This window comes from Cupressus sempervirens, chromosome 3 (assembly GCF_028749045.1).
Source record: "Cupressus sempervirens isolate cs-2001-9-10 chromosome 3, ASM2874904v1, whole genome shotgun sequence".
Classification (NCBI taxonomy): Eukaryota; Viridiplantae; Streptophyta; class Pinopsida; order Cupressales; family Cupressaceae; genus Cupressus; species Cupressus sempervirens.
Genome location: NC_143120.1, coordinates 904,795,122 through 904,939,300, shown reverse-complemented (window position 1 = coordinate 904,939,300; position 144,179 = coordinate 904,795,122). Strand labels below are relative to the sequence as shown.

The 144,179-nt window shown below is 33.0% G+C and overlaps 1 protein-coding gene across 1 annotated transcript; it reads left to right on the top strand.

Moving 5' to 3' along the window:
• Positions 1-53,239: 53,239 nt before the first annotated feature.
• Positions 53,240-116,810, top strand: LOC149569718 (endoribonuclease Dicer homolog 3-like). The gene is made up of 11 exons (XM_089816984.1): positions 53,240-53,315; positions 100,374-100,651; positions 100,769-101,244; positions 101,389-101,683; positions 101,848-102,057; positions 107,107-107,358; positions 107,645-107,785; positions 107,873-107,929; positions 108,396-108,560; positions 108,683-108,752; positions 116,731-116,810. Exons 1-11 carry the CDS (start codon positions 53,240-53,242, stop codon positions 116,808-116,810), a joined length of 2,100 nt encoding a protein of 699 aa, XP_089673110.1.
• Positions 116,811-144,179: the final 27,369 nt, after the last annotated feature.

Here is a 144,179-nt window from a genome sequence, read left to right as displayed (position 1 = left end):
AAGCCCTTAGGGCATGGACCTTGAAGTTTATTTTATCTGTACTATTTGTACTAGCTTATTTTCTCAGTTAATACAATTTCCCTTTTCTGTTGTGACCATTCTGTTCTTGGGTTGTGTCCCCATCAAGTGGTATCAGAGCTGGTTTTCCTGAGTGTGTAGACAGAACGCCGACTGTGAGGCAATTTGCACCAGGACTGTGTGGTTGTGGGTTTGAGTTAAGAAGATGCCTCCATGAAGAGAGCGTGGTGGAAGGGCTAGAGCTATTAATCCTGAGGAGGTTAGAGCCCTCCAAAGGCAGGTGCAGGCATTGCAAGAGGAGCTTCGTAGAGGAGCAAATGTTGCTGCAGGTGACAACAGTGAGGATGACAATGAAGAAGAAGTAATGGAACCTGAAGGGGAATTTGACAGGGAAGTTCTGAATCATGCAGAGGAAAGGCTTTTTAGGGCCATTACTAAGTTTGGGAAAAGACCTACAATTGAAGTGGGTGTATTTTCAGGAAATCTGAAACCAGATGAGTTGATCAATTGGATCAATGAACTGGAAGAATACTTTGAGTATGAGGATATCAGGGACCCAGATAGGGTTAAGTTTGCAAAGGACAAACTAAAAGGCCATGCCAAAATCTGGTGGCAAGAGGTTCAATTGGAAAGAAATAGAAGAGGAAAGGAGAAGATCACAAGATGGGATCGCATGGTGGACAAATTGAAGAAGCAGTTCATTCCTGTGGATTACGAGCTTGATTTGTTTAAGAAGATGCATGGGTTAAAGCAAGCAGGAAGATCAGTCCAAGAATATATAGAGGAATTTTACCGACTCTTGATTAGAGTAGGGCATGCAGAAGCAAATAAGGAGAAGGTTGCTCATTATATCAGTGGGTTGCGACCTAGCATCCAGGAGGAATTAAGTCTAGTAAGAATGACCAACATTGAAGAGGCATACTAGTTTTCCCTACGAGTTGAAGAGAAGCTAAATAAAAGGTTTGAAGGAAGATAAAGAGGGCACGATCAAGGAGGAAGGGGAAGCGGTAGGTCATCTGGAGGCCGCAATGAAACCCAAAAGAAAAATGAAGATGAGGGTACTAGCAGGAACCAAAGGAATGAGGGTTTCAACTGCTCCTGTGACCAAGACTTTGGAAATCAAAGAGGAAGAGGTAGAGGACATGGACAAGGAGGAGGAGGCTTTTGTGGTATTTGTTTCCATTGCAATGAAGAAGGTCATCATGCCTTTGAATGCCCTTAACGACAAGGAAGGACAGATAGGAGAGCTGAGGGCCAAGCTAGGGTTGCTCATGTGGATGAGGATGCACAATCATCACATTCAGAGGATGCAGAAAGAGGAGAGACCTTGGTAAATGAAAGAGTCCTAATAAGTGGTGAGATTGAACCAGGACAACGGAGGAGTTTGTTCCGTACCAGATGCAAGTGTGAGGATAAATGTTGTGATGTGATCATTGATGTTGGTAGCACTGATAACTTGGTATTAGAAGAGATGGTCTCTAAGCTGAAGCTCAAGAGGGAGAAACATCCCTAGCCCTATCAGATTGCTTGGGTAAAAGATGATCATAAGGACATGGTAAGTGAACAATGTTTAGTAAAATTCCAAATAGGGAATTACCATGATGAAGTTCTCTGTGATGTTATTTCGATGGATGTTTGCCATCTATTTTTGGGTAGACCATGGTAGTTTGATAGACATGCAGTGCATGATGGACATGCAAACACATACTCTCTCACAAAGGATGGAGTTCACCACAAATTGAAGCCCATGAAAAAGGAAGGTAAAAAGGTATGTAGCAGTGCTAGGATTTGTCTTGTTGATGGAAGGAAGTTTTTAGATGGCATTAAACATCAGCATATATGCTATGCTTTGATTCCTAGGAAATATAAAGAAGGTAGTAGTGAAATACCACTTGAAGTTTCAAATTTACTAGGGGAGTTTGGAGATATTATCTCTAATAATGTTCTAGATGGATTGCCACCAATAAGGCAAATCAGTCATCAGATAGATCTGATTCTAGGAGCTAGTTTGCCTAACAAGGCTACTCACAGGATGACTCCTACTGAAATAGAGGAGCTAAATAGACAGGTTCAGGAGCTGTCGAGGAAGGGCTTGATTCGAGAGAGCCTGAGTCCATGTGTAGTACCTACAGTACTCGCACCAAAGAAGGATGGAGAGTGGAGGATGTGTACAGATTCTCGAGCTATAAATAGGATAACCATCAAGTACCGGTTTCCTTTGCCAAGGATGGATGATCTTATGGACTGCTTGAGTGGAGCTCAGTACTTCACAAAGATAGATCTCAAGAGTGGCTATCATCAGATACAGATTCAGGAAGGAGATGAGTGGAAAACAACCTTCAAGACCAAGGAGGGTCTTTATGAGTGGTTAGTCATGCCCTTTGGATTGACGAACGCCCCAAGCACCTTCATGCGACTCATGAATGAGGTACTTAAGAAGTTCTTGGGAAAATTTGTTATTGTCTATTTGGATGATATTTTAATTTTCAGCAAGATTTTGGAAGAACATTTACTGCATATTCATAGTTTCCTTGAAAGGCTAAGGGAAGAGAAATTGTTAATTAATCTGAAGAAGTGTATCTTTGCAAAAAGGGAGTTAGTCTATTTGGGGTTTGTTATATCACCTGAAGGTCTCAAAATGGATCCAGAGAAGGTAAAAGCCATCTTGGAATGGCCTACTCCAAGGTCTGCTACTGAGGTAAGATCATCTCATGGTCTGGTTAGTTTTTATAGGAAGTTTATTAAGAATTTCAGTGGCATATGTGCACCCCTAACTGATACAATAAGAGGGGATAGAAAAGAGTTCAAATGGACTGCAGCAGCTGCAAGAAGTTTTGAATTGCTGAAGAAGAAGGTGACAGAACAGCCTGTGTTGGCACTTCCAGATTTTAGAAAGGTTTTCCAGGTGGATTGTGATGCTAGTGGCAGTGCTATTGGGGCTGTATTAAGCCAAGAAGGTAAGCCTATTGCATATTTTAGTGAAAAATTAAATGATGCAAAGAAGAAGTATTCTGTTTATGGTCAAGAGTTCTATGCAATAGTTCAGGCCTTAAAGAAATGGAGGCATTATTTATTGCCAAAGGAATTTGTTTTGTATACTGATCATCAGGCATTACAGTACCTAAATAGCCAAGGTAAATTGAATTAGAGGCATATGAAGTGGGTAGAGTTCTTGCAGAGTTATACATTTGTGTTGAAGCATAGAAGTGGAAAATCTAATAGGGTTGCAGATGCACTAAGTAGGAGACAGTTGTTGCTTACAGTAATGCAAGTTTAAGTAGTTGGGTTTGATGAACTCAAGAATTTGTACCCTGAGGATCCTGATTTTGCTGAAGCATGGAAAGCTTGTAAAGAACCTGTTGTTGTAGATAGAACCAAGTGGTTGGACTATTTGATTCAGGATGGCATGTTGTTCAAGGGTAGTCAATTATGCATTCCAAGAAGTTCCATGAGGGAAAATCTAATTAAGGAGAAACATAGTGGAGGGATGGAAGGACATTTTGGTCGAGATAAGACCATTGCCATTCTTAGAGAACATTATTTTTGGCCTCAAATTTCACAGGATGTGAAGAATTTTGTACAAAGTTTCTAGGTTTGTCAAGTTGCCAAGGGGTTTAGTCACAATACTGGCCTATATCAGCCATTGCCTATTCCATCAAGGCCATGGGAGGACATAAGTATGGATTTTGTTCTTGGATTGCCAAGGACACAAAGGGGTAATGACTCAGTATTCGTGGTGGTTGATAGGTTCTCCAAAATGGCACATTTCATTCCATGCCACAAAACTCATGATGCTATCCATATTGCAGACTTGTTTTTCAAAGAGGTGGTAAGACTACATGGTCTTCCAAGGAGCATAGTTTCTGACAGAGATACTAAATTTGTGGGGTATTTCTGGAGGACATTGTGGAAAAAGTTAAGAACCGACTTGAAATTCAGTTCTACGCATCACCCACAAACTGATGGCCAAATAGAAGTGGTAAATAGAAGTCTGGGCAATTTGCTAAGATGTTTAGTTGGGGATAAGCTCAAGGGATGGGATTTGATTCTACCATAGGCAGAGTTTGCTTATAAAAACTCTGTAAATAGGAGTACTGGAAAATCACCATTCCAAATTGTATATGGGAGTAGCCCAAGGACTACACTAGAGCTAAGGAAGATAGAACATGGGGAGAGGACAAGTGCTGAAGCTGAGGAATTTTTTGAACATATCAGGCGTCTACATGAGCAGGTTCAAGCACACATTACCAAGATGAATCAAGAGTATAAAGCTAGGGCTGATCAAAGGAGAAGACATAAGGAATTCCAAGTAGGGGATCTAGTCATGGTGCACTTACGAAAAGAAAGATTTCCAGCCGGTACTTACAACAAGCTAAAAATGAAGAAATTTGGCCCCTGCAAAATTTTGAAGAAACATGACTCAGGAAATGCATATGAGGTGGAGCTGCCAGATGGTATTCACATTTCTCCCATTTTCAACATTGCAGATTTAATAGAGTATCATGATGATGGTGCAGATGAGGAGCTAGTGTTAGAGCCATGTCCAATTCCTGCTTCTAAGAAGGAGGAGATAGAAGACATTCTAGATCATCATGTGGGTAGGAGTACCAGAAACAGGCAGTATAAAGAGTATTTGATCAAATGGAAAGGATGATCGATCGAGGACTCAACTTGGATTTCAGTAGCTGAGGTTTCCCATTTGGGATTTCCTCTACCATTCATAAAGTGACAGGGTCACTTTTCAATCTACCCTAGGTGTCTGATGCAAGAGCATCCAGAGGTATAAGGGCAATCTTATGTCACCCAAAAAAATGTACTTAGACTTAGTTTCTGTTTCATGTGTTTTCATTTTTGGATACCCTTTTGGGCCAAATAAAGGTTCCAACTCTCACAATTCCATTATCAGTGTGTTAGAAAATCCCAAAAAAATAGGAGCATGCAATATGGCCATCATTTTGGTGACCTAAAAGGTGTGAATTGGCCAGATGAATGTAATTGTGATTTAGAGCATTCTAGAAAAAGAATCAAGTCAAAAGGCCCCACAGTTTGAAAGTTATTACAGTTTTTAGAGTTTTGGAGACCTCCTAAGAATGCTTTAAAGTTAGGTTAGGGGCATTAAATGACCTTGAAAATGGACAAAAAATGGTAGATGAGTGAAGCTTGTCCATAGAGCTATAGAGCGCTTCGAGAGCTTTCTGAAAATGTAAATGATTCGTCAATCGGAGCTACGGTTCAAAAGTTATGCCTCCCAGAAGTTTGGTTACCATTTCTGGATTCTTCTAGATTTGCACCGACTTCCAATGCAACTTCTAGAACCTTCTATTTGGTCGGTGGATGCCTACTAGCACTTTATAGAATGTACTCCTAGTCCTTAACCCTCCAGGGTCTATTTAAGGAGATTTCTGGCATTGTAAAAGGCAGTTCGGAGTGGAGTTTGAGAGGAGGTATTGAAAGGAGAAATTATCTCCAGATTTATGCTATTGTAATCCCTTAGGGCATGTCTTGAAGTTTATTTTCTCTGTACTGTTTGTACTAGCTTATTTTCTCAGTTAATACAATTTCCCTTTTCTGTTGTGACCATTCTGTTCTTGGGTTGTGTCCCCATCAATCACACTTACAAAAGAGTAGATGGAGAATATATTCTAATAAGACAAGCTAATATGGTAAGTAAGATTTAGACACTTTTTTTGAAGCAAAAGTTGGTTAGAGTCATTACTATCAAAAGAAACATTTGGAATTTGGTTGATATCATGAAAGGTTAATGTTAATAAGTGACATATCTTTGGTTATTCAAGAACTTTCCTGATATAATAAGTTCCATTTTTCATTAAATGTAGCATAGCTCTTTTCATTCTAACAACTTCATCATAACCAAGTTTAATTATTTGGTTATACTCACAAGTAATTATCAAGAGCAAGGTTATAAATTTAGAAATAAAAAATAGGAACTAAAATAGGTTAAATTACTCTGACATATTTATGTAAGGACTACACCAAGTATACCTATATGTCTTTGATCTTTGGTCCCCGATTGAGATGGTTTTTTAATATAAACACAATCTTGTGCCTCATGACCTTTTACTCATAAAAATGAAAAATGAAAATAAATCTAAACATGTTAAATTATGTTTTGGAAGAAATTAGATGTCAACAAGGTGTTATGTTATTAAGTGAAATTCTTCATATCCATATATCTATATATGATTCAAGTGGAATTAATTTGTAAAAATTGTGATTTGGTTTATAGGATGATGAGAAATAAATTAAATGATGTATTGTTGAATACATTAAAACTATAAAATTTTAACCAAAAAATATTATGAGGATGATCTAATCATAATTTTTTTTATGTGGAAGGAAAGTAAGCATGACAAGAAAATTCCATATCCCAAGCAGAATATACCATTGGAGAGTAAAACCTTAACATTTTGATTTAAAGAAAATAGGGTCAAAAGTTAGTAAAACCCACATGAAAACTTTTGATGGGTTTTAAGAGGGTTAAGGTGACTCCTATGATTGCGTTAGGATCAATTTTGAAGGCCATCATGGTAGAACTAGGGTTTAGGGACTTTTTTTAACCATATAAACCCTCATTATAGACTTAGGGAACCACCCAAAAGTTGGTTTTCCCAAGATTTTTGAGTTTGAAGGGTATTCTTGTAGAATGTGAAGGCTAGGTATACAAAATCATTTTCTTGCAGTGTAAGTGGGAAGAAAAACCAAGGACATTTATCTTGGATTGTATAGGTGGGAGAGAAAATCAATGTCACCCACATCCTTCCCAAGAGAAATTGAGAGATGTGGAGAGAAGGGAAGAACTTTGGGAAGAAGGTGGGAAAATAATTCTTCTTTTTAACCCAGTCTTCATCTTGAACACAATTTTGTGGAGTTAGGAAAATTGTGGGGGAGGATGGAAAGGAGGGAAGGAAGATCTGGTATTTGTGTATGGAGATCAATAGAGAGCTTTAGAGAGATAAATGTTTTAATCTTATTTTACATTTCTAGCATTTCTTTGAATTAGAGTGGTGTAATTTTCTTTGAATGACAAATAAATATTTTAGAGAGAATGATAAGGGAAAATGGTTATTTAGAAAGAGCTCATAAGATATATCACCAAGGATCTATTGGTGCAATTTTTTTTTCTTTCTTGGGGGTATGGCTAGGATCATCGAGCTCTCATGAAGCTATTCATTTTGGATAGCAAAGAGAAAGGCTATTAGAGTTCTAGCTAGTTACTTTTCTATTGGTGTTTCATTGACTTGGATGTTTTCCAAATAAGAGATGAAAAATGTAATGGAGTTTATACTTTTTTTTTAATAAAGAATTAAGTTATTCCTTATGTAAAAGAAAGCTTGCAACATATTATTCATTTTCAAATAGAAGACATTTGGGATTCATTTTCTAGTGTCTTTAGAATTTTCCCCATATTTAATAAAAGAGAAAGAGTTTATATTCCTCTATTATTGCATTTTTATGAAGATGGCTAGTTACCATATAATATGAAATATTGAGAAATGTTCTAAAAAAAATAATTTACATTTGCATCCTTCATTCATAGAAAGAAATAATTGTTTTATACATTTTGATTTATCTTTAGAGAACTTGAAAATTTGATCAAAATACTTCATATAATCTAGATCTAAGAAAGAGCATTGCATTTATAAATATGAAATTTTCTTATAAAATGGAAAAAAATATGTGAGTACTTGGCTCAAAATTTTGGACATGTCAACTTTAATCATAAAAAAATCATATGTAAAATTATAACATTAAAATATATCCAACCATGATATTGTAAGCATAGTGTAACTAACATAATACTGAATATAAATCTAAACAATATCTAAATTATGATCTTATAACATAGATGTTTACAATACATTTAATATAGTAAGAGTATCATTAAAGAATAAAATGAGCATTATATAAAGAATGACACAAAAGAAGGTCCAAATGTCACATGTTGATTCACAGTAATATATCTTATTTGAATGGAATTATGTGTAGAGATATGTCTAAGGTACAAACATGTTATAAAAATATATTTAGCTTATATTAATTTAAAGGAATATTTGAAGGAGCATCTGATGGAAATCTTAGCAAGGACTTCTGGGTATTTTAACTCACTTTGGGACTCTTATTAATATGCATAGTTCATGTTGTATAGGATAGGCCTCCAAAATAAATATTTCACAGGCTTAACTTTAGTAATTATCATACCTTGGTCACTCAAGGATTTGATTATAATTCTTTTGCAATGATCCATCATCAAATGTGATCCCCTTAAGTTTTGTATGATCACTAAGGATTCAAATAACAACTTACTCTTAAGACACAACTAAGTCATACCTTTGCCTACTTTAACTCTTTAGAACATTGAAATCTTTTATTTTAATTATGGAACACTAGGAAATGTCTTGTTAATTGATCATGGTCCTAATGAATTTATCCAACTATTTTTTTTACATGATGATTTTCCTAAATATGTAAATGTGGTAGTAATTTTTTTCTCACAACACAAGAATAAATTTTTAGGATTGGGAACCATCATTCAAACCTTGTTACTTCTAAACATTTTTAAAAGTCTTGTTTGATCAATTTTATATATCAATATAGTAAATCTCATCCCTTTAGGAGTCATGTACATAGGTAGAGTAGGTTTTCCTTATACCACTAGCTCATGTGGGTTAGAATAGGTTTCTTCTATTTTTACTAGTTTCTTGGTTGAGCTTGGATTAATTTTCCATGAGTTAGTTGACTTCCAATTTCTTTGGTGGCTAATTTAGTTTCTTTTCCTTAACTTTCTTTAAAAACTTGGTTTATAGGATTTTATTGAGTCATTTGACTAAACTTATTTTGTAGTAGGTGCTTAATTTTCTTTAGTTTTAGTGTCCACTTTGCCTAGTTTAGTTTGTGTCATACAACAAATATTGGCATTCCCCCGGTAGATTTTTTAAGTTTATTTCTTGAAGACCTCTTGCAAAGATACCTTCAAATATAAAATATTCCTACTAGATGATCCTCTAACAAGTTTATTTTTTAAAAATAGATTAAATCCATTCATTGTGTTATTAGAGATCACCAAGAGAAGGTGTGAATGGATGCAACAATAGCCTTTAGTTTCTTACAAAAAAAGAATAGGTCAAATACATAAATAAACAAAAATACACTAAGAAAGATAAATAACATAAACACCATCATTTATTATCATCTAAAACCTTGTTAAGGGAAAAACCCTAGTAGGGACTATACTCACAAAACTCTCAGTACTATACTAATATGTACAATGTTAAAATTATATCTAAGAAATGATAATGCACTTGCATTAAGGATAATATCCTGAAGAACACTTATCAATTACATATAAACCAAAATACATCAATTAGGTATATAGCCACTTTACAAAACAAGAGCTCTGTAGAGCTAGAGTCCAACCTAGTAAAAAAAATGATAAGTGTAATAAATCAATTTATTAATGATTTTAAATATAAATAGTTACAAATACTGAAATATAATATTAAATTTATTTATTTTAGATATTAACATAGAGCACGAACTTTCAGAGCTTGTATAAATAACTAATAAATCTTATGAATTGTTTGTTATTTGAAAGATTTTTTTTACTATTTTGAATAGAATTTTTTTAAATATGTTAAATGTAAATATATACAAGACATTGCCAAGTAGTTATTATGAACACAAAACTATTCTATAAAGTTGCATGTAAAATTGTGAACTATAAAAAATACTCATACCTACTACGCCTTATAACAAGTTTGGGTGCCTTACTAGCAATTCTTTTGATTCTACTTATGAATAACAAAGGTGTTAATTTAGATGTAGGGAATATGGAATATTGATTTGTATGCAAGATTTTTTAAAATAAAGTGATCACTTATACTTTGATCACTATGTATACTATATTATTGAAAGAATTTGAAATAGAATAAGTGGTGGAAATTAAGTGAACTTTGAGAAATTGTGGTAATGGTTGGCTAGTGAAAAAAATGATCTGGTTTCACTACATTTAAACTTTTTAATTCCATTTAAATTTTCTAACTTTGTAGCCATCATAAAAAGGAATTCATGTCATTTATTTCAGATTTTAAATTTACTAACATAAATAAATAAATTTATTATAATTTTTTTTTTTGAATGGTGAGACTTATAAGACAATTTATTTGGTATCTTTAAGGGATTGGCAAGAGATGCATAGCCTTATAGTTCTTGTCAATAGTATAAAAAATAATTGATAACATAATTAGCATATTTCAATTGGAAAGAAAATTGAAATTAAACTTCCATTTAAAGTTTTAAAACTAGAATACCCTAAGCATGATTTGCATCTATGATTAAGTCCTTACACAAGTATGGTAAGGGTTTCAAAGAGAATAGATGTAACATTGGTTATAACATGGTAGTGGTGTTTCAATGTTTCTTTTAAAATAATAAACAAGCAAATAATTTAGAATATGGTTGTCAATTTTGTGTGTGAATTCACATGTTCAATATGTGGGTTTAGCATGGACATCAAAGTGCTTAAGGAAAATCCCCTAAGCTAATTGAATGGACATGATAATTGGGCCAACATGTTCCCCATGTCACTTGGCTTTTGCATAAACATAGTCCTAGGAAAATTCACCCTATAGTAGATACCTTTCTCCTTCATCCAAACTAATCATTCACTCCTGATACCACATGTTTACATTCTTGTACATCTTGTTTCCTTACCAAATATTTACCTACAAATTGCATAGCTTGTAGGTTGCGTAGTGGGTGGGATTCTTCTCACTTCTATTACAAAGCTCAATTTAGATGTGTTTAGTTTTTGTGCAGCCTTTTTTGGATGTCTTGCTACTTCTACAAAAATTATTATTCTAGAGACTTGGTTTCATGGATATAAACTTGATAGGTGTGTCAAACTATATTCTTGCATCTTACTATAGTACTTTAATGTAAATTGGATATATATATTTTAAGGCACTCCATCATTTTCTACTAATGGAAGATGATTTTGATTGTATTAATTACTATATGGAGGTAGAAGAATTTGAAACAAACCATTTGAATTTTAGATTTTGTGGGAGATGGCCATAATCGGTGTCACCTAAATCCTTGAACAATTATATACTCTTTCGAATGCATTAGATAGATACTAAATATAATACTTAGGACATATTATATTTTCAATGATTGATTGAATTTTTTGGAATACACTTTTATATTTAATATCATTCACATGTTTACATTTCTTACAAGGGAAACTATATACATTGCTTTTCTATTTTCAATTGGAGATCTTCTTCTCATAATCTCTTCTATTGTAGGCTTCTTAGCATGTTGTTTTTCATTCTAACAATCTCGGTGCCTTTGCACCTTATTATTATTTTTAAACACCGATCTTTTAAAATATACTATTGAATTTAATCCCACCTACCTCAACTACTCTCTATGGACTCCTTTCCCCATTCTTGTTGTTTTCTGTCCCATCATCTTATCTAGACAAGTTTTGTATCTAAAATATTATTATTATATTTTCTAGAGAATTCTTTAGTGAACTTCAAAAATTTATACTATGTGCTTAATATATTTCACTCTGTAATGCTCTGTTTGTAGTATATACTTAATGTGCAAAATGTGCAGAATTGATCTAAAAAATACGATTTTTTTTTTCTTGCAGTAGTAGCAGGGAGATTAGTCTAGAAACATATAGATGAAACAATATTTTTAAAGTAGGGGTTTCCTGTGGCAGATAGAATAGTCTGAAAAGTAATGGAAAAGAGATTTTGTAATGCTTTGGACTAGTGTTTTAATGTAATGTATATATTGCATACATAATCCATATTATTTTGTCTCTATATATATATTCTCCTCTATCTCTTTCCATCAATGGTATCAGAGAAGAAGGTTTAAAGAATATTGGGTGAAGTTTTTTGTTTGGGAGGCTCTCAAGATAAGAAAGGTCCTTTTTTCTTAGTCAACAATGGTAGCAAGCACAAGCTTGACAAATCCACAAATCCCACAGTTCAATGGGAAAAATTATGAGTGTTGGGCAATGACAATAAGAGCATTATTTTCTTCACAAGATTTATGGGATCTTGTTGAAAATGGATACCAAGAACTAGCAAATGTAGTAGCATACAATGCACTTTCTCAAGGAAATAAGGATTTATTAAAGGATAATAGGAAGAAAGATTCAAAAGCTTTATTTTTTATCCTTTAAGGGGTGCATGAAAGCATATTTCCAAGGATTTCAGCACCAAAAATGTCCAAGCAAGCATGGGATATTCTTCAAACAACCTACCAAGGAATGACAAAAGTGAAGAAAACCAAACTCCAAACACTAAGAAGGGATTTTGAGTCTTTTGAAATGAAGGAATCAAATCCAATTGATTCATTCTTCACTTGGCTTATTGGATTGGTAAATCAAATTAGATCTCATAATGAGAAACTTGAGGAAGAGAGAGTAGTAGAAAAAAAATATTAATATGTTTGCCTCCAAGATTTGACAATATTGTGGTAGCCATAGAAGAGTTAAAAGATCTCTCACAAATATCAGTTGATGAGATACATGTCTCACTCATTTCTCATGAACATAGACTAAATAGAAGAACATGTACATGTTTTGAGCATGCCTTCAAGACACAAGTTTCAATTAGCCATGGTAGATGCAGGGTAAGAAAAAATTTTAGAGGAAGAGGAAGAAACTCAAATAGAAGTGGAAGAAGCAACCCATCAAGCTCAAGTGGAAGAGGTATCAGCCATGACTCAACCCAAAATGCATTTCAAAATTAGACTCAAGGGAAAATTTATGAAAAATCCTCAATCCAATGTAATTATTGCAAGAAATTTGGGCACTATTCAAATGAATGTAGGAAGAAGCAATATGATTCTAGACAACAAAGTGAAAACTTTACAAAAGAAAATTAAACTCAAGATTGCATGTTCTTAGCTTGTAATGTGGACAAGAAGGCCAATCCAATGTATGGTTTTTAGATTTGAGGTGCATCAATGACATGATAGGAAATTTAGAAATGTTTTCTAGTTTGGATGAAAGTGTAAAATCTGATGTAACCTTGGGCAATGACAACAAAGTAGAAGTCAAAGGAAAAGGGAATACATCAACATTCTAACCAAGATGGGGGAGAAGAAACATATATTTGATGTCTATTTTTTTTTTCCTAGTTTAAAACATAATTCAATGAGCATTGGCCAGCTCATTGAAAAGGGTTATAGAGTATCTTTTACAAATGAAGTGTGCACAATCTTAGACAAATTTCCAAGTAATCAACTCATTGCCAAAGTCCAAATGATAAACAATAGAATGTTTCCCTTAAACATTAAGCCTGATTTGAATGTCAAAAATGATCAAGTAGAACCTACAATGATCACATAAGATGCATATAAAAATGTTGCAGCAGTCACACAAACATTATTTCAAGCTGAAATAAAAGATGAAAATTAGCTTTGGCATCTAATATTTGGGCATTTAGACTTTTCAGTACTAAACTTGCTTCACAAAAAAATCATGGTCAAAGGATTGCCCCTCATAGAGAAACGAAAAAGGGTGTGTGAAGGTTAAAGAATTATTTCTAGAAGGTATGTCAATGAGAGCAAGAAACCTTTAGAGATCATGCATTCAGATATGCGTGGACCAATGCAAACACCCTCCATTGGTGGAAGTAACTACTTCTTGACATTTATTGATGATTATTCAAGGAAAACATGGGTCTACTTTCTAAAACATAAGGATGAAATGTTTGTTTACTTTTTCCAATTTAAGGCTCTTGTTGAAAAGCAAAGTGGTCATTACATCAAAGCATTGAGAATGGATAGAGGTGGTGAATACATCTCAAATGAATTTCTAAATTTTTGCAAGGAACATGGAATTCACAAGAAATTCACTACTAGATATACCCCTCAACAAATTGGAATAGCTGAAAGGAGAAATAGAACAATAATGGAAATGGCTAGAAGCATGATGAAAGAAAAACATGTGTCAAATGAGTATTGGGCTAAAGTTGTAATGCCCCACCAAGGGATCCAAAAGAATTAACCTAAAGTTTTACTAAGTTTGCAAAACTTTGTTTTTTAAGAACAAGAAAGAATAACATACACATCAATCATAAAGTAGCAAAAGCAATAACATACAATTGTACATAAGCAAACATAACAGATTACATTTCTTAAGGATCCCAAGAAGTTGAATCACATTTACATTTAAATTTAATTAATACCAAGTCTAAAAAATACCACATCCACATGAAAGAATAATTAAAATTCCAAGTCCATTTAAATAATATACATTTGTTTTGAATGTCACTTGGCAATAAAATTCAAAATGCTCAATCATCCACTATACATGTCATAGGGTATGAAAGGCTAAAAGAATATACATTTATACAAATAGATTACATCATCCTTTTTTGATCCATGATACAAAGTACAATACAATAATTGAAACCATACATCATAAAGATATATCTATCCATCATAGAGATACAACCATCCATCATAATACACAGAAATAGAAAGAAAGGGAATGCGAATAAAGAAACTCTAGCCATGGTATCAATAGATAGATCTCAATGGTAAGAGTAAAAAACACTACCACCCAAATGCATGGTAACCCAAAAAGGCCCACTCCCACCATGTTAAGGATATAGTCTCAAGTCTCAAATAGGATATCAATCCAAATATCAAAAGTAATCTCCAAGTCTAAGAAACCCTAAAAGTAATCTAACTCAAAGGTTCCAAGATAAATTAACAACTATACCCAGAGGCACACAAAGACATGTAAGAAATCTACTATGTAAGTGAGCAAGTGTCATCACATGAATCAATTCTAGTGTTACTCTAGTAGTCTCTCAGGACCCTAGCACCCTAGTGATCCATATGCGGCACTAGTATCCTCTTGTACTGACAAGGTATACTAACGATGCATGGTTGCAACCAAGCATTCTCTCTACTTCCATCCTAGTCTGTACTAGCACTTGAGGCATGGGCTAGAATATAGAAATACTCTTATTAGGTTCATTTTACTCTCATTTAGTGTAGTGTTTTCACTTATTAAACAACTTATAGTGGGTTACCCTAGTAGCCACTTATGGCCCCGACCTCCATTGCAAGCCACTTCTCGAAATTACATATAGATAACCTACCCAAGGCTCATAAAAGTATAAATCAAAGAATCATATAAAATTCACCTCAGTCCTATACAAGTGACTGGAAAGCATCAAAATATAATTCATAATAACACATTAGTTCTCTACAAGCAACTGTAAAGCATCCCAAAAATACTTATCATAGACTCAAAATAGTTAAGTCAAATATTTCATAGCATGACATCATCAAGAACAAATCATACAAACACCTCAGTTCTATAAAAGTGACTGGAATGCAATCCAAATACAACTGATTGAAGGCTCAAAAAGTTTAAGTCAAGTATGTCATACATTCACCTTAGCTTCACACAAGAACACTAGAAAGCAATAACGAACAATAAATACAAACTCATCATAGAGCACACCAACACATTACCATGGTTGAGTTTAAAATATCAAGATCAATTCCTCATAACATCACAATCACAAAACTTTCAAGCCTCTGGTAAACATCCTAAAATTAGTCAACACTCTAGTCAACCCAAACCTAAAACATAGACAACATACAGATAACAAAGTGTAGCTTTCATAGTTTGATTTAGTTTTGAAAACACATTGTTGAGTTAAATGTAAGGTTTCAGTTTCCAGTTTAATGTATGTTTCAAGTAAATAAGTTACATAGTTCACTCTTATAATTAACCCATTTAAGTAATTTGTGCAATTAACCCTATTCGATTTTAATTAAATTTCCCAAAATATGTTAACAAAGGGTAATTTTTTAAAATTAAATTATTAAAATAATACTTGTTGATTTTCAAATAAAAATAATCTACGATTTTATTAAAATTAGTATTATAATAATTAAATAAATTTATAACTTAATTTAAAAACTTTAATTATTAATTAATCTTAATTAAATTAAATTTAACTAAATTAATTAATAATTATATATATAAATAATCATATTAATATTATTTAATTATTTATTAAGTTAAGAAATATAAATAAAACTTATTAATAAAATTAATAATAAATAGTAATTTAAAAATTAATATTATAAATTTTAATAAAATAAGTTTTAATAATTTAAATTAAAAATAAATAAATTTAAATAAAGACCCATCTGCCTTGGCCTGCGGCAGCAGGTCTTACTACTATCGCAGGCAGTAGTATTAAATATTGCTGCGATAGGCAATAAGGCCAGCTGTCATGGCCTCACAATACTGTAGGTGGTTACGAGGGGGGGTGTGGGAATTCCCCACCTTGTCCCAATTTATTATGTATATTTTTTAAATGATTTTTATTTTGATTTTATTTTATATTAAAATAAAACTATGCCTCCTCTATACAAATTTCATTTTAATAAAATGTAATAATATAATTGCATAGTGATTATAAATTACTATGTAATTATATTATTATTTATAATTTTTAATAAATATTCTAGTATATGTCTGGTATAGAAACCCAGATCAACAGGTTAAATTCTAAACAATAAAACTTGTTTTCTTATCAAAACCCAAAACTCGATTTAATTTCCAAATTTTAATTTTACGGAAGGAGGATTGTAATGATATTTTAATCTTCCCATTTATAGATAAAAACAACATGCATACCATAGATTCCAAATTACAAGATTGAAAGATTCATTGTAGTAAAACACAAAGAATCAATTCATAGTCATGAAGAAGATAAGAAAAAAAATAGCGTAATTAACTATGTGAATTAATCACAAGAATCTACCTGAATTTTGATGCTAACAATGCTATGCCCAAAAGATTTTTGAGAGAAACTTCTTCTCTCAAAACCTTCTCTCTTCCAAAAACTCTCCTTCCAAATTTTGCTGTTCCTAGAAAATGAAACCTCAAATTGTGATATGGAGTTCTCTCCTAAAATTGGGGCACTAATTGTGCAATTACCCAAGATGACTCCTTGCTCACCCGACTTTAACTCTTTATTATCTTTTCTTTATCTTTGTCATGCACGTTTATAAAATATAAAATAACTTTATTTAATTTTATTTGACTTCTCTTTTTAATTAATTAATTAAATTTTAATCTCATGCACACTTTATGCAATCTTAAAGCTTTTAATAAATTAAAATCTTTTTCACTTTTTTATTTTTTTCAAAATGTTAATTGATAAATATTTATTAACTTAAATAATAATAGTATTTAGCATTTATTTAAAAATGAAATCTAAATATATTATTATTAAATTAAATAAATATTATCATGTTCTAAAATTAAACTTATAACTTTTATCTTTAAATTTAATTCTTTTTTATTTGATTAATTCTCTAAATTAATTAAATATAATTAAATATTAAAAATATCATAACAATTTTCCACTAAATTAAATCATTAATTAAATTATTTAATTTGACTTAATTAATAGAAAAATCACCAAAGACTTAAAGGATGAAATAAAAAAACTTGTCATAGAAAACCACATACAAGATCAAACTAAAGGTTTTTAATCATGAATTAACATCATATGATGCATTCACAAGGTAATCAACTCAAATATTTGTTCTAATTTTCTAAGACAAATGGGTTCAAAGTTTAGGATTTGGACTTAAAAATTTATCTCTCCTTTCTTACCATTGAGATAATGTGATAGGGTACACTCATCCTAGAAATTCATGGAAGTCGATACTCGGTACATGCAATCTACATAAAATCCATGCATGTACAAACACATGTATACTAAGCTAAACAGACAATGGAAGGAAGTGATGCATCATGTAGATCCTGAGTAGCAACTAACTATGGCTCTCTTCTGTAACCACATCAAAAATGTCATACATAAAGAAAATATACATGCACACCATACACCTATAGTATGGGGTAAGTATCCATAAGAAAACACATGTGATAATCCATCTAACTAATCATCATCAATAGCTAAAGTCATTGTAATAATCATCATGCATACATGAAGTATAGAGTACCAAGTAATCTCATCATATAATCAACTAAATGTGACACAATATTTGATAATCTCAAAATAATGTTACTAATAATCAAGCATAAAATTGGCCTAAAAGAGTTCGGCAATAATAATAGAATGCAAACTAGGGGTAGGCACTATAGAAGCAATATCATGTGCATCATATATAATGAATAAATGTCCAACCAAGAGTGTGAAAAATATGATTCTTGAAGAAGCATGTAGTGGATGAAAACATAGTGTTTCTCATATGAGAGTATTTGGATGTGTGGCATATGCACATGTGCCGGATCAGTTGAGAAGAAAATTGGATAGAAAAGGAGAAAAGTGTATATTTATTGGTTATAGTGATGAATCAAAGGCATATAAGGTATAAAATCCTATTAGAAAAAAGGTCATAATCAGTAGAGATGTGCAATTTGTAGAAGATGAAACATGGGATGGAACCTTGGATAAGACAATTAATATAGCAACCAACATACTGCAAGAGGAAGATGAAGATTTTGCATCAGTATGTACTTCAAATGTGACTCCACCTACACCCATTTAAAGTCAACAATTGGGTCAAAGTACCATCATCAATTATTAGGACAACCTCACACTCACAAGCAAATACACCATGAAATGTGCAACAAACACCATCTTCAATTGGGACTCTAATTGCTGATCCATCAAGTTCACAATCTTCAAGTGACATTTCAAATCCCACAGTAACAAGCTTAAGGAGACAAAAAATTAGAATTTTGAGAGACATTTATGAGAAAGATAATGCCAAAAGTAGTCCAGATTAGACTTCTCTTTTTGCTTTATATTCACATGTTGATGATCCAATTCACTATGAAGAAGCAACTAAAGAAGAAAAATGGATTCAAGTAATGGATGAACAAATTGATGCCATAGAAAAGAACCAAACATGGGAACTAGTGACTCTTCCACAAGGAAAAGATGTGATTGGAGTAAAGTGGGTTTACAAGACAAAGTTGAATGCAAATGGTAATGTTGAAAAACACAAAGCAAGGCTTGTAGGAAAAGGTTATTCACAACAGCTTGGTGTAGACTACAATGAGATGTTTGTGCCAATAACTCATTTAGACACTATAAGGACAATATTAGCCATAGTAGCTCAAAACAAGTGGATAGTTTATCAAATGGATGTAAAATCAACATTTCTCAATGGCTTCTTGGAAGAAGAGGTTTATGTGGAGCTGTCACCTGGGTATGAGATTATGGGTCATCAAAAAAAGTTTTATAGACTCAAGAAGGCACTCTACAAACTCAAACAAGCCCCAAGAGTGTGGTATAGCAGAAAATTGATTCTTATCTTTTACAGAATGGCTTCAATAGGTGCAATAGTTAGCCTACCTTATATACTAAGTTGAATGAACAAGGTGAGATCTTAATTATTATTTTATATGTTGATGACTTGATTATCATAGGTGATTTATCAATTGATATGTTTAAATCAGCTATGAAAAAAGAATTTGAGATGATTGATTTGGGTTTAATGAAGTACATTCTTGGCATTGAAGTGAATCAAAATCAAAATGGTATATTCATTTCTCAAGAAAAGTATGCTAATGAAATTTTGAAGAGGTTTATTATCTTGAAATGTAGATTAACACCAACACCAATTGTCATGGGTATGAAGCTAAGCCAATATGAAAAAGGGATCTAATGTAAATCCAACTTTGTATAAGAAACTTTTTAGAAGTCTCATGTATTTAACATCCACAAGGCCAGATATAATGTATGGAGTTAGTCTCATTTCAAGATTCATAAATCCTCCAAAATTTTCTCATTGGCAAGTAGATAAAAGAATTTTGAAATATATTAGTGGAACAAGAAATTATGGAATATTTTACTTAAGATCAAATGATTTCAAGCTTATAGAATATACTGATAGTGATTGTGTAGGATGCATTGATGATAGGAAAAGTACTTTAGGTTATGCTTTTCATTTTGAATCAAGTGTAGTATCATGGGCTTCAAAGAAAAAACCAATTGCCACTCTTTCATCAACTAAAGAAAAGTATGTAGTAGCCACAAGTGTAGCATGTCAAGTGATTTGGATGATAAGAGTGTTGAGAGAGCTGAAACAAGAACAAGAGAATGCAACAAAGACATATTGTGATAACAATTCAGCCATAGCATTATCAAAGAAGCCATTTTTTCACAAAAGAAGTAAACACATCGACATGAGGTATCATTTCATCAGAGAGCTCATCACAAATGGTGAAATTCTTTTGGAGCATTGCAGATCAGAGGACCAATATGCTGACATCTTTACTAAACCATTGGGAAAGGAAAGTTTTGTGCATCAAAGAGATTGATTGGGAATCATAGATGATAGTTGTGATTAAGGGGGAGTGTTGAATTTAATCCCACCTACCCCAACTACCCTCAATGGACTCCTTTCCTCATTCTCTCCATTTGTTGTCCCACCATCTTATCTAGACAAGTTTTTTATCTAAAATATTATTATTATATTTTCTAGAGAATTCTACAATGGACTTCAAAAATTTATACTATGTGCTCAATATATTTCACTCTATAATGCTCTATTTGTAGTATATAATCAATGTATAGAATGTGCAAAATTGATCTTAAAAAAAGGGGGTTTATTCTTGCAGTAGTAATAGGGAGATTAGTCTAGAAACATCTAGATAAAATAATATTTGTAAAACAAGGGTTTTTTGTAATGGACAAAATAGTTTGAAAATTAATAGAAAAGAGATTTTGTAATACTTTGGACTAGTGTTTTAATGTAATGTATATATTGCATACATAATCCATATTATTTTGTCTCTATATATATTCTCCTCTATCACTTTCCATGATATACTACAATATATCAAATTGGAGATGCTCCAAGAGTGCATTCTCAACTCTTAACCTTGCATCTAGTTGCCAATATCTAATTTTAACTTGTTACTAAGATCAGTGTTCAGTTTCATAGATATGTACCCACATTGTGTACATTAGCATAGTTGTTGAGCATTGTCAACTGCATTTTTTTTTTAATGCTTTTTGCAAAGTAAATTGATTTTCAAGCATGAATGAAAGTAATGTAGAAAAAGAACATTATTTTCTTTCTAGGGATTTTATAATTTTAATGAAAGAAAAGTAATTAATATAAAATATTTAGTAGAAGGTTTATAATTATAACTAACATCCCCTAGCATAATAAGGTAGAGGGAAGAGCATACTAGCAGAAATCTAAGTGCTTTGAAACAAATCTACTTTTCTTTTGGTCCATGCATGAAATTCAAAATTTGTCTTGCTAGACTTTTACTCTATCCCAAAATCTAAATCTCTATCAAATTGGACTCAAACTTGACTAATATGAGCAATGTAGATATATAGCCTTGGAGAACCTCATATCTTACCCTCCCACTCTTATACAAATACCCAAAAAAATAGTATATGATTGATAATTTGAAATTAAAAAAGCAATATAGAATCCATAACCAAACATGACAAAAGTAAACTAATTTCAACAGGGTTTACAAAGAAAAATAAAATAGTATGAAATAGCTCAAAATGAATTTTTATTTTATTTTAAAATAGCTATATTAAAAACTATACTCTTGATGGCATAGAAAAAAAAGGAAAAAACTAACTTAATTAATCCTTTAGGGAAAAAATTGCATTCATCTATAAATGCATTCAAACCTAGAAAAAGGCTACCTAAACTCAAATAAATTAGAAAAAGATACACATTTTTTCTCTGAAGAGTAGAACTTTGACTAATTTCAATCTTTCCTTTTTGCTCGTGTGTTTGTTGAGGGAAAAGCTAAAGTTTTTTTTTCTCTCTATAATTTGATTAGGGTTTATTAGAAGTTGTTGATTAACTTTAGTGAGAGATCTGGAAGACTGAGAATATATGCACTTATTTTCAGAATATTTATTAAAAAACATCATCCATTTCAATCAAAACTAATGAATGAGCACAAAAAGTAAAATGACAAAAAAAAAACTATATTTTTTTTTCCTTCTCCCAAACACAATACAAACCTTAGGGGTTGAAAAAATTTGTGGGACATTAAGGTACAACACTGTAGTACACAAAATAGAAGTCACATAAACAACATTAAATTTCAAAATTCTAAACTAGGTAACTACACGATAGAAGATGTTAGTCAATGCCAATGAGGAATACCTTGAGGGAGATCTTTTTTTAGAAAATAAAAAGCAAAATCCAACCTTAAGTTTCATTTAAAAATTTTGATGCGGAGCTGAGCTCCCAAGTGATAGACATATATATCCATTATTTAGAGTTTATACATGTATTAAATTGCATTATACTTGTCTTAGTTATGAAGGGTTGTATAAATGGATAGCAAAATAAATCTATTAATCTAGATTATAGGAAGAAAAATCTCATAAAAAATTGTATGCTTTTCTTAACTAGGTTGTTCCCTCAATTTTAGAATTCTGAGTTGAAAAGAAAAAAGAAAAATCCAAATCAAAGATATCCACATCTAGCTTCAAAAATAAATCTAAAAAACTATCTAAAAAAATAAAATAAGAATTACATGAGATCATAGAAACCAAATAGTAAATGCTTAACTACAATAATAATTCTGTAGCAACACCATTGTTAGTATAAATTTTCACGAATGTTTTCAAAACTTATACTAAAATTCCTTAGACTAATACCCAAAATCCAAGTAACCTAGAATTGTAGATGAAATATTTCAACTTCTTCATAAATTAAAATATTTCAATAAAAGAGGACGAAATGTCACAAAAATGTGTACCAAACTAAAGTTTAGGATTTAATAGCCAAATTAGTAGAAATAATGAACACCATTTAGAAGGGGTGAAATTATGTTCAAAACCTCAAGTTTAGGGTTTAGCAACTAGATTAATAAAAACAAAAAAAAATGAAGAAGAACTCATTGCTAAAGACAATCCATAACAAAGACAATCCCCAGCCTCATTGGTAGCAGACACTTTGTTGTTGCTAAAGTAAATTATGAATTAGAACTAAGTACTTCTAATATTATTTCTCTGTCGATCCGTGCTCCTAATGTGTCCTTTCTACTTCATCTACATTGAAACTTGTCTCACATGCAGACATATATCTAAAGTCTAAATACATCTATCAAGATTAACATATTTTTTTTGAAGTGACAAATAATAAAACTATTGGAAAAATTCCATACAACCAATCATAAAAATGAAATAAATATGAGAAATTTCAGTTTAATAGAATAATTTCTAAGAACTATCGAATAAAATAGTTGTGTACAGATTTCAAGGAGTAAACTAATTAGAAACAATAGGTTGAAAACTACAGTCTCAACCTATGTTAGGCTAGACTAACAATAAAAGACTAACAGTCCAATACTAAAATGACAAGTTAAATAGAATATGCCATTATAGTTCCAATGAATCTCTTAATCGAAACTCTATTTTTAAAGTAGCATAACATCCTTTCATCCACATTACAAATCATATCTCCTTATCATTTAAAGTTTGATCTTATACATGACATGATAACCTCAAAGTTATAAGTTTTTCAGCCGAAAACATGATAAATAATGGAACCTATAGTCTTTAGATATATCTTGATTAATCCCTAAATTACAACTTGTATATGCCATATTAATTTTATCCATAGTCATCTCTATTGAATGAAATCATTAAAGTGACACTATAAAGTCATTGTCTAGCTATACTAAATTGATCATACGAAACTAGGATTTTTCTATAAAATTTACTTTAGATGTTTATATATTTATTAATTAATATTTCATACACACCAAAATTCCAAAATCTGCAAAGATCAAATTATATATATATTAGGATGTCTACTTTCATTCTTTACTATTCATCTAAACGAAGATGTTATTTCTAACTGCATCATTCTATGCATCCAATCCTTCACCAATCATTAAAAAAAAAAATATGGTCATCCATCTTGGATTCCATTCATTCTTTGATTATGCAACAAGACAATTTGATTCTTATGGCCAATTTTACTCTTTCTAAGATTCACGGTGTAGTATTTTCTATACTAGGCACCAGGCCCTAATGGGTTCACTACATTATTTTTTCAAAAATATTGGGATGTAATTTATTTTGAATTGGTTGAGGCTCTTGAAGAATCTAGGAAAATTGTTTCTATTTTGAAGAAATTTGACACCACCAATATTGCTCTCATCCCTAAGGTTAATGATCCCTATTCTTTTTATGATTTCCATCCTATTTCTTTATGTAACACTATCTATAAGATTATCACAAAGGCTATTTATTTGTGACATAAGCCCATTATTCCAAAAATTATATCAACAGAAAAAGGGGGTTTTATTCCTAGTCAAGAAACAACTAAGGGAGCTATAATAGCCCATGAGACACTTCATTCCATCAAAGATAATAATATTTAAGCCTTTTTTGTCAAAGTAGATATGATGAATGCTTACGATAAATTGAATTGGTCTTTTCTTCTTCTAGTCCTTCATCACTTTAGTTTTTCTTCTAGGCAGTGTAAATGGATTAGAGCTTGCATTTCAGGTGCACATTTTTCTATTCTCATTAATGATGCACCAACAGGTTTCTTTGCCTCTTCCCAAGGAGTTCATCAAGGTGACCCTCTTTCTCTATTTTTTTTATCATTATGGTAGAGGCCCTCAGCAAACTTATTAACTCTTTTAATCAAAAAGGGTTGTGGAAAGGTATCAATATTATAGGTACAACTTTTTCCATTATCCATTCTTTTTTTTGTTGATGATACATTACTTTTTGAATCATCTACATATCAGGAAGCATAGAGTATGAAGAAAGCCATTGACCTATAAACAAATTTTTTTGGTCAATGTATCAATGCAACTAAATCTAAAAATTATGTTTTTAATACATCCCAATTGGTTTCTCAAAGAATAATCCATCTTCTTGATGTTCTCCATGATCATTTGCCTTCTAATAATCTTGGTGTTCCCTTTTTTATGGGATTAAACAAAACCTCTTATTGGAAATCTATGATTGATCGTATCAATAGTAGAATAAGTGCTTGGAAGGTTCATTGGTTATCCCTCATGGTAAGAATTTTTCTTATCAAAACTATTCTTTTTTCCATTTCAAACTATTACGTCTCCATTCTACATGCGCCCAAAGGTATTATCTCTCAAATTGAAACTTTAATCCTCACCTTTCTTTGGTCAAATAATATGAATGGTCAAAAGAAAATACCACTAATTTATATTCATGCCATGTCAACCTCTTATAAAATAGGAGGTGTTAGACTTCGCAAAATTACCAATAAGAATAGGGCTTTTGGTGCTAAGTTTTTTTGGAAAATGTATGAAAAATCCTTTGCCAAATGGTGTTGCCTTTTGCAAGAGAAATATTTAGATAACTTGGAACTTTCCAAAGTTCTTACTATACTAGTCCTGCCAAATGCTAGAATTCATTAGAATAACTGAGATGGGGGGGGTGGATCAGTTACTCAAGGTCTAGATGTCCTTATAAAAATTTTCACTTAGCTTAGTGAATCCATTGAACCATTCATGCATCCAAGCTAATTACTCAAATATGCAGGTCACTGATAAATCAACATGCACCAATAAAATATGAAAGATCAGCACACATAACATAGTGATTTAACATGGAAACCTAATTTGGGAGAAACCACCAGTAACATGCTACTCCTTTTTCACTCTTCTAAAGTGATGCCCTATGAAAGGCTAACCCTATTAAAGGTTACAACACACACTATTAAATGTGACCCTATTAGGGGATTTCAGTCACCCTATTAGAAGTGAGCTTGGTTAAAGGAATTCAAGAACATTCACTTAGAATGCCACCATGTTAAAGGACTTATCTATGGTTGCTAAACTAACATTAATCAAAAGGATTTCCCCTAACTAATACAATTTCTAAAGAGTAACAATAAGGGCTTTTGATCTAATACAACTTACAACATATCTTGTAGATTTTAGATCTCAGTTCTATTCTCAATTCTACTTGGCTTTCAATCTTTTTAGCTCTGACAACTTGTTCACTCTTCAAGCTTGTCTCCTTAAGTCTTCTTGCTTGTGCCAATGTAGTCACTTATGTGGTCACTTGACGAAGCAGAGTGTCTATACTCTATTCTCCCTTTGGTCCTCTTCACCTTCTTAACTTTTTGCTCTTTTACAGACTCCAGCACATGACCTCTCTTGCTTCTTGAACTGACACTCCTTTTATAGGAATTTAGAAGCTTTTCCATTTTCTATCGTCTAAACTAGGGTTTTAGATGGATTTGGTAATATACAATGTATCTACCCCATATCTTAACTTTTCTAGAAACTTCTTCTAGAATCCTCTTTTAATTTTCCTAGAAATGGTTTACCTCAAATTATTTACCACCAACTCATCATTCTTATCTTCCATCTGGCTCACAAAATTCAAGATAACAAACTTATCATCTTAGATTCAATGAATCTTTGAATGTTCAAATAATGTAGGAGCTCAGCACTATTGAACTTCTGATACTTGACACATACTTCATAGCTTGGCACCTATTACATTTTCACTTGGCATCAACTAAGTTTTATTGATGCTCAAAACCTATTTTATTTTTCTTGGCACCAACTATGTTACTCAACACAAAATAGAATTTTCTTTTACTTGGCATGAACTAATTTTCTACTGGGCTTGTATTAACTTTTCTTGGCACCCACTATTAACTTCAGTCAAACTTTGCAAATATTTTTGTTACAACTTATTCTTCTAGAGTTTCTAAGTGTAGCCAACCTTTGTAAATTTTAATTAGATCATCAATACATCATTTCATCAATGTTTTAACAAATCCTTGTACTTCATTACATAATCATAACTCAACCTTTCCTCTAGGTGTTGTTGTTACATCTTATTGATTAAATCCTCTTCATCAATCAACTAAGTGATAGTACTTGGATCTTATAAGCAATTGTCATTTCAAAAAATAGTAGGTTTGATATCAGTGACAAAATAATGATTGAAACATTCTTCTTTAACAATCTCCCTCTTCCTCATTTATGATCTTTTCAATCAAATTTCAACAATCTCTCTCTTTGGCATTGATGGAAAACCAAATTGATCAACCAAGTTACCTATAAATTAAATAGCTTAAGAAAATAAGTCAAATTCTAGAAATAAATTTTATTCTTTTCTATTAGTAGCCTTTCTATCAGCTTCTTATTACTCCCTCTTACAAGATAGATCTATCATCCTGAACTTGTTTTTGCTAACTCCCTCTAAACTTTTGATCTTCTCCCTCTTGGCTGCTATTTCTCTTCAACATCTAAATCTTCTTGATCAATTTCTTGTTATTTCTCCCTCTTTGACAACAATTCCAAAGACATTTGTAGTAGCCCCATTTTCTCCCTTTATCACCTTGCTTGTGACTGATTTGGGATTTCAACATTTCTATTACTTTGGGCAATTCCTAAAGTAAGATCCTTTGCATCAATTTTTGAAATTTAGTAATCAACCTATTTGATGTAGGGTAGTCCCCATGTTACATAAGTAGCCTTTGATAGGCATATCACCCCTAACTTACCTCTAAGATATTCATATTCATCTTGAGGTAATAGCTTTGTAAAAATGTTTGTAATTTGTTCCTTTGAGCTGACATATTCCATCTTTACCTCTTTGTCTTCAACTAGCTCTCTTACATAATGATACTTGATTACTATGTGCTTGGTCTTAGCATGCATTACTAGATTCTTTGATATGTTTATATCACTAGTGTTGTCACAATAAAGTATCATAGGTTATGTTATTTCTTCTCTCATTCCTTTAAGTAGATTCTTGATCCATACAATTTTTGTGCAAGTTATAGAATGAACAACATATTCTACTTCAGCTATGGATTGTGAGGTGCAACTTTGTTTCTTACCAGTCCATGTAACTAGGAGTGCTCCTCCACTAGTGCTCTTTCTGTCACCTATATTTCCTCCCCAATTAGCATCAGTGAAGGCTCTTAGATCAAACATTGCATTTTTTGTATAGTATAGACCAAACTCCTTTGTTCCTTTCAAGTATCTCATTATCCTTTTTACTGCCATAAGATGATTTTCCTTGGGATTTGTGGAGAATCTGACAACTATTCCAATAGATAATGCTATTTTAGGTCTATTGTGTACAACATATTGTAATTTACCAATCATAGGCCTATATAGTGTTTGGTTCACTTTAGTAGATTCACCATTCTTTGAGAGGTTTTTCCTGTATCATAGGTGTACTTACTAATTTTGAGTCTTCCATCCCAAATGTTTTTATTGTTTCTTTAATGTATTTTGACTAGGTGGCATACTTTAATTGATAGACTTGTAGTCCCACAAAGAAGTTGATTTCACCAAACATTGACATCTCAAACTCATGCTTCATCTAATTAGCAAAATCATTGCATAGAAAATCATTTCCTCCAAATATTATATCATCAACAAAGATCTTAGATAACAATATGTCTTTACCTTTTTTTATCTTGATGTATAAATTGTTGTTATCATCAATTTTTTCAAATTCAATTTTCACAAGATACTTGTGAAGTCTCTCATGCCATGCTCTTGGTGCTTACTTCAAAGCATAAAGAGCTTTGTGAAAATTACATAACATATCCTTATTGTTTTTATCTACAAATCCTTATGGTTGTTCTATGTAGACTTCCTCTTCCAATATACCATTCAAAAATGTAGATTTGACATCCATCTGGTAAACTTTGAATCCTTTGTAGGTAGCATATGCAAGTAGAGTTCTAACTCCTTCCATCCTTGCAACAAGGGCAAATGTTTCCCCATAGTCTATTCCTTCTTCTTGTGCATATCCTTTGCAAACTAGTCTTTCTTTATTCCTTGTGATTTCACCATTTTCATCTAGTTTATTCCTGAACACCTGTCTGGTACCAATCACATTTTTGTCATTTGGTCTTAGAACTAAACTCAAGGTTTTATTTTTCTCTATCTGCTCAATTTCTTCTTCCATGGCCTTATACCAATCATCATCTTCCAAAGCATTTTTCACTATTTTGGGTTCTATCTTGCTTAGTAGGCATGATTTATTTCTCTATCTATTCCTTGTCATTGGTCTAGCATCTTTATTTCCAATGATTTGATTAGTAGGATGATATCTTCTAGCATATTTGGATAGTCTTGTATTAGCTCTTGTTTCCACATTTTGTCTATTAGCTTTAGTGTCACTTTGTGTGTTTCTTTTAGGTAACTCAACATGTCTCTCATGTGTATTAACCTTAAAATTTGAATGTGCATTCTCTTTATTCGGTAAGTTGGCATCTGAATGCAACTCGACATTCAATGGGTATGACTTGACAGTTACTAAAACTTGTTGTTGGTTTCCAACTTTATTGGTAGTTCCCTCTTCAACATGCATTCCTTCGTAGAAGTATACAAATGTTTTGTAATCCTTGAGTTTTTTGATGGGCTTAGCATCATGAAATTCTATGTATTCATTAAAATTTACATTTTCAATTTCCACAATTTTGTTACTGTTAGCATTTAAACACTTATATGCTTTACTTCTTGCGGAGTAGCCAAGGAATATATCACTTTTTGCATCAAACTTACCATTCCTAGTATCCTTAATACTATAGCATTTGCTTCCAAATACTTTGAAATTTTTCACATTAGGTGAGTGACCATACCATAATTCAGAAGGTATTGAGTTTGTACCTTTCTTGGTTTGTACTCTATTGAGGGTATAGACAATTTTACTTACAACTTCTCTCTAGTAATTTAGCACAACATTTTTCTCCATCATAAGTGTTCTGGCACAATCCATTATTGATCTATTCCTCCTTTCTACTATTCCATTCTATGGAGGGCTCCTAGGTGTAGATGTCTATCTTTTTATTCCTCTATCATTTCAAAGTGATTCAAACTCATTTGATGTAAAATCTCCTCCTCTATCTGATCTCAAACATTTTAGAATTTTACCTATTTCCTTTTCAACTCTTGCCAAAAACCACTTAGAAATTTGAAAGGGATCAGATTTTTGCTTAAGAAACATGACTGTCATCATTCTAGAGTAGTCATCTACAAATAGCATTATGTACTTGTCTCCTTTGTAACTTTAAATTACTATAGGTCCACATAAGTCAGTATGAAAATGTTCTAATATCCCATTAGAGGTGTAGGTCTTGATTTTGAAACTTGACTTGGTCATTTTACCTAGTTGACATTGTTTGCATATTACATTGTTTGGCTTTTTTAGCTTGGTTAAATCTCTAATTTTCTTTTGATTACTGATATTGATCAAATTATCAAATTTGACATGACACAACCTTTTATGCCATAGCCATTAATCATCAAATTTTACTAAAAGACAAGTAGCATTATCTATATCAAGGTAGAATAGATTACTTCTATTTTGGTCTCCTTTACCTATTAGTTTTCCATTTGTGTCAAATATCTTGGTAGTTTTGTTTCCAAATTCAACCTTACATCCTACATTGCTTAGTTGTGACACACTCAAAAGATTATAATTCAGTCCTTCAACATAATAAGCATCATCACAATAGATCTTTTCTATGAGTTTAATGGAGCCTTTTCCCTTTATCATACATGGTGTATCATTACCAAATCTAACACTATTTCCATCATATTGATTCAATGTAATGAACTTAACTTTATCTCCTGTCATGTGATGTGATCATCCACTATCAATGATCCATCTATCATTTTTTTTTACACTTGTCACAAGTGTAGTTGTTTCATCTTCATCAGATTCATCCTTCATTTCAACATAGACTACTTCATCATCATGTTCATTAGAATCATCTTCTTCAACATTTAGTATTCATTGCCTTTGTCTTTATAGTCTCTACTATCATCTTATCTTATCTTTTTGTACTTGTTACCTTCTCTATAATTCTTCTTTTTTGTACATCTTGTAGCAATATGACCTACTTTATTGCAATTGAAACAAATGATAGGTAGCTTAACTCTAAACTTACCTTTACCTCTATGGAATCTTTTGGCCAGTAGTGCTTCCAATTGTTCAACATCTTCTTCATCTGTATTGCTATCAATGGATGCATACTTTATCTTTGTTTTCTTCTTCTTAGGTTTTGCTTCTTTAGAGTCCTTAAGTAACAATTTGGCTTTGAAATCAAATTCAAGGCTTTCATGTCTGTAATTGTCAAAATTGGATAACTCAAAAGCAATAAGTCTTCCTACCAAACCTTCAAGAGTTAATTTGTTTCCTAGAATAAATCTCAATTCTTGTATTGTTGAGACTCTAATAGCATAGATAGGAAGAAATGTTCTTAGGATTTTGCTTAAAATAGTTTCATCATCTAAATGACCAGTGGCACCTCTTATTGCACTAAATTTTTTTTTAATTCTAGCAACATATTGAGCAACATTCTCACCTTCTTCCATTCTTATGTCATCAAATTTACCTCTGAGGCTCTCTACCTTAGCTCTTTAAACATTTTTATCTCCTCCATAGGTGTTTGATAAGGCTTCCCACATCTTGAATGCAGTGTCACATCCTTTGATGCCATCAAATTTTGCATAGCTAACTGTTGAGGCAATTTCCAACATTTCTTAATTGTGTTCTTTCTTCTTTTTCATGTCTTCAGTAGTAGGGGCTCTTGCTAGATCTACATGTTCTATTGTAATCAAGGATTTTGCATGATATCCTATTCCTCCAACATGCAACTTCATTAGACTTTTCCATGCAAAGAAGTTATCTCTGTTAAGCTTGGGTAATTCTCTCTTTAAAATCTTGATCTTTGTGCATTTAGTGCCTTCAAACTAGTTCTATTAGCAAATGCCTCTAATACCAATTGTTAGAATTCTTTAGAATAACTTAGAGTGGGGGTGAATCAGTTATTCAAGATCTATATATCCTTATAAAACTTTTCACTTAGCTTAGTGAATCCATTTAACCATTCATGCATCCAAGCTAATTACTCAAATATGCAGGTTGCTGATAAATCAACATGTAGCAATAAAATATGAAAGATCAACACACATAACACAGTGGTTTAACATGGAAAACCAATTTGGGAAAAACCACTAGCAACATGCTTCTCATTTTTCACTCTTTTGAAGTGATGCCCTGTGAAAGGCCAACCATGTTAAAGGTTACAACACACACTATTAAATGTGACCCTGTTAGAGGATTTCAGTCACCCTGTAAGAAGTGAGCCTGGTTAAAGGAATTCAAGAACAATCACTTAGAATTCCACTTTGTTAAAGGACTTATCTATGGCTGTTAAACTAACCTTAATCAAAAGGATTTTCCCTAACTAATACAATTTCTAAAGAGTAACAATAAGGGCTTTTGATCTGATACAACTTACAACATATCTTGCAGATTTCAGATCTCAGTTCTATTCTCAATTCTACTTGTCTTTTAGTCTTTGTAGCTCTGACAACTTGTTCACTCTTCAAGCTTCTATCTCCTTAAGTCTTATTGCTTGTTGTGCCAATGTAGTCACTTGATGAAGCAGAGTCTCTGTTCGCTATTTCCCCTTTAGTCCTCTTGACCTTCTAATTTTTTTTTTCTCTTCTAGAGACTCCAACACATGACCTCTCTTGCTCCTTGACTTGATATTCCTTTTATAGGAATTTAGAAGCTTTTCCATTTTTCATCGTCTAAATTAGGGTTTTATATGGATTTGGTAATATACAATGTATCTACCCCATATCTTATCTTTTCTAGAAACTTCTTCTAGAATCCTCTTTAAATTTTCCTAGAAATGATTTACCTCAAATTCTATACCACCAACTCATTTTTTTTATCTTCCACCCGGTTCACAAAATTCAAGATAACAAACTTATCATCTTAGATTCAACAAATCTTTATCTTTTCAAATAGTGAAACAACTCATCACTATTGAACTTCTGATGCTCAACACATACTATGTAGCTCAACACCTATTACATTTTCACTTGGCATCAACTAAGTTTTATTGATGCTCGACACCTATTGTATTTTACTTGGCACCAACTATGTATCTTGGCACACACTAGAATTTTCTTTTGCTCAACACCAACTAATTGTCTACTCAGCTTGCGTGAAATTTTCTTGGCATCTACTCTTAACTTCAATCAAGCTTCACAAATAGGGTTGCTACAACTTGTTCTTCTAGAGTTTCTAAGTGTGGCAAACTTCTGTAACTTTTAAGTAGATCATCAGTACATCATTTCATCAATGTCTTAACTAATTCTTGTACTTCATTACATAATCATAATCAACCTTTCCTCTAGGTGTTGTTGTTACATCTTATTGATTAAATCCTCTTCATCAATAACCTAAGTGATAGTACTTGGATCTTATAAGCAATTTTCATTCCAGCAAATAGTAGGTTTGACATCAGTGACAAAATAATGATTGAAACATTCTTCTTCAACAATCTTCCTCTTCCTCATTTATGATGTTTTCAATCAAATTTCAACACCAAAGGGGTATGTCATTTGGGGTTTTATGATGGCTTCTCTAGGAGTTATTACTTCATTCATATCATGGCAAGTGAACAATGGGGATAGTATCAATTTTTGGTTTGATTCATGGAATGGGTTCCCCACTTTTCCACTATTGATTCTCTAAAGGATTTTTCAAACATAGTGATTCAAGAATGGGGGGCATCCTTTTCTACTTATGTCTTAGCTATTCATAGGTTCACAAGGCTAGTCATTTGGCAAGACCCCTCATCTCTTCCTATATCCACAATCGGGTTGCTTCTTTCAAACAAGTACTAGCTCAAAGTCATGTCTTTATGTCTAATCGTCTAGATTGCCTCTTTTGGGTTCCAATTAAAGATGGTAAATACTCTATTAAAATAGGATACTTGGCTCTCCAACACAACTAGTATAATTCGGCCACATATTGTGCTTTTGAATTCTACTAGAATAGCTCAGTTTTTCCAAAAGTAGGATGCTTTGCATAGCTTGCACTAAAGAACCAAACTTTAACTAGTGATTATCTTCACAGATTAAACATTTCTAATCCCTTTAACTATGTGCTCTATTTGAAAGTTTTAGAAACAACAGATCACCTCCTCTTAAACTACCCTTTTGCCCAAGATTCTTGGCATTTTGTCCTTAACAATCTTAATTTCCATATGCAATTACCTAATTCTCTATGGGATTTATGCCAAGCATGGCCAATCTTATACTCTAGACTAATATTTTTATGCCTTTGGAAGTGCATCACTGCATCTATAGTATGGCCAATTTAGTGGGAGAGAAACAAGAGAATTTTTAGATAGATGTCATCTCCAATACCTTAGTTTTTGGAAGGATTAGAGAGATCAATTATTTAGCTTGTTAATACTTTAGTAAGTAAATATAAGGGTAAACATGTTTTTTCTCCTTCAGATGGCTATCTTATTCAATGGTGGAAGGGTTTACTTTTTCCTCATCTTCCTACTCCATTATGTCCATCCAAGATTCCTCTTATTCGAGCACAATCCAAGTGGATTCCTCCAAGTGAGGCTTTATTCAAACTCAATTTTGATGGAGCCTCTAGAGTAAATCTAGACAACTCTGGCTATGGAATAGTCATTAGAGATTTTAAAGGTCATGTGATTGTAGCAAAATCATCATCTCTCCCTTAGTGTACTAATAACAAAGTTGGTGCCTTGGTCTTTCTTTGTGGTTTGGAACTTGTAAAATCACTTTCTATATCTAAGTTACATGTTGAAGGGGATTCATCCATTATTATTAATGTGTGTATTAAATGTCATGTATATAATTGGTCCATCCAGTATATATTACATCAAGTATGGTATCTTCTTGATTCAATCTTTGAATGTTACATCATGCATACTTATAGAGAAGGCAATCTTTTCGCTGATTGTCTGGCTAATTTGGGTACTAATGGGGTTTATATTAACTCTTTATTTTCCCACCTAACCTCCTTGATCTCCTCAACTTGGTAAATATTATGAAAAAATAATATGTTTCGAATAACGTCGAGTCCTCCTCATATGTTATTTGATACTAAATTATGACTTCTTTATGATTTTGCATGTTTTTTCTTTTATGGATCTCACTTGTTCTTTTGAGATATTATATGTAGGTCGAGGTCTTGGATTACACTTTCATCAGATGGCTTTCTAATATCACGGTCTTAATTGAAGTTTTGGATGTAGCTTAGTGATGGTAATCTCCTTGATAGTTTTTGGCTAGGCTCTTGGTCTTGTCGTTGATACCAATCAATGAATTATATTCATATGAGTTTTGGTCTCTTTGTAATTACTATTTTCTCAATTTTGGAATCTCTAGGACAAGATTCATTAGCGTTGATAGATACTCTCTCTTAATGCAGTATTTCTTCTTCTGCGTCCCTTTTTTGTATCAGGCAATGACTATAGTTTTTCTTTTTTGGTTCTTTCCTCTAGGAGCTTTTTTGAACAAGTTATTATTAATATAAATATAATGTTTCACCAAAAAAAAATTATGTCAATGGAAAATATTATGTATCACGAGTTAATTCTTGCCAACAATGTCCCTCTTTGAAATTAATGGAAACACTTAGTGAAAATGGATAGGTATTTAAGTGTATATCCCAAATGTAAGTCTCAAAAAAAATTCCAAAAAAAATTCTCCTATAAGATGAGCATCTCTGTTGTATATTAGTTTTCACTCAACTCTCCCCCTTTTCCATCATTGGAAAAAGTAGGACCAAAATCCTAAACAATATACATTTCTATATATAAGTAATAGAAACATACTTGTACAAAAACATCATTAGATCAAAACAATTAGGCTTTAATCCTTCCAAATCTGGAATCCATGTCTTCTTTAAACTTTGCAAAATTTGAAATTATCTATAAATTAGATTATCCTATTTCTCTTAATGAATGATATCTAGTGTGGATGGTGTCTTAGGGTTCCTCTATGTATCACCTAGAATAATTTATCTACATAAATCAATAATCTACTATAGATTTTATATTTAGATTTATTATTATTAACTAATGTTAGAATTATAGGAAAAATCCTACAATGCAATGGTAACTTGTGAGCCTCTCATGCAGAAGTCTTGGTTCGAATCTACCTTCACTTAACATATAATTAATTTCAAAAAATAATAATAACTAATTTAGGCTTAGGTTGGATAAACTCAAATATTTAGAATAAAAATGTATCCACAATTGAAGGAATCGTGAATTCATTTCATTGTACTAATTTGTAAGCTTAGCATGATATATTACCTTATATAAAGAGAGGATTGAGTAATTAATATTTTATCCTAAAATATTGGGTTTTTTATTCAAAACATTGTAGTGGAAAAAAATTAAATCACCAAATTAGCACTAGAAGGAAGGGTGAATTAAAATTCATTGTTGAAATAACTTAGAAAATTAGAGGAGATACCCTCTATAATGCCCCACTAGGGAACCCAAAAGAATTTAACCTAAAGTTTTACTAAGTATTTCAAATAATTTTTTTTAAGATAACATACACAATAGTAATAGAATGCTGGAAGAAATTGCATACACTCATACATCAACAACACATAAACAGGTTATAACTATAAGGGTGCCATGACGATAAATCACATTTAATTCTAATTAACACTAAATCCAATATATAATAAATCTACATCAAAGAATAATGTACAAGTATGATTCCATTTAAATAATATAGAGTCATCTCGAATGTCACTTGGCAATAATCAAAATGCACCTTCATCCATCATATAGGTCACAAGGTATGAATGGTTGAAAGAATATACACCATAAAATAGATTAAAACAACATCTCATAAGATCCATGAAATCAAGTACAATACAATAGGAATAACATCCATCATAGTACACGAGAAAAAAATGAAAGAGATATAGAATAAGGAACTCTAGCCATGACATTGAAATTTTGGATCTCAATGGTAAAAGTAAATAGCACTACCACCTTACCTTGTGGTAACCCAAAAATGTCCACTCCCACCATGCTGAGGAGATAGTCTCAAGTCCCAAATAGAATAACAAACTCAACAATCAAATCCAACATCTAAGTCAAGGAAAACCTAAAACAAATCTAACTCAAAGGTACCAAGATATAAATGAAATCTAAACTTACAGGAAAAAATGACATTTAGGGAATCTAATATGCATGTGGGAAAGTATCATTACACGAGAAAACTCTAAGGTTACTCATCTAGTCTTTTAATCCTCTACCCTACTAGTAACTCTATGCAACACTAGTATCCTTTTGTACTAACAAGGCATACTAACAAGTCATCTCTAAGGTTACCTAGCTAGTCTTTTAATCTTCTACCCCCCAAGTGACTTTCTATGGTACCAATATATTGTTAATTTATTTTAAACTCATTTAATGAAATTTTATCACTTATTAAATAACCTACAATGGGTTACCCATTAGCCTCTTTAGGGCCTTAGTCTCCATTACAAGCCACTTCCTAACATGACATATAGATAACTTACCCTAAGCTCAGTAAAATCAAAAATATCTCAAAAGACCACATACCATACATTAGTTTTTAAAAAAGAAATTGACAAAGTACAAAAATCACTGGTCAAAATACAAGCATCACTAAAATGATCATCCTAATAGTACTGATCCAAGAAAGTACACATAAACCAATTAACATCATAACATGACATTACCAAGAACAAATCATGCAAACACCTCAAACCTATACAAGTGATTGGAAAACAATCCAAATACAACTGATCGAAGACTCAAAGGTTATATCAAGAAATACACATCATCCACCTTAGTTTCACACAAGAACACTAGAAAGCATAATGATCAATAGATCAAAACACATCATAGAGCAAACAAAACACATTACCATGGTTGAGTATAAAAGATCATGATAAAAAAATCATCATGACATCGCAAAATAGAACTCATGAGCCTTTGGTAAACATCCTAATTTGGTCAAAGTACTAAGTCAAACCCTAGAAACCCCAATACTAGTAAATCACACATCACATAAAGTACATACAATATAACTTCCATAATTCTTTCTATTTTGAAAATACATAAGTTCAATGTTGACTATGGGTTTTCAAGTTTTCATCTCATTTTCAAATGCAAGATTTTGATATAAAAAATAGGTTTTTAATTTGCATTTCTCTAGTTACCAGATTCAAAAGAAAAGCATCACTAAAATGGTCATCCTAATAGTACTGATCCAAGAAAGTACATAGAAACCAATCCATGTCATAACATGACATAACCAAGAACAAATCATATAAACACCTCAGTCCTATACAAGTGACTAGAAAGCAATCCAAATACAACTGATCAAAGACTCAAAGGTTATATCAGGAGAGACACATCATCCACCTTAGTTTTAGACAAGAACACTCAAAAGCAATGATGATCAATAGATAAAAACACCTCATAGAGAATACAAGACACATTACCATGGTTGAGTATAAAAGATCGTGATCAAAACATCATCATGACATGACAAAACAGAACTCTCGAGCCTCTGGTAAACATCCTAATTTGGTCAAAGTACTAAGTCAAACTCCAAAAACCCCAACACAAGTAAATAAAATGTCACATAAAGTACATACAATATAACTTCCATAATTATTTCTATTTTTAAAATACATAAGTTTAATGTTTTCTATAGGTTTTCAAGTTTTCACTTTGTTTTCAAACACAAGATGTTGATATACAAGAATAGGGTTTTAATTTTCATTTCTCTAGTTCCCAAATTCACTAAGGTTTCCCTAGTTCACTAGAATCCTAGATGATTCAAAAATTCATAAAATATTTTTTAAACAATGATTTCATAATTAAATTCATTATCAAACAAATACAAGATTAAATAATCAAACAAGACACAATTTTTGTCTTTACAAAGTATCAAGTTTGCTACAGTTTTTGACTAATCAAAAGATGTGATAAAAATCCCCTTATTTAAAATCATTTTCATAGAAAATAAAATCATCAAGCACAACCCATGTTTACTAAAGATAACCATTTTTTCCAATTTACAATTCACAATAAACTTAAGGACATACATTTTAATAATAAATTAATTAAAACCTTTAAAAATTAAATCGATAATCATAACATTTTTATTTATTTTTATCAATAAATGGCTAAAGCCTTATATTATATTAATTAAATAATAAATAATTACAAGATTCTCTGTCTTGATGGGCACTGGTAGGAAAGAATGGAGAAAAAAAACCTCTAGTCTAGCCCGAGAACGAAGTCTTTTATTATTAAAAATAAAAGGGGCACACCCTAGTAAGAAATTCTTCAAATAATTTTCATAAATTTCTACATAAATTTATACTTTAGTAATTTTAGTGTTGATATTCCACCAATACTCTGAGGAATGCAGCCTTGTGTTTGGAGTAGGGGCCCTAATTTCATAAGAAACACCACAAGCTAGCCACCAAATGATGTTAATTGTTAATCCAAAACTAGAATATAATCAAAGGCCATAATAGTATAATCCAAGGAGGGAATAAACTACCAAGGAGCTAGAGTGATCTGATATTAATTTTTAATTGTAAATAAGAGTGATTGAATCTATGCAAATAACCACTCTCCTAAGTTTGATATTAATTGGATAAATTAAAGTTTGTGTTTAGATCAATTAGTAGATTAAATTACACAGAAATAAGGGTGTGAGTACTCTTCTACAGATTTTGAGGAGTGTTCTAACTAATAATAGTTGTACCATTGTTAGCTTTTATTATGATGTTACTCATATTCCATTTTAATTCTGAGATCTTAGTGTATATAATTAAAATCTTGTTTGTCTGTGCCAAGTTATAACCTTCTCATTTGGATTAAGGGTAAAAGTTTGATGATTATCCAAATATTAAAATAGATGATAGAATGCAAACTCACAGAAGACATTTTGGTCATGATACAAACTAGACCTAATCAAATTTTAATCAAGATAAACTAAATACAGATTTCATATTAATATTATCAGAATTATATAGAACAAACTATCCAACCCTAATCACCCAAAAAAAACTATCCTAGCTACCTTTGTAGAGCACAACTTGGTAATATCTACTAAACATTATACACTATATACACTACCAAGAGAAAATGTAGCCAAGTCATATCTAAAGCTTTATACATTATATACATTATCAAGGGAAAATACATCCAAACCATACCTCAAAAACTATAGACAAACTATAGTAATTCAACTTTGAAGCTATAGTGGTGAAAGAGGAAGAAAACTAGAGTGAAGATGTAGGTTTTGCCTACAGTCATGATTAAGCTTCTTGGTTCCATTTGAAGACTATGATAATTTTAGGGGCTTCTTGGAGGTTTTTCACCCTTGAAACTAGAGGAAATTAATAAGTGTTTCTGGTCCTACTTGACCTATCATAGTTGGGTAGGCAGAATTCAATTACAGCTAAGTCTAAAAAATTCATCTATGGGTGAATGTAGCCATCAAAAGGCTGTAGGTAGTTTGTGAGCCAATCCCTTGCTGGTTCCTATATGATAGCTCGCTAGTACAATAAAAATTGCACACTTGCCTCCATTCTTGGCCACTCTCTATAAATGAGGATGTTGTCTTGAATAACTAAACTAGGGCATTTAGGGCTTCTTGCTAGTTTAGGGTTACCTAACTGGTACTCCACATATGCCTCTACCAAAGGGACTTTTAGTTTATCATCTATGTTGAATACTACTTCCTCCAAATGTATCAGCCAACTCGAGTCAAAAAGATTGAGGCTCAGTCTAATAATGTCCCATTTTGTGACTCTGGCCCTTGCTAGGAATCCTATCCATAACCCAAGTATATCACTATTGGTTCACCACGAGTATTCGTAGTTGAAAATCCCTTTCCCTAGGACCCTGCCAATAGCCACTCTACTCATATCATCGATGGGTCAAAATAGCTAGTTTCATCTTTTTGGCTTAATAGGGCCATAAAATGCCATTGTTCTGCTTTCAAAGGCATGGTATAGGTAGATGTTAGTTTCCATAATGTGGAAGCTATACAATGCCTAATGCTAGAAAGGAGGGGTAAAAATGAGGAAACTAAATTCTAGAAAGGTCTAATATAATATCTAGAGGGAAGGATCTAGAACTATTCAAGGTGACATCATTCCTATGTTCTTCAAATGATGATTTCCCTCTCGAATTCATAATTGAAGTGTCACTTTGATTCATTTTATTTCTATAAGGCCGATTTTATGCGATCATAGATAATAAGCCAATATATGTGCCAATTTGGGAAATCATAAAGCAAAGTGTTGAGGGCAATGCCTTTAGGAGAGTCTTTGAATAATACTTTAACTAGCTATGATCAAATGTTAATATTTGTTCTCCATTTGTGCCTATGTTAGCTACATAATCTGCTTCAATGTTTCCTTCTTTAAATATACGAGAGAATCTAACTTCTTTGAATCCTTCCAATAATTTTAAAGGCGCTTCCAATCAAGAGTTTTTAATCCAATTTGAGTTTTTTCCTTTCTAAGTGTGTTTAGGACTATCTGTGAGTCTCCCTCATTTATGATTTTCTTAATTCTACTGCTTCTAATTTTTCCATGTTATTTGATGTATCTCCCAGAGGTTTCACTCTTTTAGCTCACTAGTTCCCTATTTCTTTCCTAACTATACATCATATTCCTGCCTTGCCAAGATTGCCTCTGGAGGCCCCATCGAAATTCAATTTCTTCCAACCTTTCAAGGGTTGTTTCCATTTACATTCTATTCTAGCCATTTTATTTTTATTTATGTATGTTAGGGTGGATTGATTAGAAGTTTCCATTTATTTTTTATTTCAGCATTCCATTCTATGAATGAGCCTTCTTCTATCATCTTTTTTCTTAAGTCATTGTTTATTACTTCCACTATGTTAGCTTCAATTTTATTGAAGAGTGATAGTGTATTTAGCTCTTTGTCTTGGAAGATCTATCTATTTCTGTCTTTCCATATCTCCCAAAGTAAAATTGCTAGGGTGATGTTCCAGAGTTTTCCATATACTTTCTTGTTTATTTGTTTTGGCCATCCAATTTTATGATCTTGCCATTTTTTTGGTAAGGGGGTTGACCAATTTAGTTTTGATTTGAGCCAGATCCAGCACTCCTTCGCAAATTTATATTGGTATAGGACATGCTCTGTAATTTTTGATTCTTCTTTGCATAAAATACATCTTGATGGGCCTTTTAATCCCATTTTTCTAATTCTGTCCACTATGAGGATTCCTTTTTGGATGGCTGCCCAAAGAAATATACCAACTTTGGGAAGCCTTGCTAGATCCCAACATAGATTCATTGGGATGTTTAATGTTTCCCATCTTTATTAGTTAGCTATTTTTTTATATCCTTCTTTGACTTTATAGTTTCCATCTTTAGATGCTACCCAGATAAGCCTATTTCCCCTATTTTTAACATTGATTAGCCTATATTTAAAATTCTTTTCTAGGGTCTCCTAATCTATTTGATTCAAGCCACAATCAGCTAAAGATTTTCATTCCCAGGAGGTTTCTACATGGGTTTGGGTTACTCTGATGTAATCTTTAACTTTAAAGCCCCATCTAATTTTTAAATTACTAATGACATTGTAGTTCAGACTTGATTTTTGACGGGGAGGGGGGGTGGGGCGTTAGGGTGTATCCATTCCAGGAGTCTTCCCAAAATAATGCTTTATCTCCTTTCCCAATATTCCAATTCATATATTTGGTTATGAGGGGATGACACTTCATTAAGAAATTCATCATTGTCAAACCTCTAGGGGGATTCCTTGTTCTAAATAATGAGTTGCTTTCATATGCATTGAGGTATTTATTATATACAATTCTAGCCCATTTACTACCTCTTTCTTGATACATTCTCCAAACTTGTTTTGCTTCTAAAGCTTAATTATGCTATTCTAGGTTATTAATTCCTAGACCTCCTGCTTCTTTACGTTTGCATATTTTATCCCATTTGACTAATGTTGCTTTCTTTTTGTCTTCTAATCCATTCCAAAAAAAGTCTCTAAACTTCTTTTCAGTTTTTTTGATTTATGTTCTTAGGTAGTTATAAACATGAGACTTGATAGATAGGTAAGGCTGATAATACAACTTTAATTTTTGTAGCTTTTCTTGTCTTAGTTAGCCATTTTCCTTTCCAAACTTTTGTCTATTTGTCAATTCTTTCCAATGTTTGTTCCAAGCCTTAGTTTTTTCTATTTCCTTTTTCTAGATATATTCCTAGATACTTGAAGGGGAATGTACCCTTTCTAAAACCTAGTTTATTGCAAATATAATATTCTCTTTCTGATGTAGTATTTAAGAAAAAGAGTTTCATTTTTTTGTGTTGATTTTTGGACCAAAGGCTTTAGAGTAATTGATGAGGATATTTTTAAAATAGTCTATTTATTTCTTCGTACTTACTCTGGCAAGAATTGTGTTATTAGAAAATTACTAGTGGGTGGTATTTTCCATATTTTTGGTAACCTTTACTCCTAAGGTTTTATTTTGAAGTTGCATTGTTTTGATTGTTCTTCCAAAGAATTTTTCCATAATGATAAACATGAAAGGGGAAATAAGGTCACCTTGTCTGATCCCCCTAGATATACTAAAGAATCCTTCTGGGGTACCATTGATGAGGATTGATATTTTAGGGTTAGAGATACATTGAAACATGATATTTATCCACTGTTCTGAAAAACCAAAAGCTTTGAGAGATTTACATAGGAATCTGCAATCAACTTTATCTTAAGCTTTTTGTAAATCTAATTTCAGTAACATACATGCTTCATTATTTTTTATTGCTGAATGGATTGTTTATTGGATAATTGAGATACCATCTAGGATAGATCTCCAAGGTATGAATCTTATTTTTTCTTATGATATTAATTTAGGGAGAAATTTTTTGAGGTGATTAGCTAAGGTTTTGGAGAATACTTTGTATATAGTGTTGCAAAGAGCTATTGGTCTCTAGTCTCCTAGTTCTTCACTCTTATTTTTCTTCAGTATAAGAGTCAAAAATGTGTGATTGATTTCTACTAGAAGTTTTCCTCAATTCCTGGATGCTTCTAATGCTTTCCATAAATCTTCTCCTATTATCTACCAACATTGTTGAAAGAAAGCTTGAAATCCATCAGGTCCAAGTGATTTGTCTAGATTGATATTAAAGAGAGGCGTTTTGATTTCCTGTAGCGTAAATGGTTTATTGAGAATTTTTTCATCATCGGGTGAAATAACTTAAGGTATTGTTTTCAACATTTCTTCTTGTTTTAATCTATTAGATGTTTCACAAATATTGAGAATATCTTTAAAATGTTCCACAAAATTTTTTGCTATGCTTTCTAGATTTTCAGTAAGTACTCCTTGCTTGTTTTGATTTTTGATATCTTATTACAATCCTTGTGGTGTAAGGTTCTATTATGAAAGAATTTCATGCTACACTCTCCTTCTGCAGCCATTTTTCTCTATATTTTTGTTTCTAGTACACTTCTTCTTTGGCTAGTATTTTTTTAAATTTATTAAGTGTTCTTTTTCTAGTTGGTACATTTCATTATTCATTCCTTTTATAATAATTTCTTTGTTTAATTTTTCTAGTTTCTCTTCTATATCTAACTTTTCTTTAAATATGTTTTTGAATTGTATGTTATTCCATTTTAGTATCTTTTCTTTTATACTCTTAAGTTTGGATACAAAGTAGAACATTTTAGAACCCTAAAATTGTTTCTCTTGGCACTATTTTTTTATATTATTCATGAAGTTTTTATCCATGAACCACATCTTTTCACATTTGAATGGGTTTCTACTAGGTTTGGTTTGTTCTTTGATTTTGATTTTGACCAGAAAATTATCTGATCTTGCCATAGGTAGATTTTTTGTCTTGATCTCTTTGTTCAGGTTGCTTAATTCTCCTTTAAAGAAAAATCTATCCAATCTTTCTACTATGTAGCTAAAGTCTTTTCTTCTATTATTCCAATTATAGACTCCATTAGATGTTGGAATGTCAATGAGAGAGTTCCTATCTGTCCATTCTCAAAAATCTTCTATAGCTCTAGACATTGTTCTGGCCCCACCATATTTTTCATCTCTATTTAAGATTACATTAAAGTCACCCCCAATAATGATGTTCTCTTCCTGTATTGTGCCGAGATAGGTGTTGATCTCACTCTAGACTATTAATTTTTTTACTATATGTATAGGTCCATAGACATTAATTACTATCATTTATAAGTTTTTCTTAGTGCTGGAAACTCTACTTCCCATCCAGTTTGAGTGTCAAGTGATGTCTTCTATAGTAACTTTTTGGTTGTTCTAGATAATGCCTAGTCCTCCTGAGGCTCCCTGACATGGTTTAAATTTTGATTTCCAGATTCCTAGTTTTTGTTCTAACCTTGGACCTTATTCTTTTATTAGTTTTGTTTCTTGAATTAATAGAATCTTTGTATTAAATATTGTTAGATTATTCTTCAATAAGTGTTTCTTGCTAGGGGCATTTAGCCCCCTAGTATTCCACGTGGTGATTTTCATTGTTCCTTAGGAAGGTTCTTCCCCTTCCCTCCTTGTAGGATATCTATTATTTTAGTTTTTCCCTTTACCTATCCTATCGCTTCCCTTAACTCTTTCAATGATTTTCGTCCTCTTTTCTATTTTTGTCTTCCATAGATGGGTGTCTTTATGCCTTCCCGATTCATTACTATACCTAGGTTTTCCAAATTTATTTCATTGATTAATCTTTCTACAGTTTTAGATTCTTCTATTGTTTATTTATCCTCTACTAAGATTTCTTTGATAAGTAGGTTACTTATTTGGTCCTCTTTTTCTTCTAGATCTTTTCCTTCTTCCTCCAATCTTTTTCCTATTGTTTCGTTCTTCCTAGTGGTGCTTTCCACCAAAGGTCCATAATCCTCCCATATTTCCTTTACTTGATTTTCCTAATTTTCTTTTTGCATGCTTGTTTTCTTATTTGTCTATTCTATTCCTGATGTTGCTTTTCCTATATCTATCTCCTTCCTAGATTCCTCTTTGTCCTAATTGAACATACCCTTTTCGTTACTTGGTGTCTGCTAGAATTTATAGCTCTTCTATTTTTCTTTTTTCTAGATAGTTATATTAATCCATTGTGTTGAATCTACTGGTGGGATACTTGGACTCTATTCTTTCTTCTTCATTGTTTGATCTTGTTCTTGATGTATTTCTTTCTCTAGTTCAATTTCTCCGTGAATCCCTTTTTCTGATTGATTATTACAAATCTTTTCCACTACTAGTTTAAATTGTATATTGTTGTTGTTTGGTATTTCCTCCTTTGCATTTGTCTTCAAAATTTCCTTACCTTTGTGTATTGCATGATTAACTTCTATTATGATGCATTTGTCTTCTAGATCATTATGTAATAGAAAGATCTCATGAGAGAGAATCTTTATATTTTTGACATTGATCTTTATCTCATCTATTGAATCCATCTTTGTTTTGCAATCCTAACATTTTCTTTATTTTAATATATTTAAAGCATTTAATAATCAAAACACTTATCAAATTTAACATTTAATTAATAAAAAAAATATTATAAAATAATTCAAAAAAAAACAAAAAAAAACTTACCTCACAATAATTATTTTAAAGCCCATAGGCTAACAAAAAGGGCCTGTAAGTCACTGTCATGTGCACCCTTGCTGCCACTACAATAGGTCTATCATCAATCCCTGATGTGTCAGTAGCAAGCCTACCGTCAGTAGCCATAATGCCATCAACAATGGAGGGGGTAGACGAAAAAGGTGGGTGGGGAGTGGTGGCCCCCGCCCACCACAATCTATTAATTTTTAAAAATATATTTAATTTTATTTAATATATCACAAACAAAAAGCCTCCCCACCCTCATATATATATATATATATATATATATATATATATATATATATATATATATATATATATATATATATATATATATATATATATATATATATATATATATATATATATATATATATAATTGTGAACAATATTTTGATAGGGAAACCCAAAAAAAGCCCTTGAATTTACATTCTAGTAATTCAATTTTTAAACCAAAACCCATCTAATTAAAATTTACAAGAATGAGGGTTCCAAATCTCTATTCCTCACATACAGATAATTGAATGAAGAACAATTAAAATATGCAACAAGGGTTTCAATTTAACTCTATCAAGAGCGATAATTCCAATATGAGGGTTTCTATTTCTCAAAGCATAAACAAATATTTCTCTAACAAAGAATAATAAACTCGCATACAAGGGTTTCAACCCAAATAACAATCTGAAAGTAGAATATGCAACAAACATGAAGAAGATAGAAGTTTAAAGAATAAAGAACATTATACAAATAAACCATGAGATCCTACCTAGATTTGATGCTAAGACTACAAGCATGCAAAATAATCCCCTTTTTCTGAAAACCTTCTTCTTTAAGAATTACTCCTCCAAAACCTAGTTCCTGCAACAATGAGCTCTAGATCTTTAATAAAGAGTTCTCCCCTAAATTTGGGGCTCTTAATGTGTAATTATGTGAGGGAACTCGATGATCATAATCTTTTATTATTTTATTATCTTTTACATTTCCATGCACAAACTTTTAGATATTTAATTATAAAATATCTTTATTTAAATATTTATCTTTCTCTCTTTAATTACTTTTTAAATTGTTTTTAATATAATATTTACTAATTTGGCAATTGATGAATGTAGTAGAGCAATATTTAGAAGTTTGATGAATGTGAAAGCAAGTGTTTGGTGAATGAAAATGTAGTAGAATAATATTCTGAATTAAATAGTAGATTTCACAATACACAAAAAACCTAACGATAAAAGAAATCATCACACTGAGAAATATAATAGAAGAGTCTTAATATATTTCTAATGGAAAGATAGATAGAGGCAGCAACAACTATAAATAATAAATCTAAAAACATCTAGTCAACAATTAAGAATTCAGTGGAAGTGAGAATGGAAAATATAACAAAAGCCATAAAAGAGAAGGAAGAGAAAAGTGTTGTACCTTAATTTTTTCTTGCATTTGTTGGTATTCAGCCTACTTCACCAAATTGACAAAGTATTGAAACTTTGTCTTGGGATATTTGATGTGAAAACTAGGCCATCACTCCATTTGTAGAGCTGCATATCCACTAAAAAATTGGAGTGAGTTTGGATTGATATGCCAGCAAAAAAAAGCAATTTCTTAGTGTAAAGGCTATGAATTCTTAGGGTTTTACCAAAAATTTATTGGCAAAGTTTGGGTTATAATTTGGCGTAGCATTGGGATTCATGAGTGGCGATCAAGATAGGATTTATTTTCATACGTTTGATATGCTTTAAAGTTTAATTATACTATGAAAAGGTTTTATTTCTGCAGCACTTCAGATTTAGGCTGAAGTGATGAAGCAACAAGAGGTCTCGAATAGCTATCTGATGAGAAAGTCTCCAAGTAGCTCTGATACCATGTAAGAATTTGTCTAAGGGAAAAAGTCACCCAAGAACTAAGAACTCAAACACAAGCACAAATGAAGACCAAAAATGGAGAGAGTACATGATCATAATAACAATGTATTCAATAACTTAATGCATTAAGAGTACACTAGGAGTGCCTAAATATAAAGGCCTCAGGAGAGCTTCTAGAATGCACAGAAGTTAGCACCATGAAGTGTCACACAACCAAGCACATGTCCACCAAATATGGATTATCCTCCATTAAGCACGAAAGTAAGTGTGGTGATGTGAGGATAAGCCTACAAGGGTGGACACACAAAACAGTGTTGTAGACACCATGTGCTTAAATAAAATTGCATACTCCTGTGTTGTCTACATGACAAATCACAAGGTGTGCAAACTCCTAAGTGTCCCAAAAATAATAAAATAATGCAAAATAATTAAATAATGCATTAACCTAAGTAAACTTAAGTAAGTGTAAATAGTAAAGTACTTATTTACACCAACACCCCCCCTTAAGTGCAACTAAGGGGAATCCCCTTAAGCTTACGAACTAGGATGAAGATGCATGATGGGTCTCGGCTACTAGGCCATGTAAGGTACCCATGTACATAATGAAATGCAAATCTCCCATAAAGTAGGGAAAGAGGGAAAACCTCATGGGAAAAACCCTCCCCCAAAAAGAGAGATAAGTAAGGATGCATTGATGGATGGAGTAATCAAGACCCCCCCCATTACGACATACATCCAGTATATACATAAGAGAATGAGTGAAGGAAGAGAGACAGAAGAGGTTGCCCCCCCAAAAGAAGAATGCCAACAAGTGAAAACTCCTCCGATGAAGAAGTTGGTCCAAGAATGCAGAATGGTGTTCCTCTCCTTAGGAAGAAACAATTCCCAAGGTACTATCTTGAAGATGTATGCTGGCCCTGAAACCTGCTCAAGTATCCCTGTACTGATGCTGAAGTTCACCCCTTCCAACTGTGCTGAAAAGAATGAGTGCAGATCTGTCAAAGATGTCTATTGAACCTATTCCATTAAACCATATGTCTCCTCTATTGACAAAGAGACATCCACTAATTGTTGTTCATAAGGATCTATAATCATGCCAACTTGTGCGGATTGATCATGTAGAGTATGGACATGAGGGTCAGAGTGAGCCCTCGCAACAACTGTAGAAGTATCATCATCAATGAGAAGATGGGTGTCCTCAAGTCTATCTCCCAAGTCAAATGATGTTGGAGCTAGAAGATAAGATGTACCATGTTGAAATGGACCTTTCACAATGGCAATATAAGCATGTGGACTGGATTGATGTGACCTCTCATTGCAATTGTCGATAGAACCCCACATGTCAGAACCTGTTGAAGCACTATCGCTGGTGTCACTATTAGTTTCCACTGTGTATGAAGTGCGGAGAGGAGTAGAGGACAAGCTGGGAGAACTTTCCTCAAAGTGAACATCGTTCTCCATAAAAATCTCATGTGTCTTTGGATCCATAAGTCTGTAAGCCTTCACACTGTCTTCATAACCAATGAATGTACGAGGCCGAGATATCTGTGCCTTGCAACCTTTGGAAGATAGGTTTTCCCATGCTGGACAATCAAAGACTCTAAGGTGACTCAATAGGTTTTCTGTTGCACCATGCCTCAAAAGGAGTTTTTTCATCTAAGGCTGGATGAGGAGAACGATTAAGAATGTGAGTGGCACTGGAGATTGCTTCGACTTCTAATGATGGATCTAGAGACTTGGCATGAATCATGCAACTTACCATAGACTTAAGAGTTCTGATCCTCAATGCTACAACATCTATCTTATGTGAACTGAATGCTGAAGGAGTCTAAAGATCAATTCTCTCATGTCTATAAAAGTCCTTAAGTCTTCTATTCACATCCATGTTTCCATTGTCCATTCGAATTACTTTGATGGCCTTTCTGGATTGTCATTCTACATGAGCCTTGAAGTCTAGAAATGCATCTGAAACTTCACCCTTACTATGCAAAAAGTAGACTTAAGTGAACCTTGAAAAGTCATCAACAAAGGTAAGTATGTAGCAACCCTGGCTAAATGCAAAAGGACTTGCTAATACCATGTGAACCATTTGAAGAACACTTGTTGCTCTAGAAGACTTCCCTCTTTGTAATTTTCCCTCTGGATGTATATCCACTGAATCTAATGAACATTTACACTTAGAAAAGTTGATTTGAGGTAGACCTTTGACCATTTGGTATGTGTAAAGTTGTTGAAGATAGCGGTAGTCAAGGTGACCAAACCGCTCATGCCATAAGTTGATGTTTGAATTAGAGTGAGTTAACAAGGCTTGAGAAGAACTCTTAGGCACAAAATGGGAAAAGGAGTATAACCTCTTGTCATCATTGACTTTCCCCACTGTTACCAATGAATCATCTTTGAGACTTCACACCATCGCTAAATCTAGAAGGAACTCAACCTTATAAACATCTCCAAGGTGAGTGATTTGGTAAATTGATAGGAGATTGGAGCTTAGATCAGGAACATAGAGAACATCTTTGAATTCCCCATCTTCCATTTCTACATGTCCTTTCCCTTCAACTTCCATTTTGGCATCATCTCCCATGAAGATGTGTGGTACATGTGACTGCTTTAATGAAGAAAAATCTTGCTTTGAAGAACCCATGTGGTAGGAGGCACCTGAGTCAAGTATCCATTTCGAAGAAGAACTTGTGTTTTCCATAAGTGCTTGACCTTTACCCTTTGAAGAGGTAGGAGTAGAATCCTTGGAAGTACCTGGCACTTGAATCTTGTTCTTCTTGAGTAGGTTTTCTAGCTCATCGATTATTTTTATCTTGAAATGATGCTTGTCATGATTTGGCTTTTTGCAGTATGCACAAAAGAGTTTGTCCTTCTTTTCATTTCTTCCCTTCTTGTTTGAAGAAGAACCGCCTTGTTGAGAGGAGTCATGTTGTGTCTCAGATTGTGTTTTCTGCTTCCACTGCTTCTTGTTGTTGTTGTTTTTTCCCCCTTGACTAGATTTATGATCATCACTAGCCACTAAGGCTTTGGTCTTAGATGACTTGAGAAGGCCAAAATCCACCAAGTGAGATTGTTCAACAATCAACATGTCTGCAAATCCATCAAAGGAAGGCTTCTGGTAAGTAGATTTCATGGTCAACCTATGAGTATTAAAACTTGAAAAAAAGTTGGCATACTCAGAAGGTAGCTTCTTTAGGATGTGATGTATCAGCTTATTATCCTTCATGGGATTTCCACAATCTTTTAGAAGTCCTCTATACTCATTGACTTTAATGATATAATCCTGAATTGTGTCATAATTTTTAGGATCTAAGAGAAGTAGATCATCTTCAATCTGAAATCTCTTTTCTTCATCCACTTTACCATACAACTGTTCAAGTTTATCCCAAGCTTCCTTAGATTCTGAACAATTTTTAATGGGGAAGAGAAGATTGATATGTACACAACTCTTGATAACACCTAAAGCTTGTTGGTTTTGACTTGTCTAATCAATGAGTTCTTTAACATCAGTAGGTTGGATAATTGTACCATCAACATATAAACTATATCCTTTTTCCATTAATCTACTCCATGTAATATCTTTCCAAGTAGAATAGTTGAGTGAAGTTAAAGGAGGACATTTAAAACCCATGATGCAGAAATGAAAGAGCACAAAATAGAGACACAAGAACACAGTACGCATCCCCCCTTTTCACTCAATGAAAAGACCCCCCCAAAAAAGATGTTGTTGGCACTTTATACGTAGTGTGTTTACAATGGGCCACTTGTCAAAATGAACAAAGTGGACTTTCTAATTTTTCTTTTACAACTACCTTATTAGGCTGAAATCTATCACTTAAGCACTGTAGCTTAGTTTTAAAACAATTCTAAAAAAGAATCAAAGAAAGCATTACAATGCTAAAGAAGCCCTAATTCTGAAAGTGAGAAATTTGTCCACACAACCTTAGAATCTAACTTTAGATCTAGAAATTAGATGAAAAACATGCACTTTAAAAAAAAAAGGAACCTAAAAAAGTGACCGAATGTGCGTGTACGAAGCTTCTAAAGTTTAAAAAAAGGCAAGATTATGTAGGTACAGTCACCAAAAAATGCAAATTCTGCAAAATTTGTGCACCAAAACTAGAAAAAACACCACCACTAGAAAATTCAAGAAATTCTACCTGATTTCAAAAAAAAATTCACCTGAATCAGTGTTCGGATGTACTAGTTACGAGCTCGCAAAGTTAGGCTGCAAAATTGAAAAGAAAATTGGAGAGGGGTCTGGAGGAGAAACTATGTGTTTAAATTTGATGGTCAAATGGCCATCAAAGCAGTTAAAAATGATTGGAAATGACGTTTAGATGAGCGTCAAATTTAACCCAATAAAATGATGATGTCAGCCAAAAAATCTGCTACTGGGGATGACGTGGCAGTACAGAATATACGAAAAATGACTGTGCCTCTAGCTCAGTGTACGGATGTTGACTGTGCACAGATGTGGATGTCATGTCATTGCTGAGTTGGCTATTGACATGCAGGCACGTCGAATCTAACTAGGCAAAGGCTAGGCGAATTAATTTTTGTCGCATGGCGCTCGCGGATTGGACCATGTGGGGCAACAACACTATACAAACGCTGAATAATGTGATGCCTCGTGGCAAGTGTCTATTTGCTAGAGGATGTTGAAAAAATAGTGATGGTCAGATTTGGTCAGCACCTCACTAGAATGTCGCCGCAGATGTTTTAAGGGATGCTAGAGACTGTGGGTTTAATCCCAAATGGATGCAGTCGAAGAAGTTTGCATTGTTTATATATAGACTGCCATAGAACTTGAAATCAGAATGTGGCACCAGTAATGGTAGCCTACCAGTTTGATATGGAAAGGCCACCGATTTTGTATGGTATGGGCCTGCGGTTGGGCTCAGTTGCTGGTACTGCTAGCGATTAAAATAAACCCTGTGAAAATATAATAAACTATTCACTGTGCAGGCCGGGAGCTCATAGCCCGGTACCGCACAAAAAATTTGTTTGCTACCAGCCTGAAGGGCTTAAAAAAAATTTGAAAAAATATATTCAAAATAATGACAAAAAAAATATTTCAAAAATTAGCAGAGAAATTTAGATTTGAAAATAAATTCATAAATCTGCGAAAATGACCATACCCATACCATAAATTGGGGCATTCGGGTTTTGATTTGCTAAAAAAATTTGCCTCACGGTCAACTTTGAGCCAAGGTAGGTGTGCTTATAGTTGAGTTTCACCAGTTCAGTGTTCCAGACGCAATGGAGAGGTCAGATCTGATGTTGGACGCTCCCAATTTTTGCAGCACTCTAGATTCAAGCCGAGGTGATGAAGCAACCAGAGGTCTCGAATAGCTATGTGATGAGAAAGTCTCCAAGTTGCTCTGATACCATGTAAGAATTTGCCTAAGGGAAAAATTCACCCAAGAACTAAGAACTCAAACACAAGCACAAATGAAGACCAAAAATGGAGAGAGTATGATCAGAATAACAATGTATTCAATAACTTAATGCATTAAGAGTACACTAGGAGTGCCTGAATATAAAGGCCTCAGGAGAGCTTCTAGAATGCATAGAAGTTAGCACCATGAAGTGTCACACAACCAATCACATGTCCACCAAACATGGATTATCCTCCATTAATCATAGAAGTAAGTGTGGTGATGTGAGGATAAGCCTACAAGGGTGGGACACACAAAACAGTGTTGTAGACACCATGTGCTTAAATAAAGTTGCATACTCCTATGTTGTCTACATGAAAAATCACAAGGTGTGCAAACTCCTAAGTGTCTCACAAATAAAAATAATAAAATAATGCAAAATAATTAAATAATGCATTAACCTAAGTAAACTTAAGTAAGTGTAAATAGTAAAGTACTTATTTACACCAACAAATTTAACTAAATTAACTGTTAATCTCCTATCTCAAAAATGCCCTATTAATATTAATAAATGATTCATTTATAAATTAATATTAATACAAATATTTATTAATTATTTAACAACAATCATTAAATAATATTCTTATATTGAAAACCTTAATAATAATGTTATTGTTCATATTTAGAATAATATTAAAACTTTTATTAAATGTAATAATTTAATATCAAATATTGTCACGGGTACACTACATACGCAGGTACCCTATGACCCACGATGGCAGACTGACGTCAAAGTCAGTGGGGGAAACAATAAGCTTCATATAGTATATGACCCCAATTCATTATAAATTTGATAAGTCGCATGCTTTTTATAAAACTGTTGACTGGTGCGAATACATTGGCTGCGTGGCATAATGGGTGTGCGGCTTTTTTTTAAGGGAACCACCCAATTTGTAGGTACCCTACGATGTGCAGGTACCTGCGGTACCATGCACATATAACATTGCCGAAATATGGGGTCATGGGGGGGGGGGGGTACGATTCATCCCACCTCCAGTACGTATTGAAATTTATTTTTTGTAAATTTTCTTTTATAAAGAAAATGATTCTTTGTATATATAACTTTTCCAATTTTCATTTTCAATCAAATGTGTGTGTGTGTGTGTGTGTGTGTGTGTGTGTGTGTGTGTGTGTGTGTGTGTGTATGTATATATATATATGTATATATATGTGTGTGTGTGTGTATATATATGTATATTTATATATATATATATATATGTATAATTATATATGTATATATATATATGTATATTTACACACACACACACACACACACACACACACACACACACACATATATATATATAGTAAGTGGAATTTCATTCAACAATTAATAATTAACTCTTTAATCATATGTATAAATATACATTGAGATCAAAACCAATTCTAAGGTATGTATGCAATGTATCCTTATTTAATTCTTCTAATAGGTTTGCCCACAAACATTTTAACCCTAGTTTCATAAATTCCTTAGATCTATGCCTATGGGGTTTCTCATACATAAATTTAAGTATCCATGACAAGGATGCATACAACCAAGATATTCAACACATGAAAATCTTTAGAAAGCATTCAGAAGACACGGAGAAGATAGGAAGTGAAAGAAGTAAAAATGACATATGCAAAAATCATGAGTGTCTACCTGGACACTGATGCTAAATTACTTCTCCTCAGAATCTGCAAAACAAGCTCCTTCCTTCTCCAATGTTCTCGAGTCCTCCAAACATGCTCCCTGAGCTTCTAGGAGTGCCTGAATATAAAGAACTCTAAGGAAGCACCTAGAATGTCTCCAGAAACAACCAGAAGATGAGATAAGTGTTGACAACTAAGCACAAGCTTTTTCCAATATTCTAGATGAGTCACAAGGTTGTAGACATCATGTGCTTAATTTGTGCGCTAACTCCTGTGTTGTACACATACGTGCATAACAAAGGTGCACTTACTCCTAGGTAGACTTATAAAATTTATTTTAATTCTTTTATCATTTCTATTATTATTATTATTTATTATTTATTATTATTTTTTTAATTATTATTAATTTTAATTTCTTTTATTTAATTCTTTTTCTCAATTAATTCCCATTTAGTTAATTAAAATCAAAATATCTAAAGATCATGATATTATATTAATTTTCCCCAAAATAATTAAATTATTAATTAAATATTTTAATTTTAGACTTAATTAATAGAAAATTCATTATAGACCTCCAAGATAAAATATGAAAACCCATCATAGAACAATCCATACAAAATTATTCTAAAGGGTTAAAATCATGAATCATTTCATCTGGCACATTTGGAAGGTAAAATATCTCGGATACTTGTCCTACCTTTCTAGGACAAATGGTTTAAGGGCTTAGGATTTGGACTTGAGAATTTATCTCCCCTCTCTTACCATTGAGATAGTGCGATAGGGTATGCTCATCTTGGCAAATTCAGGGAATTCGATACCTAGTACCTGCAACCTGCATAAAATCCATGCATGTACATACAATATGTATGTATATATATATATATATGGTAAGCTAAACAGGCAATGGCAGGAAGTGTGCATCGTGTAGATCCCAACTAGTAGGTGACTATGACTGCCTTCCTTAACCACATCAAAAACGCCAAACATAAAGAGAACAAACACATGCAAGTATGGGGTAAGTATCCATAAGAAAATACATGTGATAATAAACCATCTAACTAATCATCATCAATAACTGAAAATAATGTAATAATCATTATGCATATATGAAATGTAGAGTCTAAGTAATCTCATCACATATCAAACAGCACAAAATCTGATAGTCTCAAAACAATGCTACTAACCATCAACATAGAACTAGTGTAATAGAGTTTGACCATGAAAGCAACAATATATCTAGAAAAATGTGAATGAGGGTAGGCACTACATCCACCCCCCCTAGGATTAGGCTTACTCCTAGAAGCCTACAAACAAGTAGGGATATAGCTCCCATAATCTTACTGCATCCTCCCATGTAGTTGAAGAGTCATTAGTAGGGTCCCATTGGATCCTTACCTGCTCTATGGTTTGACCCCTGAGGGTCAAATCCCACTACTCCAAAATATGAAGCAGCTCCAAAGCCAACTGCCCATCCTCTACCTGCAACACATTCCAATCAAGAACATGTACTACATTAGGGATTTACTGCCTAAGTACTGAAACATGGAAAACATCATGAATGTGAGCTAGGCAGGGTGGTAAAGCAAGGCAATAAGAAATTGGGCCAATCCTCTCAAGAATCTCGAATGGTCCCACAAAGCGAGGTGCTAGCTTCAAACCCTTTTTTTATTAGATCAGACTCTTTCATGGATGCACTCTCAAGAATACCTTATCTCCCACAACAAACTACTTATCTTTCCTATGTGCATCAACATACTTTTTCTATTTATCCAGTGTTGTAGTCAAGTGCTCATGAATACACACTACCTATTGCTCCATATCACAAAGCATCTTAGGACCCAACAAGATGCAAACCTCAAGACTATCCCAACTCAAGGGTGTACAACAAGGATGTCCATATAAAGCCTGAAATGGTGCCATGCCAATAGAACTATGATACCCATTTTTGTAAGCAAACTCCACTAGGTAGAGATAGTCCTCCCAATGAGTCCGCCTATCCATCACATATATCCTTAACATATCTCCAAAACTTGATTCACCCTCTCTGTTTGACCATCTATCTCTAGGTGATATGTCAAACTGAAATTCAATTGTGCTTCAAGCTCATACTGCAACGATGTTTAGAATGCGAATGTGAATATAGGATCCCTATCCGAAATGATCTTTCGAGGAATACCATGTAGTCTCACAATATCACGCATGAAGACATTAGCTATAGAAGTTGCCATGTAGGAAGACCGGATTGGTGAGAAATGCACCACCTTAGTCAACCAATCAATAGTGACCATGATAGCATCATGACGACAATTAGTCATAGGTAATCCTACTATGAAGTCCATAAAGATGATGTCCCACTTCTATGAAGGAATGAGATTTGGTTGCAAGAGTCCTGCCAGATGCTGGTGTTCTACCTTGACTCTCTGATACTCAAGACACCTAGCCACATAATCAGCAATGTCTTGCTTCATCCTAGACCAATAGAATAAATGTTGCAAATCAGCATGCATCTTCTTGACACCTAGATGTGTCGAGTAAGGTGCACGATGGGCCTATGCTAGAATCAAGGTGCGAAGCTCATCCTGAAATGGCACATAAATCCTCCCTAAATGTCTCAAAAGACCATCTGACTCTCGGACATAGCCTGCAAACTTACCCTCCAAAGTTCTTCCTGAATCTATTTCTCTACACACCTCCTGGTACCAAGAATCTGTAGGAAGTTCCTGAAGAATTTGACTCCTCAGATCAACACTAAAAGTCATAGATGATATCACATTTCTCTTGTGACTCAAAGCATCTACCAATGCATTCTCCTTTCCTTGAATGTACTTTACCTCAAAGTCATACTCACATTGAAATTCCATCTATTGCCTCTGGCGAGCATTCAAATTAGCTGTGTGAAAATGTACTGAAGACTATGCTGATCACTATGTAGCTCGAATCTATGCCCCAATATGAAATGTCTCCACCTTGTCAAAGCATCAACTACTACTGCTAACTCAAGATCATAAGTAAGATAATTTAGCTCATGATCCTTGAGCTTGTGTGATTCATATGCAATCACCTGTCCATTCTGCATCAAAACTGCTCCAATCCCCTCAAGGGAAGCATCTATACACACCACAAAATCACCTTCTAGATCAGGTACTGCTAAGATTGGTGCACTAGCCAAAAGCTCCTTGAGCTTTCGAAATGCTTCCTTGCATTTCTCCATCCATATAAACTTCTTTCCTTTCCTCTGAAGGGAAGTGATAGGATGCACTATTCTGGAGAAGTTTTAGACAAATCTACAATAATAACCAACTAGACCCATGAAACTATGAATCTCTGACGCATTAGTCAGTGTAGGCCAATCTACTATTGCCTAGATCTTTGTAGGGTCTACAAAAATATCATCACCTGATATAATGTTCCATAAATACTGAATCTTTGATTTGAAGAATTCACACTTAGCCGCATTGGCATAAAGTTGATTGTCTCTCAAGCATTGTAAAACCAATTGCAGGGGTTCCTCATGCTCCTTCTAAGACTTAGAATATATCAATATATCATCAAGGAACACAAGTACAAACTTGTCAAGATAAGATCGAAACACCCCATTCATCAAACTCATGAAAATTGATGGAGCATTTGTCAGCCCAAAAGGTACCGCTATGAACTCATAATGCCCATAGCAAGTATGGAAGGTAGTCTTGTGAATGTTAGCTTCCTTAATGTAAAGCTGGTGGTATCCTAATTTAAGGTCAATCTTGGAGAATATTGTAGCTCCCTTGATCTGATCAAATAAGTCATCGATCCTAGGTAGAGGATACCTGTTCTTTATCATCACCTTATTCAACTATCTATAATCAATCCAAAGGACGAAAGAACCATCTTTCTTTTTCACAAAGAGAACTGGAGCTCCCCATGGTGACACACTAGGTTGAATGCTCCCTTTGGCCAAAAGTTCCTCTAGCTAAAGATGCAACTCACCCAATTCCTGAGTAGTCATATGATAAGGAGCTTTAAGATGGGCTCCGCTCCTAGAATGAGGTCAATGCTCAAATCAATGTCCCTTTTTGAAGGCATGCCCGAAATCTCACTCAAAAAAACATCTACATACTCCTATAAAATTGGGTGATCTAAAGTCTTCCTCACTGGATCTTCCTAATCTAGCTCATTTACTGTAACCACAAATATTTGACATTCCTTACAGAAACTCCATTTTAATTGCATAGCAAAAATCATTCATAGAGATATATGCCTAGATATCCCAACAATCTTTAGATCATTCCCTTGGTCATCCTGACACATAATAATCTTCTTCTTGCAGTCTATATTGGCTCTATGAGAACCAAGCCAATCCATTCCTAAAACCACATCGTAGGAACCAAGAGGTATAACCCAAAGGTCAACTACAGTATCAAATCCTCCTATGCTAAGCCCACACTTATGAACTATAGAATCTGTGGAGACCTTAATGCCTGAGGCTAGTTTCACTTGCCACCATAATGCACACTATTGCATAGCATAAAAGGCACATGTTTTGCAAATAGACTAAGTTCAATTTCATTTTTTCCTATGTTTAGGTTTAAGTAGAATTTTCAGTTTTGATAGCTAAGTGTTGAGTGTGAACATATGCAAGTAATAGTTTTTAGATTTTGTTTTAATTCACCTAGTTTCAAGTTTGAAAGAGATACACATGATAGTCAAAAGTCCTAGTTTTTTTCCCAAAATACCCAGAGCTCCCAATGTAGAAACTTGGGCTCTGATACCAAATGTAATGCCCCGCCAAGGGATCGAAAGAATTAACCTAAAGTTTCACTAAGTTTGGTAGCATTTTTTTTTTAAACATGAAAGTTAAACCATACACATAGTAACGGAAGCAATAACAAAATTTAACTGAAAGTGTGCATAAACATACATAATAGGTTACATTCTTTAAGGATCCCTTAATGTTGTTTCACATCAAAATTAACTAATATTGATTCTATATAATTCCATCTAACATCACATCCTCATGAAGTAATAATGATAAATCCAACATTCTCAAAATAATATGCTCTGTTGCAAATGTTCCTTTAGTAAATTACATTTCAGGATGCTCAATCATCCATTGTACATGCCATAGGGTATGAGGGCTTACAAGAATATACATGTGCTAAATAAAGTACATCATCCTATTTTAATCCATGATGCAAGTGTAATAAAGTAAATGAAACCAAATACCATACATGAACATCATTATAGAAAATATAAACATCCATCGTAAAGTATAACCACACATCACAAACACAACTAACTAAGTGCATGGTTCCTCCCAACCATAAATAGCATCATTAGACCATCATGGGTCCTATTCATCCCTCTGTGCATAACATCCCAAGTTATTGAAGAGATCATCGATATTATCATAGTAGGAATGTCACTCCTAAAACATACTACATCATATGTAGAAAGAAATCTAACATACTGCAACATATGCATAAGAAATCTAATCATGCAAAATAAAGCATAAGATAACATCATCTAACATATGCTAATCATCAATATAAGGATACGTGTCCACCATCATAATCCATGAGTAGAATAAAGATAGATGCCAACAGAGAATGCTTCATCCATAGTGTCTCAGATGGATCTCAAATGGTAAGAGTGAAAAAGCGCTACCACCTGACTGCGTAGAACCTAAATGGTTCACTCCCACCATGTTGAGGAGATAATCTCAAGTCCCAATAGGGTATCAAATCACATAGCACAAATAATTTCTATGTCCAAGAATCCTAAAAGTTTACTAACTCGAATGTTCCAATCACAAAATGACATCTAATCCTAGAGGCACACAAAGACATGTAGGAAACCTTCTATGCAAGCAGGAAAGTGTCATCGCACAGATCATGCTAGAGTTACCCCAGTAGTCTCTCAATAGACCCCGGACCCCTAGTGATCCCTATGTGGCCACTAGTATCCTCTTATACTGATGAGGCATACTACAGAATACAAGGTCACAACCAAATATTCTCTCTACTCCCATCCTAGTTTGTACTAGCATTCAAGGCATGGGCAACAACAAACAATTATCTTATTAGGTTCATTTAAGTCAGTATTAGGTGTAATATTTTCACTTATTAAAATAACTTACAATGAGTTACCCTGGCAGCCACTTAGGGCCCTGGCCCCCATTGCAAACCACTTCCCGACACTACAAGTAGATAACCTACCCTAAGCTCATGGAATCATAAATCATAAAATCACCACAGTCCTATACAAGCGACTGGAAAAATACCGAAAGATAATCCACAATAAAAGCATCAAATCTCCATGAGCAATTGAAAGCATCCATAGATAATCATGACCACAATAGTTCTCTATTGGAAACTGAAGGTATCAATGATAATCAAAATATCCATTGGTTCTCAACAAGCAACTAAAAGTATCTCAAAGTCATACTAATCAAAAACTCCAAAATGGTCGAGTCAAAAAATGTCACAACATGACATCATCAAGATCACATAAACAATTCAATTCTATCAAGTGACTGGAAAGTAATCCAAATACAACTGATCGATAACTCATAAAAGGTTACATATGTCACAGCTTACACAAGAAGACTGAAAATAATATTAATCAACATGCTATCACATAGCCATGGTTGGGTTTATAAAGATTGAGATCAAAATACATCATCATGACATCACAATCATAACCCTCGAGCCTCTAGCAGACATCCTATAATTGGTCAACAACTAGTCAACCCAAAAACAAATAGCATAGAGAAACACAAAATACAAGCACATGTTTGGTTTGCTAAAATTTCATAGTTGAATTAAGTACAGAGGTTTCAATTTGTTTCAAGTATATTACAAGTATATAAAATTCTTCATTTAATCTCCAAGTCAACCCATTTATCTCTTCAAATTATTCATAGAATTATCCCTCCATTATTTTTTAAAAAAATTATAAAATAATCAAAAGATAATTATTTACTTATTGAAAATACTCACACTAGTTTACAAAAACCAATGTTACTAACAATTAAATAAAAACCTTGTTGATTCCAAGAAATGTCTCCCATGATTTAACTAAATTAATTATAATTTAATTAATCACTATGAAAATATATTAAAAAATACACAAGTTACCCCATTTTGATTTAAGTCAATTTTTCTCAAAATATTTAGAGGAAAATAACACTTACTGGTTTTCAATTGATATAATCAAGGGCTTTATTGAGAAATAATAAATAAATTATTCCTTAATCCAACGTCTTCCATTATTAATCAATCTTAATAAAATTTAACTAAATTAACTTTAATCTCCTATCTCAAAAATGCCCTATTAATATTAATTAATGATTCATTTATAAATTAATATTAATACAAATATTTATTAATTATTTACCAAAAATCATTAAATAATATTCTTATATTGAAAACATTAATAATAATGTTATTGTTCATATTAAGAATACTATTAAAACTTTTATTAAATGTAATAATTTAATATCAAATACTATTGGGGGTACACTACATACACAGGTACCCTTTGACCCACAATGGCAGACTGGCGTCAAATTCAGTGGGGGAAATAGTAAGCTTCATATAATATATGACCCCCATTCATTATAAATTTGATAGGTCACATGCTTTTTATAAAACCACTGACTGGCACTAATACATTGGTCATGTGGTATAATGGGTGTGCGACCTTTTTTAAGGGAACCACCCCATTCGCAGGTCCCTACGGTACCATGCACATATAACATTGCCGAAATACGAGGTCATGGGGGGTTGTACGATTCATCCCACCTCTAGTATGTATTGAAATTTATTTTTTGTAAATTTTCTTTTATAAAGAAAACAATTCTTTGTGTATATAACTTTTCCAATTTTCATTTTCAATCAAATATATATATATATATAGTAAATGGAATTTCATTCAAAAATTAATAATTAACTCTTTAATCATATGTATAAATATACATCGAGATCAAAACCAATTCTGAGGTATGTATGCAACGTATCCTTATTTAATTCTTCTAATAGGTTTGTCCATAAACATTTTAACCCTAGTTTCATAAATTTTTTAGATCTATGCCTATGGGGTTTCTCATACAGAAATTTAAGTATCCATGACAAGGATGCATACAACCAAGATATTCAACACATGAAAATCCTTAGAAAGTATTCAGAAGATATGAAGAAGACAGGAAGTGCAGAAGTGAAAATGACATATGCAAAAATCATGAGTGTCTACCTGGACACTGATGCTAAATCACTTCTCATCAGAATCTGTAGAACAAGCTCCTTCCTTCTCCAACGTTCTCGGGTCCTCCAAACACGCTCCCTGAGCTTCTAGGAGTGCCTGAATATAAAGAACTCTCAGGAAGCACCTAAAATGTCTCTAGAAACAACCAGAAGATGAGATAAGCGTTGACAACTAAGCACAAGCTTTTTCCAACCTTCTAGATGAGTCACAAGGTTGTAGACACCATGTGCTTAATTTGTGCACTAACTCCTATGTTGTAGACATATGTGCATAACAAAGGTGCGCTTACTCCTAGGCAGACTTATAACTTTTATTTTAATTCTTTTATCATTTCTATTATTATTATTTATTTATTATTTTTATTATTATTAATTTTAATTTCTTTTATTTAATTCTTTTTCTCAATTAATTCCCATTTAGTTAATTAAAATCAAAATATCTAAAGATCATGATAGTATATTAATTTTCCCCAAAATAATTAAATTATTAGTTAAATCTTTTAATTTTAGACTTAATTAATAAAAAATTCACCATAGACCTCCAAGATAAAATATGAAAACCCATCATAGAACAATCCATACAAAATCAGTCTAAAGGGTTAAAATCATGAATCATATCATCCAACACATTCAGAAGGTAAAATATCTTAGATACTTGTCCTACCTTTGTAGGACAAATGGTTTAAGGGCTTAGAATTTGGACTTGAGAATTTATCTCCCCTCTCTTACCATTGGGATAGTGCGATAGGATACACTCATTTTGGCAAATTTAAGGAAGTCGATACCCGGTACCTGCAACCTGCATAAAATCCACGCATGTACATACTATATATATGTATGTATGTATGTATGTATGTATGTATGTATGTATGTATGTATGTATGTATGTATGTATGTATATATGTGTATGTATATATGTATGCTAAGCTAAACAGGCAATGGTAGGAAGTGGTGCATCATGTAGATCCCGACTAGCAAGTGACTACAACTCCCTTCCTTAACCACATAAGAAATGCCAAACATAAATAGAACAAAAATGTACACCATACATATGCAAGTATGGGGTAAGTATCTATATGAAAGCACATGTGATAATAAACCATCTAACTAATCATCATCAGTAACTGAAAATAATGTAATAATCATCATGCATATATGAAATGTACAGTCTAAGTAATCTCATCACATATCAAACTGAATCCATAGCACAATATCTGATAGTCTCAAAACAATGCTACTAACCATCAACATAAAACTAGTGTAACAGAGTTGGACCATGAAAGCAACAATATATCTAGAAAACTGTGAATGAGGGCATGCACTACATTTGGTCAGTGATCAATCCAAATAGGTATATCAACATGGTTCAAATATTTTCGAACCAAAATGCCCCGGTTGTGATTAAGGAAAGCTATCAATCTAATATTATTTTTTCTATTGATAGCATTGACAATAAACTTCAATTTTTTAATCATACAAAATATGCTTCCCATAAGAGATGGCCTATGCCTTCCCAGTAGATAAGTCCCACTGATAAACCTTATGTGAATTCTCCCAAAACCCTTGAAGCACATCTTTGTAAGCTTGAATCCTCAAAGCTCAAACCCTCACATAATCTTGTGAAAACATATACTCTCCCACATCGTAAGAATATTTTAGCCAATTCTCCCTCTCAATACCCCAATCAACTTCAAAAGATTGCTCAATCCAATATTAAAGATAAAGAATAGATACTGATAATTGGCAATCCCGATAGTGAGGAGCGATGGTATGAATGCAAGAATATTAGTGTTTTTGCACTACGAAATGGGCCAAAACAAGATATGATCAATCTAATTATTTGGCTCTAGGATTTCTATCAAAACTAGGTAAGTATATCTCACCATTCTAAAAGAGTTATATTCATTTAGTGTAGGGATGAAAATGTCAAAAAATATTTTCTCTTTACATCTATTTGCTATTTTAATGGTTATGTTATTAGATTCTTGGAATGGATAATAGATTTTAAGGAAGAATTGTGAAACTTTTCCATTCCAACTTGGGTTTCAATTTATTCACTCCCACTAGAAATTTTGCATATAGAGATTCTTAGGAATATAGGTTCATCAATGGGGAATCTGATAGGAATAGATGCTTCATATAAATATTGTAATAACATTAAGTTTTTGATTAACTGTGAGATTAGTACTCTTGAATTCCAACCTATTAAGGTAATAACCAACAAATCTATCTATAACTTAAATTCTCATAGATTTGATGGTAAAATCTATAAAATAATCAGATTAAATAAATAAAGAAAGATCACATTTAAATCTATGTAACCAATCTCTGTGCTTAAAGCCATCTTCCCTATGATGTGTATAAGGAATAGAAAAGAATTCCAGTGGAAGTGTAGTCATTTTATAGCAAGGAAAATAGTTGGAGAGTTGGAAGTTGGTAAAACAAGTCAAGAAAAAATAGTAGTCATAACTAAAACCACATATATCATTGACAAAGATCATAAAGAAACTACAAAAAATCTACAAGAAACAAAAGAAAATGAAGTGCAAAATAAAGAAAAGGGAAATTCTTCAATATCAGATAATAGTAAAGAAATGATTGATCTGTTAGATATAAAACAAAATAACTTAGGCACTAATCCATAGCGGGGAAATGAACCAACCTATGAAGATCAATGTAATAAAGGTATCAACATAAGAGATGGAATAAAAATAGAACTTAAGATAGCTTATATTAGGATGCAGAAGACATCAAACATTCACGCAAGGAATAAAAAGAAACAAAAAAAAAGCTTAGATAGCAAAGGTTATAGAAGAAATGGGTTGGAAAGAAAAAGCATCAGGGAATGAACCCAAGTCTTAGGGGGAAATTTTTTTGGATAACTTTACCAATACTCTTGAAGAAATTGAAAATCAAGGTCTCTTCTCTATTACATCTCCTAAGAGTAGTAAGGATAAACACACAAAAGAAGTATTAGAGATCCCATTGCTACAGAAAGTAGAGTCTATAAAGGAAACCATAGAAGACAACAAAGAGGTAGTCAAGAAGTGTACCAAATTTTGCCAAACACCAAATACAACTCAAGAATCTCCAAGTAATAATCTCAGTGGGAACATTGTAAGAAAGAATTATCAAAGTAAGATAAAAGTAATACCAATACAATATTTTCATGACTTCTTGAATAATGGGCTATCAGAGAATGACAATCTAGAAATGTCAATGTCATATGAAGCTCATAAAGAAAACTTGGAACAATTAAAAAATGAATTGATACAAGTTTTTAACCACAATAATATTGATAAAAGCACTGATGTTAAAAAATAGGAACTAATTCAGTAAGTTTTGAAACTAGGAAGAGATAAATACATTTTTGAAGATTTAAGAAGAGATTTGTTAATCACTGATGAAGAAGATAAGAATATTAAATTGGAACAATCAATCAAAGATAGAATACTCTTAGCACAAAGAGATGTTATAGATGTGGGAAGAAAAGGGAATACACCAGATTTAGTAGTTAATATGAATACAAATGATTAGATAATGATAGAGTTAGGAAATGAATAGATAGATATGAAAGGAGGTAATCAATTGGAAAGTGTAACAAATGCATAGGAGAACATAGAACCTTTAGGTATTATAATGAATCAAGAAGGGATAAGCATCCCTAAATATAGAAAGCTAAGAAAGGAAGGAAGTCTTTGAAATAACTAAGAGAAGTAGATGGGCAGACAAAAGAATAGCAAAAGATAAATAAGTTACTTAAACCTGGGAAGGGGAAGAACCTTCCCATAGCAGCATGGAGATCATTACCTGGAATGCTAGGGGCTTAAATGCACCTAGCAAGAAACATTTAATAAAACATAATTTAAAACAATTTGATTATGAAATTATAATGTTAAAAGAAATAAAAGAAAATAAGGAAGAAGGAATTAAGCTAGGAAAGAAATTAGATAGCTGGAACATCAACTTAAATGAATCTAGAGGAGCATCAGGGGGATTAAAAATGATTTGGACTCCTAAGAAAGTAAATATAAATATGATAAATTCAAACAATTCCTGGATGAGCACCAAAATTAAAAGCATAAAGACTAACTTACAATTAATTCTAATAAACATCTATGGCCTGATCCATAATAGAGATAAAAAATTGTTATGGGAAGAAATAAGTCTATTTATAAAAAAATCATAGCAATGAACTTATTCTAATAGGTGGAGATTTCAATACTATCATGAATATCGATGAAAAATTTGGAGGTATCAAGCGAATTCCCCAAGCATCTTTGGAATTTATAAAATGGATAGACCTTAATAACCTAGTTGATATCCCTATTAATAATGGTAAATACACTTGGAATAATAGAAGGACAAATTTCTCATATATTGTTGAGAAATTGGATAGTTTCTTACTAAAAGGAGAACTTAGAGGAATATATTTTGATATTCAAGCCTCAATCCTTCGCATAGAAGGATTAGATCACTACCCGGTCAGGATTGAATTTATTGAACCCCATAAACCTAACATAAACCCTTTTAAATGTGAAAAAATGTGATTTTTAGACAAAAAATTTATTGATCTTTGTTAGAAGTTGTAATCTTTCCTTGGTGTATTTATAAACCAAGGTTAGAACTCCTTTCTTTATTGTTGTAATATATTAGGATATAAGCCAAGGTATCCTAATATATTTCTTTTTTGTCCTTTTTCCACTACATCTTATTTTGTCATCTAGTGGAATATGTGAGGACAAATATATATTGTAATTTCTAATTTTAGATTATTCCTCCTTAAGAGGAATCTCACACTTTGCCTCACACACATATGAATGGTGGCATTCATAGACATGGGAGTTACATTCTAACTCCTCTCTCTCATCTCTATTTAAGAGATGACCCTCTTCTCTCATTCAACAACAATGAGGTTCCTTCCTCTTCTCAATTATTGTATGGGCGATTGCTCTCTCTCTCTCTCTCTCTCTTCCTTCTTAGGCTTTTCATGCCTCATTCATAATGTCACAAGGGGTTTTCTTTGCTTTCCCCTTTCCAAATATCTTGTCTCATGGTGTTGGAGCTTGAAGCTTTCTCTCTCCTATTTTATGGTAATATCTTTTCATGCATTTAATCACTTAGATTCTTTCCTGGTATTGTTTATTTATAGATTTCTTTTTCCATTTCTAAAAATCTCATTAGAGAATGATGGAATCAAGGAAATTTTAAAGGTTCCAAAATGTATATATTTGTATCTAAGATGAAAATTCTTAAAGAAAATATATTGAAGTGGAACAAAGAACATTTCAACAATATATTTAAAGAAAAACTAGACATAGAAGAAAGTTTAAAGAAATTAAACACAGAAGTAATTAAAGAAGGTATGAACAATGAAAACTTCTTTTTATAAAAAGAACTCCTTGCCAAGTAGGAAAATAGTCTAGCAAAGGAAGAAGTCTTTTGGAGGTAAAAATAAGAGAGAAATGGATAGAAGAGGGAGATTGTAACACAATTTTTTTTCATAATAGCACACTAATCAATAGAGTTAAAGGCAAAATTAGTAAAATAAAAAATGCTTCAGGTAGTATCACTAAGAATCGTGATAGTATATAACAAAGATATTAGTAGATCATTTTAAGAATTTATTAAATAATTTTACAAGTTCAAACATGATAGCTCAACCGAAAATGTTGGAAACTATACCAAAAGTGATCTCTATAGAAGATAATAAAGCATTAAACTTACCCATATCATTGGAAAAAGTTAGATCAGTGTTATTCGACATGAATCTGGATAGCTCTCAAGGACCAAACAGTTTCTAGACCTTCTTCTATCAAAAGTGTTGGGATATTATCAAAACTAATCTTTAGAAAGCCATTGAGGCATCAAGAAATGGTGGATAATTATTAGAAGAAATTAATTATACCTTTCTTATGTTGATACCAAAAAAAGATGATCCTAAAAACCCAAGGGATTTTAGACCTATAGCTCTTTGCAACACCATCTATAAAATCCTATCCAAAAATTTAGCTTTAATCAAATCAAAGCATTTCTTCCTAAGCTTTGTTGTTTAGTGTGGAGCCTACTTAATCCCCCAGTGAGAGATTGTTAGATTGTGGTGACTGATCAGGAAAGTACTCTACATAATTCATAAACTAAAAAAATATTTGGGCCATATTTTATTGATATTTTGGGCTAACATGTAATTATTAATTATAACCCTAAAGTGGTAAAAATACTTGTATAAAAGGGCTTAGGGTTAGGGATTATTTCATAATTGTGATGTGAAAATTGGTTCTTGTGGTGGTATTGAGTTGTAAGGGATTACAGATTGTAATTAGGTTGTACTCACTGGATCATAATAATATTTGACTTGATGTTTGGTGGACATAGCCCAGGGTTTGGGTTAACCACATTAAATCTTGGTGTATTATCTTCTTTTCTATGTGATATATTATTTTCTAATATTATTTATATTTGCATGTAATTGTTATTTTTGTTTGTGGTTTATTCCTAACAAGTAGTATCAAAACGAGGTTGTTTTTTAGTTATCCTCTATAGGACGGTCTCATGGTTGAGTGGGAGCAATGGTAGACGAGGGTAAGCTAAGGGTTGATAGGTTTAATGGAAAAAACTTTCAATTATGGAAGATGCAAATGGAAGACTATCTTTATCAGAAGGATTTATGGAATCTGTTGGAAGGCAAAGCCAAGAATCAAGGATCTATGTCAAATGACAAATGGGATCTTTCAGATAGAAAGGAACTTGGAAGCATTCAATTATGCCTAGCACCATCGGTGGCATTTAATATTATAAAAGTGAAGACAATAGAAGAGTTGATAAAAACCCTAGCGACACTATATGAAAAGCCCTCTGCTTCAAACAAGGTATTTCTCATGAAGTGTTTATTTGATATGAAAATGGTAGAAGGTGGATCTTTTGTGGATAATTTAAATGAGTTTAATACTATTACTAGTTAGTTATCTTCTGTGGGTATCAATTTTGATGAAGAAATTAGGGCTCTCTTGATTTTGTGTTCATTGCCTAAAAGTAGGAATGGCTTGGTAATGGCTATGAGTAATTATGTTCCTGGATCTAGTACCCTAAAATATGATGATGTGATCAGTGTTATTTTGAGTAAGGAAACTTGTGAGAAAACCTCAAGTGGGTCTACATCAGGAAGTTCTTTGAACACACAAAGTCAAGGCATAACAATTGAAAGAGGAAATAATTCTAGAAATTGTGGGAAATCAAGAGAAAAGTCAAAAGAGAGGATGTATCAATCGAGAGGACCAAATGAATACTAGTATTGTGGGAAACTAGGACATTAAAAAAAATATTGTTGGAATCAAGAGAAAAATGGAGATAAACTAGATGGAGACAAGGAGGAAAATGTGGTAAGTACAAAATTTGAAGAGGATGCTTTGCTTTTGTCTTTAGAAAGTGTTGATGATTCATGGGTTTTAGATTCTGGTGCTTGATTTCATGCTACACCTCATAAAGGATATTTCATTAGTTATGTCCAAGGGGATTTTGGGATTGTCTATTTGGGGGATAATGAACCCTATCAAATTGTTGGAAAGGGAAAAATTAAGATTAAGTTGCAGAATGGGAATCATTGGCTACTACATGAGGTAAGACATGTTCCAAGGCTGAGTAGAAATTTAATTTCAGTAGGGAAACTTGGTGATGAGGGTTATGTAGCTACTTTTAATGATAAAATTTGGAAGATTTCAAAAGTTTCCCTTGTAGTAGCAAAAGGTGTGAAAGTAGCCACCCTATATCTTTGTACAAGTCATATTGTTCCATCTACTTTAATTGTTTCAGAGAAAAAGGAATGTTCATGAACAATTGCTGCTATTGAGTAGGGAGAACAAATAGCTGCTAAAAATCCGGATACATCATTGTGGCACAATAGACTTGATCACATGAGCAAGAAAGGTATGAAAGTACTTCATTCAAAGAAAGTTTTACTAGGTCTAAAATGTGTTAATATGGATTTCTATGAAAGTTGTGTGTATGGAAAATAAAAGAGAGTGAGTTTTGTGAAGACTGGGAAGGAAAATAAAAAGGAGAAATTAGAGCTTGTCCATATAGATGTATGAGGACCAGCTCAAGTATCTTCCCTTGGTGGCTCTCATTATTATGTTACATTTATTGATGATGCAACTAGAAAAGTATGGGTTTATTTCCTTAGATAGAAATCTGATGCATTTCAAACTTTTAAGAAATAAAAATGCTTGGTTGAAAATGAGACTAGTAAAAAAATAAAATTTCTTAGATCTAATAATGGTGGTGGTTATTAAAGTCATGAATTTGAAGATTATTGCTCCACTAATGGTATTAGTAGACAAAAAACTATTCCAAGGACTCCATAGGAAAATGGTGTGGCTAAACACATGAACGAGACTATAATAGAGCGTGCAAGGAGCATGAGGTTACATGCTAGGTTGCCCTTACACATGTGGGTGGAGGCTATCAATATTGTTGTATATTTTATTAATAGAGGTCCCTCTACTCCTTTGGGTTGTGGTATTCTAGAGGAAGCATGGACTGGTAAGAAGGTGAGTTATTCTTTTCTCAAAACTTTCAGTTGTGAAGCATTTGCTCACATAGATTCTAAAACTAGAACCAAGCTGAAAGCTAATTCAAAGAAATGTGTATTTTTTTGGATATGGCATTAATGAATTTGGTTATAGGGTTTTGGATTTTAAAAATTATAAAATTGTAAGAAGTAGAGATGTCATATATTCAATGAAAAAGTGTTGTACAAAGATTTGTTGCAACAACATGAGAAGAAAGAAGATGATTATGTAGTGTTGGATGATACTCCAAAAGATGATGTTCTAACCATTCCTCGTGATGTGCAACAACCACAACAAAAAATACCACACACACCAGTGAATGTTTGATGGTCAACAAGGAAAATTAGACCTCTATAAATATTTTCTCCCTCTTTGTATTCTATTTTACTTATTGATGCTAGTGAACTTGAATGTTATGATGAAGCTATGTAGGTGGATACTAAGATTTAGTGGGAGTCTACAATGAAAGATGAAATAGACTCTTTGCTGAAGAATAAGACATGGGATTTATGAAAGTATCCTACAAGTAAAAGAGCTTTACAAAATAAGTGGATTTATAGGTTGAAAGAAGAGGATTGAGGTAAGAAAATATTTAAAGCTAGGTTAGTTGTGAAAGGATTTGCACAGAAAAAGGGCATTTATTTTGATGAGATATTTTTTTCTATTGTTAAATGACTTCTATTCATATTGTTTTAAGTCTTGTGGCTACTGAAGATTTGCATTTAGAATAGCTTAATGTTAAAACAACCTTCCTTCATGGTGATTTTGATGAAGAGATATATATAGCTCAGCCATGGGGATTTGAGGTCAAAGGTAAGGAGAACTTGGTGTAAAAATTGAAAAAAAGTTTATATGGCTTGAAGCAAGCACCTCAGAAATGGTATCTAAATTTTGACAATTTTATGCACGAGCATAGATATAATAGGTGTTATTTAGATCATTGTGTTTAATTTAAGGGGTTGGATGATGACAGATACATTATTTTATGTTTATATGTTAATGATATGCTTTTAGCTAGGTCTAACATGGATCATTGTGGGGCTGAAATGCCAATTAGCACATGCATTTGCTATGAAGGATTTGGGGGCAACAAACCAAATCCTTGGTATGAAGATTTGTAGAGATAGGAAGAACAAGAAATTGATGCTATCTCGAGTTGATTATGTTGAGAAGGTGCTATAATTTTTCTCTATGGAGAATGCTAAAGCTATCAGCACACCTTTACTTGGTCATTTGAAGTTGACTAAGGAGATGTGTCCCAAGACACAAGAAGGAGCATAAGATGTCTAAGGTACCCTATGCTTTAGCTATGGGAATCTTGATGTATGCTATGGTATGTACAAGGCTAGATATTGTACATGCAGTGGGAGTCGTTAGCAGGTATATGAGTCATCCAGGAATTGAGCATTTGCTTGTGGTCAAATGGATTCTTAGATATTTGAGAGGAACATCCAATAAGTGTTTACACTTTGGGGGCTCTACTACTGATTTATAGGGCTATGTTGACTCTGATTTGGTACTAGATAATGATACCATGTAGAGTACTATAGGCTATGTCTTTATTGTTGGTGGGGCAGTAGTATACTGGGTTTCTAGGTTATAGAAGATTAATGTTTTATCCACTATAGAGGCAGAGTATGTAGCTACTATAGAGGTAGTGAGGGAGATGATATGGCTTCAATTCTTCTTGGAAGAATTGGGATACCCTCAAATGGATAATTATTTATTTAAAGATAGCTAGAGTGTCATCCATCTTGCTAAGGATTCAGATCTACATTTAAAGACAACAAATTTAGTTGTGGTACCATTTTATTCAATTAGTTTTGGAGGATGGATAGTTAAAGATGGACAGGATACATATAGATAAAAATATAACAGATATGTTTACCAAGGTAGTGACAAGGGAGAAGCTACATTCCTATGTAATTGTGATGGAAAAATTGGTTCTTGCAGTAGTATTGAGTTGTAAGGGATTACAGATTGTAATCAGGTTGTAATCACTGGATCATAATAATATCTGACTTGCTATTTGGTGGATGTAGCCCAAGGTTTGTATGAACCACATTAAATCTTGGTGTCTTGTGTTCTTTTCTATGTGATCTATTATTTTTTGATATTGTTTATATTTGCACGTAATTTTTATTTCTATCTGTGGTTTATTCCTAACAAGCTTATATCAGAAGAATAAAATATTCTTGTACCAAGAAGATCAATACTAGACAAGATACTCATTATCTAGGAAACATTACACTCAACCACTAAAAATAAAAAGGAAAGCATGTTAATGAAATTAGATATTCAGAAAGCATATGATATGGTTGATTGGAGGATTTTATGTAAAACCTTAGAAGCTTTTGGATTCTCTCACCAATAGATAAATCTTATCTATCAATGCATATCTTCATCTAAAACATCGATTCTCATTAATGGGACCCCTAAAGGCTTCTTTGACACATCTAGAGGTTTAAGACAAGGAGATACACTATCCCCTTTCCTCTATATTATCATGGCAGAAGCCTTTGGTAGAGCTATTACAAAAGCGTAGTATGATGGAAAAATCAAGGAAATTATTGTTGTCAAGAAAGTTGCTAATATAGCCCACGAACAATTTGTAGATGATTCCATTTTACAAGGAGAAAGCACAATAAATGAGGCCTTAAACTTTAAGATTATTATTCAACAATATATGGAAGCTTTAGGTCAAAAAGTGAATGTGGAGAAATCAAAAATATTTTTCATGAACACTAAACCTAAAATGGAAAAATAGATTTGTAACATTATGAGGTATAAAAGAGGTACATTCCCATGTAAATACTTAGGAATAGAGATAGAAAAAGGTAGTAAAACTAACAAAAGATGGCATAATATTATTGATAGAGTGGATTAAAGGATACATGGGTGGAAAGATAAATGGCTCACTAAAGTGGGTAAAGTTACTAAGATCAAAGAAATTTTATCCACCTTCCCAACATATCCCCTTTCCTACTTACCATTATCAAAAAATATGAATAAGAAGCTTGAGGAAAAACAAAGAAGTTTTCTTTGGAATGAAACTGATGAACCAAAAAATTGGTGTTTATTAAATGGGAAATTTTACGTAAGAAAAAAGAATTAGGAGGCTTAGGTATCAAAAACTTAAGCTCAAAAAATGAAGCATTAGGGGCTAAACTTACTTGGTGTCTCTTTGTAGAAAGGGATCATAGATGGGCTAAAATTATGTATAAAAAATACCTTAATGTAGATGATCCCTATTCCATGTTTAGAATGAGGAACCTCCCTAAAGGATCCAAAAGTTGGAATTTTATAGAAAAAGGCAAAGCCCTTATTAGTAAATATCTCACATGGGATGTTGGGAATGGTGATGAAGCTCTCTTCTAGGAGGATTCATGGGATGGTTACCCCTCAATAGATAGCATGGGGATCCCAGGTAGCATCAAAGAGAAATTAGTTAAACTTTGGGGAAGGTCACCAATTATAAAACTAAAATAGTTATTAATGGAATTATAAGATGGGAATGGAAATCTATGTAGAATATAGACATGGAACCAATAGTAAAAAAAGCATACGAAGAAATCATTTAGAAAAGGAAAATAAAGTAGATAGAAAGAAATGGAAAACTCAGTAGGTAGCATCAAAAGATGGTAGGTATAGTGTTAAAAATGGATATAGAGCTATCACACATTCCCAAAGATGGGAAGAAGTGAACATCCCACTTAAACTATGTTGGTATTTGTCTTGTCTGCCAAAGGCATGATTCATTTTTGTGGATGACATCTTAGAATATGATCCTAACTACTAATAGACTCAGTAAGATGAGTATTGAGGGACCATCAAGATGTGTGCTATGTAAGCATGATAGTGAAAATACTAGAATCATATCTTATATAGATGTCCATATACTCAATATTGTTGGGATTGGATCAAATAGATGCTAGGTTAGACCGCCCCTATGCCAGGATCCCTAGATAATTTTCTTAAGGGCTGGCCAATAGATAATAGTAATTGTACATATAGAAAATTATGGAATATGTGTCCATCTATCCTTATGTGGGAAATATGGAAAGAAAGGAATGGAAGAATATTTTGTGACAAGGACATGATGGAAGATGAGATTATTAAAAAAATTGAGGCATGTATAGTTGAAACTTTAAATGCTCACTTGAGGAAAATCCAAAAAGAGGAAGGATCATTTTCATTATGGGATGGATTAATAAAAAAGAATTGGAAAAACCTAATTAATCCTCTTCTTATTTATAAAAAGAAGAATAAAGGGACAAGGAACAAATGTAGATGGATCCCACCACTGATTGGGTGGACTGTATTAAATTGTTATAGACCATCAAGAGGCAATCCTAGTACTGCCAGAATAGGATGTATAATTAATCATTATTCTGGTAGGTGGATCGCCAAAAGGGCTAAATTCGTAGGATCAACCAGTAACAACCTTTCTGAACTAGAAGCTTTGCAAGAAGGTCTCTGAATTTTCCAAAATCTAGGTGTATCAAAACTTATTATTGAAGGAGATTCATAGATTGTACTAAATGCCATTAGGAAAAGGAAAATGTCTAATTGGGTTTTAAACTCTAAACTAGAAGAAGTACTAAATATTCTAGACCACTTTGAATATATTCAAATTCTTCATATCTTTCAAGAAGGTAACAAAAAAGTAGATCAACTAGCAAATAAGGTTGCTGACAGCAAAACTGTTTTAATATATAAGGAATAAAAATGTAAACAAGAATCAAATAGTCATACAAATATAAAGGGATTAGGGAAAACTAATCTATTAGCAAAATTCGATTTGGAGAAGTAGTCAGAAATTAAAGATACATCCACGTTACCTTTAGATATCTATTTTTATAAGGGTACAAAGGTTGGGCCAAGAATATACATACATAAAATATATATATTTAGTTGAATGCGACTTATAGTCATTGGAACATCTGATCCACATAGTTATCATAGGGATAGTGGGAGAAAATTTATAGCTACTAATCAAGAATTTGAAAGAATCAAAGGCAATCTAAAAATAATTAATCAAAAAAGAAAGGTTTAAAAAAAATTAAAATAGTTAGGTAATAACTCGAACATCTAGAAAAGGAACTCTATTTATGAATTAGGAATTAGTAAATCATATCTATTAATCTATATTCATAATTTAGTGGTTGAAGGCATAGGTTTATTAATAGGTTTAGGGCTTTATGTCTCTCATGCTCTTATCATCATTAGTGACACCAAGATAAATATTATTATAGATTTATCCAGTGTCATCTAGCTAACATCAGGCAATGATGGCAAACAATCTAGTTGCTTTTGGATCCTTAGTATGAGTTTTAGTTTTCTATTTATATCAACTAGGTATTTTTGGTGTATATTGTCCTATCCATGCTGAGTCTCTTTTTGTTCGTATAGGGTACTACCAACTCAATTCTAAAGTATACAAATTCATAATATGCTAATTGATCTAGCATTAAATTGATATGTAAGGGTAGGATTATATTTTCTATTAGGAAACTGTTGATCATCAAATTGAAGCCAAACCCTTAGATCTAAGTATAAGGCTTTTAAATAAAAAATGATTTTAATAAGGATTCAAATTAACTGAAAAAATCTTAAACTAATCAACACTATTTAGATCAAGTTTGTAATATAAGTGGACATTGTGATAGAATTTAAGTAAGAGCATTCTTAAAATGTACTACTGATCAATAATCTTTGACATAATGATAAAGAAAATAAAAATAGGAATCATCAACCAAGAATTTAGGGATATCAAAATAGATGTTTTTAATTAATAGTACTAACATTCATTTAGAGTTGCATTATTGATCAGCAGGTTAGCTAGGTGTTATCACTCCATCCAGGATTGCAAAAGAAGAGTCAACTATAAAGTGTATATAGATCTATTTGAAGCTATCACTCTAATCTCAGACACTGAAGAGGTTAAATGATTTTTATAAAGATCATTGGAGCTTGAATAATTCATAGAAGGAATCAATCATTTATATTGTAATCAAAAACAAAAATTAGGAATTGGTAACTGGAGTATGCCCCTTTTAATAATGTAATAATAAATGATGATGGTCCTGGGCAAGACTAGAGGTTTTATTCTCTATTCTTTCCTACTAGTGCCCATTTGAATGAAGATACTCTGTTGTATTTTCATTTTTATTAAATTAATATAATCAAAGGCTTTGGTCATTTATTGATTAAAAAAATACTAATTTGACTAATAATATTATTTAGAGTTTATTAATTAAAATAAAACTCCTAAATAAATTATTATTAAACTAAATAAATGTAAATACGCCAAAATTAGAACTATAACTTTATCTTTAAATTTAATTTTTTGATTTGATTATTTTCTCAATTAATTAAATATAATTAAATATTGAATTTTCTTAACAAATTCCCATTAAATTAAATTATTAATTATTCTTTTAAATCGATTTAATATAACATAAAATACACCAAAGATCCACAAGAATGAATGCAAACCCATAACAAAGTACACAAGGGTTCTAATCATGAATCTATGTCACTTGACAAATTTGAAAAGATAGACAACTTAGATTCTTGCTCTACTTTTAGGACAAATGGTCTAAGGATAGGATTAAGACTCAAGAGTTGTCTCCCCTCTCTTACCATTGAGATATTGTGATAGGGTATGCTCATCTTTGCAATTCAAGAAAGTCGATACCTAGTACTTGCAATCTGCATAAAATCTATGCATGTACAAACACAATATTCTAAACTAAATAGGCAATGACAGGAAGTCATTCATTGTGCAGATCTCAACTACCAAGTGACTATGACTTCCTTCCTTAGCCACATCAGAAATTTCAAACATAAAGAAAATGTAAGAATCTGCCTTAAGGCAGAATTTCCCCAAGACCAAGGAACTCAAAACACAAGCACAAATTAGACCAGAGTATGATCAGAATAACTATATAGTATTCCATTCTATGTAAAAGTACACTAGGAGTGCCTCAATATAAAGGCCTCTGAGATGCATCTAGGATGCCTTGGAATCAGCATCATGATAAGTCCAACAACTAGGCACATGTCCACCAAATATGGGTTATCCTCCATTATGCATGGAAGTAAATGAAATAATGAGAGGATAAGCCTACAAAGGTGAAACATGCACATCAGTGTTGTAGACAACATGTGCAAAATTAGGAGTGTGAAAAATTGTGTTGTCAACATGAAAACTTAGTGAATGATGCAAACTCCTATGGTGTAGACACCGTGTGCATAATTAGAGTTGCGTACTTCTATGTTGTCTACATGAAAACTCTAGAAGATGCACAAACTCCTAAGTGTCTCATAAAGAGAAATAATAAAATAATGCAAAATAATAGAATAATGCACTAACCTAAGTAAACTTAAGTAAAGTGTAAAATAGTAAATACCTATTTACACCAATAGAAAACATACATGCACACCATACACATGCAAGTATAGAGTAAGTATCAATAGAAAACAAATATAAATCATTCATCTAACTAACATCATTAAATAATTGAAAGTCACTACATGAACATATATATCATCATCAAAAAATCATGAAATAACTAAAATAACTAACTCAATATGTATATCAACTAAATATGAAGTATAATTAATAAATTTTGGTAATCCAACACTACTAATTACAAAACATAATCATAGAACAAGCCTTAAAAAATCTAGTAAATTTTTTTTAGAAAAGTCAAGTAGGGGTAGGCATTACACCCTTCATCATAACAACAACAAAGATTGGCTCTAGAGGGACTGGAAAAATAAAGTTCATTCATGGGATGTCAATATAAATGATCTTTTAATTTGTATTTGAGATAAAGATATCTCTAAAAAGTGAAAAAATATATATATAAATAAAATAAATAAATAAAGGTGTCTTAATGGAGAGGCAGTTAAATTTTATTCCCTTTTTTCTATTTGAATAAGAGGCCAAGTCCACTAGTATTATCTCAAATTGAATAAGTAGCATTGTGTATAATAAATGGTACCATATAACATGAAGAACTGTATTTATTTGATATTCCTTTTAAGGGTGCACTTGGAATAATGAGGGAGAATTTCATTTTTTATATTATATGAGTGTATGGTAATTATAATTTAATAAGATGAGCTCCTTGAGTTCAAAGAAGATATCAACAAGAAACCTATAAGTAGATATGGGGAAAATACTTGGTACAATATACATATCCTTTTACATTTGGATTCTACTTGCCCATTGTGGCAATATTCCATCAAATTAAAAAAAACTTAAAATGGGTTAATATGAGGAAACTTATCAGTGGGGGTTGGGAGGCATTTCTTATAATTTTGTAGTTAGGAACCAAAGGAGGAAGAATGAGATGAACTACACTAGGGAGGCCTAGTTGATTTTAATGATAAAGATAACCAAGTGGGAGATCAAATTCGATCCATTGAATGACAAGGACAATAGATTGACAAGAAAATAAATGTATATATATAATTCATCTAATGAATAGGAAATGTATTAGACAAAGATAAGCATCATGAATAATTACAAGATTATCATAACAACTTTTAATAATAAATCCTAGACAAAATTTCATTGATTATTCAAGTCAAAGTTTTATAGGATGAAGTGTACCAAATTTAAAGAATCATTGGGGAAGGAAGAAATCAAGTGGATAGGTTCAACAATGAACTCCAAAAAATTATAGATACATCCAAATAAAAAGAGAAATTTGACAAGGTACTACAAGGTGTCATCACCACCATGTCCTTCAAAGGTGATAAAGGATACCATGAAGGATGTTGATCTATTTCTAGAGGTATTAAGATACAATCAAGTTGTTGCATGTGGCATGATTCATCATTAGGTTGGACCCCTAGAGACATTGTCACTTGAAATTACATTCGATAGTCAATTCCTGAGAATGTTTGATGATACATATCACTTTTAGTGATTGTTAGGATTAAAGAGATAGAAGTAACAATTACATGCAAATATAACCAATATCTAAAAATGATAAATTAGAAATAAGAGAATGCAAGACATACAAATTTGACATGGATCACCTAGTCCTTGGGCTATGTCCACCAAATAGAGAGTTAAATATTCTTATTATCTAGTGATTAAAACTTGGTTACTATTTGTAATCCCTTACAACTCAATGCCATGACAAGAAGCTACAATCTCATCATACATATAAAATTCCTAGCCCTAAGACTTTTCATACAATATTTTGTTGCTTACAAAATTAGGGCTAGAAAAACTTGACCAATAGGGAAAATTTAGCTTGTGGTGCTTTTTACAATATTAAATTCATTTTTGTCTTTGAGGGCCTTACCTCTCAACCCCACTCTATGTCATGATAGGGAGTGCACTAGGGGTCACTGACTTGAGGAAATTGCAAGGGGCACTTCCCTAGGTGTTGAATCTAGAGCCCATAAATCAATGGTGATAAAAAACAATAAGAAGAAGCCAAAACTAAACCAATAAACACTAGAAATATCCTAAGAAATCCCTTCTAGAATGAAGGGAAAAACCCAATCACACGTCAAAAATATATATTTATTGATAATGCAATGTTCAAGTCTACAATGCCTATCACTTGATGCAATCTAAATAACTTAAGGAGAGACTCTTCACATTCTAATTGAAGGTCTCTCCAAATTTCCAAAATAAGACTCTTTATTACAATTACAAAAACAACTCTTTGAATTTTCATGCCTCAATGCATGTCAAATCACACATGTCATTACATTTATTATTAAAATTTAAAAATAAGTGTCATTTTCAGCTGAGGTTAACAATAATGGTAATAATTTTCATATTTCTAGAGATAGAGATCTCTATTGTAGCTACCATCTTCAACACTCCCTCTTAGCCAAAGAGAGATATTTAGCTGAAAAATCACTCAAGACTATAACCAAAATGTCAATGATAAAATCTCATCTCATATATCCTACAAGATTCATGAAAACCCATAATAATTACTCATATTCATGGAATCACCCAACATGAAAACCTATAACAATTACTCATATTCATGGAATCACTCTTGATATGAAAACCTATAACAAATATTCATATTCATGGAATCATTCAACATGAAAAGATTTGTAAGACTTACAACTAAGCCTTTAATCATTGACTCTCTCAACATGAACTGTCATGGAATCTCTCAACATGACATCCAAATCCCATCAAAGAATCTCTCAATGTGATGACATCATTGACTCTCTCAACATGATGTTCACTATCATGTATTGAAAGAGTTATTATAGATTATCTTACAATCTCATTTATTTGCACAAGAATAGAAATAGGAAAAATAAAAGGAAGAATTAGTTTCATTTAAGTCTCAAATTTTACAAATACCACAAGCACCACAATCATATATGAGAATGAAGAGGATTCCATAAGAACTCGCTCTTAATTATTAAGCCTAACACTAAAGCTAAAACCTCCCTCTATAGCTCACCATCTCCCTTAAATGAAAAGAAACCTCATCTTATTTCTTCATCTTGGAATCAAATATCTCACAAAATCAAATAGAGATCCATGTTCTACATTTTGTCTAGCAATGTAAGAAAATAAAAAATCTATCTATGATTATCTACATGTATAAGATACATGCACTGGACTCATTCAATTTTGTCTCTTTACCATAATGTTCTAGGTCTTTCTTTTCTTTACAAATATGGTAAGAAAACATCTCTGGAGTAATAACAATGAAAAAACCTTATGAACATTATTAAGAATGATATTCCATAGTCTTAATTAAATTCTAGATTTAGAATAATAACTTATATTGATGATTGATCTCAAAAATAAAATATTTATCTCATTTGTGATAACTCAACAAGAAATGATTCATTTATTTAGAATCTGTTGCAACTAGTAATGAGAGTTCTTAAGTATCCTTTCTAGTTGGTAATGGTCCGAGAAATTATCATTTTTCTCATAGCTAACTCTATAATACAATCCCAAAATGATATTGTTTCTTCAAAAAACTATCAATATCCATCTATAACTTCAATTGTGTCTAACACCATCATGGAGGAGAGCCTAGTTCTCAAACTTGAACCAATACATCAGTTTAGAAGAAACAATTTTGTATTTTACCTTTCCCATACATCCTAATTTCTAAAAAAAAGTGCCCCTACAACTTACAATGCCTTTGAGCCTCCTTTCACTTTTTTTCCTAATAAACTATTTGGTTAGAGTCTAACTATTGAACTCTTGAAATTGTAAAGAATTCACCTCAACAACATCAAATTTCACTCAGAAAATAAACAATGTCGAGTGATAATTTTTCTCAACATAGGAGCGTGTCGAGAGACTCGGCACATAAAGTTTGGAAGTAGAGGAAACTCAGCACAATAGGATGTCAAGTGAGCTAGGTCTCCAAAAGGAGGTGGAGCTTGGTAATCTCTACACACAACCAAAACTTAGACCAAGTGAACTCAATCAAAAGAGGCATTGAGCTAACTTAGTAGGAATGATAGAGGAAGAGCTTGGTTAAGGAGTAACCTAAGTGAGCTATTTAATAGACTTACATTCTGAGCATTTCCACCATTAAAACATGGAGAGGACAACACCAAATTTCCAAGTATGAACTTCTCAAATACAAAACATACAATAGTGAATAGAACGGAGATAACAACCAGCCAAGTATTCCATTCAACTAGGTTTAAAACTATTAAAAAATGTGGGAGAATTTGGCATCAACAAGTAAACTACAAAATACTTCAAACTAATAAAACTTAAACTTACAGCACTAAGGGTTGCATACAATATGCCTAGAGAAATCACTGCTTTTCATGACAAACAAAAATGAACTTACAATGATAGAGAGATTCAACACATGCTATGATACCGAACCTGCCCTTTGTCCTCTAAACTCCAAATATTCCTGTGATCTAATTTGTTGATCTTCTTCCTTCTCTACTCTTCCCTTTTCCTTCGTCTTCTCTCCTTCTAACTAATCTAATGAATGAGATTCATTTGTTTTGTCTAGCTCCAAAAATGTTTCCCTCTCTTTTCAAAATTTAAACTCACCTACCGAGTTAATGAATTTTAAGTAGGTAGGTGAGTTTTTGGTTCCAAGGGAAACTGACCATGTCACATCATATTTCTAAGACTCCCCATTTAACCTGAGCCAAACAAAACAAGGATCACTCATGATCCAAATAAACTATACCAAGACTCTTTCTTAGGTGCACAAAAGTTCCTATGCCCAAAGGCTTAGTAAATATGTCTACTAGTTGCTTCTTAGACCAAAATTCTATTTTGATATCTCCATTCTCCACCAACTCTCTGATGAAGTGATATCTAATCTCTATGTTCTTCCCTATCCCTTGAAAGACAAGATTCTTAGATAGTTCAATTGAAGAAATGTTGTCAAAAAAGATTGTTGTCTCATCCTCTTGCCTATGATTCAAATCTGTCAAGATCCTCCTTAACCAAATAACTTGGCATGCTACTGCATTCACTACTATGTATTTAACCTCTTTTGTAGATTGAGAAATAATATCTTTCTTCATAGATGCCCATGAAATTGCACCCAATCCCATACGAAACATGTATCCAGTAGTCCTCTTCTTATCATGTAGACTTCCAATCGAATCACTGTCTATATAACCATGTCACATCATATTCCTGATAGAAATCAGCCGCTATAGTTCTTTCTTAAAAGTCATAGAATCACCTCAAAATTAAACTCTTGAACTCCAGACAATGACCTACAACTTATTTTTCTTCTATGTGTTCAAATTATCCATTTTTAATTTCTATTACAAATCTATTGATGAATGAGTGCATTCAACTAAGGCTATGTCTAGTCTTGGTAGCTCATAGAACCCCTTAGCTATCTCAAAAACAAGAATGTTGACACAAATTCTCTTCTTTATAGAATATATGGAAGCAATTCAGAGACACATTAATTGAAATTTTAGAGCATGGAGAATACAAGCCATTTAGAAATAAATCAAGCCAAAATGGGATAGATTTGAAAATAAAATATTACCCACTAAATGTTTGTGAAATAGTTTTAATGAGAGACAGTTACAAGATCAACAAATTCATGACTGGATACCTCCAAGATCAACACTATCAAAAAGGATTGAAGGAATAAAAAATCCATCATGCATAAAAAAATGGAACAATGAATGCAGAAATGTGGCATTAAATAAAGTGTTCAATCATAAGGAGGACACACAAAGCACCATCTGCACAAGGATACAAAGGAAATCAAATGTAATTGCCACAAAAACCTTCAATTGTGGATGAAAAAACATATGTCTAATGCCAATATTTGAAAGACTTAGTGTGCTACATCAAAAGACATTATAACAATATTGCTTGCTAAGAAGGAATATTAAACACATTAAAAAAATGACACTATGAGAGTATCAATTGATAAAATAATTAAATTAAATAAATGCAAAATTTCATTACATGAAAGAGTTTCTCATACCCAGATCAATATAATATTCATGATGTAATAAATAAATAAAATCCAATCCAATAGAAAAATTGAAAACTCCATTAACATAATGCAAGACAAGAAGAGAATACTTGAATTTAATAGGGAATGGGTATGCATATGCTTCCTTGCATTTTATCCTATATACTAGAATCATATGCCATCTAGAAATATATCAAAGGTCCTTGACTTCCCATATGACTAGAGATTATATAGAGGAGATGACAATAAAGATGATGATGTTGATTAAGAAAATTAAAAAAACGTGCCAAGATGGAAACACCTACATTATCATATGATTTAGAAACTAACCAAGAAAAATTACTTTAAAAAAAACAAGCGAGGCTACTATAACAAGTTCTATAACAAAATCTTAAAGCTTCATAAAGCAAGGGTACAATGAACTGCCAACTCCTCCATTAAACATATATCATTTACTCTTTTATCTACTATAAATGAATTGAAAACACAAATTAGAAGAAAGAAAAGAAGATTTTCTTTAATGATGTTATCAAAACCTTTCTATGATACCATGTTAGATCTAAAGCCCAAATATCAATGGTGATAACTAGCAATAAGAAGGCGCCAAAATTAAACCAATAAACACCAAAAATCTCTTGGGAAAATTCTTTGAGAATGAATGGAAAAACCCAGCCACAATTTTTAAAAAAAATCTTTATTGATAATTAAATTTAAGTGTACAACACCTATTGCTTGATGCAAATAAATAACTTAAGCAGAGACTCTTCACATTCTAATTGAAGGTCTCTCCAAATTCCCAAAATGAGACTCTTTATTGCAATTATAGCAATAAATCTTTGAATTTGCATGCCTCATTGCATGTCAAATGACACATGTCATTGCATTTAATATTACAATTTAATCATAAGTTTCCTCTTTAGTTGAGGGTAACAATAACATTAATAATGTGCATGTTTTTAGAGATAGAGATCTCTATCACAACTACCATCTTCAACACTAGGAACCCCACAAGGGGTGTTTCCCCTTTACCCCAAGAGCTTGGGGCTGCTGCCCACAAACCCCTATAGTAAAGTAGAGAAAAATTAACGTTTGAGTATGATTAAGCTCCACATCATAATAGTGATACCATGTTCAATGAATATCTAGGTGAATAATTGAAAGATTTTCATAATGATAAAGAAATTTGTAAATTCATGTTAGATGATGAAGCTCCAAATGTAAATTTGGTGAAGATATGTGGGACATTTTAAGTGATGAAATTTTATCTCCTTCAGAAGAATAGGAAGAAGATCATTTCAGGGGGATGTTCTATACTAAAATTTATATTTGAAGGAAGATTTGAAGAGGTATTTGAGGGTTCTATGTATGGAAAGTCTTAGTGAAAATTGTTGAGAATTGTGTCTCAACCTTGCAAGCTCTTTTTCTAGAAAACTCTAGAAAATTTTTAGAATTTTCTTGAATTTGTTTGTGGTAGTTTTCCACATGTTTATGAGTTGGAAAAAGGTGTATGAGTTGTTAAAAATGTGTCTAGTCTCTAGAACAATGTAGAAGGGTTATTTTTAGAGTCTAAACAAGTCATTATATGAATTTTATGGGGGTCTAAAGTAGAGGACAAAATTATGGACGAAAATGGTATTCTTGGAGTTACAAGTTACAAATGGGTAACATGTGGCATAGTTGTTTTATCCATGGTTTTGTAAAACCACAAATGGTTTCCAAGTGGAAAATCACTATAAAAGGAGGCTTGGGGAGGTGTTTGAATCATCGAGTTTAGTTTGCAAGACTAGTGCTATAAGGAGTATCTCTCTAAGTATGAGTCTGAGTTCAAGTTGTGGTGATGCGCTCCTATAAGAACTTGCATTGCAAGTGTATTGTAATCTTCTAGATTTGAGAATACATTGTGTGGGTTTTGGAGGGTGGGGTTTCCTCCCCAGAAGGGTTTCCCCATGTTAATCATTGTGATATGAGTTTATTTTCTTAGAAGTAAAGCTGAAGTTTTCAGTTGTTTAAAAGAATTTAAAGCAATGGTTGAGTTGTAGACTAGAAAGAAGATAAAGTGCTTGAGAACTAATAATGGTGGTGAATACTCCTCTAATTATTTTGATACATTTTGTAAATATTTTGGTATTAAAAGAGAGAAGACAACTCTATATTCTCCACAGTAGAATGGAGTTGTAGAAAGAATGAACATGACCTTGATGGAGAAGGCTAGGAGTATGCTGAGTGGAGCTAGACTAAGAAAAGTTTTGGGCCGAAGCTGTAGCCACTTCAAGTGCTACTTGATAAAAAGGTCTCATACATCAACTATTGTTGATAAGATGCACCAATGGAAGCATGGTCAGGCCACAAGTCTTCACTTAGACATTTGAGAGTTTTTGGTTGTGAGGCATATGCTCATTTGGCAAAGGAGAAGTGGACAAAATTGGACAATAAAGTTGTCAAATGAATCTTCATCAGATATAGCTATGGTGTGAAAGGATACAAGCTTTGGGATCCTATTGCACAAAAGGTATTTTACTCTAGAGGTGTTATTTTTAGAGAATTTGAGCCTTCTTCTATTATAGTATAGCTAGAATTGATAAAAGAAAAGAAAGATGTGATTTGACTTCCTGCTACACCTAAGAAAGTTGAATCAAGGCCCTTAGAAAGAAAAGTTGTTGAAGAGAGCTCTATGAGTTCTGAATCATCAAAGGAAGAGGGAGAACATGATCATGAACCTAAACTAAATCTTGTTTGAAGGTCTATTAGATAGAGGAAAGCACCAAAACGGTATGGATATTCTACTAATGATTGTAGGTGTATATTTTCTTTGAATGCTAATATTTATAAATCAAAATCTATAGAAGAGGCTCTTGGTATGAATGATTCAAAGTCCTAGAAGATAGCCATAGAAGAAGAGATGGACGCTCTTAAGAGGAATAACACATGGGACCTTGTACCATTGCTTGAAGGATGGAAGCCTGTTGGTTGTAAATGGGTGTTCAAAAGGAAGATGGGTTCAGATGGAAGCATTGAGAAGTATAAAGCATGTTTGGTTGCAAAAGGTTACTCCTAGGTTGCAGGAATTGATTATGGTGAATTTTTTTCTCCTATAGAAAAAATGACATCCATTCAATTTTTACTTTCTATTGCAATAGCTTATGATCTAGAAGTTGAGCAGATGGATGTGAAGATAGCTTCCCTTCATGGAGATTTGGAGGAAGCAATTTATATGACACAACCAAAGCACTTTGTGGTGAAAGGTAAATGTCATTTGGTCTATAAATTGAAGAAATCCTTGTATGGTATAAAACAAAGTCCTAGGATGTGGTACTATAACTTTGATACATATGTATTGAGTTTGGGATTTGTGCAATTCAAATTTGATTATTGTATATACTACAAGTTTTATGGTGATTATTTCCTAGTTATTGCCTTATATGTCGATGACATGTTGTTTATTGGCAAAGGAAAAAGTTTGATTGTAGAATTAAAATTTGAGCTCTCAAAAAAGTTTGAAATGAAAGATCTTAGTATAGCAAGGTACATTTTGGGAATGGAGATTATAAGAGATAGGAAAAATACAAAGCTTTGGCTAGGCTAGAGTAAGTATGTTGGTACTATTCTAAGAAGATTCAATATGCAGGATTCTAGACCATTGATTGTTCCTGTTACTATGGGAACAAGGCTTCCAAGCTCACAGTGTCCTTCATCCCCATTAGAGATGGAAGAGAATCGAGTGCCATATTAAAGCGATGTTAGAAGTTTGATGTATGATATGGTTTGTACAAGACCAAACATTACCCAAGTAGTGAGAGTACTTTCCTGTTATATGTCTAATCTAGGAAGAGCACCTTGGGATGCAGTAAAAAGAGTTCTTAGATACTTGCAAGGTACCTCAGAGTACTCTATATGTTTTCATAGAATAGGATATGAGCATTCCTTGGATATTCAAGGCTATGTGGATTCAGACTAGATTGGTGATGTTGATAGAAGAAGATGCACCAGTGCAGATGTGTTTACATTATTTGGTGGTGCAATCAGTTGGATGAGCAAGCAAAAACTTGTGGTCTCTTTGTCCACTATAGAGGCAAAGTATATGGCAGCTACTCATGCCTACAAGGAAGTTATCTAGCTAAAGAGACTGTGTTCAGATATAGAATTCAAATAGGGTACAGTTTTAATTTATAGTGATAGTCAAAGTGCAATCTGCCTAGGAAAGAACCCGAAATTTCATGCTAGGACCAAGCACATTGATGTACAATATCATTTTGTGAGAGATATGGTTGAGGATGGCAAGGTGAAGTTGGAGAAGATAGAGACTTTGGCAAATGTTGTTGATGCATTAACTAAGCCCATAAGCATAGAGAAGTTCAAATGGTCTTCAAAGTTTATGGGTCTCTCAGCCCCTAGCAATTAAGTCGATGAAACTATTGATCCCCTAACTCTTGCAAGATGTTTGACAAGTGGGAGTATGTTGAGAATTGTGTCTCAACCTTACAAGCTCTTTTTCTGAAAAACTTTAGAAAATTGTAGTTGGAAAACTCTAGATTTTTTTTTGAAAATTCTAGAACTTGTTTGTGGTAGTTTTTCACATGTTAATGAGTTGGAAAAAGGTGTATGAGTTGTTAAAAATGTGTATAGTCTCTAGAAAAATGTAGAAGGGCCATTTTTAGAGTGTAAATGACTCATTATATGACTTTTATGGGGATCTAAACTAGAGGACAAAATTATGGACGAAAATAGTATTCTTGGAGTTACAAATTACAAATGGGTAACATGTGGCATGGTTTTTTTGCCCATGGTTTTGGCCCATGGTTTTGTAAAACCACAAATGGATTCCAACTGAAAAATCACTATAAAAGGAGGGCTTGGGGAGGTGTTTGAATCATCGAGTTTAGTTTGCAAGACTGGTGCTAGAAGGAGTATATCTCTGAGTCCAAGTTCGAGTTCAAGTTGTGGTGATGTGCTCCTGTAAGAACTTGCATTGCAAGTGTATTACAATCTTCTTGATTTGAGAATACATTGTATAGGTTTTGGAGGGTGGGGTTTTTTCCTCAGAAGGGTTTCCCCATGGTAATCATTATGTTATGAGTGTATTGTTATTTTGATTATGTTATTATGCATTTATTGAGATCTCTGCAATAGTTAGTTGAATTTGCATAATCATCCTCTCAAAGATTAGTGTAGGAAGTGATTCCGCGCACCTATGCTTCCTTACAAAAAATGGTTACTTTCATCCTAAATGTCAAGTCTTCAAAAACTTTCCAAAACTAAATCTCCCTATAAGATGAGCATCTCTTGTGTATATCTCTTTTCACTCAACTCTCCCCCTTTGACATCATTAAAAATGACAGGGCCAAAAACCCAATTTGTAAACAATATACATTTCTATATATAATTAATAGTAGCATACTTAGAAAAACATCATTAGATCAATAAAATTAGCCTTTAATGCAACAAAATCTTCAATCCACATTTTCTATATGCTTCTCAAGTTTTGAGTTTTTCAACAAATTAGATTAGCCTATTCCTTAGCATGGTTGATATCTAGTGTGGATAGTGCCTTAAGGTTCCCCTATGCATCTTCTAGATTAATTTATCTATAGAATATTAATAATCTACAATAGTTTTTATATTTAGAATAATAACTAACAACTAATGTTAGCATTATAATTAGGGCGTTAATGTTAAAATTAGGCTTAAAAGTAGGCTTAAGGAGATTAAATTTAAGCTAAACTTTTAGAATTAATCTTATAATAAAATTGACATGCAATATATCTTAAGCCACATAAAGTGGGAAACATTATTATAGACCCTAAAACATATACAAATAAATTAATGATAAATTATTATGTGAAAGACATAATTTAGAAGGAAAATGAGGATCACCTCCTTTAGCTAAGAATCCTTTAAAATGGAATCCATTCTATCAAAATTTATAGGGGTCAAAAATGAAGGTTTACATATTATTATTAATTTTTATGTCTTTATTTCATTTTAATATAAAAATTATTGTACAAAAATAAATATTACATATCTAACTAATAGAATTAATAATGTATAAATCATTGTCCAATATATACTTTGAATAAAATTTTGAAAAAAGATTTTATTATAATGATTAAAGGTTAAAATAAATGAAAATAAATAGCTAGAGTGTCAACAACAAAAATTATAATAAATTGTTTTCTTCTTTGGAAAGGGTAAACACTTTTCGCTCACGAAGGGTTGACTATAGAAGGAAAATAGGTGAGTAGGGTCGGCCCATTTATTTTTAAAAAAAAGTTAATTATGATAATTAAAAACAATTTTCTTTCGATTTTTTTTAGGGTTGTTGCAGTCGAAGATCATTGTTCCAAAAATGACTTAAGGAAAATCACAAGGTATTTTTTACCAGTGGCTCCAATTATTATTGGATTTTTTAGAGGTTTTGTTGTAATAGAAGATCTTTTTAGAGGCAATTCAATAAAAATAAAAAATTACAAGCAATTCAAGAAAAATTGAAAATCTGGGAGAATGTGGAGAAGCGTTGGCTGCCGGCTGGGCTAGGGTTTTTCCCCTAGCCTGTTCTTGGTGTTTGATCTTTACTAATTTTTTGTTCAGTTTGGATTGCTAGCTACTGGACATAATTTGCATCGGTGTTTTTGGAAATCTTCTGCAGTCAATTTTGGATTGGGGTTTTATTGTTTGCATGGCAGGGCCTAGGATTTCTTCTCCGTTGGTGAGAACAGATGGTTCTTCTCCAACTATGCATGCAATGCGATCTGAATCGTTTTATTCAGGGGAGAGCTCCAAGCTGAAAAAAGTTAATGGTTGTTTTTCGCGTAGCCATGATCGCCCTGTTCTGGTTATTCCTCCAATGGTTGTAATGGAGGACATTGATTATTGGACCAAGCATGCTTTGATATGCAAATTTCTTGGAATCCGGATTTCCCTATACGCTCTTGAGGCATGGATCCGCCGCTCATGGCAGGTGGAAGGCGATATGGAGATTATGTTGGCAGGGAATAGTTATTTTTTTGTTGTATTCTCTTGCATGTCTGATCGGGATCGTGTTTTTGAAAGAGGCCCTTATTTCTACAATCATGTGGGGTTATTTGTCAAACCTTGGCATTCAGGTTTTAATTCTACTGAGGATCTCCATTCAACAGTGCTAGTTTGGGTTCGCTTGCCTCGTCTTCCCTTGGAATTTTGGCGTGAAGACATCCTTCGACAAATTGCTGCTTTTTTGGGGAAGTCAGCTACGATCACACATCAACCCCTCGATAAAAAGGTTATTTCTTATGCTAGAATTTGTGTTGAAATTAATTTGAATAACCCATTACCAGATTCTTTGGAAATTTGTATGGGGGATTTTTCTTGGGTGCAGCAGTTAGATTATGAATCTCTCCCTTTTCGTTGCCAGATTTGTCATGAGTATGGTCATTTACTGCGTCAGTGCCCCTGTAACTCAAGTTTCAAAGGAGTGGATGGTTCTATAGCTGGCAATACTGGTGGTTTGGCAGATACTACAGGGAAAGAACAATCTCAAATGGCTAATACTATCAAGGGGATGAATCCGCAAGATGCTACAGGTAAGGGTAAGGCTCAAATGCAGGATAAGGATGGATTTACCCCTGTTCATCCTCATGCTAAGGGCCATGGTCAAAAGAGGCCTTTGAAAGAAATATTATCTGATTCAGGTTTTAACCGCTTTGAGGTGCTGGATAGTATGGTTCTAGAGGAGGGTATTCCTCCTCCTATCTCTTATGATCTAGTTTGCCCAGATGAGAGATCTGTTCCTAATGATGCTTGTGGGGCATCCCAAGTTGTAGTATATCAGAACTGTGAGGTCCCTGTAGCTCCTGTGACAGAGGCTCTCGTGACTCCTGCAGTGTTGGAGGATAATGATGTTGTTTTAGTTGACTTGGTTAAGGATGTGCTACCATCAGGTAAGGGCAAGGGTTCTCCTCTCCCCTTGGGGTTGATGTCTCGATCCTTTAAGCGGGATTCTTCTACTCCTCCTCTAAGGAGTGGGTGCAAAACAGACCAAGTGAAGATTAAACTCACAGGAGATATATTGATTGAGTCTGGTTCAGTGAAACCTTTGGATTCTCATTTTCCCAATTCTACCCAATGATGATTATTCTCTCATGGAATGTAAAGGGGTTGAATAGCATCCCTAGACAAAAGGCTATTCATAACTTGGTGGTTGATCATAGCCCTGATATTTTTTGTATCCAAGAGACTAAGCTCTCTGTGGAGTCTATGGTCCAACATGCCTCTAGTATTTGGTTTCGTGGCCAATGCCAGTGTGTTGGGGCAATAGGCAGTGCAGGTGGTTTAGCTATATTTTGGGATCCTCAAAAAATTTCTCCTCTTGGCTAGATGTCCTCTCACTTAGCTCTCTCTATGGTAGCTTCTGCTCTAGACTCAGGAGAGGTGATCATGGTTACTAATCTGTATGCACCTGTTGATCTTGTGGGAAAGGAGGAACTTTGGGAACATATTCGATATGTTAGAAATTGTCATCCTTATCATCCTTGGGTGTTAGCAGGGGACTTCAATTCAGTTTTAAGTCTGGAGGAGAAGCATGGTGGTTTGGCTAGATTGGGGCCTTCTTCTGCTCTTCTTCGGCAACATATATCTCTTTTGCATCTCTTTGGAATAATCACAAGACTGGTGTTGCTGCTATCTCAGAACGTCTGGATAGATTTCTTGTTTCTTGCTTCTGGGTTGGTGGCACCCTTACTATCTCTTCAAAAATCCTTGATTGGAGGGGTTCAGATCATTGGCCAATCAAATTTTCCACTATAGGGGCTTATGTTCCGAAGCATCCTCCTTTTAAGTTCCAGTTGATGTGGCTTCGGGACTCCTCTCTTCATGATTGTGTTTTCTATTGGTGGAAAGATGGTGCTCCTGCATATGGTACTGCAATGTTCTCATTTTCTAAAAGGCTTCAATATGTTAAAAGGCAGCTCAAGATATGGAATAGGGAATGCTTTGGGAACCTTCACTTTATGAAGAGGCTTGCTCAAGAAGATCTTGATGTCATCACAAGGGAGATTAGAGATCGAGGTTTCTCAGAGGATCTTGGAAAGGCTGAATCCCTTGCTTCTAGAGCTCTAGAAGAATGGGAACTTCAAGAGGAAATTTTTTGGAAGCAAAAGGCTAGAGTTGACTGGCTCCAGGAAGGTGATCATAACACTGCCTTTTTCCATAAAACAATGCAATCTCGCTGGAATCAGAGCACTATCTCTTCTTTGGTTAATTCTCAAGGTATCCTATTGAATTCCTTGCCAGCTTTGTTCCAGGAGGCTATTTGGTACTTCTCTACCCTCTTCTCTGAGGACTCTCCTCCTACTGATAATGAAGAAAATCTTATTTTGTCCTCTATTCCTTCCCTTATCACTCAGGAAATGAATGATTATCTCATGCGTCTTATTTCTTTGGAAGATCTGGAGGAGGTGGTCTTTGGCATGCCTAAGGGGAAGGCTCCTGGTCCTGATGGCTTTCCAGTTGAATTCTTTCAGGAATTTTTGGACATCATTAATCATGATTTGTTGGAGGTGGTTAAAGAATCCTATGCTATCAAGCAGCTGCTTCGAGCTTTGAACTCTACATTCTTGACTCTTATTCCTAAGAGAGAGGGTGCTAATCAATTGGAGTTTTTTAGACCAATTTCCTTATGTAATGTGGTTTACAAAGTTATTACTAAGTTGATTGCTAAGAGATTGAAAAGGTGGCTTCCCATTATTATCTCAGAAGAACAAGGTGGTTTTGTTGCTGGCAGACAAATTTTGGATGGGGTGGTTATTGCTACTAAGGCTATTCACTCTATGGCTACTTCAAGGGAGAGAGCCATGTTTGTTAAGATGGATATGGATAAGGCTTACGATAGAGTTAAATGGAGCTTCCTAAGGAGTATTCTTCTTTCTTTTGGATTTAGCTCTGACTGGGTGAGTTGGATTATGAGTTGTGTTACTTCTGCCTCTTTTTCTGTTCTTATTAATGGTCAACCTTCTCAACTATTTGGTGCTTCTAGAGGCCTCCGCCAGGGTGACCCTCTCTCCCCATATCTATTCATCATCATGGCTGAAGGCTTGGGCAGATTCATTAAGCATCAGGTGTCCCATAATTCTATTCAAGGCTGGTGGTGGGGTAATGGCTTACCTTCTCTTTCCCATCTTCAATTTGTTGATAATTCTTCTCTTGTTGGTCTTGCTAGGATCAAGGAAGCCGAAGCCTTTCGACATGCTTTGGACGTTTATTTGGCAGCTTTAGGCCAGAAAGTTAATGAGCACAAATCTTCCATTTACTTTTTTAACACTCTTGATTCTATTCAACACAGGATTGTTGGTATCCTACGATTTTAGATAGGATCACTTCCTTTGACTTATCTTGGCATCCCTATTGCTATTTCCAGTCAGCCATGTCTCTTCTGGCAAAATTTGATTACCAAGCTTTAGGATAAGGTAAATCATTGGACTCATAGATGGCTTTCTACTACTGTCCGGGTTACTCTTCTTCAAGCTGTTATCCAAGCTCTTCCTACTTATCAAAGCATGGTTCACGCTGCACCTATTTACTTTCTCAAGGAGTTTGATGCTCTTTCTCAGCAATTCCTTTGGAGTGGTAATTTGCATAGTACTAAATGGAGCTTGGTTAATTGGGCAACTGTTTGTAGGCCTAAAAAGGAGGGTGGTCTTGGTCTTCAATCTGCTCTATTGAGTAGTCAAGCTTTGGTTGCTAAACTTTATTGGTGATGGTGCTCTGGACAACATCAACTTTGGGCTCGTATTATCACTCATAAATATTTTCATGGTGCTGATCCTTGCTCTATTTTTGCACTTCCTCTTGAAGGTTGTGGCTCAATGGTTTGGCATACTTTGAAGACAGGTGTGATGTTGGTAAAGAGGGGTCTGTTTTGGATATGTAAAGGAGGTACTCAGGCTTTGTTTTGGTCTGATGCTTGGGATGGATTCCCTTCCATTTTATCCATATACCCTCATCTTCAGCCTCTTTGTGACTCTTTTCTTGCCGCTGGATGGGATAAAGTGGCTCATTACAAGACTCCTTATCAATTGGGACCTGTTGTTGGTTACAGATGGAAGCATTCTTCTGATTGGCCTCTTGGAGGTACAGACATGGATCGTCAGGAGCTTTCTCAAATTTTGGCCTCTAGAGAGTGTTCTTCTTTGCTTGGTCCAGATGTTTTCGCTTGGGGCGGTACCTTGTCTGGTAAATATCATGTCTCTGCTAGGTATCAAGAGATAACTAGACAATTATTTGGGGATGCTGAGGTCCCTTGGTGGAAGCAAGTTTGGAATAAAGTTTCTTGGTCCAAGTGCAATTTTTTCATGTGGCTAGTGGCTCACAACCGTTGTCTTACCTAGGATAATATTTGTAAACGTGGATTTCAGGGCCCCTCTTATTGTGTTTTGTGTGGTAATGGAGAGGAGTCTATCTCCCATCTGTTCTTCCATTGCTCCTATTCTACTCAGATATGGCACCTTTGGTGGAGCGCTTGGGGTTGCTCTTGTCGGCATGCTTCCTCTTTGCCTGAGTTCTGGGCCTGCTTGGGTACTGCTACCTCCAAGTCTTCTTTTCTCCATGCTGCTTGGATTGTTGGCCCATTCCAAGATGTTCGGCTTGGTGTTTTGCATCTTTGGTGGAAAATATCACATTCTCTTCAGGAAACTATTCTTGTGAAGTGTGAGCTTGATGGGGGTATGGATCCAGTTGATCTTGCTATCTGTAATTGCCTCAATTTTCATCTCCAGGATGGGGCTGCAGCTCATAGGCTTCCTTCTATGTCCAGGCAGCTTCACCATCAGAGGAAGGGTCGGGTTAACCAGGATGGGCACTGGACTCCTCCTTCCTGTGGAGTTCTGAAAATTAACAATGATGGTTCTTCCTGTGGGAATCCTGGTTCGACTGGTATTGGCGGAGTGGCTCGTTGTAGTTCTGGGGATGTTAAATTTTCCTTCTCAGTTCATAAGGGTGATTATACTAACAATCTCATGGAAGCTCAGGCTATTTTATATGTTGTGGAATAGTGTTGCTTGCGGGGATGGAGTAAGATTATCTGTGAGTCTGATTCCCAGGTGGTGGTGAACATGCTTTCTTTGCAAGAGCTTGAGGATGTTAGTTGGCAGCTAGCCACTGTTGTTAAGCAAATTCTTTTCTTCTCTTCCTCTTTTCAGTTCATTAGGTTCACGTATATTCCTTGTGAATGGAATAGAAATGCTGATTGTTTAGCCAAATGGGCATCTAATCATGATCTGAGTTGGAATATTATGGATAGGAGGCAATTGTCCTTTGAGATGGTGCAAGAATTTGATGATCTTGTTGCTCAGGATCAAGCTCTTTGTTGAGCTCTCCTTGTTGTATTCCTTTCTGTCTTAATAAATTTTTACCCCTCTTTTTGTGAAGTTAAATAAAAAATCTACAAATTATTTTTGACTAGCAAGTTTAACTTTCCTTGATTCTTTTAGGTTTATGGTAATAGAAGATCCACTCGTGGATCCAATTTTCTTTGGGATTTTTTCAGTTTTTTGTTATAGAAGATCATTGTTTCAATGACCATTCAAGGAAAATTACAAGTTTTTTTTGAGTAGTGGTTACAATTTTCTATTCATTTTTTCAGGTTTATTATGATATAAGATCAATGTTCTAGAGGTGATTCAAGGAAAAATGCTTCAAGGAGGTATGATACACATTTTCATTGTTTTTTTGGTTCTCTTAGGTCTTTTTTTACTATTTAGTTCGAAAGATCATTTTTTACCTTTCTAATTGATCCCATTCCTTGTGAGATTAGTTTCATTTGCATTGATGATGGTTAGATATGATTGAAGGTAAAATTTCTCAAGACCGTCTGATAAATATAAATTTGGTTGTTCTTTTGGAGTGTTTGTTTGCATTGATGATGGTTAGATATGATTGAAGGTAAAATTTCTCAAGACCGTCTGATAAATATAAATTTGGTTGTTATTTTGGAGTGTTTGTTTGCTACCTTTTGGCTACTATTTCTTTCTTTCTTTTGGATAGTCTCTTTTGGTTTTGGCATGTGATGCCTAGACATCTCAGATGCGTATTATAAAATCTATATTCCTCTTTTGTTAACCCTATTTGGGTTCCTTCAAAATATGTTTTAATAACATAATAAAAAATAGTTTTTGGTTGTTCTCCTTTTTGTGATATTTTTTTTCCTTCTCTTTTGGTACTTTTCCTTCTTAGACTGTTTTTTCCTTTTCCACCCATCCTTTGCTTCTAAGATATCTGGTTTTCATTTTCCCTATCTTTTGTCTATATATTTATCTGTTGTACATATTTTCAAATCTATAATCCTATTTGATTAAAGGGTTTTGATGTCCCTTCACAACATGGTTTTATTGTAATGAATTATTTAATATTATTATTTTAGTTCTTTATTGATACTTTACATTTTTACTCATTACTTTGCATTGATAATCGTTAGATGTGATTGAAGCCAAAATGTCTGAAGCAGGCATGATACACATTTTTATTATAATTTTAGTTTTTGATTGATACTTTTCTTTTTCATTCACTCTTTTCTTAAGAGATTAGTTTGATTTGTATTGATGATGAGCTCATATAATAGACCTTTTCTCTTCTAATACAGATCTACTAAAAAAATTGTTTTCTTTTATTGAACATGGTTTTTTGTAAATTCTTATTGAGAGATTTGTATAATTTCTCTTACATTACTCATGATTCTAAATACATATGTATTTTTCCTTAAATAAAGTAATAAGAGACTGATAACCATAATAAAATGAAAAGAACACTTGCCCAAGATTCTGTAAATGAGATGACAAGTTAAGTGGGCTTAGTCTTGGAGGAAGTTTGATGTTGGAGTACTTTTGGGATGGGTGAACATTTGGAAAGACGCAATGCATTACCTCTGTGAACATCACCTAGATATATTAAAAGTTTAATAGACAATTCTTTCTAGATTGTTTTATGCCACTACCAATAAATTTTAATGAAGATCTAAAAAAATTAAATGTTCTAATTTTAATTATTTATAGTAATAAATTATGTTCATTATTCTAATGATGTAATAAATATAATCATACAAATCTGATCTCTTTTCTATTTACACAAATATGATAGTTGAAAAAAATTCTCATTCTTAAATCACTGAAAAGTAAGTGAATGTGAGAAGTGTATGACAAGCTTTATTTTTGTGTTGAAGATTTCTCAGATAATGGCATTGTGGTTAGGAAAAAAAGATTTGGTTTAGTTTCTGACATAGTAAAATCAAATCAAGTAAAAGACTCTTATCGAATTTCACAGGCGTTATTCATAAGAGCATACGTACTGATCTTTTAAAGATTACAAATCAGTTGTTATTATCATCATTCACGCTCGTTGCTAGATCTCTTGTTGGATTCTTATCTGACCATCTCAATTTAAACTATCCCAAATTAGTTTCTGCCTATAAAAGAGTGGAGTGTTTAATTTACTCTGATATTTCTTTTTATGGTTTCACAAATTTTCTGAAGTGTTTGGTTTTGTTTTTTCAATTTCTTTCATATTAATTTAGTCTAATTATACAGCGTCATAACACTTTTTAATAATGACTAGTATGTTGTGAAGGTTTAAAGATTTAATTGTCTGATATTGTCTTTGTCTTTCTTGAAGGTGCATCTAAATCGATGGAATTGCATTCAACTGTTAAAATAGATGGCTTATCTGACAGCTGGGATGAAGAGGAGAAAGGAATAGCTTTGAAAGCTTATGAACTTTGTTTTACATCTGAACCCAATGATCATAGGACATATTCAAATTTTATGCTCCTAATAAAATCTGAACTGGATGAGGACATTACAAGTACGAAAATAGATCTGTTTTTAACTGTAGAAAAGATTGTTAGAGCACAGTTTTTTCCCAGAGAAACAATGACTTTGGATTCAAGTCAGGTATGGAAAGATAAACAAATGAATTTGAGTTCAAATCTATAAATTGCATTTTGCTTCCAATACTTTATTTACTTCCTTTTGTAGGAACTGAAAAATAGTTTTTTAATTGTGTAACAGATGAAGAATGCAAAAGCTTTTCAACACATAATCTTGAATGCGATTTTTGGAAATATGAGGGAGAAGGAAAATCTGAATGAAATGAAAAATCCATGGTGTAATTCTTATATGTTCTTCCTTTTGCCCTTAACATCTGATAGATTTGGTGTAACTGTTATTGACTGGAAATGCATTGAAACATGCGCGGCAAGAGCTAGGGAGTTTAATCTACTTTCACAAGGGGGACACAGTATCATTGATATTGATAAAGATAAAGAAGTTCCTATGGCAGAAACGACACAAGCCAGACTAGATATTTTGGTTTTGGCAACTGAGATTTGTGAGTTTTCTAATTTGACAGATAAAGCAGTACTTACTATTCATAATGGAATGCTTTATCAAGTAGTAGAGATTATTCATGATAAAACTGCTGAGAGCCCCTTCCCTTCGCAAAACAATGTTATGCTAGTTACAGTGAATATTTTCAAAAAAAGTGAGTACACCTCATCTTTCAAATGTCTCTTGAAATTCATCTACATAGAATTAACTGTAAATTTTGGATCTTAGTTGTTTTCATTTTATAACTCACACACTTTTATATATTAAAACAATTTGAATTTTGCTGCCTCTTTATTTTACAGATATGGAAAGAAACTTAACCATTTAAGTCAGCCACTTCTTAGAGTGAAGCATGCTAAACGACCTCGTAATTTCTTATCAAAACAGCAAGTAAGTTCATCTGAGGATGGTGTTGGAACATGCGTGGAGCTTCCTCCAGAGTTGTGTTTAAATTTGGATATTCCAAGTTCTTTTATGAGATCATTGTGTTTACTTCCATCAGTGATGCGCCGGTTCCATTCTTCAATGCTTGCAAGCCAACTCAATAAAGCAATTAGAATAGAACGCCCAAATTGTCCACGTGTACCCATCCAACTGGTAATTGCATTTATAATGACTTGGGATAGATGTTATGTTCGCTTGGTTAATGATTGATTTAAGCTTGTTCGCTCTATTTTTTGTTTATCTCTGTCGTAGATAATGTACTTCTTAAAATCTTCCTTTATAGTTCAAGTATAATCTTATCAATTCTGTTTTTTAAGATAATGGAAGCGATAACTTCACATAGATGCTTAGAGAGTTACTCGTACGAGCGACTGGAGTTATTGGGTGACTCTTTTCTGAAATATGCCATTAGTCAGCATATATTTATGAAATATGAAAGTGAGGATGAAGGACATTTATCTATTCGTAGAGCTGACGCAGTCAACAATAAAACTCTTCATGACTTGGCTCTGAAGCGTAACTTGCAGGTATTAAAATGTTATTTTGATAATCAGTTGATAAATTTAAATAGAGAAAAGTATATCTCAAGTTAGAACTCCTAATGCTAGTAACACGAGGTTCTACTCTTTTGCTTTACTTATTTGCCATTCATTTGCAGCCTTCTTTGTAACACCATTATTAAGCATTTAGAGCCACCAAGAATAATTGACATTGGTAGAAATAGTAAGGATGTCCAGTTTGTGTTTTCTATTTTTAAAGGTCATCTCATTAACAACTTGATAGAGGCCATAGCTATTTTGTATGCTGTGAAGAATGCTTGTGACCTTGGTTGGAGAAGGCTTATCTGTGAATCTGACTCACAAGTGATGATACCTCTATTGAATCAGCAACATTCTGAAGTTGTTAGTTGGAGGTCAGTGTTGATTGCAGACCAAATTCATAATTTGTATACTTATTTGGAGTCCATTACTTTTAGTCATATTCCCAGAGAATAGAATAGTATTGCTAATTGTTTGGCAAAGTGGGCTTCTGATCATACATGTAATTGAAATATTGTTGATAAGACTCAACTTCTGATGGGCTTTTCCCATCAACTTGATCACTTGGTTGATCTTGACATGGATGTTTGATGCCCTTTCTTTGTTTGTTCTTGTTTCTCTTTCAGCTTGAATAAATTTTCACCCCTCCTTTATTTGAACAACATTGAAATTATATCAATAGAAAAATCCAATATTCTCATCAAAAACATTCAATGTTGGTACCTAACAAATTATATCAAATTAATACTGTTATCACCTCAGTAGGAACTGAGTTTTTACCTTTAATAGGTATTGCAATTAAAACTTTATAGGCATTGCAATCAATATTATACATGTCAGAAATCAAATTCACAACTTAAAAAAATTAGCTCAGTAGCAATTGATCTCGATTGACAGTTTTGCTCAGCAACAGAAGGTGCCAAGTGACAAGAAGTGAGTGAAATATGCTAAGAAGCTAAGTGAGCTCAGCAGTAAGGGGAGCTTGGCACAATGGATGTCGAGTGAACTTGGCACAATGGATGTCAAATGAGCTTGGCAACAAGAGGAGAGCTTGGATCCTAAAGGGAACAGTGAGGAGGTTGAGTAAACATAAGATGAGCTTAGTTAACATGTGAACCAAGCGAGTCAATAATAGAATAAATGTTTGGTTTGCTCCACTATTAAAACACAGAGAAGGTAACAAAAGAAAACTTGCAAATATGAACTTCTCAAATACTAAACACCATGAAATAATGAATGGAAAGGAGAAAAAAAAGAGCAGTATGCCTATTTTTTTGCTTTCTATTCAAATGAGTTAAACTAATACAAAATTTAGGAGCATTCGACTTCAACCAAAAAACACAAAATACTTCAACTGATAAAACAAATCTTAAACTTACAGCACTAAGAGCTGCATAAAATAATGCCTCGAGCAATCACTGCTTCATAGGACAAACAAAATTGAACTCATAGAATGACAAAGAGATTCAACATGTGCTGCTACAAACAATGAAACTGAACCTTTCTTTTGTCCTCTGAACTTTGTTCTTAATATTCTTTTGACCCTTTGATTTGATGATCTTCCTTCTATCTCTGATCTCTGCTCTACACTTGTTCTCTTCTCTTCTCTTCCTTAATTGGATGAATGAGTTTCATCCCTTTTGTCTTGTTTCAAGACTTTTCCCCTCTTTTGGATTTCAAACTATTTAGTTCTAGGGGTAACTGACCATTAGTTCAAATTTTTGACCATACAATCACTTGTTCTTTAATATAATAATTGTTTTTTATATTAAAATTAGTCAAAATGGACGTTGACACAAAGACAACTAGCTGAAACTCAGTAGTTCTATACCTATAGCTACTACAGTTAAAAATAAACATATTAATATAATTACATATAAAACTTGGCTAACATAAATTTATGGGCTTATAGTGGCCTTATGGGAGGTCCAACCAAAGAACAAAAACCAAGGCCCAGGGACTAATTGCCTTTCTGGTGATTACAGAGATTCTCCAGTGGAAGCGGCAAGAAAACTGTAGAGGGAGAAAGACCCCATCTTTGAGCTCTTCTTTGTCCGCCTACAAAAGTTGAAGGATAGTGGCAGCAGAGCACATAGCTGCACTGAGAAGTTAGCCACCTGATCAAACTTATCTTCTAGATCTGCATTCTTCTTAATTAGGGTAGTGATAGTCTCCTCCAGTTTGATATTATAATTCCCAAAGGGTTGTTTGCCACAGGGTTCACCTCCTCCCTTTTCTCTACCTTCCTTGGGGCTCTCAACATTCCTAGTTCCCTTAAACTGTGGTTCCATATTAAGGTTCATGATAGGGGAGGTTTCAACCTTAGAAGAACTTAACCGAAAAAATGTCCCAATAGAGAGAAGAAGTCCTCAATTTCCACCAAGGCATCAACCAAAAATAATGCCCCACCATATGCTATCAATGTTGGAATAAGTCACTAGTTTGTTGCACCAAATCTGCTATTCTGTTTAACAGTTGACTGCTGCTCCATGTAATTGGACCTGACCCGAGCTGAAAAATATAACCACCAGTAGATTTTCTATCATCTATGTCACCTCCCCAGTCTGAATCTGTGAAGCTAGTCAAAGAAATTGAAGACTTGTAACTATAATGAATGCCATAGTAAATGGTGCCACGAATGTATCATAAAATTCTTTTGGCAGCCAACCAATGAGTTTATTTTGGTTCCTGCATAAATCTAGATACCAAATTGACTGCAAAACAAATATCTGGTCTAGACTGTGTTAGATAAACCAAGCTACCAACAAGCTGTCTATATAAAGTAGCATCCACCTTCTTGGAAATACATTCTTTAGTAAGCTTAATTCCAGATTGAAAAGGAGTAGGGGTTGGCTTACATTCAAGCATGTTAAATTTATCTAAAAGATCCAAAGCATATTTTGCTTGAGAGATAAATAACCCATCATGAAGTCTACTAATTTGCAAGCCAAGAAAATAATTCAGTTCACCCAAATCACTCATATGAAATGCCCCTTTAAGATCTGATTTAAAATCACTAATTAACCCAATATTTGGTCCAGCTATGAGTAAATCATCCACATAAACTGCAACAAAAATAATTTCTTTTTGCACTCTCTTCACATAAAGATTTGGATCCGATTTGCATTTTTGAAACTCATGAAGCTGAAAATACCTATCAATCTTCTCATTCCATGCTCTTGGTGCTTGTTTAAGCCCATAAAGTGACTTCTTTAATCTACAAACAAGATTAGGATGTTGCTGATTTACAAAACCTGGTGGCTGATCCATATATATTTCTTCAGATAAATCTCCATTTAAGAAAGCATTTTTTACATCCATTTGATGAATATGCCACCCAAGACTTGCAGCCAAAGACAGAATAATTCTAACTGTATTCATTTTAATGACAGGAGCAAAAGTTTGTTCATAATCAACACCCTCTTTTTGATTAAATCCCTTAGCAACCAATCTAGCTTTAAATTTTTCTATACCACCATCTGATTTAAATTTTGTTTTATAAATCCATTTGCAACCAATGACATTCTTACCTTTGGGAAGTTGCACAAGTTCCCAAGTTTTATCTGATTAAAAATTAAAACTATGAAACAACTAAAAATGGTGACAGCAGATCACAAGAAAATATAACTTTCAATATTCATATTGATCTAGCTGCACACAAACAACCAATTACATAACCTCTATAAATAGAGGACTTCCAGCTGTTTAGAGCTTACATGTGGATCATCTAATGTGACAGCACTAACACTTCATTTAACAACCTTGCCATGTGTTTGGAGACAAATTCAATTGTGCATACATGTGGTGGAGTTAACTACAGTCCTACAAAACTGATGGCTAGAGAATAGGGAGCAGCAGTCAACTGTTAAACAGAATAGCAGATTTGGTGCAACAAACTAATGACTTATTCCAACAATCAACACAAACTTGACCTAAGCTAAACCAGATTAATCAAATGACTCTGAGCAGGCAGATGTGCTGATAACCCTTCCATATGTAAAGACGTGTCCCTCATGGTAGTGAAAGATGAAAACAACTAGAGGCTTTCCACTGGTCAAACATTCAACCTACAAGCTATACAGATTCAACATTCTGAATAAAAATTTCTTCATATCTCAAATCCATCCTTTCAATTCTCGCAGGTAGAATAAAGTTGAATTAATTCTTTCAATGCTTGCAGATAGAATAAACAAAATTGTCTGTAGTGGTTTCTCTCCTCATCTAAATTTTAAAATTGTAGCTTGTTTCGTATGAAAGTTTTCAAGTTTTAAAAATTTGTGACAAGTACAATATGAATAAAAGTGTGAGGAGAATTTATAAATCAACGTGGGGTATATATGTCCTTCCCAGCAAAAGACCCTAGATTTCTTACGTAATTTTCTTTTATTTTTAACTTTAGATTTCTATTTGATGGAAATCAGGCCAACCAGACCCACATGATCAATAATATCCTTAATATCATTCATTCCGAGGAAAAACTCCTAATATTTAAAAAAATAACATCTGTAGACAATCTGGATAGATTTGATTGAATTGCTCACCCTGTTTAATGCACCATATGTAGACAATCTGGATGGATTTTGTTTGAGTGCATCCATTTGTCCATTGTCAAATCTATTGTTTCTCATGGTTTGTGCATTGCTCAAAAAAAATTTAATATATAATTCTCAATTTCCATAGATCATCAATTGACTGTATGGTAGTTGTGTCTGCACTGCATTTTGTCTTCACTCTCCTCTAAGAGGACAGCTCTGAAGAGCTGTTAGAAGTGGCAATAGATTGTTATCAAGACCAAGTGTAAATGAACAGAAGCTCAGTGAATCAATGCAATCTTTTTCTTTTTGTCTCTCCCTGATTCAATGATAATCATTGGTGCTGTTGCCAATTCTAAAGAATTTATATTTTGATATGGTCTATGTGTAAATTGAGTTATTTTTATTTTAGGAATTTCCTAATAATTTTTTGTTTGTATGTTGTTTACTTATCACTTGAAAATATAATTTTGTAAGCTTCATTTTAATTTTGCTTTATGAATAGGGATACATAGTAGATGATTTATTTGACGTCTCCAAATGGATGGCTCCTGGGTTATACTGCAAAAGTATTGTTCCATGCTCGTGCAATCCAGGAGATCCTAAGACTCTTCAAATGGGTGTAGTTTGTGACAATGAACATAGATGGATTCATTCTAAAACAATATCAGATGTTGTGGAGGCTCTTATTGGAGCACATTTGGTGGGAGGTGGTGTAAATGCAGCCATTGAGTTCATGCAGTGGATGAATATGGAAGTTGGCATTGAAGACAAACTAGTAGAGATTGCATCCCAACGCTCTTTCAACTATCCGAGTGTCTTGGACACAAATTTGGATGAACTGGAATCATACCTAAATCACCACTTTGTTAATCGATGTCTTTTAGTAGAAGCACTCACACATTCTTCAATTACTGAAGCTGAGGGACCTTCTATCAAGTACATTTTGTTTCACCTTACCTTGAACAATTAGTATACTACTTTGGTAGTAGTTAATTTAAAATTCTTTTAGAGTGCTGACTTTACATGTGTAAATTTCACAGCGGCTAGAATTTCTAGGTGACTCTGTACTGGATTTTGTTATTACCGAGCATCTGTATTCAGCATACCAAGAATCATCTCAAGCAATTCTATCAGATTTACGCCAGGTAGCTGTTGACAATGAGAATTTCTCTCAAGCAACAGTAAAACACAAAATTCACAACTATCTTCTTCATAGTTCAGATGACTTACAAAATCAAATGGCAAAGTTTGTTGAGAAATTTGAATAGCTTAGAGCTGACGATTGCCAGTTTGTATCATTTGGAGGAGGATTGCACGCTCCCAAGGCAAGCTATTTGGTTTTACATTTGATTTTCTGTGATGCTTTAATAGAAGTTTAGGAGCCTTATTTTGCGTATGCTATAATTTATTCTATTACAAAGCCACTTTGTTGTTTTAAACATCAAAAGCACATAGAAATTTATACATGGATAAAAGACTTCAAGTTGGCCTTCCTCAAACAGATTTTGATTTATTTTGTTAACATGGAGATTTTACAACATAACATAAGATTTTATTTTATTTGTTTGTAGTACTATAAACATTGTCTTTGATTACAACTTATATTACAAATTTAATTAAATGCAGGTACTAGGAGATATATTAGAAAGCATTTCAGGTGCAATATTAGTCGACAGTTGACTGAAGCTGGATGTTGTCTGGGAAAAAATAAAACCTATTTTATCTCCCATTGTCACACCTGAAAATGTTGAATTGCAACCATTACGGGAGTTGTATGAGTTGTGTGAACAGAAACATTACAAATACAATTGGATGACCATCGCTAAGAAAAGGAATGTTAATGTGGCCACTATAAAAATAGAGGTGAAGGAATCCATCGTATTTGGAGAAGGATCAGACATCAATAAGAGGTTTGCAAAAACTAAAGCTGCCAAACATGCATTGGCAAAATTGAAGGTAACATTAAACATTGTTTATGGAAAAAAGTTCCAAATGTTGAATTTAACTACGCTAACTGCGATTTTCCAAAGAGATAGCCACTTGCACTTAGTGAAGATAATATTTTTATTTTGGTCCAGATAATTGCCACCAGTTCAGGAGAAGTGGACCAGGGAGATAATTTATTTTGCAACACAGAATCATCACAAGGTAAATTGCACAAGGAATAGGAGAGTGTGTGTTAGGCTTATTCATTGCACATGATTAGAGTTTAGCTGAAGATATATGGTGACAGAATTGGATATCTAGTTAATGGAAAAAAATGTTATTGAAAGATAAGGTTATTATATTAATATAAAGGAATAATATTTTTTATTTAGAATTTTCTTGTACTTTCATTCAATTAATTTTTGGCCCTCACCTCTAGTGATTCTATAATTGTGAAAAAATATGAAAAATAAATAAATATAAGTTGAAGAATTGATTAATGTTAAAATCTGAAAACATAAACATAAAACTTATATATAATTTTTAACTATTCAGGTAGTTTCATGAGGTCTCCAAATGAGGTAGAAAGTAGTCCTCCAAAGAAGAGAGCAAAGAAAGATTGTTCCCTTGTTGGTATGTAACATTCATTAGAAACACTTTTTTTAAATATTTTGTAAAAGTTTATAAATTGTAAGGTTTCTGATGTAACCAATTGTAATTGCAGTCTTCTCTTGAATTTTCTCTCAATGCTTCTTACTAATATAAATGCACTTTTATATATTAAGAGATGCATGCCAAAATAAGGATCTTCAAATAGGACAAAGAAAAATAAATGCACTACAATAACAAGACTGAGCTTCTTTACACTATTCACAGATACTACCTTAAAGCTCTACATAGAAGAGATAATAATCATAGACTAGTACAAGATATATATTTTATATACTCTCTAGAAAGTGTGAGAACACTTTAGATGAGACAGTGACATGTTGGATAGTATATTCAAATCCATTCGAAATTTCAAACAAGACCTTTCAAAAGGACAAGTCTTTAATGCTGGAAAGACGTTTATCATATGGAGGATGTGAGTAGTGATAGTTAGGGATTACAATTTTTGACATTTCTCCTTTTAAAAAAAATTTGGCAAAGGGTCAATAAACCATAAATTAATTGATAAGAAGAAGGATAAGTACAAGTTGGACATTGTTGATGTGTGTTTTATGACCCACCAAAAAGTAGAACAAAATATCGAAATATCTTATCCTCTCTTGAATAAAGTCTCATGTATGTAAGATTACTAAAAGATCATATGATGACTTCAATGTTCCTTTAATGTCAGATCTCTAGATAAGATCAATGGTTGATGTGATTTTCTGATGATCACAAGGGGCCTTATTATTTATTTAGATTCATTTCAAGCCATACTGGATGTGGGAGCTATCATTAAGGTTTTGTAATGAAGTAGTTTTGGAATTTTCATAAAATATGAAAAATTTAAATAGGATAGGGTTTAAGAATTCTATTAGTGATGACAATAAATAGTACTCTAGTGGAAAAATTTCTCAAATTATTGATCTACTTTGCCAATTATACTACAGCTATGCATGAACTAGTGCAGTCTTGAAGGGTTATACCAAAGATTTTCATACCATAGCATACGCCATCATAAAGAGCAATGTATACCAATGATAGAAGTTATACATATGCATGAAAGGGGTTCATGCTAACTTTACACAAAGAGTTAGAATGACTAAAATGTTGAAAGTATGAACTAAATAAATTCATCAATACACCATCATATTCTTCATTGTAATCACCACAAATTAACTAGTCTAAACTTAATCTAATTGAAGGAATTTAAGAGAACAAGCAAGCACTAAGACACATAAGTATTCACTAAGCTTCAATGAAAACTTTATTATCTCAATAGCTCATAGCAACAATCTCATAAAATATCCCCCCTTTACAAGTGAGAGGTGAGACCTTTATATAGGTCCTTTATGGCCCAGATGATCACAATAATTGATGGCCAAGATTGTGTCACATTAGCCCAAATTAGGGTTAGAGAAAAGAAAAGGAATCTATGTTAATGCAATAAGAATTATACTACCATAATGGGTAATGTATTCCCACTATGCATACTTGCACAGAAAGAGAGTAGGGTGTAACAAATATCCACTATGCATGTCCATTACTGGATAAATGCTCAGTCTTCCTTGAATAAATTATTCTTGATTCCATTCTTTGAATGCATAGAAGTTTGACTTTGAGACCTTAGTTCTTCATCAAAGCTAATTGGATGCCATGAAATGATGATGGAGGCCATGTAAGCTCAAGTTTTTTCCAACTACATAATTTTAACTAAGATCCAACTTTGAGTGACTTTTATAAAAATCTCTCCTAAAATATTCTCATTTTCCATGTACTTTCTTGGAAATTTATCTTTGTAAAATGGATTGGAATCCCTTGTTGATGATTATGTTACTCTAGAATTTCTTCATATTGAACTTTGTTTGCCATGTTCTTGGATTCTTGGATTTGAACTTTGATCTTTGAACCTTGAATGTCTAGGACCAAATCACTTAGTACTTTGATCTTGGTACTAGAATTTTGGATTTGAGGATCTTTCTTGAATTTTTATAACTAGAGCCTTTGTCCTCTTCAAATGTTTTAAATTCACCATTACATCTTTTCTTACATTTTTGAAGAATTCCCCCTTTTTATTTATCATCATCAATCATTTTTCCAATCTCGGGTGCACACTTGAAGAGGGTGAATTTTGAGATCTAGAGAAGAAATTTCCAACACTTCTTTTTTCATTTTTCATGAAAGAGAAATTCCAAACACTTAGTCATTTCTCTTCCACAAAGGCTAAATTTTTTGAAACTTGGCCATTTTTCCTTCCACAGAGGAGAAAGTTTCCAACACTTAGCCATTTTTTTTCCATGAAGGATAAACTTCCAACACTTTTCATTTTTCTTCCATGGAGGAGAAAGTTTCCAACACTTTCCATTTTTCTTCCATGAAAGGAAAATTTTCAACACTTAGCATTTTTGTCTTCCATGAAGGAAGAATTTCCAACACTTAGCAATTTTTTTCCAAGATTTCTAATTTTATTGTAGGCAAAAATTTTGAGTGGTCATGGATTTTGTCCATGATGAAAGAATTCCACAGGAACCATTTTTCTCCAAGGTGGCAAGATTTTATGAGAGATCGTGGATTTTGTCCATGACAAAAGAATTCCGCAACAACCATTTTTCTCCATGGCAAGGATTTTTTAGTGGTCATCGATTTTTTCCATGATAGAAGAATTCCACAACAACCATTTTTCTCTGAGGCGAGATTTTTTGAGTGATAATGAATTTTGTCTATGATGGAAGAATTTCATTACAACTATTTTTCCCCATGGTAGGAATTTTTGAGTGATCATGGATTTTGTCTATGATGGAAGAATTTTGCAACAACCATTTTTCTCCATGGCAAGATTTTTTTAGTGGTCATAGATTTTTTCATGATGGAAAAATTCCACAACAACCATTTTTCTCTGAGGTAGGATTTTTTGAGTGATCATGAATTTTATCTATGATGGAAGAATTTCACTACAACTATTTTTCCCCATGGTAGGAATTTTTGAGTGATCATGGATTTTGTCAATGATGGAAGAATTTTGCAACTATTTTTCCTGATGTTTTCATGTCTTTCGACTTTTGGATATTTCAAGGGTAATTCTAGACTTAACCATTTTTTTATTGACTATCATGCTTGCCCATTCTTTTGGATATAGAAACATGTAATCTTTTGGCTCTTTATCAACTAGAGCTTACTAGTTTCTAAAATAGACCTGCCAAAATTAGACTTTCTAAAAATAGTATGTTATCCCAAAGTCAAAACAAGGTCAATCCAAGAGGTAGTGAAATTTACTAAAAATAGATTTTCTAAAAATAATAAGTTGTTTCAAAGTCAAAACAAGGTCAATTTGGGAGGCAATGAGACTTACTAAAAATAGACAAGATAAAAATAGTATGTCAAGACATTCAACTCTCAAACAAGCAAACAATTTCCAATCTTAGAGCCACATGGACAACACTTTCTAGATTTGGCCAATTTTACCAATTCTCATTTGAAAGAGGGGACCTTAAAAGACTGAGCCCAATACTACCAAGGACAAAAGCCAAAAGGACAACACCAAGAGACAAAAGGGGGCCCCCATTTGCAATGGAGCGATGGTGTGAAAACTCCACAATAGACATGTAGATTGAGTTTTTTTGAATCACGCTCCTATTTTACATAGGTCATTTATGAACCAAAATTGGCCATGTTTCCGATAACCAAACACCCCCAAAAGAAATTGAAGTGAGAAGCATCATGCTACTCAAAGGGAAGAGGAAACTATGATGAGATCCCTAATTTCCAATATGAAGAAAACATTTTGGTTACAATCTATAGGTATTTTAAAATATCATTAGCCAAATGACCTGCCAAAACCAACACCACAATCCTTGCATCACCAGACTTCAAACGTTGATCTACACTCTAAATTTCTCACCAAATGTATCCACAATCTTTTCTACCTTCTTGGAATCCAATATATGCAATCCCTAATTTGATAAGACATCCAAATTGGCTAGCCAATTTTGAATTCTCTATATTGGATAGACTATATTCACTTCCCTAAAACAATGATCAATTTTGAATTCACCAAATCTAAGTAATATTTTTCAAACCTCTCCTAGCACATATTGTAGCTCCCAACTAGTAATGTTTTTTAATATCATGATTGGGGCTGATGTTAGATCTTGAGAGTCCCCTTCTATGAACAACTTGGAGATGCCCATAGACAGGGCTAGTTTCAATCCTTAGAGTACAGCTCTTGCCTGTTCTAGATTATTAGATCCATCCATGTTAGAATATAGCACTTTTAAAATAACATGTCTATGGTCCCTCACAATTACATCAATCCCTAACCTACTAGGGTTACTTTTTGATGTGCCACCAAAGTTTAGCTTTACAAAAGGAGGTAGAGGCTTTTACCACTTGACAACCTTCCTAATATCCATCTTGGATTGTCCCTCAACTAACATGCTTTTAAGGGAGATGTTGACATATTTCTAATTATTCAAAATGAGGTTATTAGCTAAATTATATATAGAGGATAAAGATTTAGTCCTCATATTGTAGACATTTATAGTTTCAAAGATCAAATTTTTAACCTTCTCAACTTCCAAACTTTTTTGTATGAATGTCCTTTTATTTCTTTCCCACTATATACCCCACACTATAACTCCCAAGATAATTCTCCATATCTCTGCAAAAATGGATCCTTTCTCTAACAAGTGCCTCCAATCATTAGTTGTGCCAAGGAAGAAGAGAAATGACCTTTCCACCTCAATTTATGAACAATCCATTTCTAACACTCGTGAAGAAACTCACAATTCAACAATAAATGCTTAGTGTCCTCCAATTCCTTCCCACAAAACACACATTGAAACCTTTTACATATGCCAAGCTTATGAAGCCTCTCACTAGTAAGTATCTTGTTTTGTATCTAGCTGACCATAAAAAGGCCCTTTCTTTTGGTAGTACTACATCATGCCAACAAAATGTAAACTTCCTCTTCCCTAGAGCTATCTTATGAAACAACAATATATGCCCCTCCTCCATTGGATATCTCCCATTAGTGCTTCTTTCCCACACTAACCTATCCCCTCATTATTTCTACCCTAAGGCCTTTGTTGTACTTTGTTCAGCATCATCTTATATTCCATCACTAAGGCCTTTGTTGAAGTACCTTGTTCATCATCTTATTTTCCATCAAAATAGGAATGATTGACAAGTCCTTCTATGTCACCATAGGCAAACCATCATGTTTATGTACAATGAAATAATTCCTTACCTTGGATTCCCACATTTCTTCTAAAATTTATTTTTCTCTAAGAATGTTACACACTGAACTGATAGAGGGGAAGCCATTCCAAGAATCTGACTAGAACAAAGTATTATCTCCAGAATTGACCATCCATGATAAGTGTGGAATGATGACTTTTCTGTTTTTCGTGATGAAGTTCCACATAGCTGAACCTTTGGGTGGATTCCTCATTGTAAATATCCTCTCTGAGTCATCCTCATCTAAGTAGTTTACCCTCATAATCTTTGCCCACAAGGCCAATGAATTCTCATAATATTTCCAAGCTAATTTTGCTCCTAGAATGACATTTCTTTCATGCACATTATGGATCCCCACACCACCACCGTCCTTTGGGTTACAGATTTTCCCACGCAACTAGATCTATCCTCTTCCTAAAGCCTCCAAAGTTTCCCCTTAATCACAGCTAGCAATTTCGACCTGTTTTTTTCACTAATTCCTTCATACTTCAAGATCTTGAGTTTTCACTGATTCCTTTATACTTCAACATCTTCAATCTCCATGCCTAGGAAATCCCATACTGTTGTAAGAATGCTCTACCCATGAGCTCTCGCCATTTTAGTTACCATTCCTTTGTTGGTTCAGATACCAAACATGTCTATTTTCTTGTCATCTCCAATGGATTCACGCTGCGGGTGATTGGGGATCCCAATGGGCTCTGGTGGCCTCAAACATTACTTCTACAAATAGATAATGATGCGACATTCATTCACATTGCTTCTTTATCTTTCTTCTTTTTTGTTAATAGCTTTGCATACTTGATATCCTCGTACTTTTCTTCTACAATCTCTTACAGTATTTTTATTCTCTTGTCAACTTAAAGGCATTCCTTGTAACCTCCTCAAACATCGAACTTTAAGACCTTTGATCACTCCCTGAACGGCAGCTTCCTTGATCTCCAACGACCTGAAATCCCTTTCACGTCTTAGCTCTGCTCAATTTTGACTCCATTTTGGCATGGATCAACCTTTTTTCAGAGAACCGTGATTTCAAACTTATTCAAATTAACCTGAAACTCTAAATACATCTTTAGTATCAGTTTACATTCATCAATACTACTTTGCATCTCTGCCGAGCTGGACTTTGTTGGGAGAGAGTAATTAGCGAAGTTGGGGTCATTCGATACACAAGATATAATATTTACATAGGTAAGAGTAAAAATATATATCAACATTGTTTAACAGTATTTTACAAAACTATTAATCAAAATATCGATAACAAGAGCTCTTGGCAAGCTAGAATCTCTATCTTTTGGAAGAGTTGCAAACGGAGTGGGTTTAACCATGGAGAGAACTGTAAAGTGCACTGTAAGCTGGAGTAATATTGGGAAGTCTCAGTGCACCACCACTCGAACATCACCTAGATCCAATGGGTGTCAACTGTTGCATTTTTTCTCATGAAAGCTAGATTTTGATTGCAGATTTCTAATCTGATGTGAAAATGTGAATCTCTCTCTCTCTCACACACACACACAGACACATGTATACCAGTTTAGTCATGAACTACCTATTTCTAATTTTAGAAATAATGTATGGCCATTTCATTTTAAGAATAGCCAATGTAACTATCAAATTTTCAATGGTCATTAGTTTCAAACCAGATACATGATCATGCTAAAATATGCTTTGTCATGCTATTGTCTAAAATAAAAATATACATTCCATGATAATGTTAATGTAATTTGCAATATAAAGCGAGTTTCACACATGAAAGATTCTTTCTACAATCAATCTAAAATATATACTAATTAGAAAAGATCTAAATTTTTTAATTAATAATATATAAATTTGCTAATTAACATTACTAGTTTTAAAAAAAGCACTCAAAACATTAAAATTTTTTTATAATTATATAAGATTTGAAAAATAATAATTAAATTATATAATCGTTGTGACCTATTATAATAGTCATTATAACGGATGCATCATTCATTTATTTTCTTTGTATTGACCGCTCATGAAGGATACCCCCATTTTTCTTGAACTTGTTTGACGATTAATCCAAACCACAACAGTTCTAAATTTAACAAAAAGTACAAACAATTTAGAATTTTGAAACTTGCAAAACACGCAAAATATATCTGAGTAGCAAGCTGGGCGATCTGGTTTTTAGCCCTAAACACTACAGAGCCAGTGATATACGACATATCAGATCAATTAAAGGAAGTATTTAGTAAATTCACTGGAAAGAGCAATAAGTAAAAGTCTCATGATATGAGCCCATACACCTCATTAATGCTTTGCAGTGTACGCCACTGATTTTACTGCTTATCTACAGATACTGTAAACTTTTATGCAATGATCGGAAACCATTTGCCCATCGTTGTTTTTCGATGTGAGACAATTTCAGCCTGCTAACAGCTAGCACTCAAAACGACTATTAATAAGTAGTCTCAATCCTATTATATCTCATCCTATGGCCATTCTAATGTAGCTCAATATCAAGAAAATCCATTTACAAAACAAGAAGATGCGCTCGCAGAAATGACAATCCATTAATGGTAGCCCGCTAACATCCACTCTTAAAAATAACTAAAAGTAAACAGTCTCAGTGATGAACCTATTCCATATGAAACTCAATATTAAGCTTGTTATGATCAAGTACAGCACTAGAATTAAGTTAAGCTTGTTATGAACATAAAAGTATTATTATTTCCACCCCTGCAGAAGGCTTTTTCATTTGATTCCTGACCTCTAGACAGCAGATTGGAAGATTGATTGTCATGATATTTAAGGAAGAAGCATTTCCAACAAGAAGATTCAATATCTCCACTTCACTACCAGTCATCGTGCATTTAAAGTCCACGGATACTTCTTTAAGATTTGGAAAGTTTAAGTCTGACCCACGTTCCATCTCTCTCGCTGGCGCCATATGTCCTTCTACAGAACACTGTAGTCAACAAACAGTCAATGGTTTAGAGAAAAGATAGAATAAAGTATGCTCAGGATAAAAACATAAATAGACATATATTACCTCACGTATGGTCAACTTTTCAAGGTTGGGAAAATTACTCAGTGTGTTGAGGAAACTAGAAACACAAGGCAGCTCACATTTTTCAACTGAAATTTTTCTCATTGTTTCGGCAGCTGAGAGGCTTTCAAGTAACCAAAACTCTGATACATTCACATCATAGAGAGATGTAGGGCAGTTCACCTTTAATGCAGATATTCCATAACTATTGTCTCTTTCCATATAAGCACCAAAATAACAACCGATCAATTCAAGTTGCATCAGTTGAGGACAATCCACAATCAACGTTTGGAAGGAGCAGTGTAAAACCTTCAAATATTTGAGATGTTGAGCACATATTTTCAAGTCCTCTAACCCATAGCATTCACTGAGCCCTAGATGTTGAAGCTCTGGGCATAGGTCTATAAAATCTTGTATTATATTTTTATTAGTCTCTACAAAAATTAAGTGTAGACAACATGATACGAGGAAAGGAAAGCCTAGACAAGACTCGGGAAATTCAGTAAAACCTAAATATTCAAGTTTCAAAGTAGTTAGCGTCTGACAGGCAAACAGAGTAGCAGGAAATTGTAGTATTGGGATGAAAGGACTTGTTATACTAATTTTCTTCACACCTTTTACCCTTATATACTCAATCCAGTTCTTCATTTTTTCAGTGTCGCTCTTACAACAAAATGGAGGTTCAAACCTAAAGCTTGTAAGAGGCGCAGCGTGTTTCTGAAGAACATTATCTATTATTCTTTTGTACTTACTTGGGCATATGGAAGCGAAAAATTCCTTAGAGAAATGAAGATGGAGAGTTTTTCTCCAGAGTGATCGCCATCTTCTGGAGATGATGGAGGATCTAACAACATCTCGCAAGAAGAGCTTTGACAGGATTTCATAAGAGAGTATGTTATCTGCCAAGTCGCTTAGCCTGTCTTCCTCTGCCGCCATTGTTTGCCAACTCCTTCAGAATCCACATCCACTGCAGAAAGCTGCTTAACTAATTGCCATCACGAACTGAGAACATCTGCAATCTTTTACTGCATATACAAATGGTGTGATCGTAAATGCTGAAGATATGAATATCTATTGGCTTGTACTGCAAATTGAATTGCTGGATTTCATTCTTAAAGCACTTCATAAAGGCTGCCAAGGACAATCTGGGACAACGCGTAAAGAAATGCTTCGCACGAAGTAGGCAGGAAGAAATGTATAAACCATTTTAATGGCATTAAAGTCTCTTTACGGAGAGACAATAGTGCAGCTTATTAAAAACAAATGCTTTAATCTTTTCAATGCTTGTCTTCCATTCACTCTAAACATTTTCACTAAATATATAACCACTAGCAAAATTTCTGCCGGCCAATGAAAAATTAAGAAAAAAATACTGAAAATGAAAATTGAAAAATTAAGACACTTCAAACTAAACTATAGAATAAATTGTTAATTTTTTTTATTAAGGCAGGGACTAATAAACATATACATATTAGCAATTCGAATTCCTACAGTTCTTTAATCTTATATTAGATAAATTCCGAGTTCAAGAGATGAACACTAGAGGGAACAATGCGCATAGTTTATTTTAATTTTACAACAGTGTGCTCTTTATTGATATTTGGATTGTTGCTTGTCTACAGTACACATTCCTCATAGTGTTCAACGAGGTGATTATAGGCGCCATTTATATGAATTGTGTCAAAGAATGCATTTTAGCGAACCTAGGTTTGCTTTGGTAGAAAAATCAGGGATGCCTCACAATGCAAGGTATCTTAAAAACAAATATTTCTATATTTGATTTTTTTTAACATTTTATTTAATATTTATATATAATTTTTATAAGTCTTTTGTTTGGTGTAGGTTTCTATTCAAAGTTGGTGTAGACATTTCTAAGGAGAAAGGATTCTCCATTCAAGGTGAAGAAGAAAGAGACCACGCAAGTGCAAAAGATTCAGCTGCATATAGAATGTTGGTGGAATTTCATAAATATGGTTTATGTTCTATAGAAACTTCTAATAATAACGGTGAAAACATTTAAGATATATGTCAGATCGATGAGGAAATTAGAATCAATAGCTTATGGACTATAAAAATAATTAGCAATGCAAATGTCTTGTGTTCTATTTTGCCGAGACAACTTGTAATATATGAGGAAGTGTAATCCTCTATTATAAACTGGATTCAGTTCTATTTTGCTGAGACAACTTGTAATATATGAGGAAGTGTAATCCTCTATTACAAATTGGATTCACAAAACATGACATTTGTTTAAAAAAAATGTAAGTGAGAAAAAAATCTAAAAAATATTTATTTTATTTAGAAAGATCAAGCATTTTCAATTTTAATGAAACATTTGTTTTGAGATATTTGTTACACTAGTTCTTAAAGAAAGCCGAGAGATATAGAGACTTTAAATTTTAATGTGAAGGTCTTTTTCAAAATAAATTAAAGTCTCGATATCCCTAAGATTTCTCTCTCTATATATTATATAAATATATAATATATACTAGCATCTTCATGATGAATTCCAAATATTATATTTAGAATTTACTATATAATAAATTTTTATTTTATTATATAACATGGTCTCTATCAAATAGAATTAGTTTTCATGTTATGATAAGATTTGGTTTATAGGATACACAAGGATATTTTAAAAATGTTTAGGTTATAATGTGTCTTAAAATTCAATTTTTAAAAAGAGAAGACTTAATTTACATTTGCATGTTTATTGATAAGATTTGGTTTACCTAATGGTACAACATGGTATTTTATGGTTAGGTTAATGTTATAATTTGTCTTAGTATTCCATTATGAAAAGGGATAGAATTCAATTTCATTCACAATTATGATTTTAAGTCAAAGTTATATCAGACTATTATGTTACAAATTAGGTTAGGGATATACTTGAAAAAAAATTAATGTTAGGGACTCTTATTGGATTTGGAGCTAATAACTTATTTTGAGAGTTAGGGTTCATGTTTTTATGTATATGGTTTAATTTTTTTTGGTGTTTTCATTCCATTTTTTTGTTTTCTTAGGGTTTGCAATGGATAGAATTTAGCTTTGGGTTATGCTTATTTTTTAGTTAAGTCTAGAGAAACATTTCAGTTTATGACTTATGAGTAATTGGATTTGTACATAGAATGGATATATTAAATGTAATTTTTTGTAAACGTAAATTAAAGCCTTCATATCTTAGGATTTCTTTATATATATTATATATTATTTAATATATATAGCTAGTAGAATGGGATGGGAAAAGTCCTAAGAATAACATTAGAATTTGGCATTGTGTTAATGTCTAGATTATATCTAGAATTTGGTTTTCATTGGATTATAAATATTATAGAAGTGGAGTTAGATTTTTAGATTATATAACTAGTTTATTGTATAGTTTAAGATTCGATATGTTATAGCATTCAATTATGATTAGGGTTAGTATTTTTATTAGGTGCACATGCAACAATATAAACATATATATTTATTCCAATCCCTAATTATCCTCCTAAATATGTACTTTATCTCTCTCCCTTAACATATTCCAGCTATCATTCCAATATGTTCCTTCCCCTCATTCTCCATTTTTACCTCTATCTAATCATATATTCACCCTAACGACCATAAATCTCTACCTCATCTTTGTCTATTTCTCTCATCCCATCTTCCATTATCATGATCTAATTCTCTATATATCATCACTCTTCTCTCCCCTCCACTAAATAACATCTCTCTCTATCTCTTTCTCTATCTCTCTCTCTCTCTCATACACACACAAATATAAGTAAATCTAAAAAATCCACAATATTGAATTAATAATATTAAAATACAGTTATTAGTGAACATATATTATGACCGTTAATAAAAAGGTTGGTAAGGTCGTACCTCTTTATTGTACTTACCGTAGGTACTATTGTAATTCAGTTCAACTCAATTAATCAATAGTTTTGAACTCATCGATCAATCATAGATAAACATGTGTTTCTTAATTACATATTTCTAAAGTTTCTATAAATATTTATTAATTAGAAATATTAAATAAATGACTTATTTGAATTATGATTGGCTCAATCAATTTGGTCTTATAAGACCCCTTTTTTCGGAGCCATACTCCATATTCATTTTTTGTGGCAAGATTTTAAGATTATAATCTTTAGATCAAATTTAAATATTTTACAAACTATTTATTTAGTTTTTTCATCAATGTTTCAATTAATATGTGCTTTATTTTGATATTTAATTCTTCTCAATGACACAAATTATATTATATTTTGAAATTTTATTTCTCTATTTCAACTTTTCCATTTAATGAATATAATCTATTTCTTAAATTGAGTTGTGATATTTTTTGTAAAATAAAATATTATATTAAAATCTGTTGTTTTATAATCTATTTTATAATATTAAAATTATATATTATATAATGAAAAAAAATTATTATTCCTCTATTTTATTAATCTGCAAACTATTATTCCTCTATTTTTTTTTTCTATGATTAATTATTATAATATTCAACAGTTATTTCTATACAATTATTTTATGGCAAGTACATGCCACTATGTGGCACTTGTTAATTTCCACAATCCACATATAAAGTGTGGCGCATTTAGAAAGAAAGGAAAGAAATATACCACAACATTATTATAAATCTCTTGTTCTAAGTTACATCAGCATATAAAGGTGTTGCCGAGAAATTATCGCCAAGAACTAGAGTGGGTTCAAAGGAAAATGACGTGGAGCTAGGTGAACATGTCAACCAAAGACTTTGGTAAGAGTAATTCATAACAGATTTACCTACCCATGGGAATAACCTTTAAAGGAAATTATGTGGCATTAAAATGTTGGAAAAATGGTTAGCACCCTCTTTGGGATTGGTGACAAAGGCTTAACCTCCTCATGTGTACTATAAGTTGATTAGTTGTATTGGACATTGATAGATCGGTCTTTTGGTACAATGACAACTATTGTGACCGGTAGTCACCATTGCCCAAGCCTAGAACCCCTGCATTTCAGAATATGCTAGCTGTAGATTCCCTGGTTTAGTGGAGCACAAGTCAACCTCAAGCAAGGAATGGTCAAGGTGCAGAATCCTCCATTTTGAAAAAAGCCTGCTTTCCACATACCATGGAGTGCAGGTTTTATTTGGCGAGGAAATATTGTGCAAGGGAAAAAAATCCTTCATTCTTCAAAAAGCCCGCTTTCCATAAATCTTGGAGCGCAGATTTGATTTGGCATGGATTCTTTTATAAAGGATAAAATCTTCCATTTTGAAAAAAGCTCGTCCCTTAAATGTTAGAGCACAGATTGAATTCGGTGAGGAAATATTGTAAATGGAAAAAATCCTTCATTGAAAGAAAATCCCACTCCCACAAATTGTGGAGCTCATAATTGTGCCAGCTAAGGAAAGTTTCCTTTGGAAGTTTAATTCCCGACTGTTGTGAAATTGTACTTTCAACATCCATGCAATGACATTTTATGATAAAGGAGAAACATTGCATAAAGGATAAAATTCTTTGTTCAGCAAAAAGTCCACCCTTGCAAAAAAAAATTGAGCGTAGATTTGGGTTCGTAGTGAAATGTGTCTGATGGATGAAGAATCCATGATTGCCATTAAACTATGATGCACCCCCTTTTTTTTAAGTATGCTTTATGGAAGATTATTAAAATTCATTGAAATTTGGAAAACTTAAAAAATCACCCAAGTTTCCAAAATTCCAAAAATTGAAAATGTCAAAAATTGTTAATCTTGAAAAGTTGAAATATTGAGAAATTTTGAGAAAAATCCAAAATTTAAAGCAAACGAATGAAAATTCTCCATGAATGCAAAGTTGGATTCAAAGAAAAGAAAAAAAATGATTTTCTTTCAAAAAGATTTTTTTTTTTTGGATTTACATTAAAAATTAAATATTAGTTTTACTAATATTTAATTTGATTGTTTAAATAATAATCCAAAAAAAAATGGAGAAAAGTTGGAGATGAATTTGATTTTTTTCATTGAAATATGGAAAGTAATTAAATATTGATTTTAATTGATATTTAATTAATAAATTTTTATTTTAAAAATCAAAATGAGATAAAGAAGTAATTAGCTTCATCATGAAGCTAAGAGCATCAAAATAGCAACTTTTTGAAACAAACAGCAAAAAAGCGACAAGTGGCACAAAAGATAGAAACCTTGATGGTTAAGTAAAGAAGCTACCTAATTTTAGTCTACAGATTTAAAGGCATCTTTTTTGTAGGATGATTTATATAAGAAACCCTCTCATTCATTCATGCTCACATAGAAATTTGAAGAGAAAAATTGAGAATACGAGTGAGATTCAAGGAGTTCAAGAAAGCAGATTTTTGGGAAATTTTTTGAGGAGTTTTCTAGGAATTTGTGACAGAGGATTTTGAATCCTATTTGAAAGGAATTTTTTTTGCAGTGAGTTGTGAAAATTGCATATTTCTCGCAGAAGTATTGAAAAGTGAATCTTGAAAGGAGTATGGAAATTTTGGTGAAAATCCAAAATCTTTGTCTTATGGACAAGTTGTATCTGTTTGTTTTTAATACTTTCCTTGCATAGTCTTATGTGTGTACATTTTCTATTTTGCAGGAAAGGAGAATGGCAAAGCCCAGGGGAACAGGAGAAATGCGAGGACAACTAATAAAGAATGAAAGGAGAGGATTCTATCCTGAATCCAAAATTGTGTCAAAGTGGGCAGAAATCGGAGATACAAGCCTTGGCAGCCTCGATTTGAAAGATTTTAACCAGAGAATGCTTGGATGCAATGACTATCACTTGACACACCTAGCCGCAAGAATTGTGAGAAGTGGAATTTTTGCTGCAGTTGATTTCCCTCCTTTTCAGCATCCAGAGTTAATTTTGGAATGTACCAAACACTACAGTCCTAGAGATAGAACCATCAGGGATTTTGAATTAAATGCTCTGGCAGATTTTTCTTTGGCATCCATTTCTGAAGTGTTTGGAATTCCTTCTCACCCAAGGATGGTCACAAAAACAAAAGAGCAAACATTGAGAATCTATACCTCTGGAGTCCAGTTCTCTAAAGAAATAATCAACAAAAGATGGTTGTAAAAGAATAAATCACATCATTCCAAGATTCTTAAGGAAATAGTATGGTTCAATTTGTAGAGGGAATATAATGACATGGTCATGATGTTAAGTCACATATTTGGCATGCCTCATTCTTATAGATTTGAATTTTGGATATGGTATTTTGTTGAGTAGGTGATGGAGGAAGGCGACAGAATAGATTGGGTGGGGCTCATAAGTGATAATTTAAAAATGTACAGTTGATGAATCTAAAGCATACAAGAAAATTTTACATGAGCTCATATGTCATCTACATGCTAGCAAGGAGGACAAATTATGATGGACTATGATGCAAAGGACCGATTGGAAGCGGAAACCAACACCTCAAATTCCATGAATGTTACCCGTAGTTACATTTGTATTCAAAGGATGATTACATGAGGGCTAATGATATATTTTTCATGCACATAGTAAGAACACTACAAAAGAGGCCACATACAAGAATGTCAATAGGTGAAATGAAGTTGGTTGAGGAATATGGTGCCTGGTTCATTCAGTTTCCCACCTTTTCATACATCCGAGTTCAAGGATTCTCCATGGAGCCATACAAACTTCCCAAGTACCCAACGGACAAGATGGTCTTGTTAGAGCTTACTTGACAACTTACATCCTATGACAAGATTTAGAAAGGGAAGATGAAGTTGGGATTGCAATTTCCAATTTCCATAGGAGAAGGGAAAACTAAGGTATGCCCATGTCTAAAAGCTGTAGAGAGATCATCAGATGAGCTCCACTTCTTCCACCTTCCGCTTTATCCAAAAAGGAATGATTTTGATCCTTACAACAAGATCTCATCAATAGGAGGATCAAAATACCAACACAAGGTTCACCTTGAAGACTTTTTAGCAAATGCAGCAGACAAGAACGAGATTAGAAAAAGGTTGCATTCAAGACTACCATTGAACATTATTAGAACATGTGACATATTCAAGGTTCCTAATCAAATGGAGGAGGACCCAAACGTGATGTGAAAGGGGTTCAATCTAGAAATGACAACTCAACCATATGATTGGAAGAAGAAAGAAATTATAGATCTCGAAGCTCTTTCAAAACCAATCTTAGATTTTACAAAGTGGTGGATCAAGCGTAAGCTTAAAAAATTAGTTGCACCAACTAATGAATTCACATATAGGTTGTTTGGCCATAGACCACTTAGGGATGAAAGATCAGGAAAAATATCTGAAGGGACTATTGAGGAAAGAGGAACTCCATCCGAAGATGTAGGAACCAAAAAAGGGAAGGAGGTACCTCAAGAAAAGTGTCCTAGGATTGAGGAAGTCATCCAAGAACCTCAAAATAAGAAGCAGAAACATGGAGATGCTCCCTCTTCTCCAAGTCAAACTCCAAGTGTCCAAGAGATAGAAACATTTGAAAGGTAGGATGTAGGGACAAGTATAAGGAGATTTGAGCAAGAAGAGAATTTGGATAGGCCAATTCATGATAGGTTGAGTATAAATGCCTATGAAAAGTCCATGCAAGAAAGAGGGAGAGATCAAGATATGGCCACAAAGAAAAGTCTTCCTACAATCTTAGAGTGAGAAATGATTAATGATGGAGATGGTCCACTAGAGGAAGAAACTCCAAGAGTAGAAATACATCTTCCAAGTGCTGAAGCCGTAGTTCCTGAGGTTACAATGGATAGTCCAGGAGGTGAAGAGGAGATTGAAATTCGAGCTGTCCAAAGGAAAGAACAATTGGTAATTCCAGGGGACCAAAGTATACCCATTCTAGAATGGTTGAGGCAACAAATTCAATTGCATCAACAAAGGGAGGTTAATCTAGCAATTGAATTATAGAAAAATTTGGACCGATCAAACCGATCAGAAGAACAAGGGAAAGCAAGAAGATATACTAAATTCATCAAAGGAGAATCAGGATCCAAAATCTTGTAGATTGCGACTCCCACAGTTAACAAAGGAAAAAATCAGATTTCTCTGAATGAATATCATGTTACAGAAGTAAATCTTGGTTTGGCCTCTCGAGAGTAAATATTGGAAGAATTTGATGACTCCACATAGGCTTTGAAGGATAGGTTGAAGAAAGTAGAAGAAGGGTATGAAAAGCAAAAAAGAGAAATTTGGGCCTTATGTCAGTACATCAATAACTTGCCTCATCCAATAAGAGAGGAAGATCCATCATTTGTCCCTCCAACAAGTGTTTCCAATGCAGTTGCATCCTTGTTATCACAAAGATTGGTGGAAGAAGAAATGACAACTGATAATCTGAAAGTCAAATTAGAGGAATTCTTTCAACTAAATGTATATGGAAGAGATGATTTTGAGAACTTCTCCATCTTCTCAAATACAATGCACACTACTAAGGACTTACTACCAGATTGGGATGAAAGCTTCGGAAAATTAGAAAGAGCAATTGCAGTTCTAGAATTCAAGCAAGAATCTGCACCAAGCATTAGCACAAAGGAGTTGGAAATAGTGTTAGATCAATTTTGATCCTTCAGGCAAAAAAATCAAGGATAGATGCATTAAATGCATAGTGGGTGTTCTTAGAGATCATTTATTACACCCCACTCCTTCCTAAATGAGCATGCATAGTGGGCATTTATTACCCACTACAGTAGTGGATTCCTTGTTGCATTAATATAGATTTCTTTCCTTTGCCCTAACCCTAACTAGGGCTGATGTGGCACAATCTTGGCCATCAGTTATTGTGATCATCCGAGCCACTCACTGTAATCGAGGGCCTATATAAAGGCCTCATTTCTCATTTGTAAAGGGATATTTTTTATGAGATTGTTGCTATGAGTTACTGAGATAATAAATTTTAGACTTGTTAATGTGTGGTGATTACAATGGAGAATATGATGGTGTATTGATGAATTCTTTTGGTTCATACTTTTGACATTTTAGTGATTCTAACTCGTCGTGCAAAGTTAGCTTGAACCCCTTTCATGCATATGCTTAACTTCTATCATTCATATACATTGTTCTTTATGATGGCGTATGCAGTGATATGAAAATCTTTGGCATAACCCTTGAAGATTGCACCAGTCCATGCTTAGTTGTAGTATAACTTGGCGAAGCAGAATTCGATAAATTGAGGAATTTGTCCACTAGAGTCCTATTTGTTGTTATCACTATCCTTAGGATTAGAATAGAATTCCTGAACCCCATCTTATTTAATTTCTGCATATTTTGTGAAAATTTCAAAAGTACTTCATTGCAAAACCTTAAGATAGACACATAAGGCCCCTTGTGATCATCAACAAATCACATCAACCACCGATCTTATCCAAAGTCAAGACCTGGCATTAAAGGAACCTTGAAGTCATTGTATGATCTTCTAGCAATTTTAGCATACACAAGACTTTATTCAAGAGAGGATAAGATATTTCGGTATTTTGTTCTACCGTTTGGTGAGTCATAAAACACACATAAACAACAACCTCACTCTAACATGTGGTATCAGAGCTTCTTCACAGGTTCGAAACCTTAGACCCTCAGGTAACATTGAGGGGGAGATTGTTGGAAAAATGGTTAGTCCTCCCATTAGGATTCATGACAAGGGCTTAATCGCCTTCTTTGTATTATAAGTTGATTTGTTGTATTGGGTATTGATATATTGGTCTTTTGCTGCAACAGAAACCCTAATTTTGCATAGAATCCATAAAATTGGTAAGTATAAGGCCATCTTATGATAAGTGACAAACAATCCCAAAAATACAGGGGCAAAGCATGTAAGCTAAATGGTATCATAAGTTATGTGCCTTATAAATAGAAAATGATATGTTTATTAAGTTTATGAAACTATTATATGATTTTCCATATATAAGCATACACTTATATGATTGAGGTTTGGTGTTATTAAATATTGGGAAATGATTTTAATTCAAAAAATATTTAAAGATTAGATATTATAATTACAGATGATCCCTGACATGTCAAAATCTTAATGTGGTGTTGTTGGAAAGGGCGGAAGAGCACTGCAAAGAACTTGAGGAGCTTGCAAAAGAAGATAAACTCCTCGGAATTATCAAAATGATCATTTTCATGTATTGCTCTGACTGAGGGCCTTTCGTATAATCTTTGTTCGCAAAATGAAATAGTAATAATGATGATAATAATAATAATAACTTCTGTTCAGTAATGTCCTGTTAGAAACACATGATGGAGAACACTATCCTAAGGTGTGAACTGTTCTCGCTACTATCATATGTTAACCAAATGGTTTGCTCGATTAAGGCATTGTCGATCTTATGCAATGTAACCAACAACAACAGTAATGTGACATCCAAGGAGAACACTCTACTCAGAGTGTCATTAGTAATTTTCCAACAGAATTACTCCTCTCTCGCCCAAATGATGGATGAGTCACAGACGGGATGACCATTCGTACATGTAGACTCTAAAGACTTGTTCATTTGCAGAATGTTGAATGAGGAAGGATCTATTCAGCCGACAAAATGGCTATTAATTGATTATTTAAAATTTAATTAAAATTATAAATAGACTGTTTTGTAAATTTCAAAGAATCATAATATTCAGCAATTCTCTCCACTGCGTAGCCAAATTGGTTGAATGGAAGCCTACAAAATGGCCATTAATCTGTTTGCTGCATAGCCAATTCGGTTGAATGGCTGCATAGTCAATTATTTTGAGTAGAAGCATTCAAAATGGCTATTAATTGATTATTTAAAATTTAATTAAAATTATAAATAGACTGTTTTATAAATTTCAAAGATAGTAAATCATACCATTCAGCCATTCTGTTGGCTGCATAGTCAATTGGGTTGAATGGAAGCATCTACCAAGCCCACAAAATGACTATTAATTGATTATTTAAAATTTAATTAAAATTATAAATAGACTGTTTTGTAACTTTCAAAGAATTAATAAATCATAATATTCAGCTATTCTGTGGACTGCATAGATAAAGGTTGAATGGAAGCCCTACCCAGCAGACAAAATGGCTATAACTCCCATATTGTCATGGGATTGTAGAGGAGACAAATAAGGCTAAAAATCACAGTACATTCAGTCAACTAACTTAACTGTCAAGAGCTGTGGCATTCAGCGGATGTCTAAATCCCTCTCCCTTTGTGAGACGGTGGAGAATCGCACATTATGTGGAATAATATCATAAATGCCTAATCTCCTCTCTGAACGAGGAAAGCACCCACTGTTTGTAACACTGAGTCACAAGGAGTTTGAACCCCTCTCGCTCCAAATTGTAAGAACACTAGTTTGAACTATTCAGAAAGTTGTCACTATAAATAAAATATAGCCGCCTTTCCCTTCATCTCCATATTCATCTTCATATTTTCGTCTAAGCTAAGCATCACATTCACATTTACATTCCATTTGTATCAAAGCTTAGCAATGGGAAGGATGATATTCATCTCCTTGCCACTCGACACCTCAAAACTGTCACTCGACACTTTTAATTGCCGAGCAAAATTTTAAGATTTGTGATTTATTTTTCACACACATTTCATTTGTATCAAAGCTTAGCAATAGGGAAGTCGGGGATGATATTCGTGATGCTGATGCCCACAGTAGTTATAACTATCATGTGCAGTCGTGTGTCGGGTACACGGTTGAGCACGCCTAGTGAAGAAGGGGAGCGTATGTTGAGAAGTTGCGGGGACTGCAGAGGGACCGATCCACCGAAGAAACCTTGCTGCCGATCACCACACGCTATGGTTACGGTGTCAGCACCGGCTACATCCTTCAAACAAGTCTCACCAGTGGAGTACGTTGAAATTACAAGTGAAGGACGTGTGTTGAGAAGTTGCGGGGACTGTAGAGTCACCGAACCACCAAAGCTTCCTTGCGGTCCACCACACGCTATGGCCTCATCCACAGAGGCTGCCAATTGATCAGGGTTCACCCTGCAGTAATTATTCAGGGTTCTATATGCTGCGCAATTTTCAAAATACACTGTCTATGTAAAACCATATTTTATGTAGTCCACCATATTAAATAAAGTTTGCTAATACATTCATTTATGAAAATAGCATAATGAGTTGGTTTTTTTAAGAATCCTTTTATTTATTTATGATTTTCAAAATTTTAATACTTAATATGGTATCACAAATTTTAACTTATTAAAAATGTTTGAAACAGTAAAGAAGAACAACATTCATAAGCAATACCTTTTTTATTTTTATTTGTGTGAATAATTTTATTTGTACTTATAAATGTATATATTTATTAGAAATGTTAAAAAATCAATTATTATTGATGGTAGGAAATAGGTAAAGATCATAAGAAGAGAAAGTAATGCAGAAATCAAAATTCATTAGAATCATACAATAAAAGGATATAATTTAATTGAGATTATTTTTGTTTTCTTGATTTTAATATTTTCAAATCTAGATCGTTGATATTTTATCATGTAACAATTAATTTATAATTGCAACTCTTTTCTAGATTATGACACCATAATCTAAAATTGTTGAAAGCAATAATTCTAAAATGATAATTAAAATACAAACTCCTTGAAAGAAATAAAAAATAACTAATTACAATAGTAAAATAAAACTTTCTAAAATATTAATTTAAACTTAATAGCATTATGGAAAAGTTTCAAAATTTATCGGACAAAGAAACAAATCTCTCCAATGTTGTATTATTAATGATAATAAACTCATGTCATCAGTTAGAAAATTTGAAATGAGAGGTTAGTAAAATGTCTAGATTTTAAAATTAATTTTTCCAACGACATATGGCTTGATAGAATCTGATCATCAGTAGTAGACATGGGGTAAGTGCAAGAAGTTGGGTCTCACTTTTGGACAAAAAGTGGAAGTGTTTTTCCTATTATTGAAACTTTTTGTCAATTGATGTCAAAATTTGATGCATTTAATGATTCAATATAAAAAAACTTTAGAAATAAAAGTTGCAGTGTTCGGAATCTACTTTTTGAGTATGTATGTAATTTATTTGTGTATCCATATGATAGATTTCTTTTTTGGTATGGATCTTTTAAAAACACTTTTTCAAAATGTCTATTCAGGATCACAACACACTCGTGTATGAACACCATAATTTGACACAAATAAATAATTTTTTGTAAATCCTTTTTAAATAACTTACCTAACACACTAAAGATTGATGATAATATTTTCTCTTAATTTTTCATTGAATAATTTTATTATTTTTAATTTTTAATTGGCTATAAAAGTAAATTTTAAAACCTCTCGCCTATGGACACCATAATTTGATCAAAATTACACCTTTTTCAATTTTTTTTATTTTTATTTTTTACTTCCAAATAATTGTGTATAGATTGATGACATATAAATTAATTGAAGAAAAATCATAAAATAAAAAAAGTTATTAAAGTTTTAGCGAAGCTAACTATTTTACATTTAGGTATCACCTTTGATTAAAAAATAATGCAAAAATAGTAAATAAAATCATAATACTAAAAAAATTATATTTATGAAATTAGGACAATGAGAGCTCTAATGAGTTTTTGTTTCATAAAAAGAATTAATCGGGAATAGCCTCTAAAGATTATGGCAAGGCATGAATTGGTTTGTTCAATGCCTTAGCCAAATCTTGAGAGGTCAAGGCATATGCTTGGTCTCAGCAAACTCATCCCGAACCTAAATTTGAGGCAAAATTTTATTTTTGCCCCATGTTGTAAGAAATAGGTACCCATTATTTGAAATTCAAAAAATGGGTGCCCATTTTGAAAAATTAAAAGGAACATTTTAAATGCATTTAAAATTCCCCAAAAAATAAAAAATTCAATTTCTTTATTTTTAAAAAAAATGGGTACCCATTTTTTACAAAGAAAAAATGGACACCTAATTTAACAAAAAATGGGTGTTAGTTTTTTAAATTTAGGATCAAGTACCCGAGCCTTATATGGGTGCCCATTTTTTAAAAATGGGTACCCATTTCTAAAAGAGCATGATCTGAATCCACAAACTTCCATGAAATTGAGACCTAACTTCTGGCTTCTACCTCATGAGCATTATCTAATAGTGAAAACAAGGAACTCAAATCCAAAATAAAAAAATAAAAAATTCACGTCAACCAAGATTGCAAGATTTGCTACGAATTTATTGAAAAGGTCCATAACTTTTGAGGAAATGCCAGTGGCAAATATGGAAGCACTATCATGCCTATGGCCTATGGAACTATGAAAGATATTATCAAGGTTGGACATCCATTTATGGGGGATTTTTTAGTATATCTTATAGTTACAAGATGAGTTGCAAGACATAAAAAATTAGCGTTGAGAGTGATAGAGAAAGTTCTAGTGTTAATAAGGCTAAGGAAGAATAGGATATGACACTTCTTTCACCTCCGCAACTCATACTGAAGAGTGATAGTGTTGAGGTTCTAAATGAGAGTGAACTACAACTCTCTCCTTTACAAATTACTAGCACAAAATTGAGTCTCCCATAGATGGGATCATAGCTAGGAATCGAAGAAGCCTCAGTGGGAGTAGTTTGAGTTTTAAGGCCAATGGGTAATAAGATCAAGGAACATTCTATGGCTCATGAGAGTGACTTAGTTAACCAAAAACACATAGGAGGTGGAGATGAGTTGTACGATCTTTGGTAATTTGGGAAAGGGCATTGATAATCAATATGTAATAGTGCGTGAAGAGTATTGGATATTTATACAATGAAATGGGTATAAGGAAGGTGTAACCCAATCAATTCCTAAACCTCATGGCCTAACTAAAATAACCTTAGCTAGATTTGTGGACAATGTTCTATAACAAGTGCCAAATGAGAAGTTTGATGAGATAGCTTAAGGGGAAAGAGAAGTTTCTATAGACTTATTAGACATGTAAGAGAACTAGGTTAACAAAGGTGTTCTATAATATGTGGTAGATGAGAACATTGATGAGATAGCTAAACAATAATGCCATACACCCATTAGGATGATTGAGGATACATCCCTATAATAGGAATGCCAAACCCCTCTTCTATCACTTAACAAGATAGACGTATACTTCTCCATAATTGATATTTTCTCATCTCAAAACAAGACTAGGGAAAGGGTTTCAAAGTCAAAGAAAACTATCAAAGATCTCTTTTTAGGTGTCCAACTAATGCTGAAATTTGACCTAAAACCCCTAGCAAATGCAAACACGACATTATGGATTTTTGTACTAATAAAAGCACTAATGGAAGGAGGGTGGAAAACCCTCTTAGATAACAATGAAATTTTTATGCTTGAATATTATAGGCTTAAATGCCTCTAAAAAAGTCCACATTTTCAAGGATCAAATCATGATGTGTGGGGTAGATGTAGTTTCACTTTAGGAAACAAAAATTTTCTTTGAAGTAGGGGACACATTTTTCAAGTCATGGAAATAATAGTTGTTTATGCTCTCTTTTTTAATAGGAGCTTAACGGGATGGCAAATCCTATTGAATCCCAGTAAGTTTGGACACATGCAAGGTTATTTCAAATGATGACTTAAATGTCATATTAGGCCCTTAAGATAAAATTGGAGGGCATATTCCTCACAAAAAGTCTAAAGATTTCAAGGATTTTATAAAAGGGAATGCATTATGTGACTATGTCACTATTAATGGTGTCACTTAATGGTCTAATGAGATGAAGGAAGCCCAACACATTAGTGGAGACTTGATTGGTTCTTCCTTAATCTTGAATGGATTCTTGAGTAGGGGTGTAGTTTCTTCTCTATCCTACCTTGGTTGATATTAGAAAATTTCCTTATTGACATAATTATTCAAGATACAACATCATGGGATTATTGAAGATTGAAAACATGTGGTTCACTTATAAATCTTTCATGTATTGACTTATTAAATGGTTGAGAGATCACTTCTAGGTTTTGTAGACCCTAAAGTGCAAGCTAGGAGGATCATAACATATCACTCCCATGTGTTGGTCATGTAAATTGGATAATAGAATAATTGAGTAGGAAAGATCATAGGATTTCCAATCTATTGACTTGGGCACCAAAAAAATGGTGAATTTTTTTAGAACTTACTCATAAACTATAATCATGGAATCTCTATAAAAATACACTCTTCTAGAAGGTTGAGGGAAATCTAAATTTTATTTTATTCTAGATGGCATTAGGCTATTGGATCTCAAAATATGTAATGCATTCCTAATAAGTTATTTTGTAAGCTTCCAAAATCTATACAAAAATTATATGGAGAATATTATAAATCAACAATTGAACATTTGGAGGCATTTTACACATTTATATAAGATAGGGATATTTGTGTAGAATATCAGATAATGAATCTATTTTTTAGGATGCTAAAATATTGTGCTATAGAATCATATGACTTACTAGTCACACAAAGAATCTCATCATGGATGGAGTTTTAAAAATGGTTTCTTGATGTACTTCATGATGAAGAGGGAACATGTGCTATGAACTAGATACAAATAACAATAACATAATGAAAAAGAACCTTGCATGTTTCCCTTCAATGTATTTTTTTATATAGAAATATGTGAAGGAGAATCTACTTGGAAGGGTGTTTAAGATATATCAAGGAGTACCTTTGAATGTTATACCTCCACCAAAAAAAAATTCCACTAGGTACAAGTTATGAATCTATCATGGTCTTTAAACAAGATTTATTCTAAATCATATAAATGAACATCAATCATAGAAAATGATAAATATGAGGATTTGTTTTTTATAGAAAAGACTAATAGTGGTTCAAATTTGAATACAACTAAAGTTTGTGATTAAGTAGAAAGGGATCTTGTTCATGAAAATTGTGTCCACTACATAATGGAGTTCAGGAGGAGTATGAATGATTTTTTCATGCATCAATTTTAATCTATTTTTTAATATAGTACTTGTACTCCATGAAATTTCAGCAAAAGATATTAATGAAGTAGATAATGTGTCTTGAGTCATAATTCTTTACAATAAAAATATAATATAAATCCATATTCTCTATTTAAATACCTTATTACCATGTACCCACTTTCAAATAATATTTAATAGAATAAATAATATAATTATATTACAAGTAAATAATAATTATATAACCTATTGTAATTAGATTTTTATGTTATTGATGTATTTGATCTATTAATAAAAATATAAGAAATTATACAATAAAAATATATTATATATAATAATAAAATATAAAATAATGTTATATTATCTAAAAACAATAAAATAGAATATTAATAGGAATATTATCACGGAATATTGTAAATAATTAATTGATAGAATACAAGAGAATATTAATTGCATTAAATATGTCCAATAATAATTATATTAAATAATATATTATGACATAATATATTATGACATAATATATTATGACATAATATATTATGACAAAATATATTATTAATAGTTCTAAAAGGTGTGAATATTGGGATTAACAAATATATAAAGGAGATGGAATCTTAAGTCAAAAGATAGATTACAGATGAAATAAATTAGGAAGAAGACAAAGAGGTGCAATTATTATTTTTTGAACAAGATATAACTTGAATTGATTGCCTCACACTAAAAATAAGTTAAAGTCTTATTTGAAAATATTATAGTGGTATTAGAGCATGTCCCTACCATGGTGATGGGAATAACATTAGTAGACAACAATTTATAAAGTGATGATAAATTGCTTCTAACAAATGTGATATTAACAGATTTCACCAAATTGCAAACATCCTACAAACCCTTCATATTTATTTTAATTGACAAATGATCAGAAAAGACAAGGGAGAAGTGACCATTGAAAATGAATGAAAATAATTAATGTAGAAACAATGGCATAGAAGAAGACAACAATCGAAGTAATTTTTTGTGATTTCTAAGAATTCATGTTCTTATGTCTTCGAAATAAGATCAGGATATAACATCACTCTTAATAATAAAGTGGAGAACATCATAATAAATATTTACAAGCCTAAAAGATGGGATTGAAGTCAAGGTTCAAAGGGCCATTACTATTAATTGTAATATAATGTTGGGTGCTTGTATACTGAGTACATTAACTCGTTGGAGCAATGTTTGCAATGTCTGTCTATCTTCAAGTAAGGTGAGTGAGGGGCATGATATACTAATGGAATGGAATCATTTAGTCCCAACCATCCAATATTATCTTAGCAAGGGACACTATTGTGTTTCCCAAACCACTCATTGAAGGAAAACACCATGGAAGACATCCAATCAAGCAGTAGTCATTCTACTCCTTAACAATCAAATACCAAGCCACCATTGAATATGATTGGATCATATGCAAGTGACACCTTCATACAAGTAAAAATCTAACATTTAAAAATGTAGATCATATACCAAGAGAAATAGCATTGAATTGGAATCATTACTATGAGCATATATAAAAGGACATACTATACTTGAACCATATTTAAAAATACATACATATATGGTCATGATAAATTTAAGATTGGGACTAGATATCAAATTTATATATTTTTATATCAATTAACAAATAAGCTTGAAAAACTCTAGGGGAATGGCAAATTTGACTTCTATAATGAACGAGAATGTGGGAATCGGTGGTTAGGGCCCAACCATTGTATCTAGATTGGATGGGTATGTTCACATTGGCATTAATTCAAGAAGGCCAAAAGATTTAGCAGGTGTTGCAAGTGAACAGGAAGAAGAAAATGGGGCCTACGTCAACCCCCTTGTGGTGTCTAGGGATCCATAGGTTGATGCTAAACGTGGGTTGAATTTTGCACAAAATGCTCCTTAAGGTGTCAAGAAATGGTTGTCTCTTTTTGAGGTCAAACTCACTTGTAAGTCTTCTTTCCTATCCATTACCTACTAAAAGGATTTCCAAAATTGCAATTTTTGAATCCAAATCCTTGATTCTATGGTGGAGCATTTGATCTCTTCAATGGAACTATCACTTGTGGGGAAGTTTCTAGGGCCTAGGATAAACATTGAAGTTGTCTGAACTATGTTGAAAGGAAAATAGAGGATTAAGGATCAGGTAAATATTGGTGCTCTCTCTCATGGTTTCCATTCATTTAGTTTCCCTAACAAGAAAGATTTGGAATATGCTTTTTGTGGTGGACTGTGGATGTTTGGAAGGAACATGCTAGCTTTTAAGAAATGATAACCAAGTATGGATATTTATGATACCTTTTTTCATTTGACTCCCATTTTGGTTTATTTTCCAAGTCCCCCACTATAGCTTTTGGATGAAGATTTCTTTAAAGGATTAGCATCCTCCTTTGGGGATCTTCTTTCCATAGATCCAATGTCTACTTCCAAATGAAGGTTGGTTTTTTGCTAGGACCTTTGTGAATGTCCACCATCTTTCAAATCTTCTAGAGAAGATTGTTATTGTCCCAAAGTTAGGTAAATGGGAACACAAATTTTTCTATGAAGACATTTCTTTTGATCATTTTATCTATAAGAAATCAGGGCATTGGGAAAAAAATTTCCCAAAGAAAGATATGAAAGAGGACAAAAAAGGTAACTTGAAGAAAAAAAAAGAGAAGAAAAAAGTTTGGAAAGTCAAGGAACCCAAAAAGATGAATGGGGATAATATCCTAAATAAGGAGGGCCAAAAGGAAGAAGATAATGATCAAAAAAAGAATGCTCATGAAGATATTCATGTGAAAGATAAAGATGTTCCTTCTAAGGGGGGATTAAAAGGGGAAAAGGACCAAGGTGAGGAAATGGTCAATGATAAGGTAAGTCCCTTTGAAATTTTGGAAGAAAGTATTGAGAATGGAAAAATCAAGAATGACTATCCCTTGAAAAGAGACCAACAAAAGAAAGAGAAATATGTCTCAAATAAAAATGTTAGTTTTAAAAGGGACGGCAAAGGTGATTCTCCTTTAGAGAAGAAGAATGAGGAAAATGACATAGAAAATGTGTGCTTAGACATGGATATGGTGAGTGTTTATCTTTTGTCCCAAGATTTTAATAGAGAAGAAGGAGAAACTAATCATGCCCCACTTGTCCATTCTTCAAGAGCAGGAGATTCTCTCACTAGTATGCAAGGGATTCCTTTCATGCAAGATGCTCAATAAAGACCTATTTTAGGAGAAAGATATATCAACAATTTGGTTGATTTTGAAGATGTTGAGTGTGTGAAATCCACTTTTCTAGGTGACATCTCATTTTCCAATCATAGGAAGGATAAAACCAAAGGTAATTCTTATAGGGGAATTGATAATGCCCATAAAAGGAATAGGAAGAAGATGGATAAATATATTAAATGTCTTCAATATCCACAAGTAGATACACCCATGGATCACATAAAGTGGACATGGGATCTCCAAATAAATCTATTGTGAGAAGAACTATGAGCTAGACTAGAGAAATGGAAAGTGTACAAAACATTATGGATGGTAAGAAAATTACCATCCAGGATTTTACCCCCAAGAAATGAAGATTCTTTCCTAGAATATAAAACGTTTAAATAAACCTCATAAGCACTATGTTTTATGATAAAGAAACATTGTTAGAGATCATGAGATGAATGTGGTAGTGCTTCAAGAGACTAAATGACTAGAGACCACATGGAGAAAATAAAAATCTATAAGAATTGTAGAGTGTTAGGAGGTGGTGTTGAAGGAGCCTCAGGAAGTATAATAATTTTTTTGAATCAAAACATTATTTCGAGAACATATATCTCTTATGATAGAAATATTATTAATAAAAAATGTAAATTCTTGAAGGATAAATTCACTCGGATTATTTCTAATATCATGCCCCAAACAAAAAAAAATTGGTGAAGGTTTTTTGGGATAGAAAAATAAGTGAAAAATCCTTGTTCAAGGATGCAAGTTGGATTATTATAGGAGATTTCAATATAGTGTTAAGTGATGGAAACAAATTTGGAGGGTGTCCAAACTTTCAGGATGGTCACCTTGACCTCCTAAGTTTCATTTCTAGAGAAGCCCTTATGGATTTGGATCTCAAAGGATCAAAATTTACTTGGTCTAATAGAAGGGTAGGGGTAGATCTTAGTCAAGTCAATTTGGATAAAGATTTCATTTACCATGACTATTTATAAAGGTACTATTTCTCTTTCTCTTCTTTCCCTAAGATTAGATCAAACCATTTTCTTGTTTCTTTCACTACTGGTTGTATTGTACCATCTTAAAATGGTTGCACTTTAATTTTAAAAACTTTTAGCTACCACTTCATAATTCCTTCTTTAGACCATGGATATGCCTAAAATCAATATCATTTTCCCCTTATATTCATCCTCTTTCCACCATTTCTTTCTGGCATCTATGACTAGACCTCTAGGAATAGGTTGACTCAAGTCAACTTAGTTTGGACTAGGTCAACTTAGGTTAGCCTAGTCCTCCCAGGTTGACCTTGTCCTAGACTAGGTTGACCTAGTCCTTAATAGTTTTGGAGCTCAAGCTCTGAAAGGCCTCAAGGGTTTAATTAGTTTTTTAGCATTATCTAGTTGACCTGTATTGTTTTCCTACTCAATAAATCATATATAAGGAAGCTTGGATGCTTCATTTTTGTATATCTCATATGAATTATTGTTTGTGCACTCAAGCTCTTTCTCTCAATTGGAGATTTTTTTCCTTTTGCATTCAAGGAATTCAAGTATTAAAGTTTCTCAAGCATTTAAGGAAGGATATTTCTATCTAGATTTGAAGAATCATTTGTGAGAATTTTCTCTTTAAGATCTAGTTTATTATTGGCCATCAAGGGAGGAGATCTACATTGAAGCATTCTTATTAATCGATGCACTTTTATAACCATGTCACCATGATGGAATTATAGTAGATCCATTGCAAAGAGTGGAGATACCCTACATTCCTAATTCAATTAATATATAATACATTACATTTACATACATACAAAGAAGGTGAATCCTAACATTTATCTTATCTTTCAATCATTTACATTCATATTTCTCAATTACGGTCAATTCCTTAACCTAGGGCTTGACCAAGGCAATCTCTCATCAAACTGTGACCCCCAAACCTTTCTTTTCTATGTTGATTTGCAGACTAGGAGTGAAAAGGATTACAAATCTAGAACCTACTATTTGCAATCTTTCTAGAGTCATCAATTGCAGATCATCAAACTATGTCAACTTGGTTGTAGGACGTCTTCGCAAGTCAATCTAGTCCTTAAATCTTAGATTGTGGGGAGATTTATGGGTTTTATTCTTTTTTTCATTTCATTACAAGATCCACAAATAGATATTTAGATACAATTTTGATCTACTAATTATGGAGCAAAAACACATCTTCCTCTACACATTTCAAGGTGTCTTTTATATTTTATTTCCTTTCAACTTTACCCTAAATTTACATCTTAATTGGGCTAATTTTCTTTACATGACATCTAGATATATATTATTTAAGTAATTATTTCAATTCCACATTCACATTATCCTATTAAGGGCCAAAGAGAGTACATTTCCTTGCATTACATTCCTCTTTACAATTCAAATTTAGTATTTGCTCCCTTATTCCTTTGGGTCCTAGTTAATCTAATATGGATCATAACTAGAATCATACTTAGAATTTCCTCTCTTTCCCTCACACACAGATTTTACTAGCTTACTGACCCCATAAAGTGTAAGTCTACATCTCATTTAAGGTACTTCCATTTTACCACTAAACATTTTTGTGAACCTGACTTGTGCTCCTTTCTTTCTAGAGTTGGATTGGGTATTCTAGGTGTTTACCTTCTTTTAGTGAACTTCTCTTGTGCCCCATTCCTTTTGGATTTATATTTATAATTCTAGGTATTTACCTTCTTTTGGTGAATCTAACTTGGGCCCCTTTCTTTTTGGAGTTAGATTGGCTATTATAGGTGTTTACCTTATTTTGGTGAACTGGATTTGTGCCCTTCTCTTTTTAGAGTTAGATTTGGCTATCTTGTGGTTAGATCTATCTTTTATGATCTTAAAATTTTTATGGCTAGATCTTGTTAGGGTCCTCTTTAATTATCTCCTCTTCTATGACCTTAACTACATGAAGTCCAACCTATAGAATTCCCATTAGGTGAACTCATAGACTCATGGGCTCTTTTGATCACGTTTCCTCTTTTCTTCTCAGGACTCATGATGACACTCACATATTTAATCATGATCTTAATCCTATAATGGAGAATAAATCTTCTCACTTATCCCATGATGAAGATGATGATTCTTTAAGAGTTGCTTCTTCATAATTTGATAATATTTCTAGTGAATTTGAAAAATTGGAAACTTGGTTTTCTCAGAAAATAAAAAACCCAATACTGGTGCTATTGTTGAAGCTCTTAAGAAGCTTGTTAATAGTGATGATAATAATCTTTCTATCTTTCATAATATGTCTCACCTTATTACTACTCATGCTAAGTATTTGACAGAATGTGCTTAAGAGATAGGATATCCCCCTCCTTCCACAACCATTGAACCTTCTATCCTAATTTCTAGCACTCTTTCCAGAATAACTACATATGATTTTCCTCTTTTAGCGTCTTCTACCCATGTGTCCACTCCTTAAAGTGTTGGTCTTCCTATCCTTTCACTTCCTATAAATTTTCCTCCTTCCATTCCTTCTTCATTGCGCTCATATAATGTGGATCCTTTTACTTATTCAAATCCTTTTTCCATTCCTTCTCATGCTTCACTTACATCTTTACATATTCCTTTTACTTCTTATAAATTTCTTAATACATCTAGCATACCTATTCCTAATAGCTTTTCTTCCGATCCTACCATTAGTACATTGGTTCAAACCAGATCATCACTTTACAACAATAACTTGCTCAATTAACTTAGTCTAAGTACATTATTTCTACATGTGATGTTCCTAATCCCTTTTCATTAGATATCCTTCATGATATTATTTTCCAAAATATTGAGGTACATCATCTTGATACTTATAATGGTAAGAGAGATCCCATAATTCATGTTAAGACTTTCCAGACTATATGTAATGATTGTTCTCATGACTATAGGCTTATGGCTATGTTGTGCATGCCTAATTTTAGGTATAGCACCTTGCAATGGTATTTTGCTCTACATCCTTATTCTATTGATTCTTTTCAAACTCTTTCTAATTCTTTCATTCAATAGTTTAATAATAATATTGGTCCTCATTTTTATTTAACTGATTTAATCAAGTATAATCAGATTTATTATCATGTGCCTAATCATGATATTTAGCATATATTTATTTCTAATGTACAATAATATATTATGGATAAGATTATCATTACTGAGTACACCTCCTTTTCACTCCTATGTACAATGCTTCATCATTACTAGTTTCATGTGTGTCAACTCAAGAGCTCTACTCCGATGGCTCCTATTTCTAGTAATAAGAGTGATGCCACCAAAAATTCAAACAAGTTTTCTAAACCTAACGATTTCATCAAAATCAAGTCTACAAATACAATTGGTGATCAAGTAGCTATTATATCCTAAGGTATGACTACTTTTTCCTTTGTATTTCATCCTAATCATTAGCATACTCAGCTATTTGAGCCATTCTCTAAGGTAATGACTAAGTTTATTCATGCTTGTATTTTTAATCCTCCTCCTATTTGTCATATTGATCACAATAAACCATTGACTAAGTATTTTGATTCCAATTGATTAAGTATTTTGATTCCAATGCTTTATGTCAATATCACTATCAACTAGGTCATGATACTAAAATGTGTTATGGTTTGAAGAATTCTATTTAGGACATTATTGATCTGAGGCTATATCTATTGATGCTCAAGTTAATAAAATGAATAAATATATTGCACCACCTAATTAAATTTTTTAGATTTACACTAATCATTTGCCTTGTTACTCAGTGAATGTTATTAATCAACACTCCTTTTCTAATCATCATATTGATTATGATGAGAAGATACAAGAAGCAAATAATGTGGCTAATCATGTTTAGTTAGAACCTCAACCATTTACTTCTTCTTCACCCTAACCTGAATAAACACCTATTACTAGCTTTAGCCAATCTAATATGTTTAAGGCACCTAATGGTCCTATTTATCTCACTGCTATAGTTTCTCATATTCCTTCTCATGGTACTATGGTTGCTCCTTCCTTTTTTGTGAATGTTATCACCAAAGAACACCTATTTAACAAATGACTACATAGATATACTTATGATTCTACACCTATATGGATTCAAACTTGTAAGAGTTTTTTCTATCATCCTCAAGGTTCTATTACTTTGAAGGTTAATTTATCAGGGAAATCCATTTTTACTAACTTTGTGGTTATTCCTACTTCTAATCAATCTCAAGGTAAGCTCAGTATTCCATGGGTTTCTTCCATGAAATTCATAGCTTCTCCTATTCATTAATGTCTTCAATTTTCTCATGATGGAAACATTATTACTCTTAATAATTCTCTTTATAAATCATTGTATCCTAGAGATTGTGTTGAGATTTATTTTTATTGGCTATCTCATCCTAAAAAACCACCTATCCCGATCATCTCTATAGAAATTATCAACAACACAAACTAAATAAGATCATGGAGGTGAGTCCTCCTAAGGGTTGTTCACCTGCACTTATCTTTCCTACTATTCCTTCTAATTATGAACCTATTATTCCATCTACATCTACTCAACCCATTTATGTTCCTTCTTCATAACCTATGGTAGTTAATCCTAATCCTTCTTCTATATCTTGTAAGACTATTCATAATCAACATGCTTGTTAGCATCATAGGAACTATCAAGCTAAAGCTAAGCATACAATTTGTTCTCTTACTTCTCAAACTTTATCTTCTTCTCAACCTTTACCTTCTTTTGATCAAACTTTG

Bases quoted from the DNA above. Each gene is read 5' to 3' on its own strand.
- LOC149569718 (XM_089816984.1), top strand. From the start codon at position 53,240: ATGGTAGCCTACCAGTTTGATATGGAAAGGCCACCGATTTTGTATGGT. The intron at 53,316-100,373 runs GTACTGCTAGCG...TCTTTCTTGAAG, and splicing joins GCGGTTGGGCTCAGTTGCTG to GTGCATCTAAATCGATGGAA. The intron at 100,652-100,768 runs GTATGGAAAGAT...ATTGTGTAACAG, and splicing joins TGACTTTGGATTCAAGTCAG to ATGAAGAATGCAAAAGCTTT.